Source organism: Malus domestica, chromosome 06, assembly GCF_042453785.1.
Source record: "Malus domestica chromosome 06, GDT2T_hap1".
In the NCBI taxonomy this organism is placed as follows: Eukaryota; Viridiplantae; Streptophyta; class Magnoliopsida; order Rosales; family Rosaceae; genus Malus; species Malus domestica.
Window position 1 is genome coordinate 33619006 of NC_091666.1, and position 122607 is coordinate 33741612.

At 36.9% G+C, this 122607-nt stretch overlaps 13 protein-coding genes, 1 non-coding gene and 2 pseudogenes across 18 annotated transcripts; 8 read left to right on the forward strand and 8 right to left on the reverse strand.

Moving 5' to 3' along the window:
• Window positions 1–5967: 5967 nt before the first annotated feature.
• LOC103420369 (transcription factor BEE 1-like) lies at window positions 5968–7371 on the reverse strand (annotated as a pseudogene).
• An 18252-nt stretch (window positions 7372–25623) lies between these two features.
• Window positions 25624–27231, forward strand: MYB8 (transcription factor MYB62). Of its 2 annotated transcripts, none has more exons than XR_011582274.1 (3): window positions 25624–26009; window positions 26123–26252; window positions 26471–27231. It is a non-coding gene; the product is annotated as a transcription factor MYB62 (transcript). The 2 variants fall into 2 exon arrangements; XR_003774181.2 differs by having other exon boundaries at window positions 25626–26003.
• A 4591-nt stretch (window positions 27232–31822) lies between these two features.
• On the forward strand, window positions 31823–33891 carry LOC103438013 (small ribosomal subunit protein eS7). Of its 2 annotated transcripts, none has more exons than XM_008376551.4 (6): window positions 31823–31980; window positions 32493–32582; window positions 32668–32741; window positions 32821–32944; window positions 33292–33474; window positions 33583–33891. In XM_008376551.4, exons 2-6 carry the CDS (start codon window positions 32508–32510, stop codon window positions 33700–33702), a joined length of 576 nt encoding a protein of 191 aa, XP_008374773.1. In that variant the 5' UTR covers window positions 31823–31980; window positions 32493–32507; the 3' UTR covers window positions 33703–33891. The 2 variants fall into 2 exon arrangements, with proteins under 2 accessions (XP_008374773.1, XP_008374774.1); XM_008376552.4 differs by having other exon boundaries at window positions 31855–31980; window positions 32497–32582.
• Window positions 33892–34331: 440 nt separating this feature from the next.
• LOC103438012 (uncharacterized) lies at window positions 34332–37211 on the reverse strand. Its single transcript, XM_008376549.4, has 10 exons — window positions 36740–37211; window positions 36179–36274; window positions 35793–35877; window positions 35527–35648; window positions 35335–35359; window positions 35165–35248; window positions 35043–35072; window positions 34847–34949; window positions 34681–34745; window positions 34332–34580 (listed from the first exon to the last, which is right to left on the reverse strand). The coding sequence occupies exons 1-9, from the start codon at window positions 36830–36832 to the stop codon at window positions 34682–34684; spliced, it is 702 nt and encodes a 233-aa protein (XP_008374771.1). The 5' UTR covers window positions 36833–37211; the 3' UTR covers window positions 34332–34580; window position 34681.
• Window positions 37212–38870: 1659 nt separating this feature from the next.
• LOC103438011 (uncharacterized) lies at window positions 38871–41118 on the reverse strand. The gene is made up of 10 exons (XM_008376548.3): window positions 40876–41118; window positions 40566–40713; window positions 40319–40414; window positions 40144–40228; window positions 39918–40039; window positions 39794–39818; window positions 39606–39689; window positions 39476–39505; window positions 39283–39385; window positions 38871–39200 (listed from the first exon to the last, which is right to left on the reverse strand). The coding sequence occupies exons 2-10, from the start codon at window positions 40683–40685 to the stop codon at window positions 39128–39130; spliced, it is 738 nt and encodes a 245-aa protein (XP_008374770.1). The 5' UTR covers window positions 40686–40713; window positions 40876–41118; the 3' UTR covers window positions 38871–39127.
• A 173-nt stretch (window positions 41119–41291) lies between these two features.
• LOC103438010 (cysteine-rich receptor-like protein kinase 10) lies at window positions 41292–43832 on the reverse strand. The gene is made up of 5 exons (XM_008376546.4): window positions 43569–43832; window positions 42796–43006; window positions 42459–42696; window positions 42186–42336; window positions 41292–41868 (listed from the first exon to the last, which is right to left on the reverse strand). Exons 1-5 carry the CDS (start codon window positions 43767–43769, stop codon window positions 41521–41523), a joined length of 1149 nt encoding a protein of 382 aa, XP_008374768.1. The 5' UTR covers window positions 43770–43832; the 3' UTR covers window positions 41292–41520.
• A 2821-nt stretch (window positions 43833–46653) lies between these two features.
• Window positions 46654–51816, forward strand: LOC103438009 (AMSH-like ubiquitin thioesterase 1). Of its 2 annotated transcripts, none has more exons than XM_008376544.4 (14): window positions 46654–47109; window positions 48031–48095; window positions 48238–48313; window positions 48404–48604; window positions 48783–48877; window positions 49321–49423; window positions 49497–49543; window positions 49682–50045; window positions 50263–50352; window positions 50432–50494; window positions 50603–50677; window positions 50979–51041; window positions 51203–51255; window positions 51380–51816. In XM_008376544.4, the coding sequence occupies exons 1-14, from the start codon at window positions 46990–46992 to the stop codon at window positions 51552–51554; spliced, it is 1590 nt and encodes a 529-aa protein (XP_008374766.1). In that variant the 5' UTR covers window positions 46654–46989; the 3' UTR covers window positions 51555–51816. The 2 variants fall into 2 exon arrangements, with proteins under 2 accessions (XP_008374766.1, XP_008374767.1); XM_008376545.4 differs by having other exon boundaries at window positions 46740–47109; window positions 49691–50045.
• Window positions 51817–58425: 6609 nt separating this feature from the next.
• On the forward strand, window positions 58426–59205 carry LOC103438008 (uncharacterized). Its single transcript, XM_008376543.4, has one exon. The coding sequence runs from the start codon at window positions 58426–58428 to the stop codon at window positions 59203–59205; it is 780 nt and encodes a 259-aa protein (XP_008374765.1).
• A 2878-nt stretch (window positions 59206–62083) lies between these two features.
• On the reverse strand, window positions 62084–69611 carry LOC103438007 (zinc finger protein BRUTUS-like). 2 transcript variants are annotated; one of them, XM_008376541.4, is made up of 14 exons: window positions 69137–69611; window positions 68376–68585; window positions 67228–67422; window positions 66775–67139; window positions 66197–66422; window positions 65812–65980; window positions 64523–65713; window positions 64072–64243; window positions 63711–63932; window positions 63468–63605; window positions 63132–63366; window positions 62969–63028; window positions 62763–62834; window positions 62084–62465 (listed from the first exon to the last, which is right to left on the reverse strand). In XM_008376541.4, the coding sequence occupies exons 1-14, from the start codon at window positions 69425–69427 to the stop codon at window positions 62325–62327; spliced, it is 3687 nt and encodes a 1228-aa protein (XP_008374763.1). In that variant the 5' UTR covers window positions 69428–69611; the 3' UTR covers window positions 62084–62324. The 2 variants fall into 2 exon arrangements, with proteins under 2 accessions (XP_008374763.1, XP_008374764.1); XM_008376542.4 differs by having other exon boundaries at window positions 67566–68585; window positions 69137–69609.
• Window positions 69612–77026: 7415 nt separating this feature from the next.
• On the reverse strand, window positions 77027–77923 carry LOC139196944 (putative receptor protein kinase ZmPK1). Its single transcript, XM_070823308.1, has one exon. The coding sequence runs from the start codon at window positions 77921–77923 to the stop codon at window positions 77027–77029; it is 897 nt and encodes a 298-aa protein (XP_070679409.1).
• Window positions 77924–87943: 10020 nt separating this feature from the next.
• LOC103438014 (AP-3 complex subunit delta-like) lies at window positions 87944–91132 on the forward strand. The gene has a single exon (XM_008376553.4). The coding sequence runs from the start codon at window positions 88141–88143 to the stop codon at window positions 91021–91023; it is 2883 nt and encodes a 960-aa protein (XP_008374775.1). The 5' UTR covers window positions 87944–88140; the 3' UTR covers window positions 91024–91132.
• Window positions 91133–94402: 3270 nt separating this feature from the next.
• On the reverse strand, window positions 94403–96387 carry LOC139196945 (uncharacterized). Its single transcript, XM_070823309.1, has 6 exons — window positions 96321–96387; window positions 95969–96180; window positions 95643–95861; window positions 95482–95574; window positions 95267–95368; window positions 94403–95158 (listed from the first exon to the last, which is right to left on the reverse strand). Exons 1-6 carry the CDS (start codon window positions 96385–96387, stop codon window positions 94403–94405), a joined length of 1449 nt encoding a protein of 482 aa, XP_070679410.1.
• Window positions 96388–99956: 3569 nt separating this feature from the next.
• Window positions 99957–103618, reverse strand: LOC108173568 (uncharacterized). Its single transcript, XM_070823310.1, has 4 exons — window positions 101352–103618; window positions 100946–101254; window positions 100751–100856; window positions 99957–100649 (listed from the first exon to the last, which is right to left on the reverse strand). The coding sequence occupies exons 1-4, from the start codon at window positions 103616–103618 to the stop codon at window positions 99957–99959; spliced, it is 3375 nt and encodes a 1124-aa protein (XP_070679411.1).
• Window positions 103619–107145: 3527 nt separating this feature from the next.
• LOC103420370 (uncharacterized) lies at window positions 107146–109732 on the forward strand. The gene is made up of 2 exons (XM_008358433.4): window positions 107146–107545; window positions 107739–109732. Exons 1-2 carry the CDS (start codon window positions 107234–107236, stop codon window positions 109146–109148), a joined length of 1722 nt encoding a protein of 573 aa, XP_008356655.1. The 5' UTR covers window positions 107146–107233; the 3' UTR covers window positions 109149–109732.
• Window positions 109733–110392: 660 nt separating this feature from the next.
• Window positions 110393–111578, forward strand: LOC139196946 (glycosyltransferase BC10-like; annotated as a pseudogene).
• A 5717-nt stretch (window positions 111579–117295) lies between these two features.
• On the forward strand, window positions 117296–120855 carry LOC139197141 (glycosyltransferase BC10-like). The gene is made up of 2 exons (XM_070823855.1): window positions 117296–118040; window positions 120037–120855. The coding sequence occupies exons 1-2, from the start codon at window positions 117450–117452 to the stop codon at window positions 120676–120678; spliced, it is 1233 nt and encodes a 410-aa protein (XP_070679956.1). The 5' UTR covers window positions 117296–117449; the 3' UTR covers window positions 120679–120855.
• The last annotated feature ends 1752 nt before the right edge of the window (window positions 120856–122607 follow it).

Sequence of the window (122607 nt, forward strand, 5' to 3'; positions counted from 1 at the left end):
CAGTTGCCTTTGGATTCCCTCTGTGTCACAGTATTGCTTGAATTCATTTGATAAGAACTCCCCTCCTCTATCACTCCTTACACATTTTACCTTCATTCCACTTTGCAACTCAGTCATGGCCTTGAATTTCTGAAAACAAGTAAAAGCTTCAGATTTGAATCTAAGAAAATACACCCATATCATCATGGTTGCATCATCTACAAGCAACATAAAGTACTTGTTTCCTCCAGTAGACTCGATTCTCATTGGTCCACACAGATCAACATGAACCAATTCAAGTGGAGCACCAGCTCTTTGTGCTTGACCACTAGGAAACCTTTCTCTGTGTTGCTTACCATATTGACAGCCTTCACACACTTTGTCATACTCATCTAGATATGGTAATCCATGAACCATGTCATTATCCTTCAATTTCTTGATTCCACCAAAGTGTAGGTGGCCTAATCTTCTGTGCCAAGTCAGAGAACAATGAGCAAAACTGGTTTTCAACACAAGTTGTTTTTCAGGCCGTAGAGATAGAGGATAGCACCTGTTTTCTTTCATTTTTACACGGATAATTTGACATTTCAGAGAAGGACCATAAAAAACAGTGCACTTATGTCCACCAAACACAAGATAATATCCGTGCTCATCCATTTGTCCTACACTTAATAGATTCTCTTTCAAACCAGGTAGGTACATGACTTCTCGAATGTATTTTCTTCCTCTGTTAGTCTCAATTTCCAGTGATCTCATTCCTGCCACATTAACTAACACTCATGTTGGCATTTGAACTTTCCCTGCAACATTTGTATTCACATCAACAAGAAGATCAACATTTCCTGTCATATGATTACTGCAGCCACTATCTATGTACCAATCTCCATTAACCTTAGTCTCAGCAACTGCACAATTTGCATAAAATAAGTTTCCTGTCACTTCCATTTGACTTGCACAGTTTGCCTTTTGAACAGACTTTCCAACAGTACACTCTCTGGCCCAATGACCAAATCTATCACAGTTATGGCACTTGGATTTCCCCTTATATCTACATTCACCATAATGAAACTTTGAACACACTTTACATTGAGGTTTTACACTCTCTTGACCCATAACCTGTGAGGAAGTACTATTCTGTGCAATATTTGTGTATGATTTTTGCTGAAACTTTGGTTTTGAATCCCATTTCTTACCCTTTTGATTCCAATTTCTTTGTGGTTTAAAAGTACTAGACTGAGCATAACTTCGATTCTGCCCTTTTGAACTAACAGTAAGAGAAGAAAATGCTCTCTCAGTTGCATCTGAGGAATGCAAATCAAACCTCTGCTCTTGACTCTTCAATATAGCTAGTACCTCTTGCAGTTCAACAGATTCTAAACATTTGGTATTTTCTATCACTAAGCATATAGGATCATATATCTTAGTGAGACTGATTAATACCTTCTGTACTAATCTCTCATTTGACAGAATTTCACCAAACGTTTTCATTTGATTAATCAGATCATTTAAACGAGTAAGATACCCAGTCAAGGATTCATCATCACGCATTCTAGTATATTCAAATTCTCTTCTAAGATTCTGGAGTTTCACAGATCTTACCTGATCCCCACCGTGATATTCGCCATATAACAGATCCCATGCCATTTTTGCCGAGTCTGCGTTTGCGATTCGAGGGAAAATCTGATCGGAGACTGCGTTTTGAATGATTCCGAGAGCTTTTGCATCTTTCATGAAGATTGCAGTCATTTTCTCATCATCGTCAGCATCAACATCTGTATCTTCATCAGTCTTAGCTTTCTTCTTCTTCGAATCAGAAACCGAAATCCCTTTTTCCACCAGATTCCACAGTCCATATGACTTGAAAATGGTAACCATTTTGATTCTCCAGAACTCGTAGTTCTCACCGGAGAAGATCGGGGTCCTCACTTCAGCACTCCCAGATCTAGCCATCGTGAGCTTGTGTGAATCCAGAAACACGTAGTTCTTTAGGTCACAGACAAACTCCGGCAAACTTCACCGAAACCAGAAACGGTGATGTTTAAGCTCACAGAAACACGCCCAGATCTTAATCGAAACTAGGCCCTGAGGCCATGTTAGTGTAACTTGATTTAGCTGGGTTTTATTTTCAGAATGCTGAACAGAAGCAAAGCAAAGATGGAAGAAGTTGAACCGAAAAGTTTTCTTTCTTGTTCACTCTTGCAAAAGTATTGCAGAGGAATATTTTGTACTACACTGAAAAATGCGCACTAACACTGCTTTACATTTTTCTGATGGCCTTAGCTTTAGGACCACACAAAACACTATTTTTAATCTTAGTCACTCATCTACCTAATTACATGGATCAAACACCACATGGCACTCATGGCCTTACATCATTTAACTTTACACTTGGCAGATATGCTCAAGTGAGTACACACATTAAACTCATCTTATTTCTAATACTCAATCAGCTAGAGACTTATAATTCAACAGGAATCCATGACTCTGAAATCCTTGCTTGTACTTGCCTCAGGGAGGGATCGAAATTACGCAGTTATCTCCCACCTGCAATCTGTTGTAAAAGAAAAGCTTACATGCCTACCCCTGATCGATCATTAAAGGAAACAAGATATTAATCCAGATTCCAAACCATATACAGTTGACGAACTCAGAAACTACGTAAGCATCTGGTCAGTATCCAACTAAAATGATACTTCTATTGATTTTAAATCTCATGGACCAAAATGATGAGTTATGCAAATTTCAGGAACATTTTTTTAATGCATTCGATACTTGTACTCTAAACTACTCTAAGGAGAGGAAGAGATTTGAACTTCAAACACGGTGGGTTGAGGAGAGTTCTATAATTTATTATTGATATTCACAGCATTCAACCTCTCTTACTTTTATTGATATTGTTCTAGGGTTAATCATGATAGTAATCTTCTTATTTATACTCGTGTTTCACTTTAGTCTTAACTTTAGTTCTAAATTTTATGACCTTCTAACCGTATCACATCCCCACTTTAGTCATTATGTCAATTTGTTAAACTGTTTCATTGTAGTAAAGCTGGACATTTTAGTCGACAATCAAATAAACAAAAGTATGACAGAATGGTTAAAGCGAGTCACATAACACAAGTGAAAAACTATTAAATAGATAAACTAAATTGGAGATAAAGTGAAATACAAATATAAGTTTAAGGACAAATATTTTAATTAATTCTATTTTTAGTTCATTCCTGTTTTTTTTTTCTTTCACGTGAATAAAAAAGCTTTGCTTTCATTTCTTAATAATGTTGAATTTTTTGTTCTTGAGAAATAAAATGCAGGCCGATATCTCAGTAAATTGGGCGAGGTGGGTGAGCGCGGCAGCGAGCAAGGTGGGCGAGCGTGACAGAGAGCGAAGTGGACGAGGTGTAGGGTGTGCGACGTCTGAAGGATGATGTTCTGAGTTTGAAGGGTTCGGCAAGGTCGGGGTGTCGAGTTTCAACTTTGGAGTCTGGAGACTGGAGGCAAGGTATCAAGTTTGGAATCTGAAGAAAGGAGGGGACGAGGGGTGTATTAGTTAGGGTTAGTGTAAAACATAAAACAACGTAGTATTCTGGGTTTAGATGTTCGGTTTTGTTCGGCTTAGTGCGTATCCTAACATTTAAAACCGAAACTGAACCAATTGAATTCGATTCAATTCAGTTAGAGAAATTCAATTTGGTTATTTTGATTCGATATTTTGTACGATATTTTTTTAAAATAAAGTTTTCGGTTTTCGTTTTTTTCGAACACACCCCTAATTCTTCATGAGTCCTTAATCCATATAGGTCAACATAGTTTCTCTCAAGCGCATGGGTTGATCATCAGCATATTTGATTAAATCTCGACCTTCCAATTTTTTAAATGAAAACGAGAGGCCGAGATTTGATCAATTATGTTGATGCACATGTAGACCATGTGCATAATAGAAACTCTCATTTGATCAAACTATACATATCATCTACATGGTCTAGTTTTGTCTATGTTCATAAGTTGCACGTGAGGCTCACAAATCGGGACAAAAACATCATAAAAATTACTTTTGTTGACCATGAAATGACATTTTGAGTCTTGACCATGCATGTGAGAATCATCTACAACCTTCAAGCATAATTTAAACATAGATCTCGATTTTGATTAAGATTGATACAAGCTTTACCATTTGAGTATGATGATGCTTCTTTACTCCCACATCGTTCAGGAGAGTTGATCCTCTATGCCTTAAATGTACATGGGCCTTCATATATCATGAGGTTTTTTAGGAGCTCACAAGCTTTGGGTTCCGTAGGAACTCCGAAGTTAAGCAAGAATGAGCCAGAGCATTCCTAGGATGGGTGATCCACTGGGAAGTTCTGCTTGCGTGAATTCCCAAAAACAAAACCGTGAGGGCGTGGTCGGGACTTAAAACAGACAATATCGTGCTACGACGGAGTTGAGCTCGAGATGTGACATTTACCACATCACCATAAACCATCTTGAGACACTCTACAATGAGATGATGCTTGGTGAATCATATTACATTGAGGTTTATGCATATTAATATTATGAGATGCATGCATGCACACACTTAGGTTTCTTTTTTGTGCCATTTTTAGTTTTGCCTTAATTTAGTGGGTATTTTGACAAGCTAACATCTTCCACTCCAAAAGCTTCTAATCTAGGGTCTATGCATATTAATATTATGAGATGCATGCACACACTTAGGTTTCCTTTTTGTGCTATTTTTAGTTTTGCCATAATTTAGTGGGTGACAAGCTAACATCTTCCACTCCAAAAGCTTCTAATCTAGGGTCCTTGAACTTGCCCATATTAAGTTACCTTCCCAACTCCACCTAATATGTGATCTCCTCAATCCCATTTGGGAATATATGGCACCGTTCATTTTCCATTACGATTTGAGGGGGGACCCTTGAGTCCTCTTCCTCCTCTTTGTTCATGCATACAGCTTCAATAGACTTGGTCAAAGAGGGGTCAAGGAAAAGAAGAAAGATTGACTGGGATATGAGGAGAAAACAAATTGGAAAAAAAAAAATTGCTTTTGATAGAGGGAGAGAGAGAGAGAGAGAGAGAGAGAGAGAGAGAGGTTCATACGCACTTATCCTTTTAGAGAAATTGGGAGATCCCACACTGCCCCATACTCTTTAGGGCATGCTTTGGCCCATTCTTGCTGTCCTATGTCCCTCCAAGTTTCATGGATGCATTGCACCTATCTTTCCCTCTTTTCAAAACAAAACTTGAAGACAAAAACTTCACATTTCTCTCTCTCTCCCCCAATCATTCACCTCATGAATTGGCAACCTCCATGAGATTTCATGGACTCCATGGGTTACTTTCAGTTGTCATTTCAAGCTTGTGACACTTCGGTTCGGTTCATGAGTCATAATCAATACATTAATGTCACGTAGTTACTTCCAAGTTTTGACATTTTAAGGCCGATATAGAAAGAGAAGACTAAAAAAATAAGATGAAAGTATCACAAACCAATCATGCAATGTTATGTGAATAGTTAAAACACTAGACGGCACACGATAACCTTAACGTCCATGTTGCATCTACGTTGATCTTGACATTAGAAGAAATATGTCTAAATTTTCCAAATTTCCCATGATCTTATATGTACAAGTTGATGGCAATTAAATGTTGTTTTAACACATGAGACAAGACAACATGTATCATCCAACTGTTGTCTTAGCAGTCCTTTTAACTTACAGCTTAGTGTTTATCCACCCCTTATGTTTATGAGTCATGACTTTACTATGTAACATAAAGTTAGTTTTGTAAACATGAAATAAGTCATTTGATTATCGTAGTATGTCCGACTTCTTGTAGCCGAGTTTGAATCTCTCTTTTAATAAATTAAAGTACGTAATTAGGATTTAGTGCACAGCCAATTTATGCATCATGCAAATAATTACTGATTATAGTTAGAGAATCACAATTAGGGAGAAACTTTTTTAACTGTATGCATTGTATTAATCTCAATAAATTTCCCCCAACGTATAAATTAGGGTTTTACAAGTTTTGGTTTTCCACTTGTGGCAGACATATATAGCATGAAGCGGGGACAAAAATCATAACATTAGAACTGTAGGAGGAGTAGGACATGGGAGATAGAGCATTTTCATGTCTCAGGGGGACCAAGTTGAAGATGTTGAGTGGAAGCTAGCACCAAATCCTCCATATCCTGCAGCTTCTCTCTTCAATCTCTCCAACTCTCCTGCTATCTGCAACATAAAAAATAAAAACGTTACTACTTTTCGATCGCGCAAAATTAGAATTCCATCCCTCGCCACCAAAACTTTTTTACTGAAATTTTTCATATTTTGTACCTTCATTGTTTCCGTAACATCAGTCTCTGAGTTGAAGTCATAGAAAGAGCTCGCTGTGGCTAGCTTCATAGATAGGAACTGAAATATTCGACAAAGAACAAACATTAATTTTCCAGAGAAGAATAATTAAGAACAAATTATTAACAAGGAAAATTTGATTATTGTTAAACTAATTACCTCAATCTGGTTTTGCAAGGACTGAACATAGTTAATTATCTCGTCCAACATTACCGCCATTCCCATCGTCTGTAATTACATTAACGAGTTCATAAATTAGACTTATGGTTCTTGGATTTACTAAATTAAACACATACGCTTAATTACGCTACCAAATTTCTTAATTACCTTAGAGCACCCTGGGACAATATCTTGTAAACATGTCAGCCTTTCATTGATTTTTCCTCTTCTAACCTGATTGACAACATTCAATAAACATATATTAAAACCAAGAAATAATGTTTTTAGCAAATTTATTGGTCACTGAATTAGAATATCGCTCGAAGAAAAAAAACGAAGAAACACATGCAAATTTAAGTACCCTTTCTGCTAGACTGTGACTGTTAGTTGCTTGGCCTCTCCTGGCTCTAACGTGAACAACTTCCTTTGGTTTCTCATCTTCCTTCTCATTGCTCTTGACCCTCTTTCCTCTTTCTGCGCTCTGCGAACACAGGAACAAAATCAAACTGAGAACTATACGAGGCAAAACAAATTTAAAAAAAAACTGAGAAAAAATTATTTAAATAGTTACATTTTTTCGCTTGACCCCGGTTTCAGAAACTGGGGGAGTAGAGATTCCGGAGCTGCTCTCTGTTGCATCATCCACTGCTATTCTCTTCTTGCTTTCATTTCCATCTGTAACAATGGAATGAACTTGATGAATTTATGATGTAATTTTCATAAGGAAGAACCAGCTACAAGGACAGCATATATATGAAAAGAAAAACAAGCAGGAGGGTGGAGCGGAAAGGAAGAGAATAATGGCAGCAATCGCAGCATCATTATGACCTTCCTGACAGCTAAACAAAGCATCATTGTGCCTTCCACTCTCTCTAACTTAAACTATTAATTAGCTTTACAAAGCTGGAGGAATAACAACCAGCTAACATAGCACTAGGATGAGCTGTTATCTATCAAAGAACTTAAACAAATGGATGCATTATCATTGAACCCTACGGACCCTTTGAACCCTACAGACCCTTCTTGCATTATTCTTCCAATATTCTTCCAACATTGAACCCTACTTCCAATACTCCCCCTCAAGCTGGATCCAGAAGATTGATGGATCCAAGCTTGCCAAGAAGAAGTTGAAACTGATGAGAGGCCAATGATTTTGTGAATAGGTCCGCAAGTTGATCCGAGCTCCTTACAAAATGCGTTTGGATAACCTGAGATTGAACTTGTGTACGAACATAGTGACAATCGACTTCAATGTGCTTGGTTCTCTCGTGAAAAACTGGGTTGGAAGCAATGTGCATTGCAGCCTGATTGTCACAGAAAAGGGACATGGATTGATGATTGAAAACACCTAAGTCACACAGTAAACCTTTGAGCCAGATTAGTTCACACGCGGTAGATGCCATTGCCCGATATTCTGCCTCAGCACTGGATCTTGCAACAACAGTTTGTTTTTTGCTTTTCCATGAGACAAGGTTGCCTCCCACAAACGTGCAAAATCCCGTTGTAGACTTACGATCAATGGAATTGCCAGCCCAATCTGCATCACAATAACCTGTAATCTGAGTGTTTGCATTTTTCTTCATGATTATACCACGTCCCACAGAACCTTTTAGATACCGAAGTATCCTTTTGACTAGGTTAAAGTGCTCCATCGTGGGAGAGTGCATAAATTGGCTAACAATACTGACAGCATAGGTAATGTCGGGCCTTGTGATGGTTAGGTATATCAACTTACCAACCAACCGCTGATAATAACTTATGTTTGGAAGAGATTGACCCTCTAAGCTGACCTTAAGTTTAATGTCGAGAGGTGTAGGAACCGGTTTAGCATCACTCATATTTGATTCCTTAAGGAGATCCAGAACATATTTGCGCTGGTTAAGGAAGAAGCCCTTGTGAGAGGTAGCCATTTCGATGCCAAGGAAGTATCTCAGAACACCAAGATCTTTTATTGCAAAGCGCTGCTGAAGGAAGTGCTTGAGTTCTTTGATTTCTTCAGGGTTATCTCCGGTGATGATCAAGTCATCAACATACACAAGAACAACTAATGTACCAGCGGTGCCTGAACGTACAAATAAAGAGGAGTCCGCATTGCTTCTTCCAAAACCAACACTGATAAGAACAGAACTGAGCTTAGCATACCAGGCTCTCGGTGATTGTTTAAGACCATAAATTGATTTGTGTAGTTTACACACAACATCCTGTTTATGACTTTGAGAGTGACCCGGTGGTAATCTCATGTAGACGTCTTCTTCAAGCTCACCATGTAAGAAGGCGTTTTTTACATCCATTTGATACATAGGCCATCCTTTGTTGACAGCCACAGACAAGAGTACACGCACTGTGTTCATCTTAGCAACGGGAGCAAAGGTTTCCTTGTAATCCACATCAAATGTTTGAGTGAAGCCACGGGCCACTAATCGTGCCTTGTGTCTTTCAATAGACCCATCCGAGTTGAATTTAATCTTGTATATCCATCTGCAGCCTACTATCTTCTTTCCTTTGGGCAGTGGCACAATGCTCCAGGTTTTATGTTGATCGAGTGCATGCAGTTCATCCTGCATTGCTTGCTGCCACACTTGGGATTGGTTGGCTTCTTGAAATGATTGAGGCTCTTCATGCGCAGATATATTACTCAAATAGGCAGTGTAATTAGGAGACAACCTTTGGTAAGAACAGTAGTTGGATAAGGGGTGCTTGAGCTTGTACGTAACAAAGTCTTGCAGTCTTGCTGGTGGGTGTCTCTCACGAGTTGGATTTCGTCGAGGTATGGTAGGAGGAGACTCTTCTGAAGGTTCTTCAGGATCAATACCACGTAGAGTTTCATCTTCTACAGGCATGTTGCTGTCGTCATATGAATTCGGTTGATTTGGAGCCACAAGATCCATTGTGTGAGGTTGATCACCCGCATTGTTGAATATCTCAGTCCTTGGCAGTGGAAAACTGTCCAAGATAATCTCCCCCTGACTTGTACTATCCAGAGACTTACTGTAATAAGAGTTAGTTTCATGAAATTGAACATCCCTTGAAACAATTAATCTCTTAAGTTGTGGATTATAACACTTATACCCTTTTTGTGTGGACGAGTAGCCAAGGAAAATGCATTTAGTTGCCCTAGGATCAAGTTTGTCTCGATGTAATGACTGAACATGAACAAAACAGATGCATCCAAAGACTTTAAGGTGAGATAAGTCCACCTTTCTGTTCTTGATTATCTCCATTGGGGATTTGAACCCCAAAACCCTACTAGGTAACCTGTTGATCAGGTAAGCTGCTGTCATGACGCTTTGAGACCAAAAACGTTTTGGTACATTCATTTGTAACATCAATGCCCTAGTTTTTTCAAGGAGATCTCGGTTTTTTCTCTCGGCAACACCATTTTGTTGGGGTGTGCCAACACAGCTAGTTTGATGTATGATGCCATTGTTGCTCAAATATTGAGTCATGACTTGGGACATGTATTCTGTGCCATTATCAGACCTTAGGGTTTTGATTTGAGAAGAAAAATGATTTTTGACAAGATTGTGAAAGTCCTTAAACACTTCCATCACCTCACTTTTTGATTTTAACAAATATAACCAGGTGGCTCTTGAATAATCATCAACAAAAGTTATGAAATATTTATAACCATCAAAAGATTCACTTGTTGGTCCCCATATATCAGAGTGTACAAGCTCAAAAAAGTGAGAAACTCTAGACATCGAAGACCCTAGAGGTAGTCTTGTTGCCTTTGACAAATGGCAAGTTTCACAGTGGGTTGATTCTTTGCCTAAGTCAGGAAATAAGGTGGATAAGATAGGTTGAGATGGATGAGCTAGACGTTGGTGCCACAAAGAGAAAGCTTGAATGGAGGTATGGATGGACTTTGACTTGGCATGAAATCCACAGGAAGAGCTTTTTGATATGTAATAGAGACCATCAAGGTAAAACCCCTCACCAATCGTCCTCTTGGTTATACAATCCTGAAAAATGACAGTTTTTGGTGAAAAAATGGCCAAACAATTTAAGGAATTTGTGATTCTTCCCACTGAGAGAAGTTGAAATGGAAATGATGGGACATATAGGGCCATAGACTCTATTTGATCAGATATCAGGTGGATTTTTCCCTTTCCTACAATCCTAGCACCTTCACCATTAGCAACAGATACATGTGAATGATTATGTAGTTTCTCAAATCTATGTAACTTTGACAATTGATTAGTCATATGGTCTGTGGCACCAGAATCTACAACCCAAAAATCATGTAACTCATTTATTTTAAGAGCAGTTTGGAAAGCAGTTACGATACCTTTCAAGTCTGTCTGAGGTACATAATCGGCATCAGCTAAAAAACCTGCAAATTTGCCCATCAATGCAGTAGTACTTCCATCTTTATGATCAACCGATCCATCCTCTTTTCCTTTCTTTTGTTGAAGATACGCTGCGAACTCATTTAAAAGGGTGGCAGGATTTGCAGTGAACTGTTGATAGGTATCAACATTGTTGATAGATGAAGATGTTGCAGTGTTGGCACGAGGGTGTGCTCGACTTGTCTTTGGTGCGGATTTATCCTTCATGAAGTCAGGTTTGAGTTCTGGATGTAGGATCCAGCACTTGTCTCTCACATGCCCGATGTTGTCACAATGTAGGCACTTTAAATGAGGATTTTTCCCTTTATATCTTTTTTCATTTGTCAGGTAAGCCCTAGCTTCTGTCACGTTGGTTTTTATACCATTGTTCATGACTTTTCTCCTTACTTCCTCACGTTGGATAGTTGCACAGATACTAGTGAAGGATGGTAGCTCCGAGTTCATGAGAATGTGACTTCTCAAATCCTCATATTCTGAGCTCAAGCTAGACAATAATTGAAAAATTTTATCTTCTTCAGTTCTTTTAAGGAGCACAGAGAGATCAGTTGTGTGAGGTCTGTACACATCTAACTCATTCCACATGCTTCTCAAAGAACCAAGATGTTGGACAAAGCTTTTACCTTCTTGCTGTATGTTGGAGATATCCTTCTTGAGTTGAAAGATGCGAGCTGCATTGTTTTGATTGCCATACATCTCCTTCACGGTGGTCCAAAGGATGAGAGATGACTCGGAATAGCTGAAGATTTCAGCAATATTCCTTTCCATAGAATTTAACAACCATGACATGACCAGTTGATCTTTACATAGCCACCCTCCATATTCTGGAGAAGAAGCATTTGGTGCAGGTTGGCTGCCATTGATGAAACCAAGTTTGGATCTTCCACCGAGAGCAAGACTAACAGCCCTTGCCCATGGCAAATAATTAAACTCATTCAATAATACTGAACTGAGTCGTTGGTTTGGATTGATATCCATTTCAGAAGCGCTTACAGATGGAGAAGCAATGATACTTCCATCTGCCATTGTTTTTGAAAAAAAATAAACACAGCAGTTTCAATATACAGAACTGGCTCAGGATGATGCCCGCTCTGATACCATGATGAATTTATGATGTAATTTTCATAAGGAAGAACCAGCTACAAGGACAGCATATATATGAAAAGAAAAACAAGCAGGAGGGTGGAGCGGAAAGGAAGAGAATAATGGCAGCAATCGCAGCATCATTATGACCTTCCTGACAGCTAAACAAAGCATCATTGTGCCTTCCACTCTCTCTAACTTAAACTATTAATTAGCTTTACAAAGCTGGAGGAATAACAACCAGCTAACATAGCACTAGGATGAGCTGTTATCTATCAAAGAACTTAAACAAATGGATGCATTATCATTGAACCCTACGGACCCTTTGAACCCTACAGACCCTTCTTGCATTATTCTTCCAATATTCTTCCAACATTGAACCCTACTTCCAATAGAACTTGTAATTTTGGAAAGTTTTCGATCATGTTTCCGGCGGGGAACTCGGGTTCTTGATTGCTGAACAAGTAAGTGTCATTTGAGAAGGGCATGTAGGTGTGGAAATTCAAGCTTGTATATTCCACGACACTTGGAATATTGAACTGGTCTGCATACTGGTTTGTTGGTTCCGTGTTTTGGTCAATATCTAAAAATGGAAGTGAAGGTTTATTGCTTAGCAAATCTTCTGTGTATTCAGACATTGGGTTTTTTTGTTTGTTTTGGATTTGCAGAGTCCCCTGCTCGAAAGTTTCGATTGAGTTTTTGGATAATGTGGGTGAGGAACTATTATTTAACATGGATGAATGAGGAAGTGGCCAAGTGGCAGAGCTGTGTGTCCCCTGTGGGCCCTATTTCAGCGGATATAATGTAATCATGTTTAACTTGAAGTGTATGATCATGTTTGTTAATAATTTAATACATGAAGTGGTTGAACTTTAAAGAAAGTAGGGTTATGGTCCCTACATTGATCAAACTCATCATTTAGATCATTTACTTTCAAAATCAATTAATGTTATTTATGACATTCACTACTGCACATCAATTTGGTCATTTCGTTAAGATTCCGTCAAACTATTCTGTTAGTTTACATGTGGGACCCATAAATATAATGAAATGATGACACGTGAATTACACAAAATAAGAGGTTTTATCGCAAATGGTCCCTAACATTGATCAAACTCCTCATTTTGGTCACTGAGTTTCAAAAATCAATAAATTTGGTCCCGAACTTTCAATACTGCACGTTAATTTAATTCTTCCGTTAAAGTTTCATCAATATCTTTTGTCTCACTAATTCAATCATATGGCGCCGCGTGGATTAACTATAAGAAACTGTTTTTTTTTTTAATTTAAACCTAAAGGTAAAATAATAAAATAAAAGCCAAAACTAAAAGAGAAAAAAAGTTATCGTCATCTTCATTAGGATATGCTCAAAAGGAAAATTAAGGCACCATGACACTACTAAAGTACTTGGCCTCCTGAACTCACTCCTCATTTTCTCTAGTTGGCTATAATCCTATCAAATTTGAATTGAATTTGAATTCGATTTTATCGAATTTAGATTGATTTTTTTTTTTCCAATTGGGGTTGTGGGATGTGAGAAAAATGTCAGCAGGGAATATTCATCTGTTGGTTCACTTTTAAAAAATATAGTTTCTTATAGTTAATAAACTGGAGCCATATGATTGGATTAGTGGGATCATATCAGCACATAAACGAAAAATATTGATGAAATTTTAATGGAATGAATAAATTCGATAAAATCAAATCCAAATTCAATTCAAATTTAATAGGATTATAACCAACTAGAGAGAATGAGGCGTGAGTTCAGGAGGTTAAGTACTTTAGTGGTGTCATGGTACCTTCTTTTTCTTTTTTAGCATACCCTAATGAAGATTACGATATTTTTTTTTTCTTTTAGTTTTGGTTTTTAGTTTCTTATTTTACTTTTAGTTTTAAATCTTAAAAAAATAAAAAACAGTTTCTTATAGTTAATTTACGTGGCGCCATATGATTGAATTAGTGGGACAACAGATATTGACGAAACTTTAACGGAATGATTAAATTAATGTGCGGTGTTAAAAGTCAGGGGCCAAATTTATCGATTTTTGAAACTCAGGGATCAAAATGAGGAGTTGGATCAATATCAATGACCGTTTGCAATAAAAATCCTTATTTTATGTAATCCATGTGTCACCATTTCATTGGATTTGGGGGTCCCACATACAAACTAACATAATAGTTGACGGAATCTTAACAAAAGGACCAAACTGACATTGGGTAGTGAATGTCAAGGACGACATTGATTGATTTTGAAAGTGAGAAACCAAAATGATGAGTTTGATCAATTTCAGGGACCATTTATGATAAAAACCCAAGAAAGCATGAATTAGTTAGTTATTCAATTCTTGATCTTTTTGCTATTTAATTAGGAGATTTAGGAATTTTTGGGATTTGAGAATCCAAGCAATAAGAGATATGTATGTTGGAGCAATTATTGCAGTAAGAATTTATGAAGGACATATTGAAAACTTTTCCCATAACTATAGGGTTATACCAAGGCTCAACGTTAAATTCTTATTTTTTTGCATTAGTAATAGATGAGTTAACTAAACATGTTCAAGACGATATCCCTCGGTATATACTTTTTGCAGATGATATAATGTTGATAAATGAAATGCAAGAGGGAGTAAATGTGAAACCTAACCTTGGGCAGGAAATGTTGGAAGTTAAAGGTCTTTATCTAAGTAGATCAAAGACAAAGTATGTGGAGTCAAGTTCAGGAGGAATGAAGGTCCAAATGAGATAAGGATGAGGATTGGAGATCAGGAAGTACTAAAGAATGAACGTTTCGTTATCTTGTATCTATCTTGCAAAATAACTAAGAATTAGATGAAGATCTCAACCATAGAATACAAGCTAGATGAATGAACGGCAATAAGGTCAGCAATGCTTTATAACACGGAATGTTGGGCGGTCAAAAAGCAACACGTGCCAAAAAATGAGTACAGTGGAGATGAGAATGCTTCGTTGGATGTGCAGGCACACGAGAAGGGATATGATTAAGAACAAGGATATCCGAGGTAAAGTAGGAGTGATAATTGGTTAAAATGGTTTGAACACGTGAACTGAAGACCTAAGATGCTTCGATTAAGATGAGACTATGATACATAGTCTCAGGGTAAAAGTGATAGAGAAAGATCTATGAATACTTTAAAAAGAGACTATAGAAAAAGATATGAATTACTTTGAGCTAACTAAAGACTTGATGCAAAATCGAGTACAATGACGTTCTAGAATTCATACAACTAACTCCACTTAGTGAGATAAAGTTTAATTGTCTCCACTTAGTACTTAGTGAGATAGGCTTGATTGTTGTTGTTCTTGAGGATTCAATTACTTTCTAATTTTCTAATTTAGTCACCAAGTGACTTAAGCATGTACACTCATATGCATATATGCCGAAATTTCGAGAGAGAAAATTGTCTTAAAAATTCAGCTCACCCGAGTTTCCAATCCTTAATCCCTTTCTTTATCAGTATCATATGCATAATGCCATATGAGTTTAAACTTTTCTCATGCTCTCATAACTGGGCTATCACCACGCATAAACAAATAAAGCTGGTCTCTTTCTTAAAAGAAAAATATTAGGAGACCACATTTTCTACAATCTAATGTGGTATGTTAATTAATAAATTTATCTCAATGGATGTTGGTTATATACATCATCACTTGCCACATGAGATAATACCCTGAATATGATATAAATGGGATAGTGCTATTTACACAATACCCTTCTTACTTCCCACACAACCTTGTTAATTTTTGCCCATTAATCTTTTTCATTTTATTTGATCTGACGATCAAAAATTAAAATGATGAATAAGAACTAAAAACAGGTGTGTAGAGAGCACTACCCTATAAATATGTAGTCTCCCTATAATTACTCTTCCTAAAAACGGAAGAATGCCTTGCAAAGATATCCGTACGACAATCTTTGGATTGGGCTTAAATCTATGTCCTTAGATTGGGCTTTTTATTTTGCTACTAGGTGGACGGGTTAGCTTGTTTCTGGGCAATCTACAAAGAAAAGTCGGATTTCGGGTTTAGAATTTTAGGGTTCTAGCCAAACAAATTGTTGAAGTTCTGCTGACTGTTAAGCATCGAAATCACTAGTTAATTAGATCATATCACAGTCCAGAGAGTAGTTTCTTGATTTTTAAGATTTGGTTACTGAGTGATCACTGTTACAAAGTCAACGTCCTTACTTATACAAACTAGCGTCAATGTTGTGTGTAGGTAACTCATACTTTAACACCTGGTTTTGTAAAATTATGTGATAGTGTGACAGTCGTAAAAAAAAATACAGTATCTTTCTATAGTCAAAATTAGCTGCAACTAACAAGTTCTGCAGACTTTTCAGCACATATTTTTGCTGTGCAAAGCTTGAATGGGGTGTTGAAGGAAAAGGAACCACATAGGAAATGGCATTGTTACAATAAGCAACCGTGGATAAGACTTTAACTGTTTGTAAGTGCTGGATAAATATATTTTAATATAATTTGGTCAGTCAAGCACGTATCATATATATTGAGAGTGTTGTAGATCATCTAGAAAAGAAAAAGAAGAAACTATGACCCCTTGAATGGAATTCACCCCATTAGCCAAAATTTTGTTTTCAAGAAATTGACGAGTCATTTCTTTGCCCTTGGCTTCGTTGAGGATAAATTTGTCAGTGTGCCAGAAACACGGTCTAGCACACCAAGTGTTATATAATACAAGTAGTTGATACTTAAAAATTTGAATTTCTAACCACTTGTACTATAACACTTGGTGTATCTAAGGTTTAAACATATAGATGGTCCTTGCCCTTAGCCTTAAACCTGATGTCTAGTATAGTCTTAATACAGCTCATTGTATTGGGAAAAGAATCATCGCCGGATCTTTTTTTGGAGGATCAAAAGATCTTGTGATTGTGTTCGTTCATAGTATATCGTGCGGTCAAAAATTATTTTAAATTTTAAATTTAAATATAAATAATAACTAACGAAAACTGATCTCATAATTTACGATAAACGAACACGATCACATTATTTCCCGGTTCCCAAAAAAAATATCATTTTCCATTGTATTGGAAACAAATTATTAAGTTAGGAATATAATATCGATTCATGAATTGCTTTTAGCGAACACTTGCGAAACCCATGACACAGGAATTAGCAAACGTTATAAACCCATCAATTTCGTCTTATCTTATCAAAAAACAAAATTAAGGTTAATCAATTTCGTCTTATCTTATCAAAGTGTTCTGGCAGAAAACTACATGTTGCAACAGTAGCTAAATCATCATCAAAGAACAAAATTATGGTTAAACAATTTCGTCTTATCTTATCAAAGTGTTCTGGCAGAAAACTACATGTTGCAACAGTAGCTAAATCATCATCAAGACTTTGACAGTATTCAGTGGTAGATCCAAGATTTGAATATTGAGAGACTTCAGTGTCAAAGGTTTAAGTTTTTAGATAAGAATGGGACATTAAGCACGCTAAAAAAATTTAGCTTATTCACTGGTGGAATACTTGATGGGCTTGTTGTCGTCAATCGAACCATGTTGCACACATGTCAACAAATATCGACATATGTTGAAGAAATCTGATGAGTGCGATTGAGAGAATTTGTCAAATGATCTTGACACAACTTGCCTATTGCTACCATTATATGCTTAGCATACATTACATCAAGTACTTGATGGCTACAACAGGGACACATACTAAACATTCGAATCGAAAGACTTTCACATGTCTATTTGATGGACTCCTAATAGTCGTGAGGCCACCTTGACCTCAAAGTGGATCCACCTTAGCTGTATCCCTCTCATATATGATATCTTTGTGCATGGAATCGTGGACTGCTTAATTCAATGAGTAATCACGTTAATTGATTTAAGGGATATTTTGGATGCGGTTACTAATGTTCTTTGACTAAAATCTTTGTTGTTTTTAGTTTTTTTTATCGAAGTTCTTGACATTAATGTAATGATGTATTTCTATGTAGGTTATTATATTTTTATTTTAAAAATAAAATTTGTAGTTATTTATATTAATGAGATTTAAAATAAAATCCATAATTTATGGGATAAAAAATATCAAGGACAAATTTTACTCTCCAATATATTTTGTGTGTATATATACACACACACACACACACATGGGTACGTTCATAAAAAAACTAACCAAAAACTTATTGTACCAAAACATGGGTACATTTAAAAAAAACACAAAAAAAGAAAGAAGATATTAGGCTTAACATTATTAAATTTCTTCTATTTAACTTGACATAGACACATTCTCAAAATGTACCGATATAAGTTTAAAAATGGATTAGAGAGAAGATTGAATGAATTTTATATGAAAAAAAGGGTACATTTTTCATATAACAAATTGGTATATTTAAGAATGGGTACATATCAATTTTTTATAAAAATTTAATGGGTACAAACTTATTCTAATTTTATTTTTTTATATTTTGGAAATGTTTGAATTGAAAATTAATTAGGAGTTTAATAAGGGTGTAAGTATTAAAACTCTAAATCAATTACTAATTTTTATTATAAAAATTATGTAACTTGCATGTATGATAGAGACTTTGATCAAAATATAAAAACTAATAGGATTTTAATCAATGAGCATTAGAAACTAAAGACCGGATACTAATTTTCCCTTAATTTATTGTTTACTATAAATCTGATTCATGCATTGCGTACATACAAATATTTCATATTATTTTTGCTGACAGCATTGCGCGCAGAGAGCAGTACCTCATGTTCTTGTTTTTGTTTTGAAATTCATTGAATTTAATTTAAATATTGTTTATGATGTAGTGGTGTTATATTTATCTTAATTACTACCAAAAGAAGCGTGTTGGTTTATCTTTTCCGATGCCTACACAACAGGGCTCTTTTTGAAATAACTTAAATCAAAACAAATTTTAGGACTAACTAATTATAAGTTCACAACTATTATTAAATAATAAGTACAAAGAGCTACAAACATAACGTTCACTAAATAATAAAAAACAGTTCAATTTTAAACAATCAAACAATAAAAAAAAAACTTCAACTTTAAAGTTTCACTTGAATATATAGTATTATTATATAATAAGATTTTTTTTTTAATTTTATTATTGACATTTCAAGTATCTTATTATACACTCTCAATTTTTATATTTCGATTAAAAAAATTTACACTTACAAAGAATGTACAATGACATTTTGAAGTGCTAATCAAAGCAATTTTTTTAATCTATAGCATTATCACATATAAATTTTAGCTGACAAAATTTTTGAAGCCGCTCAAATCTAAAGTCCTGTACGATGCGACTTTCGTTCCCTAGGGCCGCCACTAGGCCTGGCAAACGGGTCGTGTCAGTCGTGTTCGTGTCGTTTTCATGTAACACCTGTTATCTTAACGGGTCGTGTCGTGTCACACCCGTTATCTTAACGGGTCCTTAACAGGTCGTGTCACTTTACCTAACGGGTAAAGTGACCCGACCCGTTATGACCCTGTGAACATGGAAAATTTCTGAAACGAAAGAGACAAGAACAACGTGCACAAACAAAATATTTGTATTTTGATGATTTTGGGTTACAATCTCTCTCTATTTTGATCCTCTGATTCGATCTCCGTAAGGTATTGATTTGTGGATGTTTCCTTGATCCAAGGGCCGTCGATGTTTGATCTTGGATGAACTGTTGGAAGTTTCTTCAAGGGGCCGTGGGCTTGATTTTTGAAGGTGGATTTGAGCGGATCTTCAAAGGGGCTTTTGGGCTTGATCTTTGAAGAACAGTGACGAACGGATCTCCAAGGGCTTTTGGGCTTGATCTTGAAGAACAGTGATGAACGGATCTTCAAGGGCTTTTGGGCTTGATCTTGAAGAACGGTTGGATGTGTGGATTTGTCGACGTTGTTGATCCAAAGGGCCGTTTGGGCTTGATCTTGGATGAACGGATGATGAACGATGGTGCTTTCCTCAAGGGTCGTCGGGGCTTGATCTTGAATTGGTGGATGGTTGATCCAAGGGGCCGTCGGGGCTTGATCTTGAATTGGTGGATGGTTGATCCAAGGGGCCGTTGGGGCTTGATCTTGGAAGAACGAGGAACACTTTTTTCAAGGGCCGTCGGGGCTTGATCTTGAATTGGTGGATAATTGTTGATCCAAAGGGCCGTTGGGGCTTGATCTTAGGATGAACGATGAACGAAGAACGCTTTCTTGATTCTTCGGGAACCTGGATGCTTGAGAGCTTCGGAGTTTCAGAGCTTCAAGAGTTTTACCTAATGATTTTGGTCCCCTTCAATTAATGAAATGGGCTTGTATTTATAGAATTTTCCAATGCCTAATTTTGAATATAATATCCCAGATGAAATAAGTCGTTTCTGCCAGGTGTTGACACGTGTCCTATTTGATGACTTTTCCAACTCATTTCAATTTTTGTTGAGTCACACGCTACGTGTAAAATTTATGTAATACATGAGCGTTGACACTTTGATTTATCGGTCAACATTTATTTACGAAATTTCGATGTCTACAGACCCGTTATGACCCGTTAAGAAAAATATATTTTTTTTCTTAAATTTGCACATACCACACATTGCCACATAAATATTACTTCAAAACATTAAAACACATTTGTCGTTTAAGTACTACATCTACACTCGAAAATAAGAGCATAATAAAAAAATAATACATACACTGCTAATCTATTACAAATTTTAAATGTGCAAGGATATGCAAAATGAAACAGTTTTTGTTTTCAAGGTTGTGAAATCTTTCTCAAAAGTTTAAACCTCAATTTACAAAATCCTCGATTTACATCGATCATCATGAAATTGCATTGGAACTTTGGCTTGATCTATTGCCTTCAAGAGTTATGTTGATGATGTTTTCAGTAAGGTTTTCTACGTCATAACTATCTTCTGCATAAACTAAGCATAGAAAAACCAAACATTAAAAATCATTCAAATTATGAGAAGTTTACCAAAATAATTATGAAACAAAATAAAACAATAGTACTATACCATACTTTTATTAAGTATAAACATAAGATTTTGTGGTATCCACTAGTGTAAATATTTGAAATTGAAGATTGAATTCAATCATTGTATTCATATAAGGTCAAGGAGTGTAGTTGTAAAAAATCATCAAAATCGGAGTTAAATTAACCGTTAAATCGTGATTTTTCGTTTATAACCGTCGAAAAGTTTTGTCCCGTTACGTGCTCTCTGAATGTTTGTTTTTTGCAATTTTTGGTGTATGCGATCTCGAAATATATACAAACATGTTTGATGGTTGGATCATTGAAACTAGTTTCGTAGAATGAGTATCCCATCAAAACAATAGATTTACTAATACTTAAGAGTTTATTCATACTTTTATTAAGTATAACATAAGATTTTGTGGTTTCCACTAGTGTAAATATTTTAAATTGAAGATCAAATTCAATGATTGTATTCATATAGGGTCAAGGAGTGTAGTTGTAAAAAATCATCAAAATCGGAGTTAAAATCACCGTTAAATCGTGATTTTTTGTTTCTAACCGTCGAAAAGTTTTGTCCCGTTACTTGATCTCTGAATGTTTGTTTTTTGCAATTTTTGGCGTATGCAATCGCGAAGTATATATAAACATGTTTGACGGTTGGATCATTGAAACTAGTTTCGTAGAATGAGTATCCCATCAAAACAATAGATTCACTAATACTTAATAGTTTATTTATACTTTTATTAAGTATAATATAAGATTTTGTGGTATCCACGAGTGTAAATATTTTAAATTGAAGATCAAATTCAATCATTGTATTCATATAGGGTCAAGGAGTGTAGCTGCAAAAAATCATCAAAATCAGAGTTAAAATGACCGTTAAATCGTGATTTTTCGTTTATAACCGTCGAAAAGTTTTGTCCCATTACTTGATCTCTGAATGTTTGTTTTTTTTAATTTTTGACGTATGCGATCTCGAAGTATATACAAACAATAGATTCGTAAAATGAGTATCCCATCAAAACAATAGATTCACTAGTACTTAATAGTTTATTCATACTTTTATTAAGTATAATATAAGATTTTATGGTATCCACTAGTGTAAATATTTTAAATTGAAGATCGAATTCAATCATTGTATTCATATAGGGTCAAGGAGTGTAGCTGCAAAAAATCATCAAAATCAGAGTTAAAATGACCGTTAAATCGTGATTTTTCTTTTTATAACCGTCGAAAAGTTTTGTCCCGTTAATTGATCTCTGAATGTTTGTTTTTTTTTATTTTTGACGTATGCGATCTCGAAGTATATACAAACATGTTTGACGGTTGGATCTTTGAAACTAGTTTCGTAGAATGAGTATCCCATCAAAACAATAGATTCACTAATACTTAATAGTTTATTCATACTTTTATTAAGTATAACATCAGATTTTGTGGTATCCACTAGTGTAAATATTTTAAATTGAAGATCGAATTCAATCATTGTATTCATATAGGGTCAAGGAGTGTAGTTGTAAAAAATCATCAAAATCGGAGTTAAATTAACCGTTAAATCGTGATTTTTCATTTATAACCGTCGAAAAGTTTTGTCCCGTTACTTGCTCTCTGAATGTTTTTTTTTTTGCAATTTTTGGCGTATGCGATCTCGAAATATATAAAAACATGTTTGACGGTTGGATCATTGAAACTAGTTTCGTAGAATGAGTATCCCATCAAAATAATAGATTCACTAATACTTAAGAGTTTATTCATACTTTTATTAAGTATAACATAAGATTTTGTAGTATTCACTAGTGTAAATATTTTAAATTGAAGATCGAATTCAATCATTGTATTCATATAAGGTCAAGGAGTGTAGTTGTAAAAAATCATCAAAATCGGAGTTAAATTAACCGTTAAATCGTGATTTTTCGTTTATAACCGTCGAAAAGTTTTGTCCCGTTACTTGATCTCTGAATGTTTGTTTTTTGCAATTTTTGGCGTATGCGATCTCGAAGTATATATAAACATGTTTGACAGTTGGATCATTGAAACTAGTTTCGTAGAATGAGTATCCCATCAAAACAATAGATTCACTAATACTTAATAGTTTATTCATACTTTTATTAAGTATAATATAAGATTTTGTGGTATCCACTAGTGTAAATATTTTAAATTGAAGATCGAATTCAATTATTGTATTCATATAAGGTCAAGGAGTGTAGCTGCAAAAAATCATCAAAATCAGAGTTAAAATGACCGTTAAATCGTGATTTTTCTTTTTATAACCGTCGAAAAGTTTTGTCCGGTTAATTGATCTCTGAATGTTTGTTTTTTGTAATTTTTGACATATGCGATCTCGAAGTATATACAAACATGTTTGACGGTTGGATCTTTGAAACTAGTTTCGTAGAATGAGTATCCCATCAAAACAATAGATTCACTAATACTTAATAGTTTATTTATACTTTTATTAAGTATAACATAAGATTTTGTGGTATCCACTAGTGTAAATATTTTAAATTGAAGATCGAATTCATTACTTGTATTCATATAGGGTCAAGGAGTGTAGTTGTAAAAAATCATCAAAATTGGAGTTAAAATAACCGTTAAATCGTGATTTTTCGTTTATAACCGTCGAAAACTTTGTCCCATTACTTGATCTTTGAATGTTTGTTTTTTGCAATTTTTGGCGTATGCGATCTTGAAGTATATACAAACATGTTTGACGGTTGGATCATTGAAACTAGTTTTGTAGAATGAGTATCCCATCAAAACAATAGATTCACTAATACTTAAGAGTTTATTCATACTTTTATTAAGTATAACATAAGATTTTGTGATATCTACTAGTGTAAATATTTTAAATTGAAGATCGAATTCAATCATTGTATTCATATAGGGTCAAAGAGTGTGGTTGTAAAAAATCATCAAAATCGGAGTTAAAATGACCGTTAAATCGTGATTTTTCGTTTATAACCGTCGAAAAGTTTTGTCCCGTTACTTGCTCTCTGAATGTTTGTTTTTTGCAATATTTGGCGTATGCGATCTCGAAGTATATACAAACATGTTTGACGGTTGGATCGTTGAAATTAGTTTCGTATAATTCGTATCCCATGAAGTTCAATGGTGTGTGTGTGTGTATATATATATATATATTTATTTATTAAGTAGATTTAAATCTATTTATTTTGTATGTATAATTATTATAGTTTTTAGGGGTATAAAATTTAATATATATATATATATAATTATTATAGTTAATATTTTGGGTATAATTATTATAGTATATATAATTATTATAATTATTATAGTTAATTTAATATATATATATATATAATTATTATAGTTTTTAGGGGTATAAAATTGTTAAATTAATATATATATATATATATATATATAATTATTATAGTATTTTTTTAGGGTTATAAATTATTAAATTAATATTCTGCTTATCGTGTATCGTGTTACCCACGTGTATACCCGAACAAACCCGTTATCTTAACATGTGTTTATCGGGTTACCCGATAACGACCCGTTTCGTTATCGTGTCGACCCGAACACCTGTTAATTTCGTGTCGTGTCGTGTCGAGTTATCGGATCGTGTCAGGAATTGCCAGGCCTAGCCGCCACTGCCTACACAGTTATGTAAACTAATCAAGGGGCGACTAAGATAAGATAGCAACATTCTGTTTTATTTGCCTTTAATAATAAGCACAAATCCATTTGTCGTCTTACGAAAAAAAGTCTAACGTGTCTAAATCCATCAATCAGACGAAGGGATGGGAATTACCACTTGAAAACCAAGTACATTTTTTGTCACATTAAAACCAAGTAATTATCCATAAATAACTACCGGTGTATCGGCAGACAAAATAAATGTATGGAAATCACTTCTTGTTTATTTGTCTCAAAGGTATTGGATGATGACACTTTTAGAGCGGGAATTATTATAGTTAAAAAAAACAGATAATTAAAAACAATTGGAAATACTATATTGACATACTTATTTTTCTAATTCGACGGAAGTTATTGTGAAAAATTAATTAATATTTACGAAATGATTTACAATTGAACATGTTTACATTGACCAGGACTTTAAGTTTAGTGTTTACTGTTAGTGTTGTAGAACAATGTTCGAGTTATAATTTCTTCAAGTCCCACATTCATGGTGGGAGAAAACTTGTAGTGGTTTATAAGTTTTAAATTAACATCCATATTAAAATGAATTAAGTGCATGTGAGGAGACCCGCGTAGTTTATGCTTAATGTATAAATTTAATTAATCAAAGAAAAGCCTTAATGACTTAGTTAAGTTTTTAATTCAGAGATTCATTTATTTTTTAATTTTTTGATTAATTCAAAACAGTTATATGGTCTGCTTGATCAAATAGTTACATATGTTCTGAAAAAAGCATTAGAATGCCTATATACCTTAAACTTTGTTTATAGCTAGTTGAATCATGGTAGAGAACATTTGTACATAGAGTTACAAACATTGAGTAAGGACAAAATTTTGTTTCAAGAACATTGCAAATCGGCAAGCCTCTATCTGCAAAATTCCCTCAGGTCATTACATTTTTATAATTTTGTTTTATGTGATTATATATCATATATGTTTGTATAATTTTATTATAGTAGAATTTATATTCAATAAAATTAATCTTACTGGTTGGTACTCCCGCCAATTTTTACTTCCATTGGTGATTGTCGTTTTGCTTCTCTTTTTCTTTTCCTACATAAACCATAATTAAACTAATGGAAGTTCAATGGAAGCTACCTGCATGTAGAATCTGCAACTCTACTAGTCTTCTTCTTTGAAGTTTCTGGCTTTGCCCCTAGAAATTCTCAAGGAGAAAAGGGGTTTTGGTTTACTATATATACTTATATATGTGTGTGTGTGTGTGTGTGTTTCTAATCTGGCTTTGTTTAACTCCTCAAAAGCTTGCCCTTGTTTCTATGAATCAGAGCTGGTATGTCCACTAATACTAAAACCCTAAGTAGCAATTATTCCGGCGAAGACGATAGTGAGCTTAGGAGAGGGCAATGGATTCTTGAAGAAGACAGTCTTCTTATTCAGTACATAGAGCGCCATGGCGAAGGCCAGTGGAACTTGCTTGCCAAACGTTCAGGTAACCGTACGTAACCAATTTGCATGCTGGTGACTATGGCTACGAGTATTTTATGGTCTTTTTTTTTTGCCTTCTTTTTTGGTTAATTATATTTCTTAATTTGTTGGTTAATTATACAGGATTAAGGAGAACTGGCAAAAGTTGCAGATTGAGATGGTTGAATTATCTGAAACCCGACGTTAAGCGAGGCAATCTTAGTCCTGAAGAACAGCTCTTGATTCTTGACCTCCACTCAAAAATGGGCAATAGGTGAGCTAGCTACGTCATTCAACACCCCAAATTCATTGCCGCTTTTAATTCGAGCGATGTTCTAATCTAATATAAACAAACGCAGAGGGGCATTCAGTTTCTTTACATCTTAAAGAAGCCTTTTTCATGCAGAGTTTATTAAAACTTAGCATTTATAGTGTGGTGCCTTTAGGTCTTAAATTATAGAAAAATAGTTATATTTCCTTTTGTGATCGCAGGTGGTCGAAAATCGCACGGTATTTACCGGGAAGAACAGACAATGAAATCAAGAACTATTGGAGAACAAGGGTACACAAACAAGCCCGGCATCTCAACATCGACACGAAAAGCAGGGAGTTTCAAAATATGATAAGGTGCTATTGGATGCCTAGGTTGAAGCAGAAGATAGGACGAGAAACCTCGATTTCTTCAGCTGTGTTAAACCAAAATCCTACGATTTCTCAGCCTCGAGAAAACAACACTTTCCAACATTTTACGGCAACAATATCCCCGCCACCACAAATCCTTGTGCAGGAAGAAATTAATATGAGTGGAACAATGTACAATTTGGATGTCGAAAAGCAAAACACAGAGGCAGATTACTGCAGAAGTTCGTTCATTTTCCCCTCAGAACCAATGGACATGTCGAAGACTGCGCAATTTCCGGAATGCCCTCCTTTCTATTGTGGTGACAACAATGGCTACGACATGGAATCCTTCAATCTGCAGGAATCTGTGTCAGCAGACTCAGCACCAAATTTCCCTGGAAATTCCGCCGGCGATTGCTACGTGGCAGAAAACAACTGGTTTGACAGTGATTTTTTCATGTAGCATGTGGAACATGGATGAAATGTGGCAAAATAGGAAGTTGTGACTCATACAAATTAGTTTATAGATCATTTCATCAAGTGTTAAGCAGCTAATTTTCTACCCAACACACAAAATTGTGCAAGTTGTTGATATGAATTTTTTTTAATGCAAATACTGTTAGTACTGAAAATGGTATGGTTATGAGACGAGCACTAAGGCTCCGAGTTCACTTTGTCTTCGGGTGCAGTTTCATATATTTTTACAGCTTCAACCTACTTGGTTCTTGAATAAAAATAAAATAAAATATATCTGCCTCTGGCCCGTCTTTGGCGTTGGGTTTGGTGTTGAATTCATTCTTGAAAAAATAAAATATATCTGCCTACAGCAATTGGTCTCTTTCATCTCAATTCCTGTTTACTTTATTTGGTGTTGAATTTTTGCCCTAAAATGCTGTAGTCGTCGTGATAGCCCTCACATTTTGGCCCACAAACACAATTAACACAAGACTTTGGGTCCATGTATCACCCTCGATATTAGGTTGAAGCTAGGGAAGATATCAAATTGCATCGGGCTCAGTTTAGCCATAACGACAATTTAGGTTTAGTCGATGTGGCGATATGGCTTTTCGATGCCCGGAGATTATAAAGCGGTGACACAATTTTATCTTTTTATTTTAGTTATGTTTAATAATTTCCAAGAATGGTCTTGGAGTTTGGTTTGATTTCTTTCTTTAGGAGTGCGTGCTTGTTTGATTGCTCTCTACAAAAGAGTTGCTTGATTTTCCTTTTCGTTTTGGTGTGCAACCTCTTTTGGATCCAAGTGTTAAGGATGAAGCTGTTTGATTTACTGGATCTATTTCACTTGTATTTTGGGATCATGGTGGTGAATAGGTGGTGATCCACCTATGGGCATCGTACTCTATGTCTCAATAATATGATTTGAGATTTTGTTCTCATATGATCTCATGTAACACGAAGTTTAATGGTTTTGTTGATCTATGTAAATTTTGTGGTTCCTAATGTTCTCGAACAAGTGCTTCAAGTCTACCCATTACTTTGTGATAAGTGATGTTTATTGTAATATGTCTAGATCTAGTTTGCAAATACCCTTTTGAAGCCAAGTACTTCATAATATATTTTTATAATGTCATTTTATCAATAAATAACATATCGCACTCTTCCTTAAAAAAAACCTACATGGTTTTATAAATGTAAACGTAGCCAGGCTTCAAATTTTCTTCCTCGACCAATTAATGGGACGGTGGAGAAATCGTGACTAAATTAGTCAATTTGAGGAAGCAATATCTTCTTCTTGCAGCAATGCTTTGATTTAAGACTAGCCAGTCAAGTGGGTCAAAGAGACTCCACCAACCATGAAGCACTAGAAAATTAATGCAACTGAGAAAAAAAAAAAAGTTGCAACCTATCTTAAAAGGGAAGGGAACTTCCCTACACTTGAGATGACATAGTGATGGTAGTCCGTAATAATGATACCGAATAATTAAAAACAAATGTCAGTGCATGATTGATTTGAAATACTTCCACATATTATAGCACATCAAACATGCTAATATTTGGTCTTTCCCTCTCATCATTGATTATAGCTAATACAAAACGGAAAGGGATCATTTCTGGATGTCTTCTAAGTTATACCTAATCCTTCTCATTAAACAATTGAGACCCTTGAAATTTGATCCAACGATTAAAATTATTATAACTTTTAGAGTGGACCCGCATTTTTAGCCGTTGGATCAAATTTCAAGGGCCCAAATTGTTTAATGAGGAGGATTGGATGGAAGGGATCCAGAAATGATCCATTCTAACACAAAACTATGACAAGTTTTCTTATTCATTAAAGTATAGATAGTGTAATTGGTTTATTAGTAGAATCTTTTTTTTTTTATTTCAACAAATTGGAAAAGGACTACTAGGCATGACAATTTCCATGATTACCAACTGGAAAGTTAGTCAGAAAAGAACTCCCAAAACTTATGTTGACTCTTCTCCTCACCAGTTCAAATGTGCGTCCGACTGTTACGTTCAGCATTTTTTCTTTTGTCAAATTAAGCGTTGTTTTTGTGCAATTTGTACAATATAAGCCTTTTACGACGACATAAAAAACAACAATATTTGAATTTGATGCAGATCAAGTACCAAATAATTTTCCTTATATGTCCCTAAAACTTGATCATGTGCATTGTCAGTGATGAACAAAAATTGTGAGAACACTAAGATACCGTTTGGTACGTGAGATGTGACGGAACGCAGTGAGACGGGATGCACTCGTCCCACGTTTGGTGCGCCAATTTGCATGGGACGCGCTGTCCCATGGAACGGATTTTATTCAATTTTTTGTGCCACCCTCCCCCTGGAACGACTTGTTCCAGCCCAAGGAACAAAATATCGATATTATCGACGAAATATCGCCGATATTGTCGTTTTTTTAGATACAGATATTTTCACACTTAACCCTTAATTATCGTCCATATATCGCAATATTATCGATAATATCGTAAATATTACAATATTATCGCTAAGGGTAATTATTTTCTGGTATGCTTTTAAGTTTGGGCTGATGGTCCATTTTATAATCCCTCCACCAGCTTCTTCTTTATGACTTGGGCGATGTGGGACAACAGTGGTCCATTTTATAATCCCTCCACCAGCTTCTCTTTATGCCTTGGGCGATGTGGGACAACAGCAACAACTCTAATTTTGTTCTAGTGGTGGTTCCTCGTCTGGCTCGCGTTCTTCCGGTTCTACTTCTAGAGCTTATAATTTTGTTCTAGGTTTCTCGGTGCTGCACATGTTGGACTGCCTCATTTCTCTCCTTTTGATAGCTTTACTGGAGGGAAGATTCAATGCCAAATCTGCCGGCGTTTTGGTCACACAGCGATTGACTGCTTCAATCGCCTGAACATGTCCTATGAGGGATGTGTTCCATCATCATGTTTCACTGCTTATGCTGCCAGTTCATCTGCTCCCCGTACTGCTGCTCCTCCGCCACCTACAACTTGGCTCTTAAACTCTAGAGCCAACACCACATAACCAATGATGCTGCTTAGATCACAAATCATCCTTAAATAATACATGGGTTCTGATCATGTAAATGGTTTCAATGGGTGCAGGTTTGAACATCTCTCATATTGCAATTAGTTTATTCTGATATATGAAGTTATTCAAATTTATCTGTTTCTAGATTCCGTTATTATGACATATATTCATTGACGATTTTTCGCGGTACACTTGTGGCGTCTTTGATTACCAAAACATAATCATGTACTATGTCTATATGATTTTGTATTAACACGTTGGATAAGAATATCACTCAAAATTTTGATATGGCTTTCAAAATTGACCAAACAGTTTTCTTTTTTCTCGAAACTAGATGATGTAAAATGTGATTAACCAAATTATTATTATTTAAAAAAAATAAAGAAAAATTAGTATCCAATCCCTAGTTTCTAATGTTCATTGACTAAGATCTTATCAGTTTTTATATTTTGATCAAAGTCCCTAGCATTAATGAATTACATGTAAGTTACATAACTTTCATAACAAAAATTAGTAATTGATTTAGAGTTTTAATACTCACATTCTTATTAAACTTCTAATTAATTTTCAATTCAAACATTTCAAATATATAAAAAATAAAATAAGAATAAGTTTGTACCCATTAATTTTTATAAAAAAATTGATATGTACCCGTTATAAGAATAAGTCACTCATGTATCTTACCATGCAATGTATAAAGTGTAAAATATTGTACTAATTCATTATATATAAATGATTATGGTGTGTTTAAACTTCTTTCATTAATTACTACATATTTTCTACACTCACAATGTTTGCCAGCTCACTATATAATCAACTTAAATCAGTTAAATCCATCATGCAATGCATTTCCTTCTAATTTTTTGTGATAAACTAATAGATAATTGACTAAATAAACATCCTGCAAAGTTTCATTAAAAATTTCCAAGTTTTTCTTACAATTTCCGTGGTTTCCATGTAATTTTTATCGATATCGATATTATCCCGATATTTCCATTGATATTTCCGTGTTTTCGGACTACCGATATTTCTGATATTACCGATATTTTCTTCCTTGTTCCAGCCCATGGAACACAAAATTATAACTTTTTGGACAATAATAACCCTCATATTTTTCATTAATTTCACTATCTACCTCTCTCTCCTGTAGCCTCCCTCTCTTCTACCGTCCCTTTCTCCTGTAGCCTCCTCCATCTCCACCACAAACCCAACAACCTAGGCTAAGCCAATCCTAGTAAACCCATCTGAATCCAACCACACCTTCCTCCCGCCGCCTCCTTCCTCCCTGCTAGTCCCATGACGAGACCGTTGCCCTCGGCCGCGAAAACCTCAGGACCACCCACTCGCAGGATGTGGCCAGCGCCATCGCTCGACGGATGGGACGGTGAGGATTAGGTGGAAGATGTGAGAGATGACGTTGAACTCTTCGGCGGTGACTCAGGTAAGGTCGAACTCGTCAGAGTGGATGGGTATGATTGTCATTTAGTCCGTCGTTCCATCCCGGCCTGAGCATACACCAAACGTAGCATGGAACCTCAGTTCCGTCCCGTCTGCGTACCAAACGATATTGGTTGGGGGAGAATTAGAAATATTTAAGTTTAGGGCCTCAATACAAAATGATAGTTCTGAGGGCCTTTTGTAAAAGCCCGTTGGGTTAAGTTTGTCGTTTGGATGTTGGGCTTTCAGCCCAATATTTTACTATACAGTACTCCAGGGCTATTCATAACCGTTCATTTATACGATTCATCATCCAACCGTCCGTTCTATCTCGTTAAAGCTTTTTTATTCGCCATCCTTAGGGTTTCTCTGTACCCGCCGAAGCCAGAGCTGTAGGGTTTTCTGTCACTCAAAAGCAAAAGTCGCTCCGGCTCTCGATTCTCCTTGAGGTAAACCCTAAATCTCTAATCCCCATTTTATCTTCCTCAATTCGTTCTATTACGTTCGATTCACTGCTCGACTGATTGCTTAGTGTGAGAAAGTTTGAGACTTTTAGCTGTAGTAAGTCTATGCATCTTAGATTTCTTATGCTGCTTGTATTTCACATGAAATCGAAAGGGTTTGAAGATGTTTTCGTTGTTTCCAAGCATCAATTATTGCAAAACTTAGCGACCCATTTGCTTATTTTCTCCAATTTTTCCTTCTTTTGGATTGTGATTTGTTCGAATGCAGAAAGATTTGTATTTTGTAATGTGGGTTTTGAGTTTTGTTCAAAAATATGATCCCAACCCTTTATTCCATGTTTGTTTTAAAATTTATCTGATTTATAGAACTCAAATGGTGTATGATGGGTCGCATTATAATTCTTGTTTTCGTGCCGAATTTCCAAAGTTCATCAGTTTTTTTCGTGTCTTTGTATGCCGGAAATTTTGATTGTGTGGCTTATGCCTGTATTGTGTAGTCAGTTTTTGCCAAGATGTATACTTCAAGGAAGAAGATTTCCAAGGATAACAATGCCGAGCCGACTGAATTTGAAGAGTCAGTTGCTCAAGTAAGTGATGCAGCTGTTTACTGTGATTTTTAGTTACTTTGTTGTTGTAGTTTTGGGTTTTGATCACGCGTTCTTATCTGTGCAGGCAGTGTTTGATTTGGAAAACACAAATCAGGAGCTGAAGAGTGACCTGAAGGATCTCTATATTAATTCAGCAATGTAAGCATTGTTTACAGAATTTGTGTGTATTATAAACTGTTGCCTATTGTATGAGTTGCATTCTTTTTTTCTGCCGCAGTCAAGTTGATGTGTCTGGAAGCAAGAAGGCAGTTGTTATCCATGTGCCCTATAGGCTTAGGAAGGCGTACCGCAAGATTCACGTTCGCCTCGTGAGGGAGCTCGAGAAGAAGTTCAGTGGAAAGGTGATTAGTATGTTATGATGTTCGGTTCTGTATTGTATGTGAACCTATAAACAATTGAGACTAGTCTATCATTGTGGTTATGTAGCATCCTTGTTTCTAGGCATTACCTTTTGCGCCTAACAGTTTGGAACAATTTATCTCTTTGTTACTCTTTTTTTTATCTGCTCAGCTAGCTTTTCATCTTGGTATCTTGTCTCTCTAGTGGGTGACCTAGTTCCGAAATTTAGTTGTCTTACTACATTATTTACCTATAAATAAGTGATTCTTATATGCATATCTATATCTACTTGCAGAATTTTTTTTTGTTTGGTAACCTCATAGTGGCCTTCTGGTTTTTCATTTGGTAGGATGTGATCCTGATTGCCACACGTAGGATTGTGAGGCCTCCAAAGAAAGGGTCAGCTGCTCAACGCCCCCGCACTCGTACACTAACTGCTGTGCACGAGGCAATGTTGGAGGATGTTGTGTTGCCTGCTGAGATTACTGGAAAGCGCATAAGATACCGTCTTGATGGATCCAAGATAATGAAGGTAAACTATCAAGACTTGGATGAAATAGTAAATTCAGTTGGATGGAGTATAGACATTCTAATAGAAAAGCTAGAATATTTAAGTCTCCTTTATCCTAATGTTGGGCAGGTGTTCTTGGACCCCAAGGAACGTAACAACACTGAATACAAGCTGGAGAGCTTCTCTGCTGTTTACCGAAAGCTTTCGGGAAAGGATGTCGTGTTCGAGTACCCAATCACCGAAGCATAGAATTATTTGGTTTACCTTAAGAACTGCAGTTGAGCAGGCAGACGATTTAAAATTTTGATGTTGAGGACATGGTTTTAGGATAGCCCTTGAAGGATTTTGTTCTCTACATTACTAGCTCGTATTTTTGTTGATGTGGTATGGTTTAATGTCGGATTTTTATTCTGTTTGAATCGAAGGATTTTCAATCAAGTGTTTCGACTCTTCAAATTTCATGCAGCAGTGTTTTCGACATCAATTTGTTTCGTAACAAACTATTTACCATTTTGCATAATTAGTATTTTCTTAATTTGGTTGCTGAAATGATTAGTTTTCAACTAGTCCTTGATATTCCTTCACTTCGTGGGAAAAGGATGTCGGGGATTCCGTGATCATAACTGTTCATTGTGTGAGGTTAGTTTTCGTTATGTATTATTTATATTTAATTTTAAATTTTAAATAATTTTTTTTCGTATGATATACGATGAACGATCACGAGATCTTTAAGATCCCGAGGATCCTTTTCCTACTTCGTGATCAATATCATTGAGTCCGGGGATTTGATATTGATTACTACATCGTTGATATTTAGTCAATATGTTGTCGATGTTTGATTATGTGTTTGTTAAATAATTGATAAGTGAGATCCTTAATTAGAAAGTTCCAAACAGATACTTGGTTAATAGACTTTTAGCAAACAAAATTCATTGGGATAAATCGTCTCTGTGAGATTCAAAGCGTTTCAAAGAATGAATCTGTAGAAGCTAAGAATGACGTAAAAATCTGCTTGACGGTATTAGATAGCACTCGTGGGCGATGGCAGCCACGGACCATTGCCGGCCACCGGACATCATGGTGTCGGAACTTCGCAGCAACCAAATACTTTTACCGGATTTGGTAACCTGCACAAATGCAGCGAGGGTGAATCTGTTCTATGTAAGTATTTCTCGTGATTAAGCAAATAAGCAATAAGAATAACAACTTTTCGAAGCAAGAACTTGCCTCAAGACAAAATCACAAGACCAAGGTACATGGCTCCGCAAAGAAACCCGAAAGATATAAACCCCCTACAAAGAAAGCTCTTCGGAGTTAGAAAAAACAGCTGAAGTAGGGCACAAGAGTATGCCTTGCGCTCGGGCGGAATTCTTATTAACGATAAGGAGCTCACCAGATGACACCCCATCCACAACCAGTGCAGCACGGACACTCTTCTGCAAATTTCTCGGCGTCACTTGAACGAACTCTACGGGATATAAGATCGTCATAGATATCTGCATTGTTACAATTAAACATTAAACGGAGTTGACGAATGCAACAACTGACGGGTTAACTTGAGGATCAAATATTTTGTTTCTTCCTCGTACCATAGACTGAAAACAAGCTGTTCATTACACCTGCATTAGACAAAATAGAACCGGCAGCGATTAGTTATTCCCGTAGTTTTGGAAGATAACAAAAAGAAAGGAACTAGAAGAGATTCAATTACCAATAAATAGAATAATGTACCGAAGTACACGAACTGTTGTTGTTTCTTGCAGAACCCAAATTACGCCGAGAAAAACAATGAATCCTGGCGGTGTAAACATGAAAAACAAACGTCATATTGCATCCTTTGCTAGTCATGGGAAGATATGCCACTGCAACTAGAATACATACCTATACAGAGTCCTCGGAGCATCCACTGCACATCATCAAGCAGAACAAACACAACAGGATAAAGATGAAATCCATTGTTAGGCAAACACGTCGTCTATTTGACAAACTTATGCATTCAGTATCGATGAAATCCGATGTTAAACTGTTACATATCCTGACGCTTCAAGCAAAAGCATGTCTATTAGCACTTACATTTTTAGCTATGCACAGTACAATCAGCAGTGCAGCAATAAAACACCCAGCAGCTATTCGAGTGGTAAGGAGATTTGTAGATGCAAGAATCAAGATCATCCCCCAAAAGGACGAACCAAGATCTGGTAAAAATGAGACGGATAACAATTGCATCAGACTGAGAAACAAACCATATTTGACCCGAAATGTCCAAATGGTAAGTACAAAATATCATGCATTTGAAAACAGTTCCCAACGGAGAAGAGGTCAAAGATAAAAGGAATTACATCCAGCGGGCAAAATCAACCAGTATACACCACCCCGAGTTTGTGTGGTTCCGCCCTCATCTGCATGAACTTGAATCCCTTCCACCTGCAAACTAATCTGTATCATTACCTGCCTCTAAACATAGCCAATTACGAAGACATTCTACGCGTTTTCATTAGGACATCTCAGCAAGGCATTTCATTAAAAGAATACAACGAAGTGCATACAGAACATATACGAAAGAGCGTTGTTACTGGAAGCAAGTGTCATTTCTCCTGACCTGAAGTATCAGTCACTAACAAATACACTATTGATTCAACAAAACTAGAGGCGGGCAGGCAGGCATTCTGTTCCAGTTTATCAACGTAAACTTTCGATGAAAATATGGAAGAGGAGGGAATCTTACATGACCACATGTAAGTTTACAAGCAATAGCATGGCTCGCCTCGTGAAGAAACACAGTGACAAGCTTGAACGGTCTCAGAAGTACTGTCCTCCAAAGCTACAAGGAACGAAGAACGATTCACAATTCATGAATAATTACATTTCTCCTTAAAACTAATTTGGGAAATGAGCTCAAATGATCAGAAATCAAATCCCAGCTGAACTGATCAAAATTAAATATCGAAGTAGAAATCAAATGATCGTTTCAGCAATTGGGAATTGAAAAAACGACCATTTCGGCCAATTTAACTTTAAATTAAGCACTGGCAAAGATCCCAAGCCCCAAAATTTGTTAAGAGCAGAAAACAAATCAACAGGGAATCAAACTGCTCTTCATTCCACAGCTGAAGAACAAATTTTATGAACCAAAGAATCGATCCAATTCTCCAACTTGTCGAAAAACAAATCTTTACCCAGATCAAAGCGACACTCCAACTTCTCAAATATATATCAAAAGCCATGGAAAACACTGGCCAGAACCAATGTAAGTTAGAGAGAGAGAGAGAGAGAGAGAGAGTTTTACAGCAAGTATGATGACAGTGCAGACAGCAACGGTGATGAGGAAGACGACTTGCTCGTGGTTGCAGCAGTTTGTGAGTTCCCAATTAGGCCTCATCTCTGACCCCAAATTTAGAGAGAGAAAGTTGGTGTCCCCCTCTCTCTCTCTCTTCGCGATCAAAGAGAGAGTATAAAGATTGAATTTTTTTAATTTGAAGTGAGAGTGAGGAGAATGCAGAACAAATTTTGAAGACGGGGCAAAACAGATGAGAAGAAGTTTTGAAAAAGTTTGAATCTTTTGGTGACCAATCAGGAGACTAAAACATGTCTGGAAAGTAGTAAAAATCCCATGACTTTTGTCTCGCCGGATGCACTCTTTCCACGCTACTTCCAGATCCAACCCATTTCAAATTCTTGGAGTTAATTTTACCAAAAAAACAAAAATCTTGGAGTAAAAAGGCTCTTCTTTTTTGTTTTTGGAATATTTGGGAATATACAACGTATTGGTTCTTGAAAATTTGATTGATTAATTTTACCTCCCCCAACTATCATGTGAGGGGCAATTTCCCACCTAGACTATTTTTCAATCAATTTACTTTTTTTTTAAAGTTTGATTTTTGTTAAATGCGAGTGTAAATCACATTATTACTAATTCATTATAAAGTTAAGCTCATTCTCTACCCTTAAAGTAAATAATATAATTTGTTCAAAAAAAAAAAAAAACTATGTAAAGGTGACAAATTGTAAAATGTAAACACAAAAATTTCCTTTTATGTTTTTGATGAATTATTTATGTATACCAAATGAGGTCTTATACATGCAATTATTTTTCACAAACTTCAAATTCTTGTTGAAGTACTGCCACTTAATACTACGGTCTAAGATCATCTCCAACTGACCCGGCCAAAGCACCATAGGGCTAAAAATAGCTAAGAATAACACGAAAATTGTCTCTAACCAAGGGCTAGGCCAAAGGGCCCCACCAGGCCCAAACCCCCAAATCAAGCCAGCCCTTTAGCGCCGACATTTTGCCAGCCCTCCAGCTCAGCCCATTTGAATGCCAACGACTAGCTAATGTCATGCTGCTGTCAGGTCATCGTTGGAATTTGATTTTTTTGTATGAATTTAAAAAAAAAAATTTCTAATTTTTTTTTCCTATAATTGCCAACAACATTCCTACAACATTGAAAAACTGAAGATAAGAAGTGCCACGTAGATAAGAATCCTATCTAAAATTTGCACAACCAATTACATCTCGACATGTGACACTCGAAATCCTATCCGAAAAATTATTAAGATTGATAAGAAATCTGGAGAGTTACTCACTTTAGCTACACGTGTCACTTGAAATCATATCCGAAAAATTATTGAGAATACATAAAGATAAGAAATCTTGAGAGTTACTCACGTTAGCGGCACGTGTTACTCGAAATCCTATACAAAAAATTATTGAGATTATATAATGATAAGAAATCCAGAAGCTTATTCATTTGGCGACAAGTGACACTCAAAATACGTCTGAAAACCTTATTTTAATATGGTAGTTTAATTTAATTAACAAATTAAACTAACCATATTAATTTAATTAAAATAATAAATTATGTTTGACCTATGGCCCTTTGGCCCCTCGGTTGGAGATGATATAAAATATGATCTAACACTGTTCATTAAAATATAATTTCTTGTTGGGCTATAGGGCTAAAAGGAGCCATTTGGCCGTCCTTCGGTTGGAGATGGCCTAATAGTATTCATTTTCACTTGTAAGTGAGAAGTCTTAGGTTTGATTCTCCCCAAAGGCGAATTTGAATCACATTATTGCTAGCCCATTGTGAGACTTAGCCCACTTTTCCGCCCCGTTAGTGTAGATAATATTGTCTGTTCAACAAACAAAAAAAACTTCTTGTTGAGGTTCTCGATGGCTTTCGTTGGATCTCATCGAACACCATAATTAATTGATAATACGAAGACTAGATCAACTTACTTATAAGCCTATGTAAGGTCATTCATCTCATCAATATATGATTTATCCCAACACTGACCACAGTCAATGGGGCATTACGACGACGACTCAGTGGCAGTCCTTAAGGATAGTCAAGTAGATTAACCCACATCTCCTAAACATTTTTATTTGTATTTTTATAAGTATATATTATGAATTAATTAAACAAATTATATAGTATTGCCATGAGATTTAAGATTACAAAAATAGCTTTTGTATCACATGAAATGGAGGTAATGTACCTTCATCAATGGAAGAATACGAGACAACGAATATCTAGAAAAATCCTTAACAAAACTACTCCCCAAGAAGCCTCCTCGGCGGTGTTTTCGTCCAGGTTTCCCTCGTCCAGCCAAATGAATCGCTTGAAAGATGCGACGAACGGAGTTCATGTCAGGCCAATTTGCAATGCAGTCACAGACGTGGAGACAAGATCACAAGAGCAAGGTACACAGATCCACAGAGATATGTGAAAGATATGAACGCCCTACGCGTAAAGCACTTCGTAGTTAGAAAACAACGAAAATGGATAAAAAGAAAAGAGCGGAGGAGAAACCATAAAGGCTTACCAAATGACACCCCATCCACATCCAGTACAGCAGGGACACTCATCTGCAAATCTTTCAGCATCACTCGTATTAATTCTACGCGATATAAGATCATCGTATATATCTGCATTGACCGTTACATGTATACGTTACAAGGTATCTATGAGTACAAAACATGCAGTTAAAATGACGATCAAATAATATCGTTTCGTACCATACACCGAAAACAAGCTGTTCATCACACCTAACATTAGATAAAATAAAGTAAGCGTTAGACGAAATGAAGCATATATAAATTACTTTCTCAAGAAATAGTTGAACGAAAATAGCGGAGATGCAATTACCGGTGAACAGAATCACTTCCCTAAGCATATGAACCGGCGTTGCTTCTTGCAGATACCAAATTGCAGCAAATAAAACAATGAATCCTGGTAGTTCAACACCGTAAAACATAAACAAAACCCCAAACGTCAAATTGCATCGTGTGCTAGTAGTAACAGGACGATGTTTTGATGAAATACGGAATCCATACCGATGCAAAGTCCTCGAAGCGTCCACTTGTACGATATCAAGAAGTACAAACACGACAGAAGCTTTTAGTTAGCAAGTTTTACTTCCATAGAAATCAAGTAAAAGATGGGTTTGCTATGACTTACATTTTTAGCTAAAAAGAATACAATAATTAGGGCAACGATGAAACAGCCAGCAGCGATTTGTGTAGTGAGATGCTTCGTAGATGCAAGAATCAATATCATCCCCCAAAACGATGAACCAAGATCTGGCGTGCCACAAAATTGAAAGATGATAAATGTAACAATTAAATCAGGTGCAATGTGCATGTTAATTGAAAAGAAAATATGGTCAAGGATAGAACGAAATTACATCCGGCTGGCAAAATTATCCAGGATATGCCACCGCGGGTTTGTGTGACTCCACCTTCATCTGCCTGAACTTTAATCCCTTCCACCTGCAGACTAATCTTATCATTACCCCGTCTCAAACTAAACGCGACCATTCTAATTAAAAATTTAGATAGAAGTGTGAAAGAATTTCTTACCTTACCACATGTAAGCAAACAAGCGATAGCATGGCTCACCTCGTGAAGAAACACGGTTATAAGCTTAAAAGGTGTCATCAGCACTGTCCTCCACAGCTACAAGAATTGACGAAACAAGTTGACACAAAAACATCAGCGGATTCTTTACGTGTTTAAAAATTAAAACAAATTTGATTAATTAGATATATCCAAGTACCAAAATTTTGCTACGAGCTAAAGATCGTGAGAGAGAGAGAAAGGGGGTTACCACAAGTATAACAACAGTGCAGACAGCAACGGAGATGAGGAAGATTACTTGGTCGTGGTTGCAGCATTTTCTGAGTTGCCAATTTGGCCTCCATTTCATGAAATTCAAATTCAACTCCATCTCTTCTCCTTTTTTTGGAAACCAAATACTGCAAGAAATTTTCATGTGGCATTGGCGTTGCCCCATAGCGATATGAATAATGAATATACAAGAAAATTAGACAGGAAATACATGAAGTGTTTGAATTGCAGATAAAACTCGTCTTCATATAATTATTCAAGAAATTTGTAAATGTAACACAATGTGGGACCTGCAAATTGGATTTCAGCAGTTGAATTCGAGGTTAGCTTTTGCGCAAAGCTAACAGCACGACAGATTGGTTTCCCCACAAGCCGGAAAGAGGGTGAGCTATGAAGGTCAAGGTTCTTCAAGCCTTGCCCTATGTGCTTCCGATTCTGAACAAAGACGGCCTTCCAGGGCCCCCTGGTGATGAACCGAGGGAGCGCAGGGCTTCTGGGATTTGTTAATTGAAAATGTTGTTCTCTGTAATTCATGGTTTCTGTCTGTTTTGATTTGTATAAGGTTTGAGGTTTTTCTTTCTTGTACGTGGTTGGTGTAAAACACAGGTTTGTGTTGTTGCCTAAAACTGAGGCTTCACCTTCACCTTAAAATAGTAAATCTTTTGACATTTGGATAATCAAAGAGTTAAACAAATTACATTCATGATTAAAATTAATTACTTCATTTAGAAATACAATTGGATTGATTTCAATTGATAACACAAGGTACAAATATATACTAGTCAAGTGACTTGGTGTACAAGTAAACTTAATCCCACAAGAATTTACGTAACTTAGCCCAACAGAATCCGAACCCGATTCTCGTACACTATCACTTTACATCACAAAAATGGAGCTCACAACACAATTGAATTACAAATGAAGGTTATTATTAATCATCTACCTTCGTCGATAGAAGAATGAGACATCCAATTTCTAGAATGTTCCTCACCAAAACTGCTCCCGCGACTACTGGCATTAGTATTGTTGGTAAAAGCGGAGGTAGGGGTGGTTGTCCAACATCCTCTACGGCCCTGGAATCCAGGTTTACCTGGCCTCGGCAAAGTAAATGAATCGCTCGATAACATGAGATAGATGGATTTCATGTCCGGCCTTTCTGCAACACTTGCTTGACAACATAGAATTCCTAGCTGAACGCACATTGCTGCCTCGACGGGATTGCACCTGGCCAGGTTTGGGTCAACCAAGTCCAATGCTTTCCCTCCTTGATGCAGCATCCATGTCTGCGGAAGAGAGCGAAGGAAAGTGAGGGTTATATGAATTGACTGAGCACATATTTCAACAGAAGAAAAAAGAAAAAAAAGAAACTGCGTGAGCATTGGACGATAACACCTGTAATGATTACTTAGGTTAGAGTTCGTTAAGAGGTATTCCTATTAGATAAGCTGCGCTATGCATTATCGATAACAAGAATCAGTTTCGGTATTCCCTAAATTTGCAGAGGTACCAAGTATAGTTAGTAACTTAGTCACACTATCGAGGGATCATATTTTGATTTGTGCTTTGCATAATTTGCAACAAAACTTTCCACATAACATACATAGCTCAAGAGGTCGGCCTTTTCTCTTTCAAGCTGCCCATCGTGGTTCTTTCTCCCACTGATGATCTCTAACACCAAGACTCCGTAACTGAAAACATCCGTCTTCACCGATAAATATCCATGCATTGCATATTCAGGAGCCATATAACCACTGCATTCAACAAAAGAATTCACTCAATTCCGTTTTTCTTTGCTGCTCGACGAGTGGGATGAAATGGTAAAAACTTTGTGTGGCATAAAGGGAAAAGGAAGTGAAGAAAAGAGACTACTCACTGAGTGCCAGAAATCCGAAATGTATTGATATGAGTGTCCTCCCCAGGAAAGAGTCTTGCCAAGCCACAATCCGAGATTTTCGGGTTCAGCTTCTCATCTAGTAATATATTACTAGCTTTGATGTCCCTATGAATGATTCTTTCCGGGGTCTCTTCATGAAGGTAGAGAAGACCTCTTGCCACACCCTTAATCACCTGAAACCTTGTCGTCCAATCCAAGCTTCCAGATTTCTGTTTATCTGAAAGTTTCGGGTTTAACCAAATGAAGTAATCCATTCAAATTCACTCTGATGCCGAGATGAACACGTATAAATTCAAAGTAGGGAAGAGCAACAAACCGAAAAGAAAGTAATCGAGGCTTTTGTTTGGGAGATACTCGTAAACCAACATCTTCTCAGGCCCTTCTACACAACATCCCAATAACGTGACCAAATTCTTGTGTTGAACTCTCAGTAACAGTTTCACCTCGTTGGTGAATTCTGTAGCTCCTTGCGGGGAATCTAACGAAAGCTTCTTTACAGCTATTTCTTGACAATTTGGCATCAAGCCCTGCATAGTCCATACAAGTAAGATAAATACTCAACAATCCGAAGAAAATAGAAATAAGTGGTATTTAAAAGATCACAACTTTTTTTTAGGACGATATTCTATTTAATCTAATATAAACTCCACTTATATCTAAACTACGGGTAGGTTAGACCATCCTTCACCCATTGGAACTCTATGTGTAAATTATCCTAGAGTGGTTTAGAATATATATTGTCTTGTCAAAAAATTAACAGCTTTAGCTACCAGAAAAAGGAAAAAAGCTCAAAACTTTACTTCTCAACTCTTATACATTACAGCAAACATGAGTTTAGCAAAGCTCGCTCGAGCAGTGTGGTACCCTTGGCACTAAAGTTTGAATTTTCTATCCCGTAGTTAAATTAATTTAGTATAGACCATCGCTTGTATTGGAAAAAAAAAACACTCATACACTTAGCAATCTACCATTTGAAGAAAAGACAGTAATGTTCCTCAAAGAATGAAGAATATACAAACTGAAAATTTGAAGGGAAATAAAAACATCATTCTTTCCGATCAAGCTAGCGATTTATGAGTCCGTACGTACCTTGTAAACGGGGCCGAATCCTCCGTGGCCGAGTTTGTTGAGCTCGGAGAAGAAACCGGTGGCGATTTGCAGCTCCTGGAGGTCGAAGAAGAGGTTGAACGAGTCAATTCCGTCCTCGGCATCGTCAGAGCCGGCTGCAGCGGCGGGTCTGCCGGCTCTCAGCCTCTCCAGGCAGACGCAGAAACTGGAGCAAAGTCCCATGAACGCATAAATTTGGAGCTAAGGAAGTTGTTGGCGGTTAGTTTTAATTAAAAACAGCTGCCTGGGGATATAAAACAAAATGTCATACAAATACCAACGCAAACTACTTGTAAAATACAAGGTCTTAGCTAGAAGAAGTACGATGATGCTGCGGAACTCGATAAAAAAAAATTTCAAAAAAAATTTACTTGAGACAGAACTTTAAGATATAAAAAAGAGAGCGTCACGCATGCTTAAAATTCAACATAAACAAACATTTGAATTAGCCTTCACCACCCTCGTCATCTTTGTAATAGTGAAACCAAGTAACGACATCGTCAAAGGTAACTCCAAACTTAATTATGCTTGAAATTTCTCAAACCCTTCTTTCTCTTGTTTAGCCGGCCACCATCTCTCTCTAAAAACTAAGGATGCGTTTGTTGCACCGAACTATCTCGGACTGGATTAACTTAAGGGACTAAGTTGGACTGGCTTAGACTAGACTAAACTGGACTGAATTAGTGAAGCGTTTGTTACAGTGTCGGACTAAAAAATAGGATAACAACAAATTCTAATATTATATTTTTTTCTTTCATATTTTGTTAATATCTTATATTATTTAATACATATTTAGTAATATTTTATTACTACCATTGTCTATTTCTTTTTTTCAGTCCGGAAACCTCCCATCTCCATTCCTAATTTTTTTTCCTTTGATCTTCCTTTTTCTTCCTAATTTTGCTATGACCCTCTCCATCTCTTCGTCTTTTTCTTTTCCTTTCCACGATCTCTTCCCTCAAAACAGCGTCATTCATCACCCCACTTTTGTTCTCTCTTTTTTTTCTCTTTCCTTTTCTTTGCTGTTGTGATTCCTCTAAATTATTTATGGCACCACAAATTCTGATTTCCCAACTTCAAATCCCACGGAAAATTGAAATCATGCAGAGGCTCCTCTCTGCAGCGCCATGGATTTCACAACCACTCTATGTTCTCGCCCCTCCTTTGATTTTCTCAGAAAATCTCTTAATTTTCTAGGAAAATTGAAGTATTTTTCTATTGAGTTTGTTCTTGTTATCAAATTGATTTTTTTTTCTTTTCAAATTTTGATGGTTGGATGTTGAGAATTAGGCGGTGGGTGTGGTGGGTTTCAGATCTGGGTATAGGTGGCCAGAGTTGTAGAGAAGCAGACGACTTGCAACGTGAAGACGATGTAGCTTGCAGACTTTGTACGTAGCTTTAGAGAAAGGATTGGTAATCCCATATGTTTTGGGCGGCCTAGCTAAGAACCGGTAGTGAAGGACTTAGTCGGCACGAGTCCAACTTAGTCTCATTAAACTTAATCCTTGTTCCAACCAAACACGGATTAGAAATCCCAACAAAGCCAATCTAGTCCAGTGAAGCTTAGTGAGGGCAAACAAAAATTTACAACAGTTCGTTTCGACCAAAAATTAATTTTTACAACCCAACAACTAAGACCTCCAAAAGATCACAGATAAACAGAGGAAGATTGCCAGACCAAGTACAATTACTCTTTGGATGGAAAGCAAACCTAGCAATTCTATTAGCTACAGAGTTGGCATCACAGCGAACATGGGAAATAGAAACTTCAGCGATCATTTCCATAAAGATCTTGGCATCTTCTATGATAGGTCCAATAGTTAACAAATCAGTAGAAGAATCATTCAATGCAGAAACAATTTGAAGTGAATCGCTCTAAAAAACTGTATCTTGTAAACCCTTTTCGATCACCAATTTGAAGCCAACTCTAACCGCCAACACTTCGATTTGAGTAGGAAAGAACACCTCCTGGAAATTAAATGAGGCAGCCCTGATAAAGCCTCCATTAGAGTTGCAGATTACCACCACCACACCACCAACAAACTTTATGTGTTGAAAACTCAAAAAGTGTGTTTTTGGACTTTTTATTTTTTGGGTTCACCACCCACTCCCATCTGTCTCTCTCTACCACTCACTCCCCTTTCTCTCCCTCCATTTCTCTCTCTACCACTCACTCCCGTCTCTCTTTCTCCTTTCTCTCTTGGAACCCTCTTCTCTGTTGCCTCTTCAATCTCTTCCCACTTGCATCCACCATAGCCACCACCTCAATCCTTCTTCCTCCAGCTGAGATAAATCGACGGCAACAAATAGTCATTGGTTTTGGGGGTCGTTGGATCTCAGATTTGAGATCGTCAACATGACCAACCTTAGTCTATCAATGCGAGTTTGGAGGAAGGAGTCGATAAATAGCAAAAAGGGTCTCCAGGGAGGGATGTCGTGGGTTGGGCATTTGATTTTTCCTGTTATGAATTAGTTTTGAGAAGTTGCATGTCAAACAAGGTTTTGAATTTAAAATTTTTAAATCAAAACATGTGTTTTTAGAAAAAAAAACAAAATTTCGAGTTCTGTTCTCAAATTGGATATCAAACTGACCCTAAAATTTCAATGCGTTTCTAATAAAAATACTCTTACATTATTTTTGGACGAAGAAATTAAGATTATTAAAAAAATTTAAAATGACAGAGATTTTATTTTCTAAATTTGTAAATTTTTTTTGTTTAGTTAACCTAAAAGAATAATGAAATTGAATACGAAATTTATTATTTTTAAACTCTTAATCAAAGAAATAGTCTTTTCACTCTTTTTTTTTGTTTGTTGCAAAATTTTATTCGGTCAAATTACATTACTGCTCTTAAATTTTAAATTTTTGTTGCGATAGAAGACTAAATAATCTTGTCACTCTCTTTTAATTGATAAAGAAAATTTCATTATTAGGGTAATTTAATAATCAAGTTAATTAATTCCATTCAAGTGAATTATAAAACAACTCATATGGAACTACGTCATTTATTCTGATTCTAGATAGATTAGTAAACAATTTTAACATAAAATCTAATTCTGTGTTCTCATCAATATAATTCTTCTTCGATACATTTTCGCTTAATTTCATTAGGATTAGTATATGAGCCTCAATAGTTGTAATTCAATTCCTACTTTTTTTTTTTTTTTTTCATGTTTCCCAATTTACCCCCGCGAAAGAGTTAAAATTACCTCCTTGTACGCACCCGTTCTCGGTTTTTCCAGTTTCCACCCTCTTTTTTCGTCTGGTTACGAAGCCGCCATTGACGACCTTGCCCCGGGGTTCCATGCTCAGAACTCAGAAGCAGGCATCGGAGCGAGCAAACCCTAGCTCCTCGATCCCAGAGGATGTTGCGTGTGTAGAAAGAAAGAAAAATTTGGTACGATGAGGTCGTCGTCTTCCTCCGATAGGATTAACATTGCCGCGAGTGCCCAGCGACTCGATGTCGACAATCGGATTCCTCTGCGTATCTACTTTCGGATCGCCAATAATATCCTCAAGCAGGTTTCACTTCACTCGCTCTTTCTCCTTAATTTTTCAGCAAATTTGTTAATTAAATTTTCATTAATTTTGAATTTATGCTGGGAATTTTGAATTTATTTGTTAATTAGCTTATTTTGGAAGTGGAATTTTGATTGTTGGTGCTTTGTATGAGCGCGCCTTTTTATATGGATTATTTAGATAAATTATCTGTAATTTGAGTTTCAGAAGCTGGAATATCTTGTATAGATCATTAGGGTTTACTAAGGATTTCAAGAATTCAAATTGGTAGCTTGCGGTTGATAGGACCCGAAGGATCAGTGCGATTAACAGAAAAATAGTAGAAGAAGAACAAACACAACGAATTTGGTCACTTGTAGGGATCATCATTATCATTCAAGTAGGAAATAACTACATAAATAAATCGAATGCAGTAAAGCAAAAGCAATATTTTAGACAGTTTCGGTGTTTAACACAAACCCGGGCATAGTGGCGTACTAGGATTCGTACAACCGACCCCACTTAGTGGGATAAGGCTTTGCTGTTGTTGTTATTGTTCGGTGTTTGACTCACTCAAATTATAGGAATGTATCAGTTGAGTCGTGAATTGCAGCTAAAGGGATCAGGTTACTTATATAGAGCTTGCTATTCTGGTGCCAATGCATCTTATCTTCTGCATTCATATTCTGATAACATCAACAGGTGTCCTCCATATGTGCCATATCCATTGCCGCTATAATGTATATTGAAGTGCATTTTTTTGCGAAATATTGCACTTACTTTTTCTTAACAGATTGTGATATGGATGTTTAGTTGTTCCTTTAACATCTTTGCTCTTTTTTATATTACTAGAAAATGATTAAAATGTATTTTCCCCCTAGTTTATAGTCTTGTTTTTGTTTTCGAATGTCGTTTCAGCTCATAAAAAAAATTGTTGAATTGTAGGCTGACATTTTTCGACAAGAGAAGAATATTATAGACCTATATATTATGCTACTAAGGTTTTCAAGGTATGTACGTAAGCACCAGTCAATTAATTATACAGTCAGCTAGGTTATATGAAGTAGGTCCAAAGTATACACAGAATGTATGTGGGGAGATATGCAAAAATGTTTAAAAGTAATGGTGAAACTTTTTGGTGTTCTACTTCAGTTTGGTCTCTGAGACAATACCGCATCATCGAGACTATAGAGCATCTATTCAAGGAGAGAAGGTTTTCTTGAAAACGGTAATGTTGTCATATCATCTTTAATTATGATAAAAGTTCTTTTTATTATTCTGTTTTTGTGCACAACATAATTTTAGTTTTTTGCTCTAGAAATTGTTTGATGCTCTGAATGAGCTCGAGGAGCTCAAGCCAGCAGTGAAACAGAAGCTTAAGCCAGCCATGAAACATAAGAACGATGAATTTAACAGAATAAATGGAAAATTTAACGACGGGTGGAGCCATAATAACCAGATTGATTTTGTGGTTTCTCCTCTCAAGAAGCAATCATTGATAAGCTATGATGCAACCAAGGTACAGTTAGTGCTTACTGCTTTGTCATACTAACGGACATTAGACGTTTCATATGAAAAAAGTGGAAACTACTGATCTCAATTTTCGTTCTTTGACTTTGTTGCCTGCCATTGTCATTTTCTCCTTATACTTTGCTTCTTCTTTCATTTTCCGACCACCACTATTATATGTATGACAGGCAGCAAGACCAGCTGCAAGAGAACTTGTCTATCAACCTCCGAGGTCTCAACAATTTTCCTATGCCAGGCCTTTGGAGGGTCAATTTCGCAAACTGTAAGTATTTATGTACTTTACAAAGGTGTCTCCTTTATATTCTTATAAAAACACTAAGAATCCCCTACATACTTTACGCACAAACTTTAGTTTACTTCCATGAGAGGGTAATTCGAGGATTTCTTGAATTGAGATAATTATACATATACTGCTTCCACCCTTTTTTGTACATGTGGATTTTAAAAAAGATTTCTAGCTGCATATTTATCAGAACAAAAAAATGCGTTTTGAGAGCCATCTTGTCTGTGGCAAAGATTATTCTGCATGTGAAGTTTGCTAATATGTCATTGTATTTGAACCTTCTTTTTGTTTCTGCTTTCTGTCTCGTGACTCGTCGCATATTTACCACACATGTACTGTACGGGACAGTGAGAAAATGAGTTAAGTTTGGTATTATGAAATGCTCCTGGTCTTGATTGTCCTTGCTTGTTTGCTTTATGTAGATCCATAGTTCCACGTCCAAATGAGGAAACTCTTTCCAGACATTCTATTTTGGGCCCAAATGGCCTTAATGGACAGTGGCAGCCACCTAGAAGTGATATAGGGGTATGATGGTATCTGACTATTGTTTTTGGTTCAAAGTAGAAAAAAAAATGTTCACTTTTCTCTTAAATTGCAGGTTCGCTATCCAAGTATATTAGACTTAACTCCTGTTGAAATTCCAAGGTATGTCTCCTGGTCAACTTTCTGAAGTTCTTTTCTGGTCCTGATACTAAACAATCCAGGCAGTTCTCATTCCATGATATATTTACTTATGTTTTTTAAGAGTTTGTAGCTTTATCTATGCATCTGATAAGTTTTCAGGGAAAACAGTGTGGGACAGTCCATAGAAGATGAACATACAATTAAAAAAGACGAAAAGACAGATATAAAGGATGCTAGCGACTTGGAACCTGAAAGGTCAAGTTTGGAACCAATTCTTACCCAGACTACTGATGGTGGCCAGAAGGATTTTACAGAGGAACTTTGCTCCCTTATTTCTTTCGAATCAACAAAAACTCCTGGTCATACAAAACTTATCAGACAGCCTTCTCCTCCTCCTGTTCTTGCGGAAGTACAAGACTTGATTCCAGCAGTTTCACCTCAAGTGTCTGAGGTAGAATGTGGACTAGAGACTCTCTCATCGGATGAACTTCTTCGTGCTGAATCTCCCCTGCAATTACACATTGTAAGATTCATGACAAGTTCTTTAATGTTTATTGTATTTTCTCCCTTTTTGGGCATTCAGCTGTTTGTCAGGAATGGAATATAGAAATGTTTAAATGCAAGATCTTTCTGATGATAAAAACTTCTGATAATTATTCGGTCATGTACGCGGAAAATCAATCACATTGACAAAAATCTGTAGGTGCTTCCTTTACCTAATAATTTGTTTCTCTTTGCAGTCAACGACAATGATGGAGCATTTCATGAAGCTGGCTAAGTCAAATACTGATAAGAGCTTGGAGACGTGTGGCATCCTAGGAGGCTCACTAGTAAGACTGCATAACTAATTTACTGTTCAAAGTCTTTGACTTCGTAAGATGCTAATGTTTTAATATTTCCATTTGTCAGAAAAACAGAAAGTTTTATGTTACAGCTCTCATCATACCTAAGCAGGAGTCAACTGCGAATTCGGTATGGCAGTTTTGTGCCTTTTGTACTATTTCATGTTTTGGCCTCACATATATCAGTATACTTGGCATGGTGATATAACTCTTGTCCAATATACATTTTTTTTAACAGTGTCAGGCCACGAATGAAGAGGAAATATTTGAAGTTCAGGATAAACAATCTCTCTTTCCTCTTGGCTGGATACATGTGAGTAATTTGTGCTTCAATCGCTGATCAAAACATCATGCTTTGATCTTCCTCTGATTCATGGATGAAAGCCAGTTTCATATTTGATTTGTTTGTGATTTCGCAAAAAGAGTCGCACTTCCGTAGCTCTTGGTTTCATTTAAAGGATAATAATATGTAAATGTAATATGCTAAAAAGCATGTCTGTAGTTGCATCTGTTTCAATGCCTAATCTATATATGCTTAAAGTTTACCCCGGGATTTTCTTTATTTCCAATCATAATGCTGACCATTCAATTGTTCATTATGGCACAATTTTCAGACGCATCCTACGCAGTCTTGTTTCATGTCGTCGATTGATCTCCATACCCATTATTCATATCAGGTGAATGCCTTTTGTCATCTGCGCATAGCTTTCTTTGTGTCAGTTGGAAACCACTTTTAAGTGCTTAGAGGATGTGAGTTTATTTTGATAGACAGATGCTAAGATGTTAATGTACAAAATTAGAAAACCGCGGTTTACACAAATGCTTATTCCATGTTCAGATTATGTTGCCGGAAGCTGTTGCAATTGTCATGGCACCACAAGGTGGCTCAAGGTAAAAGATCGATCACATCTCCTTGAATGTCTTGCATTATTGGTGGTGTGACCGTACTGTACATAATTTTTGCTTGCTGTACATCATTTTTGGTACATTAGCTTTTGTTTTTTCACATGTACAGAACCCATGGCATTTTCCGATTGACAAACCCAGGTGGTATGTCGGTCATTAGACAGTGCCAGCACCGTGGTTTTCATCCACATGATCAACCACCTGATGGTGGACCCATTTACAAGACCTGTGCAGATGTTTATATGAACCCCAATCTAAAGTTTGACGTTATTGATCTTCGATAGTTAGACAAAAGGTATTCAGATGGCTCTCCTTCATTCCTGCAATTGTTCATACCGTCGTATGTACAAGTATTCTTTTCTGTGTGTAAAGAATGATATGTTGCCAGGCATGGCTTGAATTGGGAAGAATTGGGAACTGTTTTTGTCATTTGTCGATTGTTTCCCAAGGACGGATGACTAATTAGTAATTAAGCATTGAGTCGAAGAATGTTGCGAGAGTGACTTGCATTTTACTGGTTTTGTTATCGATATGAGGTCTTTAAGATATGCTCGTCTAGAGAGCTACAACTATTTGTCTGTGATGTACATGTTCACCTGAATTTTTCGGTAACCCTAATCGTTTTCATTTTATGTGAAGGAAATAAGGGTCACCGAAGACGATTAGGGTTACCGGAAAAAACGTCTTTACTCTCTAACTGTCAAGGAATGGGCCTTGAGGATTACATTATCTCCCCTTTTTTCTCTTGACCATTTTCAATGAAAGAAAAGCATCTTGGACTGGGTACCGGCAAACCATACGATACAAACGATTCCTCATGAGTCGGTCCCTTTATAACTTCCTTTTACATGAAGCTGGTGATATGATGATTGCTTAGTTGTGGGTCCACAAGCAAACATAACTTCGATCACATGTCATTGTGACAGTATCACAAACCAACATACTTGAATTACATAGCAATTTGTGATGGGATAAAGTTTATGTCTATACCCTTACCTATGATCATCAATCAGGACGGCTAAAGATGAAACCGGGATGCCTAAGTGCCATTGTCTTAAACCAATCATGCGACGTTATGTGAACTCGCTAAAATACGTCAACAACGCTTGATAGGTTTAGGATACCGACACCACCTTCGCCTTGTATGTTGAAGTAGCTTCTTGTACCCATCGAGTATTCTAATGTCACACCATTGCTGAACACTGATCCAGCAAGATACCACGTCCAAGTGGGTCAAGTTGGTCCCATATATATGCACAATGAGTGGTTTATCACCATTGTGGTAGTTGTGGGCAAGTCTCTGCATCTTAATCATCCAACCTAAAGAGTGACAAAGGAGACTGGTCACATGGCCAGTTGCCACATATGGATTGCATGTCCTCTACGAGGTGGAAAGAGTTCGAACCTTTTGGGTCCATACTCCCAACCCTCCCCCATGCCTTAAGGTTTTGCTCATCTAATCTACTCTTAAGTCACGGAAAGCGAAATTCAAACTTGATTTTAAGAGAGCGGCTACACTGTCTTGACTAACTCAACCTGTATTATCTACTCTTAAGTCATGGAAAACGAAATTCAATCTTGACTTTAAGAGATCGGCTACACTGTCCTGACTAACTCAACCTGTATTATCTACTCTTAAGTCACAGAAAGAGAAATTCAAACTTGACTTTAAGAGAGCGGCTATAATGTCTTAACTAACTCAACCTGTATTTTCAGCCTTAACTACACAATAGCATGTTGCAATTCATAAACTATTGGGTTATTCAAAGTATAAGAAAATTACTCGAATGGACCTACATGGACAGTGAGGGCTTAGCTTACAAGTTTGTTCTTATCCATAAATACCATTTTAAGCTAACCCCTTTACTTAAAAATGGAGTCCTTGCTTATTATATGTGGAGTCAAAGGTCAATAATGTTGAAAAAAATAAAAGGTCAACAATGTCCACCAAACATGTTTATTCAAGAATATTCTAATAGAGGCTCAAGAATCTGATAATTTTAAACGTTACAGCATCAAGAAGCAAGCGAAATTAAACGCTTCGTAAATACACGGTAACAAGAGGTCTCACTGGACATAACAAACATCAACTCTCACGTCAATGAAAACTTTTTGAGAATGACAAACACATCCTTCCAAGCAAAGGTGTATTAAACTATTATATGAGGATTGGTGGATGCAATGTTTAATTAACTCTCAATAATTTATGAGAAGATGGAGTGCATGACTATTGCCAACGAAGGTTGGTTGAGTTGATAAAGATCGTTCTCTTCGTTAGACTAAAATTTAAGTTTGAGTCCTGCTGCCAACACTCTCTTAGTAGGCGATCTGTAAAAACTAAAAAAAAGGTTAAGACACCCTCTGTAAATCCTCAAAGAGGTTTAGTATGCACTGAGCCCTGAGATGGGTAGCCTCTTCTCCTCCTTAAACTTTTTAGAATTGAAAGAGTGCATGAATATTATGTGCACCCAAACCTAACCTAACCTAACCCAGTCAATTGTACTAGGCCATGGTCAATCCAAAATCTTTGATGGCAATGGTATAGCATCACCACCTCAATAATTTAAAGTATCTTTCAATCTCAAAGTTTCAACAAACCCTATTATTCTTTACTATTATAATGCTTACTCAGTCCTGTGTACCAAGTCATCGCATGCTCTGTGCTTTGACATAATTATAGCTCATGTTACTAAATAAAATTATGGGCCCATCTGAGGTAAGTATATAATCAGTCTTGTCCTGCTCATATGAGTTTTTTTTTAGGGATTGTGTTATTGACATATATATATTTTTTTAATCTTTCACATTGTCTTTTAATTTTCAGTTGTAAGATCAAATGAATTGAAGATGCTCATAACAAAAATTAACAGAAATGTGTGAAGGTAAAAAAAGTGCAGGTGTATGCGTACCCTATTTTAATTGTACCAATAAGAAAATCACGTCCTATTATAAAAATGCTAGCAACATTTTTATTTGAATATTCTTGTTCTACCTTTTTTATTATATTCCATCATGTGCTATGGCACGACGATCTGAATTGTCTGTTTTTTAGGTTACATTTAGAGACCAGTTTTGCCAACAATCAACTAATTCAAAAGTGTTTAGTCATATAACGGTTATTTAATCAAAAGACAAAACATGTTTTTCATATAAATTTGAGATTTGACAACATTAAATGAGCGGTTAAATGATTTCAGATTTTTGTTTTTGTTTTGCACAACTGATCTTTAAAGGATGAACTATAAAGTAAATGATTTTAATCACCGAACAACATTATAGAATACAAGATAGAAGGAAAACTGAAAAAATAGAGCCGAGAAGGTCGGTAGCATCCCAATCCAATAATTAAAGGCAAAAAATGAGGCAATTATCAATTTATCATGCAAAGATTGGAGGATACCAAATACATATTTGTTGCATGAACTACTCAATGATTAGCAAATCTGTTTTGCAATTGCCAAACCAATGGTTGGAAGCATCTAATTTTAAGTGTTTTTTTTGTTAGCAAAAGATCAGAATTTAGATTTGGTTTGTCGGTCGGTCGGTTCTTTCGTCTGATGTGAGTTGTAACCAGACATTTGTGCAGTAATAAGCATTTGATCCTACTGAATAAATTAGAGTTTCTGAATTTCAGGAATATCTTTTGCCAAGTTTTTGGCTTACCTCAATCACACTTGTATTGTAAAACGTAACAGAATCCTCTTCGAAACCAATCTTTTGAATTTTGGGATAAAAAAAAGGGTCATTTTAGTTCCGGTCTCTAATCATTCTAATTGGTAGACTGAAACCTTATTTGTTTAAATATTTTGATTGAGACCCTTAATATCATTTAAGATATTTAGCTCATGCATTTATGCATTGAATGTCCCACAAATTATGAAATTTAAACAAATTCAAACAAAATTTTTATAAGATAATAAATACTTAAAATAAATATTACAATAATATTGTTCTTCACACAATTATAGCAAAAAAATAATGTACCCACATAATTATTCTTTTAAAAAAAATAACTACTGATATATTTTAAAACATAAAATAAATACATATAATTAGGATGGGTACAAATAATTAAAAAAATGTGTACAATAAGAAATTAATATATGGGTACAAATGAAAACTGAAAAGAAAATTGGTACAATTAAAAAACAGGTTGCAAATTACAAATGGGTACAAACGAAAAATATATATATATATATATATATGATAAAAAATTTAACCATAAATATAAATATACCAAAGTCAACATTTCTAACACTAAATGAATATTCCTTCAAAAAATACTAAATAAATATATTTAGAAATAAAAAATATTTCATTATTGAAATAATTAATGACGTTTATTAATACCTAAGAACTTTGATCAAAATTTGAAAAGAAGTAAGGTTTTAATCAATCGAGTAGCCAAAAAATAGATGAGAACCTAATTTCTCCTAAAAAAAGCACAACCGTTCACGTAAAATTTTGCGGTTGAGGGTCGCTCTTCCTCTTTAATTTTCTAACCCGTTCTCTTTCTCTCAATATTGTCGCCTTCTCCTCCGGTGGCGATTAACAAAGCAGATCCGCGAAAGAAAGAAGAAGAAAATGGGAGGGGTTGAAGGTCAGAGAAATAAGCAGTGGGAATTGAGGGGAAGGGAGGTGAGTAATAATAGGGAGGTTTGCTGGATTCGGATAGTTTGGATTCAGAGAGGATCTGTTCACAAAACGAAACTACCGCCTTTAACACGTACGTCACGGTAGCGTAGCTGCCATGTTTGATCACGATGCTGTATCCCATCATCCCATCTAATAACAAAATTTAGTCAGGACCTATCTTTGCTGAGTTGAGAAAATCTGTTGTGTCATGACTTATGAGAATGAATTTACGTACAATCACGACGTTAATGTGACAATATTTTCAGTCTATTATACATTATTATGCATTTTAACTTACCTATTTTTGCTGAGTTGAGACAATATGTTGTGTCACGACTCAAGGATATGAACTTATTTACAATCATGATGTTAATATGACGGTATTTTCAATTTATTATACGTTATTATGTATTTTAACTTACCTACATGCGATTGAGTAATGAGCTTGGAATATCATAACCTTAACCTCCCAATTGCAAGTAAGTCATTCTCGTACTACGAAAATAAACAGCATTGTGTTTACTAAATAAATTGTAATTGAGCTTCCACATGATTTATAAAGTCTTTTGCTAGAGCAAGATCTTACGAAAATTCATTAGTTACATTTTTTACAAAGAATTTGAGCAATTACTAATTTACTCACGATTTTAATTGGTTTTACAAATTGCTATGAATATCATGCATTATAAAACCTAATTTCGTAAAGCATGAGGATCTCAATGAAGTTGGAAAGTCCCATTCACTAGCTTCCGATTTGTACCAACAAAAATATCTTCCAAGGTTACATAATATTTGAGATTTTGCGTTGCATTAAAATGCAAACAAGATGTGATTGGATTAGGAGAATTTTCAAGATTAGTGGTAGCAGGATATTCTACTAACGATGTAGAATAAATGGTCCAGTGGATAGAAGAGGAAATGGACTGACGGAAGGTAAAAGGGCACAATAGAAATTTACAGATTTAGCTAGGCTCTAATATGGGCCCATGATACATTTTTTGAAAAAAAACCGTTCATGGCCTTGTCGTGACATATGATATATTTTAGCCATATGATATTGTTAGGATTACAAAGCAGCATTTGAAATTCTGTAATAATAATCAAACCCTTCAATTACCGTTTGAATTATATATGTCGTTTTTAATTTTCTAAGACCTTTGAGTTTCCCCAAAGTTGCGTTAGTGTCATTATAAGCTGTTTGGCTGTTTATGTAATCTCATCAACTCAATCTTTAGACAAACAATCCTTTAGACTTTCTCTCAAAAATTGATGAATTTTAGACTTTCAATTCTTCAAAGAATTACGCTTGTAATCCTTAGCTTTGTGCTGCGTCAATTAATTTGTTTATTGAAACTTTTGATTAGCTTTTCTTTATACAAGAAAGGTTATGAGTGAAAGAAACTTTGGAAAACAAGAAGAAAAGGGCCTACTTAGTGGTTAGGATGGCAACCCCAAAAGTCTACATATGGCAACACCAAGAGGAACATAGACCTTGTCTTTATTTTGAGAACAGACCTCACATTTTATCTCCATCTCACCCAATTTAATCTTCCCTTACTTCTGGCTTTAAAGAAAAACTACTAGAAGCTAAAGAAATCTCATAGTCTTGGCTTGTTTTCCTCTTTTTCGAGCAAGAAACTTACTTTCCACCGGATTGTGAAGTGTCACTGTGTCATGCGTTCGCAAATAATACTTGTTTAGTCTGAACTACCATCAGAATTGCATTCCTGTTGCATAAAATCTTTCTTCATTTTAGAGTCATTCATTTTCTCAGTGTAATAGTAGTTTCTTGCAGTGTAGTTTCTCTATTCCCACAAGTTATCCAACGCTGCAGAGATTTTTTTTCTCCTCATTCATCTTAAAAAAGAATAAAAATAACATTATATATATATATATATATATATATATATATATATATTGGTCCAATATATATCTATAACAGTCTCCTTCTTTTGTTTCTACTTTGTAGAACAAATAACAATATCAGCACTAAAAGCTGGGAGATTCATCCTCTGATCTTCGAAATTTCCAAGATATACACTGTTCTTGAAATTTGTGCAGCACCAAAAGCTGCCTTTGTTTTTTACTCCCTCTTTGTTCCTTCAAAGATTCCTTTTTTTTTTTTTTCTTTGTTCCTCTTTTTTGACTTCCAAGTCCAACCCAACATGTCAAGTTTGAATCCCTCAAAAGTTGAAACTTCTATCCCAATCCATTTCCACATGCCATTGCCATACCAATATTAATTCTTGAACTTCAACTCTTAATCTCTTCTGAAGAATCTTGGGGTCATAGTGTTTTCTTGCAGATACCCTCTCCTCGTTCATTGTTGGCAAGTGAAGGTTGGTGTCAAGTTGAGAGTCAAAGTGTTTTTTTACAGATACCCTCTCGCTCATCGTGTTGGCAAGCGAAGGTTGGCGTCCGGCTTCTCAACGTGTGGATTGAAGATATTTGTCGAAGAACCCGAAATTTTTTGCTCCAACACATCCTCATCAGTTCCTTGATCAATCAAAGATTATCAACATGTGCTCAGAAACTAGTCCTCCCAGACTATCATTCTCCCATGATCTTATACAACCAGATGTTCTACCAGTTGGTCGGAGAGACACATCACTCTTGGACATGAACTGTGACTTTGAGTTCAGCTTCAGAAGAAGCAGCTTCGAGTGTCAGTCTTCCTCCGCCGACGAGCTGTTTTTGCACGGCGTAATCCTCCCTATGCAGCCGAAAGAAAAGGTTTCGAACAGCGAAGTCAAAAGTTATTCTTCTCCTGCTCCTCTTCCGAGTCATCTTCCAATCCATGACGATCATAATCCAAAGAAGAAGAGCAAGAACTCGAAGGAAGATATAGATTCGAGTTCCGATCATTTCGAGCAGAAGCCTCAGTCGAAATCCTTCTGGGGATTCAAGAGAAGCAGCAGCCTCAATCAAGAAAACAAAAAAAGTTTGTTTTGCTCATTGCAACTCTTGTCAAGAAGCAACTCAACCGGATCAGCTCCGAATCCGAAAAAAGCTATTTTTAAGGATGTTCATAAACAAAAACAGACGTCGAATATTTCAATGTTGAAGTCAGCATCATGTTCATCATCTTTTTCTTCATCGTCTTCGTTGAACCCGCATGCATCGCTGGTGCCGAGGCCGCCGTTGAGGAAGGGATACAATGGATCGTCTTATTACGGCAACGTGGTTCGAGTTAGTCCTGTGTTGAATGTACCATCTCCTTACATTTCTAAAGGAACTGCAAAGCTCTTTTGTTTGGGTTCTTTTTTACACCCCGGTAAAGATAAAAAGGGCAAGAAATGACTTATGTTCGATTACAAGCGATGTTACCATTCTAGACTTTTGTTCACTTGCTTCCTCGTCGAATGTTTCAGTTTACATGGAAAGAAGGAAGCAATGTTTAGCTTATAGAAATTCACTTGCAATACCGTTACGGTTGGCAGTCAAATTTAGTATATGATTAGATTGAGATATCGAGTTAATAATATTACTGAGTTAAAAGAGTGGGTGAATAGAGGGGGTTGGAAGATTTTAACGTGTTAAAATGTCATTAGTTAGGAGACACGAAATGTATCCCTATTATTAAGGATTTGTCTTCATTGTGGTGGGAGAATTGCTGTTGTTTATATTCTAGGTGTGCTTTTGGTTCATGTCTATAATGCTAATCAACATACACCCTTTTTGAAATTGGTAGTTCATTGTTGTTTCTTTGTGAGTGATTTTGTTTGCTATTTTTTTTTAAGGGATCAGGTGGTAGCGAAGCTATGGCAGCCCATCTTTTCAAGGGTCGGAAAGAATCACATAAACATTTTAGTTTTTCTGGTCACTATTGTGTGATTCACGAGTCAGGAATCAAACTCATAATCAATTGTGTGAATAGGGGCCTAGAATTAGCCCTAACTACTGGGGTACCCCTTGCCCCTTGGTTGTTTGAATGATTCTGTTTTCTCAGCTAACCTTTTTTTTCTTTTTTCTTTTTTTGTAGCTCTGTGTGAAATGAATCAAGGGTTTTTATTGGGTAGTAATCACGACACTCCAAAATGAATATTTTTCTGAACTTTGAGCGATATAAAACTAAGAAGAATGGGCAACCTGACTACATGATTGATCATGTTACTCTTACAAAGAAACATGCTCTTTTGTATTAGAGTACCATCCGGTCTCATCACGTAGGTACAACCTTCACAATTTTACTTACAGTGGGAGTGTCCGATCGCTTATTATTTATTAATTGCATAGTTAAGTTGTTTTACTGAAAATTTCTCTAACAAACGTGAAGTGATGAGGATTGAAAAATGGAGGCAGATTGTCTGCCCTCCTGTTTAGATGCACTTCTTATCCTCTTCTATTTTGTACGGTTATCAAGTCATATCAATATTTTATATTAATTTTTTTTATAAAGATAATAAGATAAAAAGCAATAAGAATATAAAATGTTGATGTGGCTTAACCGTGATCGTACAAATAGAAAGATATAGAAAAGACACCCAAACAGGAGAGCAGACAATCTGCCTCCTTGAAAAATCACTAGAATTTCTCTCTCTTCTATTAAGATTTGTGATTGAAGAGACAAAGGAAGCTGGTTTCATGCGTGGAGTGGGTTGGAAAAACACCAAATCCATGTTTGAAATGTCATACACTTTATAGATTTCTTGTCAGCATTAAACCTTTAGCTGTTGAACTAATTTAATCACGGACCATGTCTTCTGTTCGTCACCAAAACTTCTATACATATTGGCAATTGGGGTCCCAAGCAAGCAATTGCTAGATGCTTTTTCCCGCACAATGTGCAAAAGACTTAGCTGTCCAGATCTGTGCCAATGCTTGGAGATTACTCTTTGGATGACGTTGGATTGACACAACAATGATGGACATGTCATTCGTGATGGATGGAAATCACACCCTTGTGCAATAGAGTTTTCCATCTCCGAAATTCTTCCATGCTTCAGTGTATTGGACATGGATCATCTCCAGATTCATTGGTCCTAATCCATCAAGTCACATCATTTAGTTTATTGAAATTTAATCAAACGGTCAAAATTATTTTAACTTTTAAAATGAGTCCCTGTTTGTAGCTGTTGGATTAAATTTCAATGGCTCGGATGATGTAACTTGGTGGATTAGGACCAATGAATCCGGAGAGGATCCATGTCTTATAAACTAATATTTTTTTTTGTTATAACTTAATCATTAGATTCTTAACCAAAGATTTAAGAATTAAGTAGTTAAAACCCCTCAACCTTTTAGTATCATTCTAATTGTTCTCAATATTTTTAAACATTCCAAATAAGTATCCAACCATTGAAATGTCACATCTGTTAAATCCCAATTAATTTTTCCCTTAAATGTACAAGTGAAAAAATGAGTCCCACTTTTTAGCTTACTTGGACACTAAAATAATAATAAAAATAACTTTAAAAAAGACAGGAAGATGAAAAAATAAAAAATAAATAAACAAATTCACAAATAAAATGGAAATAAACAAAAATGAAGATTGGAGAACATCAAGCCCTATCACCTCCAAGCTCAACCTACGACCATTGGAAACCTCGTCCCAAACTTTATATTCAAAACCCAACAACTAGTTCAGCTTCTAGTTTTTCTTTGTGGTTAGTGAAGATGGTAGTAACCGCAACATGACAGTCCATACCATTTCGGCAACCTCCATGACCTTTTTCTCAATGCTGGCAGCTTGAGTTGTAGGGTGAATTAGGTGGTTGAGTGTTGAGTTTGGCGATGATAGCTTGATGGAGGTGTTGGTGACTGTTAGTGAAGGTCATGCTTCCATGACCCTCTATTGGTCTTGGAGATAAATTAACTAACAAATTTAATAGGTTGAATACTTGTTTGAAATGCTTTAAAAAGTTAGGATCAATTTAAAATGACATTAAAAGGTTAGGAAGTTTTCGGTACTTAATCCAAGATTAAACGAACAAAACCGTAGTGTACAAGATGCTGGGAACATCTTTCTCAATCAATATGATTTTCATTCAAGTTTCGTCCAAAGTTGCATCTGATGCTCACAATGGAAGAAAAAATGTCCTAGCGTGCGTCCAGGTGCAACTTTTGGACAGAGAAGTGAACAAAGCGTGGTGGAAAATTTTACAGTTTAAGTAAACAGGACCGAAAACGTTAACGTAAGAAAGGAGGGAAAAATCCAACGAAATCATGGATCGAAAAATTTACAGCACCAAAGAAAAAGCTACACTAGCAAATTTATATACAGATGGCTTTCAATGCGCTCCGTTCGAAAAATGAATGTCTCAAAACCAAGGCAGGATGATACTTACCAGGCTTCTACAAAATTTGCTGTGTCGGATGTCAAATAACCAGTTTTATGGTCACGGGAAAATTGAATTGCCTGTACAAGTATCTACAAACCAACATGTATACATCTCTTTGTCAAAAAATAAAACCTGTCTTTAGTTCGGTGTTGAGCAGTCGGTATATGATGTCTCCCCCTTGATCACCCGGGTGTTGTAAGATCCGCAGTTCCCGCACTTGTGATATAGCCAGTGAAACCGTGAGGTACCCTTTCGATCACAGTCGTTACATAGAATGTCCTGGTTGGAAAATTAACTTGTCAGATGGTTCCTTTACTATTACGCCTCTAAATTTCAACAAAATAATGCATCTATCACGAGTGAAGATGTGCTGTCTTTAAGGAAATGAAAAGTAACAGAACAAATAATATCGTCAAATTAAACACGTGAAGACCAAGTCGCAAGTTTGAATGAGACGGAACTATCATAACGTAGAACCTTGTAATCTTCTTTGAGATAGGAGACCTACTAATTCAGCATGTCAAGATGACTAAATTCGAGAACATGAATATAATAAAATGAGTAGAAGCAATGTACCTGACAACGGTTCCTGTATTCCTCTGGAAGCTGCTCGGCAGCCAATAATGCGTCAAGCATGCCAAAGTAAACCTGAGTAGGTATAGAGATTAAGAAAGATCTCACAGTTGGGTTTCATAAAGGATCTCAAGAGATAATGACAAAGCTTCTCCAGTAACGAAAAAAGAAGAAGAAAAAAGTTAAAAACAAACGAGAAATCCTCTTACTGCCATATCTCCCAAAGATTTGCTGCAAATTGGACAAGTATAGTGACTGGAAGTGTATGCCTAATAGAAAACGACACGGTAGTTTAGTTTTACTTTCTTTTAAAAAGAAAGGAGAAAAGCACATGGCAAATGGATTAAAAAGAAGCTTTATAAAAACAGAGACCTGAAAGCAAGCAGAATGCATGTAGTGGCCACAAGGCAGAGCTCGAACCGTTGCACTTGATGTGAATAAGAAATCACAGCAGATGGGGCAATTTGTTTCTAAACTCTTCTCCAGGCACTTGTGGTTCACTAACTTTATCCCCAGGCAACAATTGCATGTCATGCAATGAAAGAAGTCAATGCCAAGACCCTTTCCAAGTCGGCATAAATTGCAAAATGGGCAATGATACACAGTCCTGAAATTGTAAAAGGAAGATGTAATTTACACATAAGAATTCACTAATTATCAGAATTAAAATATGTACAAAATTGAAATTTCAATTAAGAACTCATATACCTTTCATCGTCAAAAAATTTACATATATTGCAGTAGTACTTTGCCATGGAGAGTTCATTGCATGAAGGTGTAGTGCATATTGGCCCAACAGGCTGAACGGTCAGGCAGCGCATGCACATCATTTCAGATGTTGCTTTCCTGCAATGGTTAAGAGAAAGTCAGAGGTATTACCCCAAAAAGAAGAATAAGAATAAAGTTAATGTGCAGTAACTTGAAATATAAGTGTTGATAATTGAAAAGTACCTATCCATTGAATGATCGCTCACATTGTCATGGCAAAATCTACACGTAAATAACTTGCCACAGCAAGCAGCTCGGAGTTTACAGTTTCTTTTATAGTGTTCACACCCAAACTCTTTTTTCTCAGCATCTCGATACATTGGTGAGTGTCCAACCATGTCTTCACCATTAGATGATTCTCCAGCTATTTCTTGAGGTAACTTCTGCTGAGTAGCTATCCAGCGGCTGAAATAAACGAGTCAATCATTATTTAGGAATTTTGGCCAATAGGGTTATGTTTTTTAGACGTCATGATCTAGTTTTTGTGTCAGAATAAGATAGTGTAGTAATCTGAGAAATTCTAGAAGGTTAGTATAGAACTAACCTAGTCATAAGATTCTGCACAAGATATGCCTTTCTCCTTGGATCAAGAGTCGCATCACGATAAACCTTTCTGATCTCTGACTCAAGTTCATTTTGATTCATACGGAAAATATCCTTCCAACCAGGTTTGAACATCTGATCAGTCTGATCCAAGCTTTCTTGAAATTCAACCCCTAAAACAAAATAAAAGTTAAGATAAGCTAAATTAATCCAGTTAAGAGGCAGCTTTTTAGACATTAAATTCACTGAAGCTCAGAATTATAATTGGGGTCCAGCTGGTACTTGTGTTCCCAAAATCAAGTTGGTTATTCAAAAATTAACTTGATGGTACTAAAAAGTCTAATATTTCCCATTAGGAGTCAGGACAAAGGCATAGCCCTCATTCGACATGGTGGATTGACTGCCTTAACTGTGTTTATCTTCGACAAAAACACCCAGATCGTGATACAAACCTTTTTGAGGAGTGCTACTTTCCGATGTTTCAGTCTGTGAAGTTAATTCTGAAATTCCTTTCCAGCATTCATTAAGCCACTCATTGAACATTGTATTTTTAGTTGCTTGCTTCCACGTATCCATCATTTTGTTCTGTTCATCCTGAGTAAGTGCAGAAGTCACCCATGGTAACATTGATTGGAGCACCTCAGCACCCGTGGTCCCAATAATGCGGCCAACTATTTTGTCTTGCTCCTCCACAGTGAAGTGTCTGCCGAATAATGGCCACAGCTCCAGTTCTTCCCTGAAAATATGCTGATCTAGTGTAACCTTGATTGATTTGCACATTCCTTGAAGCTTCGTAGCTAGCTTGTCATACTTTTTAGAGTAGTTACCATTAGCAGCAGAAAAGCCAATGCTACTTCCAGCTGAATCCTCGTCCATGTGATCCTTTTGCAAGCTTTTATGAAGGTGAGAAAGCTCCGACAGAACACATGAGATATCTTCAAATAATTTCTCCTCCTGTTTATGGTCCAGTGTGTATGAGTGACTCACATTATGAAGCGCCTCTTTGGATTCCAGTGCAGGAAACACTATATCATCCTCCGCATTACTATGCGCTCTGTATAATCCCCACAGTAAACGAAACCTTCCTATGAACTGCCGAAGAGTGGTTTCATCACAATAACTAAGCTTTCCAGATTCACTATCTAAATACTCCAAATCTTTGCGTATGGCTTTATGAAATTTAAAAATAGTATCAATAGGGCGTTCCCCACAGCCAATATCAGAAGAAGAATGATCCATTTCCCAGACAAAAAGACTGGAATTCAGTGATGGGGCACCAGAGCTGAAAGATAAGGATCGCAAAGACTTGGCCCCAAAAAGAGAACTCGGCCCAAGATTATTGCTGTTCACTCCTAAACCTGGGACACGGCAGGACTGGTCACTACCATTGTGTTTGCATGACATAGAAACATTTCGTTTGGCTGGCCTCTTCACATTATTTGCTTGAGCTGGTGTCAGGCTGTCTCTAGCAGACGATGCGGAAGAACACGCACATGCTGAACGAACAAAACCTTCTTCAATATCAGTGAAGCTTTTAACAGGACAGCAACCAATTGCACTTGACGACAAGCATGAACCCTGACTACGAGCCTTGCATGCCCATCCCGAAAAGAGTGTTACTAAAGCAGAATCAGGCACTGGAGCTGAATCATAAACTAGATGTCAGAATAGAAAATGACTAGTAAACTTTTTTATTAATATTTTTCAATTAAAAGGTGAACATAAACAATAAATACAGAACCTGCTAACTGCATGTTTTTGAGAAAATTCTTTGTTTCATCTTCAGTCAACGTTCCAACCAGCCAAGGTAAAACACGCTCAATCAGTCTTAAGGGCATCATACACAAAGATTGATACAAAAGTTCACGCTGCCTTTTGAAGCTGAAGTGCTCTCGAGCAAGTGGAAGAACCTAGATATGCAGGGAATGGAGCAATTACCGTTAGGAATTAGATGGGATATTAATTCTGTAGTTCTAGTATCTATTATCTAATAATTATCGAACATGCCGTGCTACCAATTTATTATCATTTAAATATAATTTCTATGAGGTAATCAACCTTCCACACAACTTATAAAAGCACCAAAAAAATCCAGAAGAATTATTGTAGCAATAAAGAAACTTTACCTGAACTTCTTCATTGCTAAAGTGCCTCTGGATAGTTTCCATTATTTGATCAGCATGAGAACATAACTTTGCATAAAAATCAGCGGAAGTAGAGATGGCTCCTGCACTTTGAATATTTTCAATCAAACACCTGAATTCGTTGAATTGACTTTCTTCTTCAGCATGCTCTTGGAAAAAGGAAATTTTTCCATCAACTGCTGGAAATATGACCTTGTCCTCAGCAATACTGAAATCAGCAAATAAGTGATGTTAAAATAAAAAGGAGAGAAATTAAGATATATAATCACAAGTGCAGGTGAGGAATTCATTAGGAGCAGACTCTAAATGATACATCAAGTGACAGAAACAATTCAAAGAGTAGAGAACAGGGAAAAACTGGAATTATTAAAAATTTAATACCAAAATTGAATCATACCCTATGACATATTAGCTTTAACATGTTGCAGTACCAATTCATGCAAGCATAGTAGAAACTTTTTACTAACCACACATCATTCAAAATGGAAGAAAAACTAAAATCCAGCAGAAGTTAAATGAGTTGACTTTCCATCAGATACATGATAGATATGTAGACATACCTGTGAAAGATGCAAACTTCAGCGATAAATTGCAACCTCTCATTGAAAGCTGATATATTAGTAAAATCTCCATAACATTGTATCTTCCTAGCCTCCTCAGCTATCTCATTTAACTCCCTTTTAATGGCATTATGCCAAAGAAGTATTTCATTTATTGGGTGCCCTGCAATGTTATCAGAAACATCAGTACTTGATTCTAAGTACTTCCTTTTCCCAGTCCTGCACTCGCATGCAGAATTTTCCTTCTCCATATGTTGACTTGATGTGCTAGCACCAGAATCCACACAACATTGGAACTGAGGGGCATCTAGACAACTTCCGAACATGTCAACACTGTTTCTACCTCCCATCCAGGTGAAAATGACCTTCAAGTAACAAAGAGCTGTCAGTTATGTGCATTTGGAGAGCAATACTAGAAAAAAACTGAATTCTTTGACCAACTCTGAACATTACTTGTTGAAGAAGCTTTTCCTCTGGAACAATCTTCCTTAAGCATTTTTGCAAATCCTGATGTTCATCAGGTGAAACAGATGATGAAAGCCATGGAAGGAACTCGGCCATCATATTCACAGGAATGCTGCACAGAAACTGCCAGACCAGAGCTGCCTGCTCTTCAACTGAAAATTTCTCAATGAGTAAGGGAAGGACCTGCCAAAAATAAAACTGAAAATAAGTTCCGATCTCACTGTCTAAGTTCAGCATAAAAGAACATTTCTGGAATATGAATAAAGACCTCCAAGGAGGTCCCTTGGTTGACAAACGGAAGTTCCCTAAGAAGCATAAGTCATCACCTCTTCCAGTTCGTATGGACAGCTATTGTGGTGCTCACACTATATGAAGAAAGATCTCCCAGGGGGTCCCTTAGTTTACCGTAGTTCCTCCATTCCCTTCCTACTGCGGATGCGTGGGGTTTCCTTGTCGTTGATGTGTGTGTGTGTGTGTGTGTGTGTTTGTATGTGTGTGTGTGTGTGTGTGTGTGTGTGAGAGAGAGAGAGAGAGAGAGAGAGAGAGAGAGATGAGTCAATTATGTGTACACACTAACAGAGACAACTTGATGCACATAGAAAGGGGATTTTGTGTGGAATACATGTGCTTGCTACCAATCAGACAGTTTTGTAGCTCCTAATTGAAAACATTCCAGGGCAGAAACTCAACTAACAGTATATTAGTGGTTGAACTTTGTCGGGAAACTTTGTGTTCAGTAACTATGGTGATCATCAGATTTTCTTACTTGTCATAGCTCCTAATAGACCAAAATTGCAAAGTTGGATTTGCATGGCCAGTACATTTAGTTAAGGAATTTCATGAGGAAAAATAAGTAAAAGTGATGATCATTAATGGTTATTATACTTTCCATAGAACACCACCAGGAGCTTATCACAAACTGACATAGTATAACCACATATGCAGCCACGTCATAGTATTACCACTAGAAAATATTATACGAATACCAACTATTTTAGAAACTCTCTTTCCATTTTTTTCATCCATAAAAAGCAATTACAAATAACACGTAAATGATTAGGAATAACACGTTGGCCCAACTGATGGTATATAAAAAAAAAGAGTAAAGATTCAAACTTCAAAAAAAGAATCAGCACCTGTTCCTCCTCCTTTGCCAGGTGTTGGCTAACTGATGTTTGTAGAGCTCCTGTACAAGACGCTAGCTCTCTTGGGAAATTTTCATCATTTTTCGCATTTGAACTTAGCAGCTCAAATAGATGATCAAAAAGATTTGTTTCGCCCTTATGCTCAAGCGAGTATGTTTGTGCTACATTCTTCACGCGTATATCAAGAGCTGGAAAGATTACCTGAATTTCTAAAAACAATCACTTGATTTGGAAAGATACAAAGAAGCTTGCGACTTTTTATTAATTTTTTGTTCTGATGGCACTACAAGTGTTCGAAACCATAAATAGAAGAGAAGATGCAGCGGAAAACAAAATGTCCGTGTGACATTGCATGGCCGGGCTGATAGAAAACTTAAACAAGAAAGAAAATTTTGAAAAACAGAATACAGTTCAAGTTCAGCCATTAAATATTAACTCTACTTTGATGATGCAAAACGAAACACCATCCCAGTTCGGAAATTGAACAAAGCTATATCAACAAAGGATCATGATATCTTAAAATGTTAGAAATAAAATTGCAATCTTTACCAACACACATGTAATTGCAGCAAAACCTTCACTAATATCAAAGATTATACACAAGAAACCAAGACATACAGCTATAATTCAGAAATCAACACTTTATCAAAATTCAGAATAAACTAATTTCTTCGAACAAATTGAAATTCCTGAATGCGATTTCAAAACTCAACGAAAACCGAATCCAACAAATAGAGAGAAAAATCATTGACCTCGTCTTCGGCATTGGAGTGGTGCTTGTAAATCGATCTCAAAAAATGGTAGCGCTCGAGCAGCGGCCGTATATCGGTTCTCTTTCCGGTGGCGAAGGCCATGGCCAGTCGGTGGAGCGCATCGAGCTCCTTCCGAATTGCCTTGTGAAAGAACAGGAAAATCAGAATCGGCCTCCTTGTCGGCTCCTCCGTGCTCGCCAAGCAGCCATTGACCGATGACGATTCCACCTTGTTGACGGAATTCGACAGAACCACCAGTCCTCCGCCTCCATCCGTTAACGGCGCCGCCATCCCCGTCTTCCAGGAAATCGGAGAATTCTCTCTCTCTCTCTCTCTCTCTCTCGCTTTATCCTTCTCTTTCTCTCTCTAGCTGGGCGCTTGCTCTGATAACTGAACTTTCTCTCTCTACAGTATTTTTATCCGAATTTAATTTTTGTCGGTTATTTCGTTCGACGGAGAAGGAGTAGGTCGATAAAGATGGGGAATGAGGAAGAGGAGTTTTTATAGTCCGCACGGCGCCACGTGGCGCGGACGTTCGCCACTGTGGGCGGTGATGTCATTAACGGCTAGTCACGTGAGGCACTTGTTCATGTATGGTAAGGAAATTACCAAAGAATTGTTTTTTCATACAGAAAATATTTGTTTCTTTTCTCTCAATTAATCCAATTTTTGAAACAAAATTGGTGATTTTTTTCCTTATTTTCTTATTTCGAACCATTTATAATTAAATAAAAACAAAAAATATCTAATGCCAGCTTCTGTCAGGTTTTTCAAAGAGGGATTCGATCATAACTGACGACATTCTGACTTCAATAAAGAAGAATTGAAGCATGACCATAAAGGAAAACCACGGAAAAGAGCCACAGTAGTTCAAATTCAATTAGCTTGACGTATGCGTGCTTGAATTCTATAGAGATACGTATGTGATCAGTAGCTGAGCCAGACTTTGTATTTTTAAAAGTTAATTAATAGCTAAAAGGTTAGCGAAGGTTATCTCTATAAGTTTTATATAGCCTAAAATTGTTTATGGAACTTGGGGGCTGTAAATAATACAACCACTTCCGATCTGTATATAACTACGTAAATTTGGTATAGAGGCATTCAATCTTAACTTTGTTGATTAGAGTTAAAACTCAATTTGTTTTGGCTCATACCTAAAAGAGTGCTTAATAGTATTTGGTAATTTAAGAGCCTTACCAACTTGATCAATTATTTGAACATCAAACTATACATATGCATTATTATACGTTGAAAGCAGACTAATTTAATCCTTGTGGTGTAAGAAAATGAAATCAAATAATTAAGTGAGTCGTTTTCGAGATGGTTGGAGATTTAAAGACTAGAAAGGGAAGGGCGTTTAAGGTTGAAGCCTTGAAGGCACACAGGGTGCTCGTGCCAATTGTGCTGTGGTTTGACTAGGCTCGTGCCAGCCCACGCCCCCACAAGTTACACCTCAGTTTTGTCGAGTTTTTGAGTCGTTTGCAATTTCTTTCAGAACTGCATACTCTGTTTTTATTAAATTTTTTCTATTTTAATATCGCGTTGTTGTATGATTGTATCTTTATTTGCTTAAGCATAAAATAAAATATTTTTAAGGTTAGACTTAGGAAATGGATCACTTGGGGAGATTATTGTTTGAGGGTTCGGTGTATGGTGAAATTTCTATAAATGAATAATGTTAGAAATTTAGAACTAACAAAAATTATTAATTAAAGAAGTTATTATTATATCGATAAATGAATAATTTATTAATTTATCGATAATTCAGATTTTTTTTATTTTTATTTTTGTGATTAAGAATCAATGCATGTATATAATAAAAAACAAAACAAAAAATCATGTATCTTATTGAGAAAACAAAGATGAGTAGAGGGTTTAGGGCTTTAAAAAAACGTAGGAAAACTAATGAAAAGTCTAAAAAAACTTTTAGTTTTAATGAAAAAGATCGTTAAAAGTGAACCGTATCAGGAGTGTTTCGTTAAAACTCTCTTAAAACTTTTAAGATAATTTAAGAACAAGAAGATAAAGTGTTTTAAAAATAAATCCCCTACAAGATAAAGTGTTTCAAGATGTTTTATGTACAAGAATCTAAACTCTATATATACACGTAATCTCTTTAGACTCCACAGCATATCATGTTTCTCTATGAGGTCTTGCATTGACTGGATAAGAAAGTGAACACAGAAAATTCCTGAAACGAAAGAGACAAGAACAACGTGCACAAACAAATATTATGTATTTGATGATTTTGGGTTACAATCTCTCTCAAATTTGATCATCTGATTCGATCTCCGTAAGGTGTTGATTTGTGGATGTGTGATTGATCCAAAGGGCCGTTGGGGCTTGATCTAAGAATGAACGTTCTTCAAGGGCCGTGGACTTGATCTTGAAGGTGGATTTGAGTGGATCTTCAAAGGGGCTTTTGGGCTTGATCTTTGAAGAACAGTGACGAACGGATCTCCAAGGGCTTTTGGGCTTGATCTTGAAGAACAGTGATGAACGGAACTTCAAGGGCTTTTGGGCTTGATCTTGAAGAACGGTTGGATGTGTGGATTTGTCGACGTTGTTGATCCAAAGGGCCGTTGGGGCTTGATCTTGGATGAACGGATGATGAACGATGGTGCTTTCTTCAAGGGCCGTCGGGGCTTGATCTTGAATTGGTGGATGGTTTATCCAAGGGCCGTCGGGGCTTGATCTTGGAAGAAAGATGAACGAAGAACGAAGAACACTTTCTTCAAGGACCGTCGGGGCTTGATCTTGAATTAGTGGATGATTGTTGATCCAAAGGGCCGTTGGGGCTTGATCTTTGGATGAACGATGAACGAAGAACGCTTTCTTGATTCTTCGGGAACCTGGATGCTTGAGAGCTTCGAAGTTTCAGAGCTTCAGAGCTTCAAGAGTTTTGCCTAATGATTTTGGTTCCCCAAATGAATGAAATGGGCTTGTATTTATAGAAATTTTCAAGACCTAATTTTGAATATAATATTCCAGATGAAATAAGTCGTTTCTGCCAGGTGTTGACACGTGTCCTATTTGATGACTTTTTCAACTCATTTCAATTTTCGTTGAGTCACACGCTACGTATAAAATTTATGTAATACATGAGCGTTGAAACTTTGATTTATCGGTCAACATTTATTTACCGAAATTTTGATGTCTACAAATGCCCCCACTTCAAGTCGCGTCGTGTACATGTGCTTGTCGCGTGTAGGAGATGCGTTTTGAAGTCCCTTACTGTAGACGTCGATCCAAGGGCCGTCGAGGCTTGATCTTGAATTGGGCTGGAGATTTCTTCAAGGGCCGTTGAGGCTTGATCTTGAATTCGGCTTGAGATTTCTTCAAGGGCCGTTGAGGCTTGATCTTGAACTTTGTTTGAAATTTCTTTAAGGGTCGTCGAGGCTTGATCTTGAAGGTTGAAATTGGACCACAAGGAGCTTCATGTGGTAGATGATCTTTGGCTTTGGTAGTGGATGAATCGGCACGTATTTTGTTGCGCTTGTTGACTTTCCACAGCTTTGATCTTGAACTGGGTTGGAGGATTTTCTGAATTCCTCCAATTGTTGATTTTCCACAGCTTATTCTTGAACTAGGTTTTGATTTTGAAGGTTGAAATTGGACCACAAGGAGCTTCATGTGGTAGATGATCTTTGGCTTTGGTAGTGGATGAATCGGCACGTATTTTGTTGCGCTTGTTGACTTTCCACAGCTTTGATCTTGAACTGGGTTGGAGGATTTTCTGGATTGATCCAATTGTTGATTTTCCACAGCTTATTCTTGAACTAGGTTTTGATTCAAGGGTGGTAGACACTTAATCTTGAATCGGACTTGTGATTTCCTCAAGGGCCGTCGAGGCTTGATCTTGAATTTGGCTGGAAACTTCTTCAAGGGCCGTTGAGGCTTGATTCTTGAAGGTTGACTCGAACACATGGCAAGCAGGCACGAGGTGAAGGTGACGACTTGTTGCTTTGTTCAATCTTTCTGAGCAGTTTGGTCAACGGTATGATCTTCAAGATTGATGGGCTCTTCTTCCAGTTGGTGACTTGATCTTTTAAGGATTTGATTCAAGGGTGGTGAATCAACACGTGCAGCCTGCAACGCCTAGTAAGTCGACCCAAGAATTTGAGGGTCAAAACGAGTTCACCGTCCAGAGTTATTGCAACTTTGATGATATGAGATACTTTTGATTTTGAAGAAGTAGCGGATGAATCGGCACGTGCTTTGTGCTTGTCTTCACATGCTTCAATGTATCATTTCCCTTGCCTTATCTATTCTTCTGGCAGAATGTGGCATATGCTCGAGTTCCTCAGTTCGGACTCCTTCTGCTGAGTTGACTGTGCAGGCTGCATTCTTCTCTGCTTGTTTCTTCAGGCAGATGTGGCAGCTTCTCGAGTTCTTCAGCTCGAACTCCTTCTGCTGAGTTGACTGTGCAGACCGCATTCTTCTCTGCTTGTTCCTTCTGCACATTGTCTCCACATGCTGCAAGGTATCATTTTCACTTGCCTTATCTATTCTTCAGGCAGATGTGGTAGCTTCTTTGGAAGTACAGCAGCAATGGGAGACGAGTACTCGAGAGCAGTGCTAGGTAGGCAATCAGGGAAGGGTTCCAAGCAGTCGGTTCCTTACCCGAGTTTGAGTGGAAGTTCCGGCATATTGTTTTCTTTATCCTTGTCTTTGTAGGTAGGAACAAGGACAAAGGAAAGGACAGGGAGAACGCATGATATGAGATACTCTTGCTTTCTACCCTGGTGATATGAGATACTTTTGCTTTGGAGTCATTGGCTTGCAGAGGTACCCCAAGGAATAAGGAACACTGAGTGACCCGAGAGGCTTCGTTGGGAAGGCATTCTCGAAGATGAAGAAAGGTTCTGTATGTCTGCCTTGCTATGGAAGGTGAAGGTGGACAGTTATAGGAAGTTCTTTGATACCTGTAGAGGTACTATTCTTTCACTCGTGTCGGCAACCAATGCGTGATTGAACAGTAAACTTCACGTGCTTTCTCCTTCACCGAAAATCTTCGACAAATTGCCCGTGATTTGCGCAAAGTTGAGTGTGCATATGACAGGTGTTTGACGAGGCTGAAAAAAGACTGGCACCTCTTCGATATCTGGGATCGGCGTTTCGACAAATTGCCCGTGATTTCCGCAAAGCTGAGTTTGCGCGTGACTGGTGCTGACGAGGCTGAAAAAGACTAGCGCCTCTTCGATATATGGGATCGGCGCTTCGACAAATTGCCCGTGATTTCCGCAAAGCTGAGTTTGCGTGTGACGGGTGCTAACGCGTCTGGAAAAGCAAGATGCTTCTCCGATTTCTGAGCTTGCCTCTTCGATTTTTGAATCGGCATTTTCGAACTCTGAGCTCACCTCTTCGATCTCTGAATGCCATCGAGTGTTGATTTTATAGAGGCACGCAATTCGTTTCAAAGCACATTTCGCTTGTGAAAACTCCCATCTTGTACTTCTAAGATCTTGATTTGTCCGATCTCTTCTTCCTTCAACACTTTGAAAATGTCTGGACCCTCCGACCGTCGTTTTGACTTGAATCTTGGTGAAGAGGCAGTCCCGCCTTCTCCAGACAACATATGGCGCCCATCCTTCATATCCCCTACTGGTCCTCTTACCGTTGGGGATTCGGTGATGAAAAATGATATGACCGCTGCGGTGGTGGCCCGAAACCTTGTCACTCCCAGAGATAACAGACTACTTTCCAAACGGTCTGATGAGTTGGCTGTTAAGGATTCTCTGGCTCTCAGTGTGCAGTGTGCAGGTTCTGTGTCTAATATGGCCCAACGCCTATTTGCTCGAACCCGTCAAGTTGAATCATTGGCGGCTGAAGTGATGAGTCTCAAACAGGAGATTAGAGGGCTCAAGCAGGAGAATAAACAGTTGCATAAGCTCGCACATAGCTATGCGACAAACATGAAGATGAAGATTGACCAGATTCAGGAATCTGATGGTCAGATTTTACTTGATCATCAGCGGTTTGTGGGTTTGTTCCAGCAGCATTTGCCCTCGTCTTCTGGGGCTCTGCCGACTGCTGAGGCTTCAAACAGTCAACCTCCGGTGCCTCTTCCTCCTGGGGTTCTGCCTAGTACTGAGGCTCTGAATAACCACCCTCTTGTGCCTCTCCGACCTGGGGCTCCGCCGAGTACTGAGGCGCCACCTGACCAATGAAGGCTTTTGTTTGTTTTTTGTTTTTTTTTTGGCATGTAAATGTTCCCTTTGTAATTTTCCAGAAAAATCAATGAAACGGACTTTATTTCTGTCAATGCGTTTTTTTTTTTTTTGCTATATACATACATATATTATGTGTATATATATATATATATATATATATATTTTTTTTTTTTACGTGGACTGATCCACCATTCCAAAACCCTTCCCCTTTCTTTTGCATGGTGCTAGCCACCAAGAATCCACCTTCTCTCCCTTTTTTTTATTTTTATTTATTTTTATTTTTTATTTTATATATATATATATATTTATTTATTATTTTATTTATTCATTATTTTTTTTTTTGCTTTTGCTTTCACATGGTGCTGATCCACCATTCCCCTTTTCTTTTCTTTTTTCACGTGGTGCCAGCACCACTTTGCTCCACCATTCCCTTTTTTTTTTTTTTTTTTTTTTTTTTTTTTTCAATATATTTTTCTGTATAAATTTGGGTGGTGGGTAGAGGAATTTGCAGGGAGCGGAGCAAGGAGGCCGAGAAGATGGTGCTTCGAGCTTCATGACCGGCTAGTCGTTTGACGGCGGTCGTTGAAGTTCTTTGCTATCATGGTGGCCATAGTGACGAGCTCGAGGGAGGCCAGGCGCTGCGGTGGATCACATTCAAAGGCAGTAGCAGAGCAACGGAAGCACACCAACCTTCGAACCCAAGCCAAAGACATCAACCCTTGGAACAATTTCGGAGATGAGGATCTCAAACAGGAGGCTATCGAAGATCTGGCGGCGATTGAAGGAGAGTTTTCCGTAGCAGCTGGATCTGGAAGTGGAGGCAGAAGTTGACGATGAGCAGGAGAGACCGGCGGAGATGAAGGCTTGGAGTCGAGTGAGGATGGGCTTTGAGAGCCGCGCTCGGATTTGTAGCTGCGGACTTGGGTCTTCTTCTTGGAGCAATGGCACCAGCCGGAACCGGAAGCAGATCCTGAGGCTGGAAACTTGCACGACGTGCCGTCGGAGTGGTCGTGCTCGTGACACCTCTTCTTAAACGGCGATGTTGAGAGGAGTGGCGGCGGAGGACAATGTGGTTGATTTATGTTTCTTCTCAAATGACCAAACAGCTTCCTCTACCTGCTGTTTAATGGATTTCCCATCAACAAATCCATCCTTGTCGGATGAATTTCCCTCAGACGTACTTCCTGTTTCTCCATCCCTCTTGGAGGTTATGTAATTGATATTTCGGATAACAACCTTTCTCGAGGACTTTCTCGAGGACTTTCTCCCACTCCAGCTTGTTCAAGTGCACTGTCGCCGCCAGAAACTCGCCGTAGTCGATTGTCTCGCTACTGTCAATGTCAGCTGCCTACATTAGATCCTTGATCTCAAACTCCATTAGCTCAGACCCTACTTTCCTCAGCCCCTCTTTGAGCTCATCAAACGTGATGCTCCCGCTCCCATCTGCATCAATCATCTTAAAAATCTCCCTCAGCCTGCCAATCTCCTCCTCCGAAAGCCGCTCAGCGTCATTTTCTTGAGCTTGTTCATGGTGGAGAACTGCTTCATCCTCGACAGGACAGCCGAGTCCAGCGGCTTATCGAGCGCAATCGTGTCATCTATGATCCACGGATGGCAAAACACCTCATGGGCAGTGATTCTCTTCCTTGGGTTTCTCTCAAGCATTTTACCTAGCAGGTCTCGTGCACTGCTAGAAATCCTAGGCCACGGCTCGGACTCAAAATCCAACCTCCCCTGCAAAATCTGCCGGAAGATCCCAATCTCCGTCCTGTGCCCAGAACGGCAGAACCTCACTTAGCAAAATGTACAGAATCACAATGTTCCTTGTCGTCGCGTTCGAATCCTCCGGCGGAAGCGGGAGGCTTATCTGAACGGGACACGTCGTCTCCAGCAGCTCCGTCATCCCTGTAAAATTCGACCTGTCAGTCTCCGATTTGTCGACCCGGAGAAACATAGCGGTTTCGGATCCGGGCGACCAGTACCCGTATAACAATCTCTCGAGCTGGAGCACGCAGTAGCCTTTGCCGTCATATTTGAACATGAATCCGAGGCAATTGTTTCTCGCCAGGCATCTCGATTCGCAGACGCTGAAGTTGGTGGCGGGCCAATTGGTCTGGTTCGACCCGCCCGTGAAATTCACGTAATCAAGCCGCTCAAATCTGGTGTTCCCCAAATTCGTGAGCTTAATTTTCCTTTCGCACCCTCCGTCTTTGATTCCGCCGGTGGATTCTCTAAATCCCAACGGGCACACGCAGTAAGAGGAGCTCGAACCGTCGCTGACGCAGATGGCGTTCAGCCCGCACATGCCGTGGACTCGGCACAATTCGTACCCGGCTTGCCAGACGATGTTCCATTGCCGTAGACTGGGGTCGAAGCTGTAAATTCTGAAATTCCCGTCGTCGTCGATCGTTAGTCTTCGAGATCGATTCAGGCCGAAATCGGAGGTGATAAACGACTGGCCGTTTACCTGCTGCACTTTGCCTTCGGAGTCCAGAGACTGGAAAGCGTTGGTGAGACTCTGGTAGACGTCAGTGTCGTTGAAGACTAAACTACTTGCGTTGACGACGCTGAACTTGCCGTTTTTGGAGAGAAGGGTGAAATTAGCTCCGGTCATGCTCTGGTTCGGCAACACGGTGTCAGTGGAGAAGGCGAAGCTCTCCCATTTGCCGTAAATTAAGTTTTCGTCGTTGCGGAGGAGGAGTCTTGTTCTGCTGGGATGGAGTCCATGGGGAGTCTTTGGAGGAGAATGAGTTGAGTTGTTGGACGATGGCCTGAGACTCGGAGAGAGAAGACCCAAATGTTGTTTTTTGACGATGTTGATGTCGACAAGGCTGCTGAGTGGGCTGCCTTTGGTATCCTTTGGATCAGGACGACTTCTTTTGATGAGCTTGCAGCAGATTGGGCCTGATTTAATTTGGGTCTCTTCTTCTTAGAGCTGGATTTGGGTAATAGACTTGGGCTTGGACAACCTCCTTTTGATGGGCTTATTGCTGCTGGATAGAGGACATACATATATATATATATATATATATATGTATAAGGAATATGTTCCTTTTTTTTTTTTTTTTTTTTTGATGTGTTTTTTTTTTTTAAAGAAAATTGACTTTCTTTAATAAAACATTTATTTATATTTTGACGTGACTGAACTCGAAATTTTGAATATTCAAGCTGCCTACGTACCCCTCTAAAGAAGAGATCAAGTCATAACGTAGTTCAAATACATATTTTTTGGATTTTCTTTTGGTGGTGCCGTTTGCAGTTTCAGCTCGTGCAGACAAGGAGCGTTGGTGTTGCCTTTTATGCTCGTGCAGACCAGGAGCGTTGTGCCATGCAGTTTAGGCTCGTGCGGGCGAGGAGCTTTGTGTCCTACAGTTTAGGCTCGTACGGACAAGGAGCTTTGTGTCTTGCAGTTTAGGCTCTTGCAGACAAGGAGCTTTGGTTCGTGCAGTTTAGGCTCGTGCGAACAAGGAGCATTGGTTCGTGCAGTTTAGGCTCGTGCGAACAGGGAGCTTTGTGCCATGCAGTTTAGACTCGTGCGGGCAAGGAGAATTTGTTGATTTTGTCAAGCAATCCGGGAGAGGCGTTCCTCACAATTTTCATAGCAAGGAGCTTTGACTGCGTGATTGAAGAAGTCTTCGGGCAAGAAGTCGCGCATCGTGATGGCAACGGACGATCTTTGTGTCGCAATTTCATCATCTTCAACACGTTCATGTTGCTTTGAAGGTTGACAAGAGCTGTTTTGCCCCCTTTCCGATTGGCGGACTTGTGGAGGAGACGTATGCTTCTTGTGCAATTTCTTAGGAGTGACTTGAGTCCATCCTTAAATTTTGCTTGTCTTGGAGGATGCCCCTAGCGGTTGAGGTGAAAACTTCGAGTCGGAAGAGCCAGAAGTGAAGGTGGTATAGTTTGTGTTCACCACATCGTCAAGATCTAGCTCGATGATTCCTTTCTGAGCTAGCTTCATGATGAGATCTTTCAGCACGAAACATTTTTCTGTCGGATGACTGATGAAGCGGTGGAATTTACAGTACCTTGGACTGTCAGTGCGATTCATCTCTTCTGGCCGTTTGCACTCAGGCAAACTAATCACCTTCTCTTCCAGCAAGTCTTCTAACATGGCAACCACATCAGAGTCGGGGAATGGATAAGTTTTCTCCTCAAGCTCATTCAAAGTGCGTCTACGCATCTCTTGATCACGAAAAGCTTCGGTTTGAATCGCGTTGCCTCGTGTGGATATTTTGACGGGAGATGTGTTGACCGTCATCGCTTCCTTGGTGGGTTTCCATGCAGCCTTTTCCACCTTTGTCCCAAGAGCTTTGTCGTTCTTGTAGTCGGCGATCGGTTCTTTCTTCCCATGATGGGCGATGCTCAACTCCATGTCATGGGCGCGGGTGGCTAGCTCTTCGAAGGTCCGTGGTTTGATGCCTTGAAGGATGTATTGCAAACCCCATTGCATGCCTTGGATGCACATCTCGATCGAAGAAATCTCGGAGAGTCTGTCCTTACAGTCGAAGCTTAGATTACGCCATCGGTTGATGTAGTCCATGATTGGTTCTTCCTTCCATTGCTTCGTGCTCGTCAGTTCTAGCATGCTCACAGTGCGGCGGGTACTGTAGAAGCGGTTGAGGAATTCCCTTTCCAACTGTTCCCAACTGTTGATGGACTCGGGCTCTAGGTCCGTGTACCACTCAAAGGCGTTTCCTTTTAACGAGCGCACAAACTGTTTAGCAAGGTAATCTCCCTCCGTCCATGCATTGTTGTAGGTTTCGATGAAATGTGCGACATGTTGCTTCGGGTTTCCTTTTCCGTCAAATTGCATAAACTTCGGCGGTTGATAGCCCTTCGGCATCCTTAATGCGTCGATCTTCCTGGAGTAAGGCTTTGAGCACAACGTGGAGGCATGGGAGCTCCCTTCGTACTGTGCCTTGATGGTATTGGTGATCATCTCCTACAGCTGCTGGATAGAGAGAGATCCCATGAGCGCCGCTGCTTGGTCTGGTTTCGGCTTCCCATCGATTTTCTTCACCAGGGGTTCTTCGTCTCCGCCAGCTCCTCCCTTTAGTGGATCATCCTCTGGGTCGGGTTTCTCGCTGTCCTGCGCCTCCAGTCGGTTGACTAATGCCGCGATTTGCAAGTCTTTTTCTTCCACAGTTCGAGTTAGTCTTGCGATTGCTTCATTCATTTGAGCAAGTTGTTCATCGATTGAAGTTGCTCCAGCGGTCATGACTTGCATGGCTGAACTGCCGCTTGAATCGTCATCGGAGAGCATGGATTCGGAGTATTCCCTTGGTCTTTCCCCCCTTGGTGCCCTTAGTGAGGCTAAGGTGATCAAAGGCTCGTGCCTTGGGTGCTCTTGTTCCCTTCGTACTGTTGATGCAGAGGTGAAAGAGGTGGCAGAACTAGCTTTTGCCATGCTTCGAGTCGTGATGCCCAAAGTGACACCACTTGCGACGATGACGCTCTTGTTCTTTGTACCGGTTGCGGGAACAGTTTGAGCCTTCCTTGATGCCATTGACTTTGAGGTGTGTTTGGATTCCTTGAACGGAGAAAGAGATGAGAGGTAGAGATGTCCCACCGGGCGTGCCAATTTGTGAACACAGAAAATTCCTGAAACGAAAGAGACAAGAACAACGTGCACAAACAAATATTATGTATTTGATGATTTTGGGTTACAATCTCTCTCAAATTTGATCCTCTGATTCGATCTCTGTAAGGTGTTGATTTGTGGATGTGTGATTGATCCAAAGGGCCGTTGGGGCTTGATCTAAGGATGAACGTTCTTCAAGGGCCGTAGACTTGATCTTGAAGGTGGATTTGAGCGGATCTTCAAAGGGGCTTTTGGGCTTGATCTTTGAAGAACAGTGACGAACGGATCTCCAAGGGCTTTTGGGCTTGATCTTGAAGAACAGTGATGAACGGAACTTCAAGGGCTTTTGGGCTTGATCTTGAAGAACGGTTGGATGTGTGGATTTGTCGACGTTGTTGATCCAAAGGGTCGTTGGGGCTTGATCTTGGATGAACGGATGATGAACGATGGTGCTTTCTTCAAGGGCCGTCGGGGCTTGATCTTGAATTGGTGGATGGTTTATCCAAGGGCCGTCGGGGCTTGATCTTGGAAGAAAGATGAACGAAGAACGAAGAACACTTTCTTCAAGGGTCGTCGGGGCTTGATCTTGAATTGGTGGATGATTGTTGATCCAAAGGGCCGTTGGGGCTTGATCTTTGGATGAACGATGAACGAAGAACGCTTTCTTGATTCTTCGGGAACCTGGATGCTTGAGAGCTTCGGAGTTTCAGAGCTTCAGAGCTTCAAGAGTTTTGCCTAATGATTTTGGTTCCCCAAATGAATGAAATGGGATTGTATTTATAGAAATTTCCAAGGCCTAATTTTGAATATAATATTCCAGATGAAATAAGTCGTTTCTGCCAGGTGTTGACACGTGTCCTATTTGATGACTTTTCCAACTCATTTCAATTTTCGTTGAGTCACACGCTACGTGTAAAATTTATGTAATACATGAGCGTTGAAACTTTGATTTATCGGTCAACATTTATTTACCGAAATTTCGATGTCTACAAAGAACTCTAGAAAGGAAAAAAACTAGAGGTGAGGTGAGGTTCTGTTTAGGTACAATGAAAAAGCAAAACAGCTTTGGAAGCATATTTGTAGAAACAGCTGAATTGAGAAAATAGAATTTGTTAAGCAAAAAATTTCTATACTATTTATTATGAATTTTATGTGTTATTTCTTTCATGCATTTCATCAGTTATTATATATATTTACTGGACCTTAAAGGATTTTAAGAAAAATATTGTCTTATGCATTTAGTGAAGTTATTATCTTAGTACACTAGTCCATGTTAGGGCCAGAAGATTTTATTATTTAACTGAGCTAATTATTTTATCGAACATTCATTTATCGAGATTTTATTGTATGAAGAGAACTTGCATGACACATGTATATTATCATTTTTCTTTGTCTCTCGTCATATAGCATGAGAAGAATTTGCATGTATATATACTTTCAAGTCACGAGAGACAGAAACAAGAGATATATTTCCGCAATGAATGAACTCTACGCCCTGCCTACTGAGAGCACTGTACATGGGGAATTTGTTCAACAAAAAATTCTAAATACCTAAACAAGGACATAAGATTTTGGGACTTCGGCGGTCTATCCAAGTATATACGTGTGAATTATTGAAATGAATCCACTACAAATTTTTATTTTTATTTTTTTTTTTGAGATACAAAGTTTAGGAGAGTTGCAACTCTCACCACCAGCATCAGAACATATCCACAACTTCAAGTTGGAAGGACTTATGCGTGACATCTAATTAACAGTTGTCACTAATATGAATTTACGTAAGAATTTATAAATCGTGAACCAACAAGAACTGCTGACAGTGAGATCAAACTTAGATTGGAGATTAACCACAAACACACCTTTACCAACTAAAGCAACCCTGTTTGGCTCACTACAAACCTTTTCATTATAAAATCTCCTTTAGTTAGATGTTTCATCAACCTCTTATTAGCGAATATTAATGAGATTTTAACCTTTCTTTATGTCTGATCAGTCAGTCAATTAGTTCATTTCCCTCTCCAACTCCTCCAACTTGGCCACTAATCTGTTTTCTTTTCCTTTAAGCACTTTCCTATCTACAAAGATATAGCAGACCCACTTCCGCTACCAATTTTTGTTTTTTTTTCGCTTTTTTTCATAGTGGTGTTTGTGTTTCATCAACACAATAATTTTATCGATTAGCTTCTACTGACTTTTGTTTTCTAGTTTGCGGCTTTTTGTGTTAACAGTTTTGAGTTTATCGAGTGTAACTGAGTTAATTGGTGATACATAATTTGATTTACAAAATTTGGTTTAGAACAAAAAATAATAGTAAAAGCAATAGAAAACATTACAAACATTTATTAATCAATTAAAAATTGGATTTGAATTCACTGTCAAATTTTATAGCAACCATTTTTGTTGTCAATCCACGTCATGCCACATAAAAAATAACATTTTGATTGAAACACTAATGTTGTCTTTCTTTTTGTTTACTGTTATTGATGGTGTAGGATGTTTAACATCTTCTTTGATGATGCTCTAAGCTGTCTAAATTACGGTCTGGTAAGTACTTGGTTACAGTCAACCTACCAAAAATCTAGGCCGTCTAAATTACTGTCTAATAAACTGGTAAGTACTTGGATTACAGTTAACCTACCCAAAAAAAAGGGACTTACTTCAACATTAATGAAATCGCAATGCAGATGTGATTGCAGCCAGGTTCAGCAACTTGTGAATGTTTGAATCATCAAATCAGGAGCTGCTTTTTTGTTTCTCGTAATTTTCATTCTTTTCGAGTAACGACGTTAATTATAACATGAGAACTGCAGATGAATTACGTAACCATCACTTCCTGCTGGTTGAAAACCATCAAAATTTTCGAAAACCCTGCATGCAAAACCCTAGCAATTGCAATGTTTAGCCAGGCTGCTGTCATGCCTGAGGACAAAATTAACTAACTGTGCTTAATTGATTTTTTTCTAATTCTTGAATGGATATTGGGATAATATATTATCCAAAGCATGGATAAAAGTTGGTTTATCAACTTAGTGTCAAAAAGGCTTTAGGCAATCAATTATGATATCTGATATTCTACTTTTATGAAGTGGAAGAAAGATAATTTCCCTACTGTTATTATCTCATGAACAAAATTGCATGGTGAAGTAGCATTCCACTTGCATGCCTCTAACAAATTAAAGAGAGTGCAGCTGCTTGTCGCTCGTTGTGTGCGTGCTCCGAATTATGACAACGACTAGTATTAGGTACGTGTAGGCCAGTTTTCCGGTATGCTGTTCTAAGTTTCTTGTGTGTGGGATCGCAGCATGTTGGTCGAGCACTTCACATAGTGGTACGGAGGAGATGAGTATGTGTAGAGTACAAGTGAAATGTAGGAGAAAAAGTTTTTCCCAGAAGATTAAACCTCTTTTTTGAAGTGCATGTGACTAAGAATGCATATGATCTGGTCCTTCCTCAGTGAACCATACATTCAGGAAGTGACACTCATATGTATATGACTTTGAAGATACATATACAAGCAGATGGAGGATGAATGGCCACTCAGGCGACCCATTGGTGTCATGGATTCCTGCCTTTTTCATTCAAATATGGTGTGGATGAGGAGGTCTGATTAACCCCACTAGTATCATGTCACCCAAAGTGAGGCAACCAATGGCAGAAACACATACTCTCAAGGACAGAGTACGTTTCAGATTATCGGGGTTCTAGAGTAAGTTGCAAAATGGGTCACAAGATTTTAACTACAGCTTTCTCTAGTTGTAATCTAATATTTTGACATTCGACCGATTTACACATTTCGTTAAGTTGACGGTTCATATATATATGTAAATTGGTCAAACATTAAAACGTTGGGATAATCGTGAACCGTTTTAATACTAATCCCAAACTTCAATGGATATATGGTATTTATGGTATTTATAAAAATTCGTTGATAATAAACTCTTATGCTAAAAGTATTTTGATAAGTCGATATTATACTATATATTTTATCTTAATTTTAGTATTAATTTATTGGTTATTTTGTAAGAATTTTGATACTTTGAATTATATTTCTAATGTAGGATTGTTCGTGTCAAAGTTTCAAAATTTTCTACCAAGCGATTTATTTATGCGAAGAAATAAAAGAGCAGTGTGCAGTGTTGTCAAAATGATGTTTTGGGCTTATTTGGGTTTTTTGGCGTCCAAGATGATATTTTTGGATTTGAGACCTTCTGGCAATTATGTTCGTGATGTCCTAAGTTTTAATTCAAGTCATTTTGGGTCTGTTTTGGAGCATTGAAGATCTAGAAACATGGGATTCTTTGTGGTTGGGCAAATTTGCAAAAGTTAGAATATGAATGTATTTCCTATTTATCTTATTTTATTATGTTTCCTTGTTTTTAAAAGACCTTTTCTAGTACATATTTTTAATTTGTAATAGTATAAATAAGGTGATTTAGCCATTCAAAGAAAAGAGAGAGAAAGGTCTATGGAGAAGGTGGCAGAAGAAGGTCTGGGGAAGGTTCGGTTCATCAATCCTGAGGATTTTCCTAGTGAGGAACCTCACATATCAGCGCCAGTGAAAACAGCTTGAAAGGACATCGGAATGGGATTTGGGGTAGTTAGTTAGTAAGAAAATAAGAATTGGTAGGATAATTGGGAAGACTAATTAATGTATTTGTACGTGTTTTTTTTTTTTTGGTTAATAGCTACTTTTATTGCAAACTAGAAGCAAACAAAAAACATAACCAAAGGCCCAAAGCTAACATATGGACAAGCAAAAAGTGGGTCAAGGCAAACAGAGTACAAATGGGCCAACCAACTGTTAAAGCCCAAACACACAAACAAATTTACAGACTCTAGAAACATCCACTGCATCTGCCACTGCCACAGTAAACCTTGATCCGTCCAATTCCTTGTCCACAGCCTAAGCATCACCTCTTCAAATGCAGCATCCTACCTCGATCTGCTGCACGAGCATAGCCACAAAGAAAGGATAGCCAGCAATTGATCGAAGGAAGCCATCTATTGGGATGAAATCCGTGGAAGCCCACGAATAACACTGCCGATAAAGGCAGATAACCAAGAGAATGTGGTGGTGTTGGAAACACCCGAGCCGGTGAAAACGTTGGAGCTCTACACACGATCTCCATGAGATTCATGGTTGAGAATCAGAATAATGATGAACGAAGAGGAGGGATACCAGCTGGGCAAGAGGGATATAATAGATCAGGGTAAAAGGCAGGAAGGGAGAGCAGTAGAAACAAAGAGCAGAGAAGAGAAATAGAGAAGGGAGGAAATGGCGACCGACCTCGACTGAGGCTAGGGTCAGCGCCACTGGGTTTTCTTAATTTTTGAAGCCTCACACAGAAGGTGAGAAAGACTTTCAATATGAGAGAAAAACTCTCACTCGGAGAGAAAGTTTTGGTGTTCTTCCAGAATTAGAATTTTAGATTTATATTTGTAGATAGTTAAGTAATGTGTTTGCTATGTATTGTGGTTATTTGTGTTTTGGCTTGGTTTGCCAGGACGGATAACACAATGTAATTCAACTAATTATATTGTTTTAGGGAAAAAATTCAAATGCCCCATCAGGCCTCAGCTTATGAAAAAACACTTGGATTTGGACGCTTGACCACGTGGCCGTTATTGAGTGAGGGTTGATGGAGTTTCTTTGCGTCTTAGGTTGTTTGCTAAGTGGAACGTAAGAATTTTTTAAACTTATGACATTCATTCAATTAGTCGTTTTCAGTTTAGTTCTAACTTCTAAGACATTTTGAAATGTACAATTTATCTTTATATGTCAAATTTATCACACTTTTTATTTACTTTTCCATATTCAATGAACTAAATATGACTAATTTTAATGAAAAGTTAGCAAAATTTAATAATAAGGGGTAAAGTGATACGTCTAATGTTTAAGGGTTAAGAGCCACTTAGAGCATCTCTAATGAGGTTCATAAATGGAGTCCCTACAATTGTATGATCCTTATATATAAGGACAAATGACTTCTAATGGGTCGGAATTGAAATCCTCAAAGTATCTCAATACATAAGGACTCGTCTGATGCCTCAAAAATAATTCTCAAATATGAGGACTACATATAGGGACTCAAATAGTGGATTCCATATTACTTTTGAGTGAGGATAGTGCTACTCTTTATGTTTTTTTTCCCTTGTTTTTTGAACCCACCCAAGTGGGGCAACTTCTCATTTGCCTTTTTTTTAAATTCTTGAAAAATCCATGGTAGGGATGGTTTTTTTTTTATTTTTATCAATGGCTACAATATTTCAATGAAATGAATAATAATTTTTTAATATTTAGTCCCTATATTTAGGGATTATAGAATTGTCATTGTAGACAATATTCTTTTAGGGACTCGAATATCCTCTAAAGCTCCTAAATGAGTAATCAAACGTGGTGGTGGGAGTCCCTAAGTAGGGACTAGTAGTATTCCTCTTCACTTATAAGTGAGAGATCTTAGTTTTGATTCTCGCTAAAGACGAATTTGAACAAAATTATTGTTAGCCTATTGTGAGGCTAAGTCTACCCCTCTCCCATAATGTAAATAATATTGTTTGTTCAAAAGAATATATATTTAAGGGATAAGTACCCAATTAAGTCCAAGGCATTACCAAATTTTCTAAGAAGTTAGCCGAAATGATCATTTGATTTGCTGAAATAATCACTTTTCAACATTTCATCGATTATGTCCCAACGTTTTGTCAATATATTGTCATTATTAAATCGATAATGTTGTTAGTATTCAACCCTTTTGTTCCTTCAACAATTGGATTTGTAAAATGAATTTCAATCAATTTCCCAACTTTTTCTTACCACGCTTAGACCCCGCGATTCGATCTTTACCGACCTTCTTGTCTAATCCACTAAAAAAAATTTATATTTTATTGTGAAACAAGATCAAGTGGATAGGAACCAGATCTCTGGATATTCTTTGTAAAAATCTTGAGAATCTTATAATTATATTCGTTTATCGTACATCGTGCAATCAATTTTCATCAGATATTGTTTATATTTAATTTTAAATAAAAAATTTATAATAATTTCTAACTACATGATGAATAAATATGATTAAAAGATTTTTAAAATCTTACAAAGAGGATCCAAGAAAATCCTCGTTAATTTCCCAAGTCCAAAGACAAAGCCCAAAGCCCAAAGCCATCACCTTTCCCTAACATGCCCCACCTTGTACAGAGTGTGCAGCGCCACCGTCAAAAATTACCAAATCTCAAATCCTCCGCCGCCCATGGCGGGTTCCTCCCTCATGGAAAACCTCTTCCAGCGCACGCTGGAGGACCTAATCAAAGGCCTCCGCCTCCAGCTCATCGGCGAGTCCGCCTTCCTCTCCAAAGCCCTCGACGAAATCCGCCGCGAGATCAAATCCACCGACGCCGACACTAAAGCCAACGCCCTCCACAAGCTCACCTACCTCTCCTCCCTCCACTTCTACAACATGTCCTTCGCTGCCTTCCACGTCGTCGAGCTCCTCTCCTCCACCCGCTTTTCCCACAAGAAGATCGCCTACCACGCCGCCGCCCACTCCTTCTCCGACGACACTCCCGTCCTCGTCCTCATCACCAACCAGCTCCGCAAGGACCTCACCTCTACCAACGAGCTCGAGGTAAGCTTAGCGCTCGAATGCCTTTCTAGAATTGCTACTATAGATCTTGCTAGGGATTTGACACCAGAGATTTTCACCTTGCTGGGTAGCGGCAAGGTTTTCGTCCGAAAGAAAGCAATTGGTGTGCTTTTGAGGGTGTTTGATAAATACCCAGATGCTGTGAGGGTGTGTTTTAAGCGTTTGGTTGAGAATTTGGAGAGTCCTGACTCGCAGATTGTGTCTGTGGCTGTTGGGGTGTTTTGTGAGCTTGCTTTGAGAGAACCCAGATCATATCTTCCGATGGCGCCTGAGTTTTATAAGATCTTGGTTGATTCCAAGAACAACTGGGTTTTGATTAAGGTGTTGAAGATATTTGCAAAGTTGGCTCCTTTAGAACCTAGGTTGGCGAAGAGGGTTGTTGAGCCAGTTTGTGAGCATATCAGGAGGACTGGGGCCAAATCATTGTTGTTTGAGTGTATTAGGACAGTGATGACCGGTTTGAGTGATTATGAATCTGCAGTGAAGGTTGTCGTTGTGAAGATTCGGGAAATGCTAGTTGATGATGATCCGAATCTCAAGTATCTTGCGTTGCAGGCACTTTCGGTGGTTGCCCCAAAGCACTTGTGGGCAGTGTTGGAGAATAAGGAGGTTGTGATTAAGTCTTTGAGTGATGTGGATACGAATATCAGGCTGGAGTCTTTGCGTCTTGTTATGGCAATGCTGTCTGAGAATAATGTGGCTGAAATTTGCAGGGTGTTGGTCAATTATGCTCTTAAATCTGATTCCGAGTTTTGCAATGAGATTTTGGATTCCATTTTATCAACATGCTGCAGTAATGTGTACGAGATTATTATTGACTTCGATTGGTATGTATCACTTCTGGGAGAAATGGCGAGGATCCCGCATTGCCAGAAGGGGGAAGAAATTGAGAAGCAGCTTATTGATATTGGTATGAGGGTCAAGGAAGTTAGACCAGAGCTTGTCCGGGTCAGTCGTGATCTGCTGATTGATCCTGCATTACCTGGTAATCCTTTCTTACACAGGATATTGTCGGCTGCTGCTTGGTTGTCAGGGCAATATGTTGAATTCTTGATAAACCCGTTTGAGCTCATGGAGGCACTATTACAGCCTCGTACAATTCTCTTGGCACCATTTATAAGAGCAATATATGTACAGTCTGCTCTTAAAGTTTTAGTCTTTTGTTTAAATTCTTACCTTTTGCAGAGGGGGAATACTGCTTCCTTTTCAACTTTTGATGGATTGGTTTTGGAACGAGATGACCCAGAGAGTTCTATTTTGGCATCATGTGATGCTCCTGTGCATTGCATACAGGATGAAGGATTCAACCCGAGGGTTTTAAATCAATCTTTTGAAGGTCTTTCTGTGGAATATGATGGGGAGGAAACTTCTACTCTTGGGCAGACATCTGCATTGTCTTCATTGAAGGACGGTTTCACACGTGAATCTATCATAAACCTTTTAAATCGAGTTGAATTGGCTGTGACTCCACTAACGGGAAGCTATGATGTAGAAATACTAGAGAGAGCACGGAATATACTTTGTTTCATCGAGTTGATTAGGCAAGAACTGCTTGATAGTCCAGTACACAAGGACGAAAGTTTGGAAAGTGAAGAAGCACAAGTGTCCCAAATCATCAAAGTGATGCATGATGCCTTTTCAAGTGATCTAGGTCCTGTCTCGGTGAGTGCTCAAGAAAGAGTTCCTGTACCAGATGGGTTAATGCTTGCAGAGAATCTTGAAGACTTGGAAAAAATCTTCGGTGATGTTCAACTACCTTCGTTAAGTTCATTTTCTCTTGGAAGCCCACAGTATGAGGAGAGAGCTGGTTTTTCTATTCCTATCCATGAAAGCAAAGAAGAGCCAGCGCCATCGAACGAATCCACGTCTCTGCTTGCAGAGCACCGTAAGCAGCACGGTTTATATTATCTTTCCTCTGCGAAGAAGGAAGATAATTATCCACCTGCCAATGATCCTAAATTACAGGTTGATACTAATGACGATGACGAAGATCTAGTTAAATTACTTGTTTCAAAGAAAAAGCCATGTCATGCAAAGCCTCGGCCTGTGGTGGTGAAATTAGATGGAGATCAAGCACCTATTGCAGCCAACCCTCGCCCGAAGGAAGATGTGTTGTCTGGTACCGTGCAAAACGTTCTTTTAGGTAGCGACACCAATCCCACTTCATCTCAGAGTAAAGTATCCACCAAGTCATCGAGTAAGAGAAAAGGAAAGGAGAAACTAAATGTTGATTCTGCTAAAGAAAACTTGGGTGATGTTGAAAAGCATGATCTAGGAAACCCAAGTTCAAGAAATAGCAAGCACCATAGTCATGGTAAAGGGAGAAGACACGGAAGCCCAGGGAAGAAGGGAGATGAAAGAGAAGAAAATGGTCAGAAAGTGAAGCAGAAAAGTAGTCATAGACATAGTAAGCACCAAGCTCGACAACGAGCGGAAGTGCCTTTGAATGTGGTTGCACAAACACCGGTCGTTCCAGATTTTCTTTTGTAGTGTTAAAAAGGTTTGAATTTACTTTTTACTCATCATTTTCACAAAGCTTGTCCTTGTATACTGTTGAGGTTAATCCTGCTGTAGATTTATACATTCGGCTTTTCTGGTCTTGGTTTGTGTTTGCACAACTGTTGGGATTCCCCTTGTTTATGTTTTTAAGCGAGAGGATGGGAGTGAATTTCATTCGAGCTATGAAGTTTAAGGTTCTTTCTGATTTCTGTTTTGACTACTGATCAATATGGGTATGATTGAACAACAAAACGATAACAATCAAACCTTATTTCACTAAGTGGGATTGGCTATATGAATTCTAGAACGTCACTACGCTTATCTTTGCGCCAAGTCTTCCGTTAGATGTAAGTATCCCATATGTTTTTTTACAGTCTCTGTCTAAGTCTTCCCAGGTCTATTTTTACCTCTTGTCCTGAACTTCCGTCTCATAATCACATCATCTAACTGAAATATTTTTAGGTCTTCGTTCACATGTCCAAATTATTTTAACAGAGCAACTTTGTCATCACTTTCGTGTACATCGGACGGCATCCCTTTCGGGGTTACTTAGTGACCGATTCACTCGGCGTAGATTGACTGAACGCTGAAAGCCTTCCACTGGCAGGAGATCGTGTTTTTCAAGAAATGCTTTGGCAAGAAATAAAATAATGAGCATCACTCCTCATGCAAATATCACATGGCGTGTCAGCGGCGACTTTAAAGAAAGATTGGGAGCTACTGGAAAAAGCAGAGGCCCGCTTTAAGCAGTAAGGCTGCAGTTTGGAGGGGCTTTTGTACATTAGTTCCAATCTAATGCATTTCGAGTGCTAAGGTGGCTCTTACGTAGAGGGTACGAAGCTCCGATGATGCTCCTCCATGGCATGGATCATGAACCTAGCAGGAAAGAAAGGTGGTGCAGCACCATCGTAAAAGATTCCTTCTCCATACCCTCCATCCTAAAGGCATAAATGCATAAAAAATGCACGATAAATGCTAAGGAGAACTCTCTCAAAGTGAGAGACTCTTCATGGACTCTTCCGCACCTTACAATTTAACGTTAATTTTCGTACCAACATTATAAAATAGTGTCAAAAACATGAGATGACAGAGAGTTTATAAGAAATCCCACTTTTGAGAATATCCTTAGTATTTCTCAAAAGACATAAATAGTGATTCCTCTTCTACTCTTCTAGTAGATCCAATCAAGACAGATCTAGTATGTTTGTGTTGGCATGAGCGCTCGGTAGGGTTAGCATGGTTCAACACTTCTCAGGGAGTATTTTTTGACCATTTAATTAAGAGTAATGCTAATAAGACTAAATTTGGAGACTAAATTGTAAAAACTAAAGAACTTGTAAGTTCATGATTTGTTTATTACTTAAGCTTTGATAGACATGCTCATTTCTATTAGTGACACATCGTTTAGTTTGTAATCTTAGTTTCTAAATTTAGTCTCCCTAGCATTACTAAAAAATTGGCTCAATTACAAATGACACTTTACTACAATAGCAAAAAGTAATGATGTATATGCATCTTAATGCGGGTGTGCCGCCGATTCTCTATTCCCCTAACAATATGATTTGTCGAAAAGAAAATTGAATTGGCTCATTTTAGGAATAAATTGAATAAGGAGTATTTATGGAAAATTATGGTAAAACTTGTAACACCAACGAGAAGGCTTGCAATTTTGATTTCATTTTTTATGAGCAAGATTGGGCATTGTAACAATAGAGATAGATAAGTGAAGTTTATTTATTTTTATTCTATTATACTTTGAAAACAAATAACATATTTTTATTGGACTACCTTCCACCGGATAGTGTTTATTTATCTATTTTGTAAGCATCTTTAATCATGCTCTATATTTTATAGAAAAAAAATTATCTAAAATTATCAAAAAAGTTATTCTAACTAGAAGCTAGTTGTACTCTAATAATACTTAGAGTCATAATGATTATGAGTTAAAAATTAATTAACACCATGATTACAATAATAAAACCCTTTCATTTGATCACTATGTTATTAGGCCCGGCAAACCGGTTTTGTTGTCGTGTTTGTCTTATCTTTTGGCATACTCGTTATATTTGAATGGGAAACCCAACAATGACTCGTCTCGTCAACCGATTATCTACAGATAACCCGATAATGACCGAACTCATTAGCAAGTTGACCCACAACTTATTATTTTCGCATTGTTTCAGGTTAACGATTTGGGCAATAAGTTGACAGGATTATTAATATCAATCAAGCAATAGAAATCAATATTGCAAACTTCCTCTTTCGAACATAAGACAATATGTATAAACAAAAAAAGATGCTTAATCTGGCAAATGAAGCATATTCATGGCCTAAAGATCCGTTCATACTATTAAATTAATAATTAACAATCACCCCTTGTACTGTTGTGCAGATACAAATAAAAACTTTGGCATATAATAACCCCCCACCCCAAAAATCCCCATGTACAGTAGGTTTTTTTCCCTGCCTGGGCTAAATCAAGATTTGAAAATTTAATAAGCCCTCTCCAGTAGTAATTCCATTATGTATTATCTGTTACTGTATTAAATCAAATTCTTTGTCTACTTGCTAATCTCTGGCAAGAGGAATAAACCAGTAGGAATCAAGAATGATAACAAACCAACTCTACACTACTACAATATATGCTATCACCGTCGGAGTCAAAACCGACAAGAAATCAGATTTCTGTCGCAATTTTGGAAAAAATGCGACATAAAACAATGTAATGTCGCATTTTCAAAGCGACACTATTGCTAGCGTCACGAAAGGGCTTTAGCGTCGGTTTGGTGGCTTAAACCGACACTACATAGCGTCGCTTTAAAGCGACACTAAACTAACGTCGGTTTAAAGCGACGCATACTTACACGTTACGTCGCTTTAAGGAAACGTTCATTAGCAATTTAATTGTAAAATATAATTCCTACTGTCGCTTTTAAATGACACTGAAATAATATTAAATCAATTTAATATCCCATAAACCGACGCCAAATAACAATTAAATAAATAAAATATGCAACCGAATAACGGTCTTAACCGACACCACCTTTGTTAATAATAATAAAAAAAACACACAAATCGCATTCTTCTTCGATTCATTGTAACAGAAAAATTTTATATAATTATATTAATTAATTTCAAGGTCAAAAAAAAAAACATTAATAAAAATAATTAAAAAAAAAGTCTGCCAACATACACAATATTGTCCATACATTAATGAAAATAATTAACAATAAAAATAATGTCAAAATATACAAAAACCCATCCGTCATAACAACTACTAAATCCGACATTACAAACATAACATAAAAAACAAAAAAGATAGAACGATTAAAGTATCATATTTAACCGACAAAAAAGCGAACCAAATAAACTACGGAACCGAATCTGCGCCTGAACGTGGCACAGATCCTTCTCGCCCTTGAGGTCCTATATTTGATGCCAACATCCTCGACAAGTCCACATCAGATCCAACACCCGCAAGCATTTCAGCAAACCCCCCAGCTGGAAATTCAGGACAAGGCGCAGCCATCTCGGGTCGATATACTGGCACTTGATAAGGCGGCTCCTGCATGTAAGGCATGGGAGGCTGCTGCATGTATGGCATAGGCGGCTGCTGCATGTATGGCGTGGGCTGCATAGGCAGCGGATACATAGGATACGGAGGTTGCTGATTATAGCCAGCATAAGGATATGCAGGGGGCGGCTGACTTTGACCCGACTGTTGAGGAGGAGGCTGACTCTGGCCTGACTGTTGGGTTCCCGGGCTAAACGGTGGTTGTGGTTGTGCTTGTGGCTGAAATCTTTGGAAAAGCCACGCAAACAACTGACTTTGCTTGTTCTCTAGGTCCGAAATCCGTTTATTGTTATTTTCATCCCTCAATTTCAACTCATTATTTTGAGTCATCAGCAATGCGATTGCACTGTTAGATGACCTCTTGGAGGAAATTGATGTAGAAGACGAAGAAGATGCATAGGAAACCATATCAGGAGTCACCCCATGACCGTATCCTTTGACTCTATTATACCTCTCAGGACCCATTGTGTCAACATACACTTGGGTCCTAAGATCTTCATTATCCTCTTGCCCCGACTGAATCAAAGTTTGCAGATTGCTCTCCATTGTTGCCTAGCATTACAATTTTTAAAAAGAAAAATTCAATCGTAAAACAGAACAATAAGCTATAGATAATAAATTTGAATAATAATGAAATACCAACACAGTAAAATAAATTACCCCTGTACGCTCCGATTCTTCATCAATCCAAGCTTCATTTTTTCGTGTATGACATTCACGAAAAAAGGTTACAGGATCAGCTTCTTTCCCATGCTTCTTCCGCTTTACCAAAAATAAAATTTCACACAAACAATTTTAGGCTAACCTCGTTAAAATTAAAATTTATAACTATTGAATATTTAAAATAACATTTCTTCAAATGGTACAATCCATACATATTCTTGCCGCTTTCTTGCAAAAGATTTTGTACCAGTAGTATGGTTCATTGTTTTCTTTTGCCGATTAATCTTGTTTTTTTCAGCAACCTCCTGAAAATAAAAATAAAAAAATTATTACACAAATTTATAGTTATAACGAAATAAACTACATCGTTTACCTTTGTTTTATCTCCACTCCAGTATGCCAACAAATTACCCCACTGGGTAGGATTCACATCAGGAGGAGGCTGGGGACGCTCCTCTGCAGCTCTGTTGGTATAATATTTTTTTTTTAACTTATTTCTGTACTCCTTATGTGCATGCTCAGCAACCTTAAGCGTCATAAAGCGGATCAAAGGCAATCTTGGTATATCAGCATCTTCAAAAACAATATTTCCCTACATCCATAAAATAAAAAATAAAAAAAATAAATCAACCAAGTCAAATATTATAACAATCATTGAATTATTCTTTCATTTTCTAATAAAAATATAAATACCTATACCTTAATTCTATTCCAAAAAGCTTCCTTATCTACATCCTTAATCTTACGCCAATGCTTCGCCAATGGGAGAATTCTGTGGTCTCTAACCTCCGATGCCACATATTTTGAAAATGCACTAGAGTTATCACTAACGCATTTTCCAGACATATCAAACGAACAAAGCTGTTTCGTCCATTTGGGAACTGAGGGTCCTCGCCTCCGTTGAGAAGTTCCTTGTTCATAACAAAACCACAGTTAAAACAAACCAAAAAAGTTGGAAACAGATGTAAACTTTCAGTTTATAAGGATAATAGAAGATTAAACACAAAAAAAAAAAAAAAAAACGAATCCAATAATAATGTAGAAAAATAACCAGCTTCGACCTCCTCCCCTTCCACATGAAGTTCCTCATCACGTTGAGAATCACAACTACTATCCATAGCAAAACCAAAGGAAGAAGTGCGGAAATAGGAGTGAAGGGAGTGAAGGGAGTGAAGGGAGTGAAATGGGGAGTGAAGGGACTGAAATGGGGAGTGAAATGAGAGAGACGGAAATAGGTCGTAGAACCTTAAATATGCCAAAAAAATTAGCGTCGAAATATGCAACTATTACGTCGCTTCAAAGCGACACCACCTCTGCAACATTTTTGACTAGCGTCGAAATAGGGTAACATTGAGTCGCTTCAAAACGACGTTAGGTCTGACAGATTTAAATAGCGTCGAAATAGAGGCTAATTGCGTCGATTTGAACCGACGTTATTCTGACAGACAGTAATTGCAGTGGCCTCGGAATTGGACGTGCGAATGTGACTGAGGCTTCGAAATATGGGCATATTGCGTCGCTTAAAACCGACGTTATAGTCTGACATTTCTAACTAGCGTCGAAATAGAGAACAATGACGTCGGTTTTAACCGACGTTATTCTGACAGACATTAATTGCAGTGTCCTCGGAATTGGACGTGCGAAAGAACCGAGGCATAGAAATAAATGCCTGCGTCGAAACAATAACTGGTTGCGTCGGTTTAAACCGACGTATAATACGAGGCGTCGAAATAATAAGTGGTTGTGTCGAAATAATAAGTATTTACGTCGATTAAAACCGACGCCACTACTTATTATTTCGACGCAACTATTTATTATTTCGATGCTTCGGTTCTTTCGCACGTCCAATTCTTCCGATCCATTTCCCCGTGCAAAAAAACCGGGAAAATTCCCGCCCAACAAAAAAATAAAAAAAGAGTTTAACTAAAAAATAAAAAATGGAAACGCAGGAGAAAAAAAAATAGTTAAAATAAAAAAAGGTTATTTCTTATAATATTTTAATATATAAAATTTAACTTATACATAATGCTTAATAAAAACACAAATATAATTTTAGGAACATTTTGATATTGATGGCTTATATTTGAATTGTTTTAATCAAACATCTATAATTTTGAAACTTTTGATCAAACATTGTTCGGTTTATAATATCCTTAAATTTTTGATTTTTATTGTAAATAATTGACCAACTAGTTCATAAAATATTATGATAAATATTCTAAATTCACCACAAATATTCTATCTTAACTTATCATTATTCGTTTAAAATGAATTTTTCTTATGCAAATAATTTGTTGTATTAAAACGATACATTCACTAACACTTAAACAGTTTATTCATACTTTCATTAAGTATAACACAAGATTTTGGGATATCCACTAGTGTAAATATTTCAAATTGAAGATCGCATTCATTCACCGTATTCATATAGGGTGAAGGAGTGTACATATAAAAAATCATCAAAATCGGAGTTAAAATAACCGTTACATCGTGATTTTTCGTTAATAACCGTCGAATAAGTTTTTCCCGTTACTGTGTCTCAGAAAGTTTTTTTTTTTTAATTTTTGGCGTATGCGATCTCGAACTATACACAAACATGTTTGACGGTTCGATCGTTGAAATTAGTTTCGTAGAGTTCGTATTCCATCAAAACGATACATTCACTAACACTTAAACAGTTTATTCATACTTTCATTAAGTATAACACAAGATTTTGGGATATCCACTAGTGTAAATATTTCAAATTGAAGATCGCATTCATTCACCGTATTCATATAGGGTGAAGGAGTGTACATATAAAAAATCATCAAAATCGGAGTTAAAATAACCGTTACATCGTGATTTTTCGTTAATAACCGTCGAATAAGTTTTTCCCGTTACTGTGTCTCAGAAAGTTTTTTTTTTTTAATTTTTGGCGTATGCGATCTCGAACTATACACAAACATGTTTGACGGTTCGATCGTTGAAATTAGTTTCGTAGAGTTCGTATTCCATCAAAACGATACATTCACTAACACTTAAACAGTTTATTCATACTTTCATTAAGTATAACACAAGATTTTGGGATATCCACTAGTGTAAATATTTCAAATTGAAGATCGCATTCATTCACCGTATTCATATAGGGTGAAGGAGTGTACATATAAAAAATCATCAAAATCGGAGTTAAAATAACCGTTACATCGTGATTTTTCGTTAATAACCGTCGAATAAGTTTTTCCCGTTACTGTGTCTCAGAAAGTTTTTTTTTTTTTAAGTTTTGGCGTATGCGATCTCGAACTATACACAAACATGTTTGACGGTTCGATCGTTGAAATTAGTTTCGTAGAGTTCGTATTCCATCAAAACGATACATTCACTAACACTTAAACAGTTTATTCATACTTTCATTAAGTATAACACAAGATTTTGGGATATCCACTAGTGTAAATATTTCAAATTGAAGATCGCATTCATTCACCGTATTCATATAGGGTGAAGGAGTGTACATATAAAAAATCATCAAAATCGGAGTTAAAATAACCGTTACATCGTGATTTTTCGTTAATAACCGTCGAATAAGTTTTTCCCGTTACTGTGTCTCAGAAAGTTTTTTTTTTTTAATTTTTGGCGTATGCGATCTCGAACTATACACAAACATGTTTGACGGTTCGATCGTTGAAATTAGTTTCGTAGAGTTCGTATTCCATCAAAACGATACATTCACTAACACTTAAACAGTTTATTCATACTTTTATTAAGTATAACACAAGATTTTGGGATATCCACTAGTGTAAATATTTCAAATTGAAGATCGCATTCATTCACCGTATTCATATAGGGTGAAGGAGTGTACATATAAAAAATCATCAAAATCGGAGTTAAAATAACCGTTACATCGTGATTTTTCGTTAATAACCGTCGAATAAGTTTTTCCCGTTACTGTGTCTCAGAAAGTTTTTTTTTTTTAATTTTTGGCGTATGCGATCTCGAACTATACACAAACATGTTTGACGGTTCGATCGTTGAAATTAGTTTCGTAGAGTTCGTATTCCATCAAAACGATACATTCACTAACTCTTAAACAGTTTATTCATACTTTCATTAAGTATAACACAAGATTTTGGGATATCCACTAGTGTATAAAATTGTTAAAGTTTTTAGAAGTATAAAATTGTTAAATAAAAAGAAAAATAGTGTAATTAACAGCTCAAAAAATTTCGTGAACTTTAAATAAGAATAAATAATCATCCTTTCTTCGCATTAATACATATAATTCACAACAGGTTTTTAACTTGCGTCGAAATAGACTGACATTGCGTCGAAATAGGCTTATATTGCGTCGGATCAAACCGACGTAATCTGACAGTCTGCGTCGAAATAATCTTAGTTTGCGTCGGTTTAAACCGACGCTAAAATGACATTGCGTCGAAATAAGCTTTCATTGCGTCGGTTAAAACCGACGCCAAATGAATTAAAAAAGGGCGAAAAATGCCGCCCAAAATATTTTAATTAAACCGACGTCGGTTAAAAGCGACAGGAAACAAGCTAAAAAAAAAAAAAAATTATAACCCAATATTAAAAATAAAAGGTTTAACTTATATTTAATACTTAATAAAAAAAAAACAGAAATATAATTTTGATAATAATATATCATAACATACGAAATGAAAGATAAGATAATTAATACATAAAATAATTAACATATTTATTCTCCTTCATCATCTGTTAGCTCATCGTCGACATTGGCATGATTAACGAACTCGGTAGGCAGCGCTAATGATTCAAGAAAAGGAGTCTCTTCCACGCCAACCCTTGTATGAAAATTTTCATTATCAAGAATTCGATCATCCAAATTCGGTATGGCATAATCATCAATAGCATCACTATCCTCTAGTACGTCAAACAAATCCCTCGGCTGAGTTCGAACAACTACGTACCAATCTTTTTCAATTGTGTCCTCCACATAAAATGCTTGTAATGCTTGTGATGCTAGTATGAAAGGATCCTCTTTAAATCCCAATTGATTGAAATTCACCATAGTAAATCCATATTGATCGGTCTTCATTCCTCGTGGACTTTCACTATTAACCCATTCGCACTTAAATAACATCACAGCTCGACCCCTATCTTCCGCCTCAGTAGGACCACAATATTTAACCTCGAACATATCAACAACTCTGCCATAACAATTCACTTGCCCAATTGCTCCAGGAACATTTGCAGGTACAAAGACACCACAATTTTGATTCTTATGCTTATCATCCACAGATTTTATACGAAATCTAAACCCATGAACAATGTGACTTTTATATCTACTCACAACCCTACTAGGATAATTAGCTAGCCAATGCAAGTCTTCAGATATCAACGTGTCATTAGCATGATAGCTTGAATTCATCTGTAATAAGTATGAAGATAAAAATTGACAGAATAACTATAACATGTTATAATTAAAATGCAAAACAATAAATAAATAATGTGATTGTTATATCAACTCACATGTTGCTTGAACCATTCTGGAAATTCTTTCTTGCTTAGCTCCTTAATTTGGCGCATAGTTAACCTTTCTCGACGATGTTTAGTTTTCAAGAATTCCTCATGTTGGCTACACAATTATGTCGAAATTTAGATAATTAATTTTTCAAAGTTAAGAAAATCAATAAAACATTAAAACGTGTGATTAAACGTTATTACCTTCTAAATGGGTTCACTTCATCACAATTATTTAGAATATATCTATGGCACTGATCAAGAGTATTTAGATCGAGCTCCACATGTTCTCCTGAACCCATATAACATCCTTTGGAGTCAAAAATTGATAACCCACCAGACACTCCACGTCCAATACCATCTTCATTTCGGCCTCTACGGTTACGACGAGACTCGACACCTCTAAGATACATGGAACAGAAGGACAAGCACTCATCCACCAAATTTGCTTCAGCCATAGAACCTTCAGGACGACCTTTATTACGAACATTGCGCTTCAACGTTTGCAAATACCTATAATTATAAATTAAAGTTATGACTACAATTGTAATAATTATAAATTAAAGTTATGACTACAATTGTAAAAAATTTATAAAAAATTATTAATTACCGTTCAATTGGATACATCCATCTATAGGGAACAGGCCCTGCAAGAGCTGCTTCATCTGCCAAGTGAACTGGAAGGTGCACCATTATATCAAAAAATGCAGGAGGAAATATTTTTTCAAGTTGACATAATGTCAAGGCAATTCTTGAACTCAGTTCCTTGAATCCTTCCTCAGACTCCTTCTTATTACACAACTGTCTGAAAATTGCACTCAACTCTAATAATACCATAGTAACAGCTTTAGGCAAAACCGGGCGTATTGCAAGCGGGAGTAACTGCTGCATTAAAACATGGCAATCATGACTTTTCAACCCATGTATTTTTCGTTCATTCACGTGCACACATCGCGATAAATTTGATGAATATCCATCGGGGACCCGAATAGTAGACAACACATTGCAAAACGCAGTTTTTTCTTCTCTTTTCAACGTGAACAAAGCTGGAGGTAGAAATGTTCTATTTCCTTCTCTACGTGGGTGTTGACTGCGTCTTATGTTCAAGACTTCAAGATCTGCACGTGCAGCCAATCCATCTTTAGACTTTTCTATACCTAGCAATGTTCCCACCAGACTGTCACATATATTCTTCTCGATATGCATAACATCAAGATTGTGTCTAATCAACAGATGCCTCCAATAAGGTAGTTCATAAAAAATAGATTTCTTCTTCCACTGACTGTTACCACTTGTACTGCTCGAAGTTCTTTTTCTGCGTTGCCCGACTGAAGCATTTTTCTTTGGTTTTCCAAAAGTAAATCTCAATGTACAAAGTTCTTCAAGACATTGTAAACCAGTCCACTGCCTTGGTGCACTACGATGCTCACGACGACCATTAAAAGCTGTGGTTTGCCTTCGAAACCTATGATTATCTTCAAGAAACCGTCGATGGCCCATATAACAAATTTTACGACTCGCCGGCAAGTAAATAGATTCTTTATCATGCATGCAATGTGGACATGCTTTATAGCCATGTGTACTCCATCCTGACAACATTCCATAAGCCGGAAAATCACTTATAGTCCATAAGACAACAGCCTTCATCATAAAACTTTGGTTGGAATACGCATCATAAGTTGGAGTGCCCACCTCCCACAACTCATTCAACTCGTCAATCAGTGGACGCATGTATACATCAATCTCTTTACCAGGACTGCGCGGTCCTGGTATTAAAAGAGACAACAACAAATTTGGTTGCTTCATGCACATCCAAGGCGGCAAATTGTAAACAGAAAGCACCACCGGCCATGTGCTATGATCATTCCTCATTTTTCCAAAAGGATTAAATCCATCACTGGCCAACCCTAATCGAACATTTCGAATTTCTGACGCAAAATCCGGATATAAATTATCCAAATGCTTCCATGCTGGAGAATCTGAAGGATGTCTCATAAACTCATCTTTAGGACATTCAATTGCATGCCACCTCATATGTTCAGCCGTATGCTTCGACATAAAAAATCGTTGCAATCTTGGTTTTAAAGGAAAATACCACATAACCTTAGCTGCGATCTTTTTTCTCGACCTATCCGCTGCGTTGGTAACTTTATATCTTGATTCACCACAAACCGAGCACACGGTCAAATCCGAAGTATCTTTCCAATAGATCATGCAATCATTGGGACATGCATCAATTTTCACATACGTCAGACCCAAGTCATTTATAAGTTTTTTTGCCTTATAACATGATTCAGGCAAACAATCCCCTTCAGGCAACATTCTTTTAATTAACTCCAGTAAAGTTGTGAAGATGTCGTCTGGCATTCCCGCTAAACACTTGATCTGATACAGCCTTACAACTGCTTCTAATTTCTTAAACTCCTTACACCCTGGCCACAAATCTTGATCTGCCTCTTCAAGCAACCTAAAAAAAGTCTCCGCCTCTTCTGGACACCCTTCCCCAATAGACGGTTCAGTAGACGGCCCAACACCTTCTTCTGTTAATGGTTGGACAAATACATCATTAAGAAAGTCATGCATACCAATCACCTCATCTCCTGTTTCTTCTTCTCCAATTGCCACATTTTGCTCTCCAATGTTTTGCTCGCCATGATGTCGCCAGCAAGCATTTTTATAATCTTTATCCATATCATACAATATGAGATGTTCAATAATAGTGTTCCTAACAAAAGTATATCGATTACAACATCTTTTGCAAGGACATCTAAACTTATCAGGACCAACACCATTTGCAACTGCTTGATCCAAAAACAAATTAATTCCAGCTGTATACGCTTCAAAATTTCGAGGTATCGTCAACCAACTCTTGTCCATGTTTTACCAGTTTACGAGGGTAAAATATTACGCTGACACTAAGATGCCTACAATCTTGCAATCCCTATCATGTAGGCATAACTATTAGAATTTTCAATTTCTATCTTTCAACCCTCGAACTCTATCACGATCACGATTGCAATCTTTTAATTTTCAACACCTATTGTAGTAAAAACAAATTAAAATAACAACAAAAAGTTATCAAAATTATGCTCATCTAATCCATTCTAGTAAATAACAACCAAAAGTTAACAAAATAACAATAAATTAAAATAACAATTATAGTGCAAAAGTTATATTTAATATTGTTAATTTAACATAAATGCTTATTTAAATTATTCATTCCATTTTCTCATAACAATTCAAATTGTAAAAAAAATTAATTTAACATAATATATTCTTATATTACTAAAAATGATAAGTTTATGTTATATTAATATTGTTAATTTAACATACATGCTTATAAATATTATTCATTTCATTTTCTCATAACCATTCAAATTGCAAAAAAAAAAAATTTAATTTAACATAATATATTTTTACATTACTAAATATTATAAGTTTATGTTATATTTAATATTGTTAATTTAACATAAATGCTTATAAATATTATTCATTCCATTTTCTCATAACAATTCAAATTGCAAAAAAAAATTAATTTAATATAATATATTCTTATATAACTAAATATTATAATTTTATGTTATATTTAAGATTGTTAATTTAACATAAATGCTTATAATTATTATTCATTCCATTTTCTCATAACAATTCAAATTATTCTCATCTAATCCATTCTAGTAAATAACAACAAAAAATTATCAAAATAACAACAAATTAAAGTAACAATTAAAGTGCGAACAAAATTAATTTAACATAATATATTCTTACATTACTCAATATTATAAGTTTATGTTATATTTAATATTGTTAATTTAACATAAATGCATATAAATAATATTCATTCCATTTTCTCATAACAATTCAAATTATTCTCATCTAATCCATTCTAGTAAATAACAACAAAAAATTATCAAAATAACAACAAATTAAAATAACAATTAGAGTGAAAAAAAAATTAATTTAACATAATATATTCTTAAATTACTCAATATTATAAGTTTAAGTTATATTTAATGTTGTTAATTTAACATAAATGCTTATAGATAATATTCATTCTATTTTCTCATAACAATTCAAGTGACAAAATTAATTATTTCGCCTAAATATGAAGTAATTTAACAAAAATAATAGAAATTTATCTAACTACTTAAATTACAATTTTTAAATAAATAAACTTGTGTATTATACAATTTAAAAATTAAAGAATTTAGTGATAGAAACCTGAATTATAGAAGAATTCCGTCGTCGATCAATTCTTTATATACTCAACCAGCTCAAATAAATTCCCTACAACAATAAATTGTATCAAAATATTAAACATAAGAGGAGAAAATAAAAATACTACAAGCAAGAAAAATTTACCTTTGTGAAGAATGAACTTGGAAGAACTCGGAATGTGAAGAATGAACTTGGAAGAACTCGGAAGGTGAGAGAGAGAAGGTTTGTGAACCGTGAGAATGAGATAAATGCAAGAGGAAAAGATGAACACGGGTGAGTGAATATAAAGACGATCAATCTGTCGCTTACAACCGACACTGGGTTTCAAAATATTTAAAAAAATAAAATATATGTCGCTCAGAACCGACGTAGGATTTAAAATATATAAAAAAATCAATTAGTGTCGCTTCTATATGCGACACGCATACTTAATGTCGCTTAAAAGCGACACTGTTTTATTAAAAGCGACGCCAGTATTTAAAATTATTAAAACGTGTGTCGGTTATAAGCGACATTAAGTATGCGTGTCGCATATAGAAGCGACGCAGACTTTCTAAATCCGACGTCATATTCAGTGGGTGTCGCAACTCTCTTGTGCGCCACTATATGATATTAAACCGACGCAACAACTGACACTATAGGGTCCTTTTGTAGTAGTGCTATATAAATCCGAAAAATCTAAAGGTTTTCTCAGACCGTAAGTCAGTTCTTCTAGGAAAAACCCAAGCCAAACCCTAAGGACGTAATCGGCCAATGACTTTAGAAATTCGCACTTTTGGACTGTTTGGACTGTTTTCCGATTTGGACTGTTTACTATAAGAAAACCCCAGCCAAACCTGCTCTATAATCCGATTTGGACTGTTTTCTTTCCTCTTTCTATCAATATAACTGAGTGCACCCAACTCCCTTGTGTTCATATAGGTTTGTTGCGTAGAAAGAAAAGAGTTATATACAGTATACGATGCGTGTGTGTCAACGAACTAGGGTTTAGGGTTGAAGTGTTAATAATTGAGCAACGTTATCGGATAAAATATAATTAAAAAGATCTCAAGCACCAGCAAAGTATCTGATTAATCGTAACGACGCATGTTGTTTTTGATTTGATGACGCAAATCCCCAATTTATCTGTCATCAGTAGCTAATTAAGTATAAAAAACTAATAAAGATTCGGATTGTCAATTAGCTAAGACGGGTGTAAGTGCAACTTCCTCTTTGGCACATAAACTGTGTATAAGTGGCACAATCTAGTCCATACAATTATCCTAACATGTCCACGCAAACTCATGTTTGGATGAACCAGTATGAGGTTTGAGCAATGAGTATGGAACAAAGGAGCAGTTAGTCCTTTAGTGAAAATGTCTGCAAATTGTTCTCTGGAACAAACAAAGGAAAATAAAGCTTCAAAGACTTTATGTCATCTCATATTTTTAGAACAATGTTATATAATGTTGGCATGAAAATCAACGTTAAACTTTGAGCGGCAAACAGTCTATGAAGAGTCACACTTTAAGAGATTCTACTTGGCATTTCTCTAATGACTATATATAGAAGTTTTCTTGTATTTATTTTTGGTCAAGAACCAGTATGAGATTGAATACATGATTGACCAAAACCAAAAGTGTTCTATAAAAATAACCCTCAACTTGACGACAAAATTGATAAATTTGTCGATAGGGTTAAATTGACACATTATAATATATTAGGTGGTTCAAAATCAAATTGAAATTGTAGTGGCAAATCAAAGCATGAGCATTGATAAAATTTGAACATATTTTTCATTAGCCACACTAACCGATTTTTCTTGAGTACCAAGGCACAAAGAGCAGTACATTTTTTTTTTCCGTTGAATTTGATCTATTGACTTAAACTAAATAACTAAGAATTGTAAAATCGAATTCAACAATCAAATTTTAAAAGTGTATATTTAAGTTACATTTCTAAGTAAGACCGTTAGATCATTTAACGTAACAAAATCTATCTAATGACTTTTATTCAAATGTATAACTTAATATGTGCACTAAAGAAAATTCATGAGCATAAATACTGAAGATAAAATTGCACTCTAATCCTAACCGGGTCGAGCAACTGGTTGTAGCCCAAAATATTTCAACTTAAAAGCCCACAAGAACATAAGACCCGACCCAACCCGCCCAGTCATATTAAATCACATGAATAAATAAATAAATAGAAAACTGACACCAAAGCAAAAAAACCGATCACTCTCCTCCCTCCTTCGACGGACCACCGTCGTCTCTGCAATTGCGCCGACGACCCATGGACGAGATGACGAAGAAAGAAGCGGCCACCGCGTGGGGCTGGCTGCTGGAAGCACTGGCGGGATTCAAAGAGGTTGGGTTGCCGCTTTTGCACGATTTGATCGAAATGGCTCCCGATTTACCCGATGATTTGGAGAGGAAAGTGAGCGAAAGGGTCGCTCTGAGAACTTTGGAGGACTTGTTTCCTCCTCGCAACGATGTTCTTGCTCTTCTGCCCTCGGCCTCCGCTTCTTCTTCAACCCCAAGTTCGAAATTCAGCTTTGATTTTTCGGAAAGATGCGAAGATGTTCTGCAGCGCATTATCAATGAGGTATGATTTGAAAACCCAACTTTTTTTGTGTAATTAGTTCAAATTTTTCTGGGTTTTTTGTATGTTTAGATATTAAGTTTAAAGTTGGATTTTTTTTTTTAGTTGTAAGAATTTGTATGAGGATTGTTGGCATTCTGGGGGTTTTGTATGTTTAATTGTTGAGTGTGAAGTTGGAATCTGTGTTTTTGTGCAGACGCCGGAATGCGATGTGAAAACGGGCGGGCCGGGGCTGTTGAAATGGGATGTTCAGGCTTTTATTTTGCACAAACGGGCTTCTATGCCGAAATGTCTTTTGGGGCAGATCAAAGATTCGATTCTTGACGGTACGCATCCGTATGCTGATTTCTTGATACGAAAGAGCGGATTAGCATCAAATAGGGACGGTTGTAATGATGGAGTTTCTGTGAGTGGTTGTAGTATGAGGTTTAAGGGGAGCTGCTCTAATGCTCGAAACACGAGAGTAGAGGGGAATGATGCAAATGTGTTGCCTTCGAAGAGGGTCAGGATTTCTTCGGATGGAAATGTGGCTGCTGGGAACTGTGTTAGGGTAAATGATTCTGATGATTCACTTAGAATTGCCATGAAGATGAATCGGGTGCAAAACACAAGAGTAGAAGGAAATGAAGCAAATGTACTGCCTTCGAAGAGGGACAGAGTTGCCCCGGATATTGGAAACCTGGTGGATGAAAACCCTGTTACCGTGAATGATTCTGACTATCCACTTAGAAGTGCCAAGAAGATGAAGTGGGGAGCCTCTTCTGTTTCGCAGTGTGTAGAACACAACCCAGTTTCTTTACCTCAAAGAGAGCAGTTGGAAGATTTGTCTGAAAGAGATGTTTCATTTATTGAGAGTGAAAGGTGTGTTTTGGGCCCGAATAGTTGTGGACTGAATAGAGAGGACAGAATCCCTACGAGTCAGTTAGAAAGTCCTTGTGCTGCTGAAGGCAGAGATGATGTTGAACATTGTCTTGAAGCAACAACATCGGGTGTTGTTCATCCAGTTGAAACCCAGCATACAGTTTGTGCGAAAGACTCTGATTGTAATAGGGAGCATGGTTCTCATGTTAAAGTAGTGCATGCTGTGTCTGCAGATGGATCCCCGCGGAAGACAATTGCTGATGGAGCCACAGAGATTATAGATATCCATTCCGAGTCAAGGGATAGTGATGAGCGTAATAATGAGGGGATTGATGTCGCCACAAAGAAGCATGATTTTTTTACCTCTCAATGCACATTAAATCGTGCTTACTCAGAGACAACTGATTGGATGGAGCAAAATATTTGTGTGAAGTGTAATGAAGGTGCTCAGCTGTTGATATGTACTACCATTGATTGCCCTTTGGCATATCATGAAAAATGTCTTGGTTCCGAATTCATTTGTTATGAGAAGGGTAACTTCATCTGCCCCTTATGCTCACATTCGCTTGCTCTTAAGAAGTACCTAGAATCTAAGAAAGAAACTTCTCGCTTAAGGAAAAATCTAGATACCTTTATGTGTTCTGTTTTGGAACAGCAGCCAGTGGAATTTCTAGGAAGGAATTCTGATGACGATCTTCTTGAAAAAAGTCTTCGGAATGGGAATTTGGGGGAGAAGCATGTGTAGATGGAGTCGATGACCTTCAATTTCAGAATATGGTGGTAACCAAGTACCATCTCCTATATGTTTTGACGTCAATAGGTTTAGAGACAATGGGAAACAGGAACTGCATTGTGTACAAATACTATCGGATGGTGAGAATGAAGGTGAACAACAGAAGATAACTTTGTAATGATTTTTACCAGAACCTCAGCTTATCTCATGCAACTCTAATCCTCCTCAAGAGGCCTCGAAACTTTTCTCTGCCTTAACTATGGAGTTGCCAGGCAGGTGCAAGGGCGTATTCTAGTTTGTGAACTTGAAATTGATTCAGGGCTTACTCCTTAGGATGACTATGAAACTCTACTATTTCCTATTGCGCCAAAGGAGAAAAAGCCCGTGTACATGCCTGGCAACTCCTCAGCTAAGGCGAAGAAAAGTTCCGTTGCATGCTGAGGAGGAAGAGTCTCTCAAGATTAGGTAGCTTATTTCGTAGAAATCATTACGGAATGTCAGCTATATGTAATCTTTTGGTAGCTGGGATGACTATCTTAGTAAAAACCAGCTGTGTGTATACAGTTCTTGATGATATTTGATAGATTTTTGGGATCTCTCTCTTTTTTTTTCTTTCTTTTCTTCCAGTTATTCTTTAATTCATCTGTTGTTATAAAGAACTCTCTCTCTGCTGCTGTCTGAGTCTTTTCGGTCGAAGCCATTGAAAGCGACTGTGGGTAAAAAGAGACCATTCTAATCGTTTTGCGCCCATACCTGCGAAACCCTTTTCCTGCCCTGATCTCTTGTGCAACAGCCAAACTAACTCCGTGTCAACGAAAGCGGATATTAGTCCTGCTTCCTAGAGAATCGGTTTCGGTTTCGGTTTCTGCTGAACTTGCCCTTTCGTCTTCTCTGAAAGTCGGTTTCATATCGTATTAGTATGCATGAGCCTCTTCCTACGAGTAAGATGGACCTTTTGTATCCAAGAACGAACATTGTTGCCCCAAACCAAGGAGCTTGCTAGCCCATACCAACTTGGTGACATTTACACCCTAACGTCCAAGTTAAACTTTAATTAAAACAACTTGGAATGAAAGTCAAATACTATTATGTCTGGTATCGTTTTTAAGATTTAACGGTTAGAAACTTCGGAGTATACTATAAAATCTTCAACTTGCGATTGCAAATTTAGACTTACTAATGCTCGAACTGGTGAAAGAGCAGCCAAGAAATGTCAACTCTTTAAGAGATCAAAGGTGCTGACCAAGTCCTAATATATGCAGTTTAGCCATGCCTTTCTTCCTGTGTTTTTGTGTCATTGGTTTGTCCATTGGAGTCATGGTCAGTTTATACTGCAAGTGCAAGACCTTCTTCCTGTTCACCTTACAAACCACTTTAAACTCTTCCTCCTCGTCACCGCTATTGCCGCCAGCCTCAATATCACAGCTTCTGCCACAACCACCCCACCGCCGCTTCTCCCTTTACCGGACAACGTTACATCTGATACTGAGGCACTTTAGGTGCACAAGATGGATGATGATGGTGAGTTGTTTTGGAGGGCATCGTTTGTTCCGAGGATTGGAGAGTTTCTATTTAACCACGTGCCTAGAGTTGCCTTCATGTTCTTGACAAAGGGGGCCCATACCTTTGGCCCCATTATAGGAAATGTTCTTCAATGGCCACGAAGGACTGTACAACATATATGTCCACCCTCATCCTTCATATGTTGATTCATGGCGTTCAAATTCTATTTTCTATGGAAGGAGAATTCCAAGCAAGGTGAGTTAGTTTTGAACTTTTTGTCGATAAAATGGTCAACTCGAATCATGTAATTTGTCACTTGTATATAAATTACGGCTGTTGTTATTTGTACCACATTTACTGATTACATTATTGATCACTTCTCTAATAGAGGCGGTTGAATGGGGAAGACCTACAATGATTGATGGTTAGAGACGACTACTAGCCAGTGCCCTCCTAGACTTCACTAATGAGATATTTGTGTTACCATCTGAGTCTTGCATACCATTGTTCAACTTCACCCTAATATACAGCTACCTCATGAATTCCAGTGAAAGCAATATAGGTTCATACGATGACCCGAGGAAGGTGGGTCGGGGCAGATACAATCTGAAAATGTGGCCTGAAATCAACATATCGGATTGGCGCAAAGGCTCCCAGTGGTTCGAGATCAACCGGAAGCTGGCAATTGAGATCATATCAGATAACAAGTACTACCCCATATTGAAAGAGCATTGCAGCCCTCCTTGTTACATGGATGAGCATTACATCCCAACCCTAGTAAATATTCTTGGCCCTGAAGAAAACTCGAATCGAAGCGTTACTTGGGTCGATTGGTTCAAAAGTGGCCCTCACCCTGGAAGATTTGGGAGGAATGATGTTTCAGAAGAAATTTTGAATCAAATAAGATTTGGCTTGTTCTATGTGCTTTTTATTCCCTAGGAAGTTTATGGGAGGGGGTGTGATATCCACATCACTTTTTTTACTTCTCACACATTCTTCTAATTTTCGGTCATCGGATCGGATGAGTTGAAAAAGATCAAAGGTCAGAAATTAACAAATGGTATGTGAGAAGTAAAAATGAGTGTGGATAACACACCCCTTATGGAAGACGCTTCACAACTTCTCTTGCAAATTGCACCCTTGTTATTAAGGCCCCTTTCATAATGCTTTTTAGACAAAATGATTCCTGAAATTGACATAACTTCTCACTTTGGTCATGAGGTTTGATATCGATAGAGTGGTCCCTGAGTTTTTCCACCATCAATCATTTTGGTCATTTTGTGGAAAATCTCCATTAAATAAAAATAAAATAACAAAACTACCCTCAAATTTTGTAAATCATTTTGGGCCATTATTATTAAATTGAGGGAATTTTGTCATTTGTGTCATTATTTAAAATAATTTTACACATAATGACCAAAATGATTGATGGTGTACAAACTCAGAGACCACTTCTATCGATTTCAAATATCAGGAACCAAAGTGAAGAATTATATCAATCTTAGGGACAATTTTAGCTAAAAAGCCATTTCAAAATTATAACGTGTTTGTTTTGTGTATCCAAATAGCATTACTCAATTTATATTACTTTTGTACAAATTTGGTGAATTAATATGTATTTATGCATCTTACATAATATTAAAAAAATAAATTAAAATGAGCGTTTTTATTTTAAAGGTTAATGAATGAGCATTGAAAAGTATGAGAATGTAAAGGTAAAAAAATCTCATCTTCGTGAAATGAGTAATTTTGCAAGGGCTTTATAAGAGGTTGGGTTACTTATCATATTGTCAATTGATTTTATGATAAAACCACAACTTTTGTCATATTATTCGAATAGATTGGCCCACGCGTAAAGTCCAAAAGATCACACGTGCCCCATATCTTGCAAGGGCTTTATAAGAGGTTGAGTTACTTATCATATTGCCAATTGATTTTATAATAAAACCACAACTTTTTTCATATTATTCGAGCAGATTGGCCCACACGTAAAGTCCAAAAGATCACACGTGCCCCATATCATCCAATTTGTATTGTTCAAAAGCCAGCGTACTCTTATATACATGTTATTACAAGTTTACAACCTATTTAGAGTGCGAAAATAATTGAATGGTTCAATGAATTCCACTCCAATAATATAAGGATGTTGCAATATAAAATGTTTGATTTTTTTTAAATGATATTATTTACACTAAAGAAATGGGGAGGGGTTAATTCTCAAACTTGACCAATCATAATAATATGATTTAAATTCACCTTTAGCGAGAATCGAACATAAACTCTCTCTTAAAAGTGCAGAGGAATACTATTAAACTGTAGTATTAAGTAGCATTATTTCACCCTTATAATATGTAGATGTATAGAAGTGATTATTCTTCGACAGATAAACACTTTAAAGTTTAGAGTTGTCATTGCATATCTGTATTATGTTGTTTTGTCTTTCTACGTAATAAGTCTGAGAGTACATAAATTAATATTACAGCAGCGCATCAAGCTATACATGTAGCGTCACCTTTTCTATTAATCACATGGGGCAAAAAGTTCAAGCACAAAAAAGAAAGGAAATTGCAGGCGTTTTGTGACTAAGAAGTCATTTGCAAAAATCATTGTTCTTGGACCCTATATTTTATTTGCCTTCATCACTTTCTATTTTGTTATAAGGGTAAACTGTCGGTTTACCCCCTGAACTTTCACCTCACTTTCGATTTCCCCCCTGAACTTTTCTATTGGAAAATTAAGGACTCAAACTAATTTTTTTAGCCAATTTGCCCCCTACCGTTAGTTTTTCATATATTCCATCCATATTTCCGTTAAGTGAGACCATGTGCATAACATGTGAGGATAGTTAAGTCATTTCAATTTAAAAATGATTAAAAACTGAAAATAAATAATAATAATAATTTTCCCTCTATTTTTTCCCGCTAATTCCTATTCTCAATTCTAATTTTCCCTCTCATTCTTATGCATGAGAAATAACATATGGTGTTATTGTCTTCATAAGTAGCTAAGTTAATCTTTTTTTTGAAGCATGTACTACCATTTTTATTTTCTCTAACAAATTAATAATTTGACAAATGCTCATGGTGCTATTGTCTCCAAAGCAGTGCATTAATATAAGAAACATGTCCATAAAAAAGACTAGGGTTTCTTATATTAATGCACTGCTTTGGAGACAATAGCACCATTAGCATTTGTCAAATTATTAATTTGTTAGAGAAAATAAAAATGGTAGACAATAACACCATATGTCATTTCTCATGCATAGGAATGAGAGGGAAAAATAAAATCGAGGATAGGAATTAGCGGGAAAAAATAGAGGGAAAGTTTTGTTTTTTTTATTATTTTCAGTTTTTTAATCATTTTTAAGAGTGAAATAACTTAACTACCCTCACATGTTGTGCACATGGTCTCACTTAACGGAAATATGGATGGAATATATGAAAAACTAACGGTAGGGGGCAAATTGGCTAAAAAAATTAGTTTGAGTCCTTAATTTTCCAATGGAAAAGTTCAGGGGGGAAATCGAAAGTGAGGTGAAAGTTCAGGGGGTAAACCGACAGTTTACTCTTTGTTATAATAATCTAAATATAATGTTGGGAGGGCAAGTTTCATTCTTAATTTTTTAATCATTCGTTTCAACGGTAAAAGATACAAATTTGTTAAATAATTGAGCATATATTTGGACCTTATTGGAGGCATCTGTTAGACACAATCTTGATGTTATGCATATCGAGAAGAATATGATAGTATGGTGGGAACATTGCTAGATATAGAAAAGTCTAAAGATGGATTGGCTGCACGTGCAGATCTTGAAGCTATGAACATAAGATGTAGTCAACACCCATGTAGAGAAGGAAATAGAACATTTCTACCTCCAGCATTGTTCACCTTGAAAAGAGAAGAAAAAACTGCGTTTTTCAAAATGTTATCTACTCTTCGGGTCCCTGATGGATATTCATCAAATTTATCATAATGTGTGCACATGAATGAACGAAAAATACATGGGTTGAAAAGTCACGATTGTCATGTTTTAATGCAGCAGTTACTTCTACTTGCAATACAGTTGATTTTGCCTAAAGTTGTTACTATGGTATTATTAGAGTTGAGCGTAATTTTCAGACAGTTATGTAGTAAGAAGGAGTTTGAGGAAGGATTCAAGCAATTGAATTCAAGAATTGCCTTGACATTATGTCAACTTGAAAAAATATTCCCTCTTGCATTTTTTGATATAATGGTGCACCTTTCAGTTCACTTGGCAGATGAAGCAGCTCTTGCAGGGCCTGCTCAATATAGATGGATGTATCCAATTGAAAGGTAATTAATAAATTTTTATAATTTTTTTACAATTATAGTCATAACTTTAATTTATAATTATTATAATTTGTGTTTCGTTTATAATTGTGGGTATTTGCAAACGTTGAAGCGCTATGTTCATAATAAGGGTCATCCTGAAGGTTCTATTGTTAAAGCATATTTGGTGGATGAGTGTTTGTCCTTCTGTTCCATGTATCTTAGAGATGTCGAGTCTCGTCGCACCTGTAGAGGTTGAAATGAAGATGGTATTGGACATGGAATGTCTAGTGGGTTATCAATTTTTGACTCCAAAAGATGTTATACGGGTTCAAGAGAAAATGTGGAGCTCGATCTAAATGTTCTTGATTAGTGTCATATATACATTCTAAATAATTGTAATGAAGTTAACCCATTTAGAAGGTAAGAACGTTTAATCATACGTCTTAATGTTTTATTGGTTTTATTAACTTTGAAAAATTAATTATCTATATTTGGACATAAATGCCCAGGCAACATGAGGAATTCTTGAAAACTAAACATCATCGAGAAAGGTTAACTATGCAACAAATCAAGGAACTAAGCAAGAAAGAATATCCAGAATGGTTCAAGCAACATGTGAGTTGATACAACAATCACCTTATTTATTCATATTTTTACATTTTAATTATAACATGTTTATAGTTATCATGTCAACTTTTATCTTCATTCTTATTACAGATGAATTCAAGATGTCATCCTAATGACACGTTGATATCTCAAGACTTGCATTGGCTAGCTAATTATCCTAGCAGGATATGGAGGAGGTTGCTGATTAGAACCTGTACAATTAGCAACCTCCTCTATATCCGATGTATTTGACATAGCCCATGGCATACATGCAGCAGCCACCCATGGCTTACATGCAGCAGCCACCCATGTCATAGGTGCAGCAGCCGCCATATCAAATGCTTGTATATCGACCCGGGATGCCTTCTCCTTATGGGATTTGCCCAGATGTTCCAGTTGGAGGTTTTTCTGGAATGCTTGCAGGTGCTCCATTAGATGTTGCAGTATAAAATGTTTGATTTTTTTTAAATGATATTATCTACACTAAAGAAGTGGGGAGGGGTTAACTCTTAAACTTGATCAGTCATAATAATGTGATTCAAATTCACCTTTAGCGAGAATTGAACCTAAACTCTCTCTTAAAAGTACAGAGGAATACTACTAGACTGTAGTATTAAGTAGCATTATTTGACCCTTATAATATTTAGATGTATAGAAGTGATTATTCTTCGACAGATAAACACTTTAGAGATTAGAGTTGTCATTGCATATTTGTATTATATTGTTCTGTCTTCCTACGTAATAAGTCATGTGAGTACAGAAATTAATACTACAGCAGCGCATCAAGCTATACATGTAGCGTTACCTTTTCCTTTTTGGCTATCTGATTAGTAGGAGGACAAACATGGGGCAAAAAGTTCAAGCACAAAAAAGAAAGGAAATTGCAGGCGTTTTGTGACTAATAAGTCATTTGCAAAAATCATTATTCTTGGACCCTATATTTTATTTTGTTATAATAATCTAAATATAATGTTGGGGAGGGCAAGTGTCATTCTTAATTTTTTTCAACGGTAAAAGATACAAATTTGTTAAATAATTGAGCGTATATTTGGAAAACAGTTCTTCACTATCCTAGATATAGGATGATGTTATTCACACTTATTTTTACTTTTCATATACCACTTTTAATTTTCAACCGCATGATTGAATGAATTGAAGAAAATCTATGAACTAAATTTAGCAAATGTGTGTGAGAGGTAAAAAAATGGTGTATGAATAGCACTACATAATATATATGGTAATTTGCCACAAAAACTTCAAACTTCAAAGTTGTATAACCTTGAAAACACTTTCCTTGTTTAATCAGATTTATATCCTAATTAAGACTTAATTTCTTACACAATTCAAGGAATCCATATTTCTCATATAATCCCCCTCTTTTACATACGTTGTCTTCCCCACGACCAACTATACAACTTCATTATTTTTAGCCCAACTCATTATTCTTAAGGAAAAATAAAACCCAACTCATGATTTAATTTCCTTGTTTTATACCCTTTTTTATGTACACTAAACTATCAGAGAAATTTTTTGATATATTCAGAACACTAAAATTCACTTTCTATATACTTAGGAATTAAGATTTATCCCTAATTAATGATGATGGTCCTTGTTAATCTTACTTGTAATTCCCTTTTTAGGTTAATTTAATGCTCTATAACCTTTCATGTGAACAAATAAAAAATAAAAAGCTAGTGTGACGACGAGATCAATTTAAGAATCTTTTAAAGAGAGGGAGGGTCAAGAGAGAGAGAGCAGCCCCAATAGTTCTTTGAAGCTTGCAAATTAGATTTAAATGCTTCCTCCTCCTCTCTTTCTCCCTCTCTAAGGTTACCACATTTTTCGTTCGTTTCATTTCAAAAACCAATCAATCAAAACACTTATCATTTTCCAAAACCCTCTCCCAAAAAAATGAAGACTACGCAGCAGCAACACCACCCACCGCCTTCATTTCCAAAGCACTTCCTCAATGCCCAAATCCACCTCCATAAAATGATCTCAAATTTTCTAATCTTTGCTTTCGGTTTAGCCCTAGGCGCTTCCCTCAACATCTACCTCAAAGATTTTCCCTTCCAACTTTATTCAACACAAAACAAATACTCTCATTTGTCAACAAATAATCCATCATCTTCTTCTCCACCACCACAATCTCTCAACATCCCAACAAATCAAACAAAAGCCAAAACCTCCGCTGCCGGCCCGGCACCACCAATAGGGTTGAAAGAATACACAAAGTCGCCGAATATCTTGCATGAAATGGACGACGATGAGCTGCTGTGGAGAGCTTCGTTGGTGCCGCGGCGGCGGGGTTTGCCGTTTAAACGGACTCCGAAAGTTGCATTCATGTTTTTGACGAGAGGGCGGCTGGCATTGGCTCCTCTGTGGGAAATGTTCTTCAAAGGACATGAAGGGATGTACTCCGTTTATGTTCATGCCAATCCGGATTTCAATGACACCATGCCTGAAAACTCGGTATTTTATGGCAGGAGGGTCCCGAGTAAGGTCAGTTTATCATACTACAATCCTAATTTTTCTTGATTAATTTTGATCAAGTTACAAGTGTTTTTATCTAATTTACAGAAAAAAGTGGAAAGATATGTGATTAAGTTGTAGTAGTTCTAAGCAATGCTGACTTTGCGTGAATACATATATAGCAAATTGAATTATGCCACACCAATATTTAGAACTTTACTTTTGATTCATTAAAAAATAAAATTTAAATGATGTAAACTTTCAAAGCCAACGTTTCTGGATGTTCTGGTTAACTGACGGTAGGGAGTGAATGCGTTATGCTAGCTTCACTAATTTGTGTGTACTCAATATGTTATTTTTTTAGTTACAATGATATTCTACCTTGAAGCGGAATTGTTTGAGTTAAGTCGTACAATGAATTATTTATAATTAGGTCTATATTGATCTTGAAACCTCTTATTTATAAGCTACAGGTGAAGAATAAAAAGTCATTAGACAGGAGTACTACACAATATTGCTTTAATTCAAATATTCGAATTTTCTCCGCAATCAAACCTGTACAAGAAAGTAGTTGTTTTTTTCCTTCTTTTTCCTATTTCAGTGAAGTTTTGCAAAACTATTTTAATTTTCTAAATTTTTATATTTATATTTAACACTAAAGACTAATTAATTAATTCTTTTCAATATTAATTAGTTAGCCATTTTTAGACACCACCTTTGGGAGAACTTGTAAACTCGAATTGATTTTGCTTGAGATTTTGAGGCCATTATCTGTATATGGAAAAGCCATCAGCCTTGCCTCATAACACGCCTCATAAAGTGGAGAACTTCATGCCCATGTTTCCTTTTCTATCTTGTTGGTCTGTAGTGTTGTTGCATTACTTAAATATTCATTCTGCATAACAAGTCTTTGGAAGACCAAATCATCATTTGTTTATGAGCCTATGTATATGTGTGATTCTGCAATCTGGCAGGTTTTTCCATAAAAAAGCAAGCTTCTCTTAATTACTCAAGCTTTTCTTCAGAAGTTATTTATATTGTTTTTAAAAGGAACTGAATTATAATATTGATAGTTGACATTCTTTTCCATGCATTATGTTTATGGAATGATATGTATAATACCTAAGTTCCATAATATATAAATTTCAAAACTTAATTCACTTTATAATATATATTATGGAGTGCAGATCTTTTCATTCTTATAATAATTGGCATTACTGTTACATATGTTGAGAAAAAATTGGACATAAGAACATGGGTAAACAAATGAGTTTTGAAGTCGTGGAGGCATGAACAAATAACAAATGAGTTTTGGGAAATTATTTGGTGGGTGATTTTTTTTTTTGTTCAAAATAATCCTTACACATGAGTACTTTATAGGTACCAAAATGTCAAACACCACATATTTTTCCAAAGTCTGTTAATTTACATTTTAATTTCCCTTATTGTTTTCTTCTAATTTTTACATTTCAGAAAAATATTAATAAATTTGGCATATGGATTGAGTGGTGGACTCAATTTTGTTGCATATGCATTGCTTGGATTCTACTCTTTTTGTAACTCCCTAGAAGATCTTTCCAAATTCCTTTCGTATTGTTTGTCTCTTTCTCATGCATGCTTATCGTATCAAAGTGAAGAAAGTAAGCAAAAGTGGCCATTAGTTTCTTTCTTTATGTAGTTAGCAAGTAACAAAAAGTAAGTATATAGCAAAGTGGAACATATCAAATTCCAGAAAGAGCCTACTTAGCTAGGGTAGCCAATCCCTCTTAACAAACGTAACATATTAGCATAACATGTCATATTTTTTTCCCAATATTGAATGTCGAACATATTAGGTTATGACCATGCTTTTAATTTGTATTAGTGACTTTCTAGTGTTGAACGTCAAACATGTTAAGTATTAGACTGTTAGTTTCTCAATTATGTATATGAGAATTTAATAATGCAGCACAATAAATTGTAACAAAGAACATTTTGTTTAGTGTAATAATGATCGACTACTAAGTCCAATTGTTAATGTGTGCAGAATGTGACATGGGGTGAACCTAACATGGTGCAAGCAGAGCGTCGCCTATTAGCCAATGCTTTGCTTGACTTCTCCAACCAACGTTTCGTGCTCCTCTCAGAGTCATGCATACCACTCTTTAACTTCAACGTAGTCTACAGTTATCTCATGGACTCAAACCAAACATTCGTGGAGGCCTACGATCTTCCTGGTCCGGTCGGCCGCGAACGGTATAGGGACAAAATGAGACCTCAAATCACTCTCGACAAGTGGAGGAAGGGCTCACAGTGGTTCGAAGTGGACCGTGAGATCGCGACCGAGGTGGTTTCCGATGAAAAGTACTTCCCTGTGTTCACTAAGTATTGCACCCCCTCATGCTACTCCGATGAGCACTACTTGCCCACATATGTAAGCATCAAGTTTTGGAAGAAGAATTCTAACAGGACGTTGACTTGGGTTGACTGGTCCAAGGGTGGCCCCCATCCATCTAAGTTTATGAGAACAGATGTGACGATTGATTTCTTGAAGAAGCTGAGACATGGAAGCAAGTGCGAGTACAATGGGAAGCGAACCAATATTTGCTATTTGTTTGCAAGGAAGTTCTTGCCGAACTCTTTGGATAGGCTGCTGAGGTTTGCTCCAAAGATCATGAAATTCAATTGATTTTTAAGGTTTAGAGGTTTTTTTATTTTTTCTTTTCTCATCATTCATTTATCTGTAAATTAAAAAGGTTTATGGTTGTTTTTGTCATTAGTTTTGGAGTTCTTTTTTGTTGGGATAATTGGAGGTGTATAAGTTAATTTTTCAAGATAATTGTGATAGTGTGATATTTGTGACATCCATTTTTTTGTTTTCTATACCGTAAACTACTTAATAGCACGATTTAAACATATATCGCACAACTCTTCCAAATAAAGAGGAACTTACTTATACTCTTCAGGATATGACGTTTTAAGGCAACGATAAAATGATATGTGTTAAAATCAATCTTGTAAAATTGAGTAATTGAAAGCTTAGATGAGAGTAAAAAGTTGATAAGCCCTTAATAACAGTTTCTAATAGAGTACGGTAGGAACAACGTTGGACATATTTACCAAGCCCTCCTCGCTAGTGGCTCGACGCGGATTTGTTCAAAACTTGACAGACCCTGACAGGCCCAGTCTGCATGTGAAATACGGGTTGGGTTGCTTAAGCTGGCAAATTACAAAAAATAAGTAGAAGAAACCCAAATCATGCAGGGAAGATTCTACATAATTATGAAAGGCTACTGAATAATGTAAATATTCAATCGTAAAGAAAAAAGAGAAAGTATTGTATATTCAGTCAAACGCAGTACCTTTTTTTTTTTTTTTTATTAGAGTCAAACGCAGTACTTATGGTGAGGAATTAGCTTGGTTCTTTCAGCAAACTTTCCTCCGACATTTCGTGTTGAGATATTATTGGCTTGTTATATGTAAGAATTCATGTTCCACAACAAACAAATCAGAGTTTAAAGCTTGTGTGAGATCATGTAAGTCTACTATGTAAACAACACATATTGAGTGGCGTGAGAGCATATGGATTATGAAGAAGGTTGAGGTTCTATTATAAAACCAATTAGGTTTTTTCTTTCACCAATATGAGACTTTTTTACCCTTACATCCTCACACACACCCTCAAGTGTGACGAATTTTCAAGCCAAACATGTGGATGACACGAATTGGGTAATATAGAGCATGTGTGGCCGTTTGGCTTCATACGTGGGCTAACTTGTTTTAATGCCTTGAAGAAAACTGAAGTTCCACGAGAAAACTAATTGGCAATATGAGGAGTTGTCCAACCTCTTATCAGATATTGCAAGGTTTTTCCTTTCACCAATGTGAGATTCGTTTACCTTCACATCCTCACAGACTGTTGGGCTCAACACATGTGATCGCATAGTATGATAGCATAAGAAAAGTTAGAGTTCCACTATAAAATTAATTGACAATATAAAAATTAACTTATTTAATTATTTTGTTCAACAAACTTAATTTATTATAGGTGTTGATGCACAAAACCGGAGGGGTCTTAGAACAACGTAAATCAGACCGTGAATCTGCAAGAAAGTAAAGAACACAAGATGTATCATAGTTCACCCCAATGTTTGGGCTACGTCCACACTGATGTTGATATTGTTTCATTCTGAATGGTGAATATACAAGAAGGCTAGAGGCAGTGTGCTCTCTAGCCTATTTTTTGTGTGCTCTCTTCCCATTGCCTAAAACTTGGCCTCCCCTAATGAGGAAAGTGAGGCTTGAGGATTGTAAGGGTGAAGAGTCTCTTTTATAAAATAAGGGCTCCTCACTTATTACATATTTGCCCCTTCATTTATTACATAATTACATTTGAGTTCTCCGAGTATTTATACGAGGTCTAAATATGAATGCCCTAAGTATGGTACAAATAGTAGTCCCCCAAGTCTTCAGTTAAGAAAGTCTTTTGGCTGGAGACTTGAAATTCAGTCCATGCGTGGGCCAAAGTAACTAGATGTCGTCTAGAATTGAATACTCGATATGAGGCGGTGCTCAATGTGAAATGATGCTCAACTAGAAGTAGCACATGTTACGAGGC

What these genes read in the sequence shown, in the direction of transcription:
- LOC103438013 (XM_008376551.4), top strand. Translation starts at nt 32,508, where the DNA reads ATGTATACTTCAAGGAAGAAGATTTCCAAGGATAACAATGCCGAGCCG. An exon ending in CTCTATATTAATTCAGCAAT is followed by an intron (nt 32,742 to 32,820) that starts GTAAGCATTGTT and finishes TTTCTGCCGCAG; the next exon opens with TCAAGTTGATGTGTCTGGAA. An exon ending in ATGGATCCAAGATAATGAAG is followed by an intron (nt 33,475 to 33,582) that starts GTAAACTATCAA and finishes AATGTTGGGCAG; the next exon opens with GTGTTCTTGGACCCCAAGGA.
- LOC103438012 (XM_008376549.4), bottom strand. Translation starts at nt 36,832, where the DNA reads ATGAGGCCTAATTGGGAACTCACAAACTGCTGCAACCACGAGCAAGTC. An exon ending in GTAAACTTACATGTGGTCAT is followed by an intron (nt 35,878 to 36,178) that starts GTAAGATTCCCT and finishes ATTAGTTTGCAG; the next exon opens with GTGGAAGGGATTCAAGTTCA. An exon ending in TACTGTGCATAGCTAAAAAT is followed by an intron (nt 35,360 to 35,526) that starts GTAAGTGCTAAT and finishes GATGATGTGCAG; the next exon opens with TGGATGCTCCGAGGACTCTG.
- LOC103438011 (XM_008376548.3), bottom strand. Translation starts at nt 40,685, where the DNA reads ATGGAGTTGAATTTGAATTTCATGAAATGGAGGCCAAATTGGCAACTC. An exon ending in TATTCTTTTTAGCTAAAAAT is followed by an intron (nt 39,819 to 39,917) that starts GTAAGTCATAGC and finishes ATATCGTACAAG; the next exon opens with TGGACGCTTCGAGGACTTTG. An exon ending in CAGCTTGTTTTCGGTGTATG is followed by an intron (nt 39,386 to 39,475) that starts GTACGAAACGAT and finishes CGGTCAATGCAG; the next exon opens with ATATATACGATGATCTTATA.
- LOC103438010 (XM_008376546.4), bottom strand. Translation starts at nt 43,769, where the DNA reads ATGGGACTTTGCTCCAGTTTCTGCGTCTGCCTGGAGAGGCTGAGAGCC. An exon ending in GATTCGGCCCCGTTTACAAG is followed by an intron (nt 43,007 to 43,568) that starts GTACGTACGGAC and finishes TGGACTATGCAG; the next exon opens with GGCTTGATGCCAAATTGTCA. An exon ending in TTTCGGATTTCTGGCACTCA is followed by an intron (nt 42,337 to 42,458) that starts GTGAGTAGTCTC and finishes TGTTGAATGCAG; the next exon opens with TGGTTATATGGCTCCTGAAT.
- LOC103438009 (XM_008376544.4), top strand. Translation starts at nt 46,990, where the DNA reads ATGAGGTCGTCGTCTTCCTCCGATAGGATTAACATTGCCGCGAGTGCC. An exon ending in ATGCTACTAAGGTTTTCAAG is followed by an intron (nt 48,096 to 48,237) that starts GTATGTACGTAA and finishes GTTCTACTTCAG; the next exon opens with TTTGGTCTCTGAGACAATAC. An exon ending in GCACCACAAGGTGGCTCAAG is followed by an intron (nt 51,256 to 51,379) that starts GTAAAAGATCGA and finishes TCACATGTACAG; the next exon opens with AACCCATGGCATTTTCCGAT.
- LOC103438008 (XM_008376543.4), top strand. Translation starts at nt 58,426, where the DNA reads ATGTGCTCAGAAACTAGTCCTCCCAGACTATCATTCTCCCATGATCTT.
- LOC103438007 (XM_008376541.4), bottom strand. Translation starts at nt 69,427, where the DNA reads ATGGCGGCGCCGTTAACGGATGGAGGCGGAGGACTGGTGGTTCTGTCG. An exon ending in TTAGCAATGAAGAAGTTCAG is followed by an intron (nt 65,981 to 66,196) that starts GTAAAGTTTCTT and finishes CTGCATATCTAG; the next exon opens with GTTCTTCCACTTGCTCGAGA. An exon ending in AATCTTTGGGAGATATGGCA is followed by an intron (nt 62,835 to 62,968) that starts GTAAGAGGATTT and finishes ATACCTACTCAG; the next exon opens with GTTTACTTTGGCATGCTTGA.
- LOC139196944 (XM_070823308.1), bottom strand. Translation starts at nt 77,923, where the DNA reads ATGACCGGAGCTAATTTCACCCTTCTCTCCAAAAACGGCAAGTTCAGC.
- LOC103438014 (XM_008376553.4), top strand. Translation starts at nt 88,141, where the DNA reads ATGGCGGGTTCCTCCCTCATGGAAAACCTCTTCCAGCGCACGCTGGAG.
- LOC139196945 (XM_070823309.1), bottom strand. Translation starts at nt 96,387, where the DNA reads ATGGATAGTAGTTGTGATTCTCAACGTGATGAGGAACTTCATGTGGAA. An exon ending in CTTTTTGGAATAGAATTAAG is followed by an intron (nt 95,862 to 95,968) that starts GTATAGGTATTT and finishes TTATGGATGTAG; the next exon opens with GGAAATATTGTTTTTGAAGA. An exon ending in GGAGTGGAGATAAAACAAAG is followed by an intron (nt 95,575 to 95,642) that starts GTAAACGATGTA and finishes TTTTATTTTCAG; the next exon opens with GAGGTTGCTGAAAAAAACAA.
- LOC108173568 (XM_070823310.1), bottom strand. Translation starts at nt 103,618, where the DNA reads ATGGACAAGAGTTGGTTGACGATACCTCGAAATTTTGAAGCGTATACA. An exon ending in TGGATGTATCCAATTGAACG is followed by an intron (nt 101,255 to 101,351) that starts GTAATTAATAAT and finishes TTATAATTATAG; the next exon opens with GTATTTGCAAACGTTGAAGC. An exon ending in GAAGTGAACCCATTTAGAAG is followed by an intron (nt 100,857 to 100,945) that starts GTAATAACGTTT and finishes ATAATTGTGTAG; the next exon opens with CCAACATGAGGAATTCTTGA.
- LOC103420370 (XM_008358433.4), top strand. Translation starts at nt 107,234, where the DNA reads ATGGACGAGATGACGAAGAAAGAAGCGGCCACCGCGTGGGGCTGGCTG. An exon ending in TGCAGCGCATTATCAATGAG is followed by an intron (nt 107,546 to 107,738) that starts GTATGATTTGAA and finishes GTTTTTGTGCAG; the next exon opens with ACGCCGGAATGCGATGTGAA.
- LOC139197141 (XM_070823855.1), top strand. Translation starts at nt 117,450, where the DNA reads ATGAAGACTACGCAGCAGCAACACCACCCACCGCCTTCATTTCCAAAG. An exon ending in GCAGGAGGGTCCCGAGTAAG is followed by an intron (nt 118,041 to 120,036) that starts GTCAGTTTATCA and finishes TAATGTGTGCAG; the next exon opens with AATGTGACATGGGGTGAACC.